This window comes from Rhinoderma darwinii, chromosome 4 (assembly GCF_050947455.1).
Source record: "Rhinoderma darwinii isolate aRhiDar2 chromosome 4, aRhiDar2.hap1, whole genome shotgun sequence".
Classification (NCBI taxonomy): domain Eukaryota; kingdom Metazoa; phylum Chordata; class Amphibia; order Anura; family Rhinodermatidae; genus Rhinoderma; species Rhinoderma darwinii.
Window position 1 is genome coordinate 232329697 of NC_134690.1, and position 144179 is coordinate 232473875.

At 43.2% G+C, this 144179-nt stretch overlaps 1 protein-coding gene and 1 long non-coding RNA gene across 2 annotated transcripts; both read left to right on the forward strand.

Annotated features, from left to right (window-relative positions):
- The first annotated feature begins 24833 nt into the window (after positions 1-24833).
- Positions 24834-69614, forward strand: RPF2 (ribosome production factor 2 homolog). Its single transcript, XM_075864230.1, has 10 exons — positions 24834-24961; positions 25075-25207; positions 33018-33055; positions 34969-35008; positions 36227-36308; positions 37611-37687; positions 54759-54858; positions 67635-67737; positions 68816-68960; positions 69165-69614. The coding sequence occupies exons 1-10, from the start codon at positions 24939-24941 to the stop codon at positions 69363-69365; spliced, it is 942 nt and encodes a 313-aa protein (XP_075720345.1). The 5' UTR covers positions 24834-24938; the 3' UTR covers positions 69366-69614.
- Positions 69615-78746: 9132 nt separating this feature from the next.
- LOC142761042 (uncharacterized) lies at positions 78747-96957 on the forward strand. Its single transcript, XR_012883486.1, has 2 exons — positions 78747-78886; positions 96806-96957. It is a non-coding gene; the product is annotated as an uncharacterized LOC142761042 (long non-coding RNA).
- The last annotated feature ends 47222 nt before the right edge of the window (positions 96958-144179 follow it).

The following is a 144179-nucleotide window of genomic DNA, read 5'->3' on the forward strand; positions in this document are numbered from 1 at the left end:
TTGCCTATCGCTGGAGTCCCCGAGCAGAGCATCAGCTGATGCTCTGCCTGGGGACTCCACAACTTCTGCCCACGTCATTGACACTGTCCATATGCGCACGCACGCTGGTGCCCGCTCTTAAAGGGCCAGCGCACGCACCGGAGTTTAATGTCCAAATTAGCCTATGAGTACCCTGGACTATGAGAAGGGCCCAGCCCCTTCCTCCCATGCCTGAGCGTTGTTGTTGTACCCTAAGTTTGTCTAGCAAATTGTCTCCTAGTGTTTCCCAGTTCCTAGTGTTCCCCGTTCCTGTATCCCGTGCTAACTGGTCAAGTGCCATGCTGAGCTGTAGTTGTGCTGTACTGTATTCCACGCCTATCCTGCTACACCACGCCTGACGTCTGCCTGCTGCCTAAGTCCCAGCCGAGTCTGTCATTGCTAGTGTCCAAGCTGCCACAGGTACACTATACGAAGAAAAAAGAAAATGGGGAGGAATCCTCCAGCTCACCTGACACAAATGTTAGTGTCGCTGATAGCGCCCGGGTCCTCGTGTCGGCACACGATATATGTAGCAAGGGTAACAGAGAGGTTAGATCCAGCGCTCTGGATAAAATAAAATGGAAGCGGTTTCCAAGTTTAATGGTCTTGGTTTAAAAGGTCCAATAGTGTGGAGTCCTGGTGTGCAAAAGTGGGGAATATTAATCCTTTGAGCCTACGCGTTTCGGACGACTCTAGCGTCCTTAGACTTGGCTGTAGTGTCCAACCTCTATGTTACCCTTGCTACACTATACGAACTATAGACTGTGACCTGCGTCCTGTTGGCCAGCTGCCATACCGTCAAGGCGGTACGGCCCAGTGGGTCCACGCACCCAATGTGATAGTTGTTATGGTGGCCTGGGGCCCTAATGAAGGCCCACAGGTCTGCCATCTATGTCACGGTCCCAGGATATGTGGACCCACTAGGCCGCTCCACCGTAGCGGAGAGGCAGCTGACCAGGTCACAGTCTATACGAAAGTCTATAGTAGTAGTAACACTTGGGTAACTGAACAAGTCTAGACAGTGGCTGTGGCTTCAGCACGGATGGAGGTTGGTTCAGCAGGTAGCGCCAAACGTGGCGGGCAGTATCCGATGTGGCAGAAGACACTGGACGTGGCAGAAGACACTGGTCGTGTCAGAAGACACTGGACGTGGCAAACGACAGCAGGTGCAGAAGACACAACTCCGTCACTAGTATGCACAGGAACAAGAACAGTACGGGATACAGGAACAGGTAACGGGGCACGGGTAACAACTGGAGCGGGAAACACTAAGGGACCATTTGCAAGACAGACTTGGGATAACGAACAACACTCAGGCAAGGATCAGAAGGGCTGGGGCCTTCTTATAGACCAGGAAATCATGGGCAGTTGATGATGATGATGATTTCCTCATGCGCTGGCCCTTTAAGGCCGGGAACGAGCATGCGCGTGCACCCTATTGGATACAGCAGACCGGAAGTGAGTGCTGGCGTCTCCTAGAAAGGAGATGGGGACCAGCGCTCACGAATCCATGGCTGCGGGCGTCGGGAGGTGAGTAAACCCGACGGCCTGTGACCATGGGCTCTACACTATCTCCCCTCTTAAGCCCCCTTTTCTTGGGGCTAGAGTGAGAGAGGAATTTTTTTAATAAGAGCAGGAGCACTGAGGTTCTCTTCTGGCTCCCAGGACCTCTCCTCAGGACCAAACCCTCTCCAGTTCACCAAATAGAAAGTCCTTCCTCCTACCCTTTTGCAGTCCAGGATCTCCCTCACCTCGAACACATCAGAAGTACCGCTGGGAGCAACTGTGGAACTAGAAGTCTTGCTGTAGCGGTTCAGGACCACTGGTTTCAGGAGGGACACATGGAAGGAGTTGGGGATTCTGAGGGTAGGAGGCAGACACAGCTTATAGGAGGTTTATTTGTTGCAGAATTTCGAAAGGACCAAGGAACCTGGGAGCAAACTTGTAAGAAGGCACCTTCAAACGACTGTTCCGAGAGGACAGGCAGACTTTGGTACCCGGAAGATACTGAAACGGCTCTCTTCTCCTTGTATCTGCTTTTCTCTTCATGCGATCGACTGCCAGCAAAATAGAGGACCGGGTCTGTTGCCAGATTTCAAGAAAGTCCCCATATGCAGTCAGCAGCGGGTACTTGAGATGTAGTCGACACTGGAAGAGGGACTCTAGGATGTTGACTGTACACAATATGAAATGGAGTGGAAGTGGTGGACTCACTTATGTGGTTGTTGTACGAGAACTCAGCCCATGGAAGTAGCTGTACCCAGTTATCGTGCTGTAAAGAGATGAAGTGGCGGAGATAATTCTCCATGATCTAGTTGATCCTCTCAACTTGCCCATTGGACTGGGGGTGATTGGCTGAGGAAAAGTCCAATCTCACATCCAGGAGTTTACAGAAGGCTCTCCAGAACTTTGAACTAAACTGAAACCCCTGGTCGGACACAATGTGAAGAGGCAAGCCATGTAAGCGAAAGATGTGTTGAATGAAGAGACTCGCCAGTCGGGGAGCAGAAGGTAGGCCGGTCAGCGGGATAAAATGTGCCATCTTAGAGAACCGGTCCACCACCACCCAGACAGTGTTGCATCCTGCTGAGGGGGGAAGGTCTGTGACAAAGTCCATCGCAATGTGCTGCCAGGGGGCATTGGGTACAGGCAGAGGTAGAAGCAGGCCGGCAGGCTTGGAGTGAGTAACTTTGTTAGAAGCACACACTGTGCAAGAAGAGACAAAGTCCAGAACATCTTTAGGTAGCGTGGGCCACCAGAAGTGACGAGCAATCAGGTCTCAGGTTTTACAGACACCAGGGTGCCCAGCTAGTTTAGAACTGTGTCCATATCTGAGAATTCTTCTCCTGTCTGTCAACCGAACAAAAGTCCTCCCCGGAGGGATGTCTCTAACCTGCAGAGGATTAGCAGTGACAATGCAGGACGGGTCTATGATAGTCTGAAGGGACTCCACCATGTCTTCCGTCTCAAATGATCTGGACAGGGCATTCTTGTCAGCGGGACGGTAGTGGCGCACAGACTGGAAATGGGTGAAGAACAGCGACCACCTGGCTTGACGGGGATTCAGTCATTGAGCAGGCTGAAGGTATGTAAGGTTCTTGTGGTCGGTGAAGATCAGGGGGTGAGCTGCGCCCTCTAGAAGATGTCTCTACTCCTCCAGAGCCAATTTGATGTCCAGTAGCTCCCGATCTCCAATAGAGTAAATGCGCTCAGCAGAAGAAAAAAGTCTAGAATAGTAGCCACATACTACTGCCTTTCCTTTGGAGCTCCTCTGGAACAGAAGTGCACCAGCACCAACAGAGGAAGCGTCCACTTCCAGTGAGAACTGCCGAGATACTTCAGGATGATGGAGGATCGAAGCTGAAGTGAAGGCTTTCTTGAGGCTAATAAATGCGGACTCTGCCTCTGGAGTCCACACCTTGGTGTTCACATCCTTCTTGGTAAGGGTAGAGATGGGAGCCCGCAGAATAAAGTAACAATGTCATTTATAGCGTACGGTGATCGCTGCAAAAAAAAATAAACTAAAAAACATTGTCAGAATTCCAGGTTTTTAGTCAGAATTACAAAAAAATATAATAAAAAGTGATCAAAAAATCGCATGTACCCCAAAATGGTACCAATGAAAACTACAGATTGTCCCTCAACAATAAGCCCTCACCCAGCTCCGGTGGAGAAAAAATAAAGAAGTTCTGACTGTCAGAATATGGCGATGCAAAATGTGCAGAGTGTTCCAAAAGCGGATAAGATTGGGCGCCATTTATCAGTGCGACACCGGACACACATCTATGAATTATTATTTATTTACCGCATGATTATACCCTCTTATTATGCCCTGATGTTCTCCGCACAGCTTACATATGCCCCCACATTATAAACTGACATACGAGCAAAAAACCCCAAACAGAACTATTACCAAGCAAAATCTACGCTCCAAAAGCAAAATGGCGCTTCTTCCCTTCTGAGCCCTGCAGCGTGCACAAACAGCAGTTTGCGCCCACATATATGGCATCGCCATACGCGGGAGAACCCTCTTAACGTTTTATAAGGTATTTGTCTTCAGTGGCACAAACTGGGCACAACATATTATGCACTAAAATGGCATATCAGTGGAAAATTGCAATTTTCACTTTGAACCATCCACTGTTCATTAACCCCTTTGCGCACTATGACTTAATAGCATGTCATGGTGCGGGGGTTGATGTATGGAGCCTGCTCACGTGCTGAGCCCGCTCTATACGCTGCGGGTGTCTGCTGTGTATTACAGCTGACACCCGGGACTAATGGACAGGTAGAGTGATCACGCTGTTACAGAAGCCTGTAAAAATAACAATATACTGCAATACATCCAATGATCGCTGGATCAAGTCCCCTAAGGGGACTAATAAAATCTGTAGAAGAATTAAAGTTATTAGTAGTGAGAAAAAAATTATTTAAAAGTTTAAAAAAAAATAACTTTTCCCATTTTTCTTCTAAAGTAATGTAAAAAAATGAATAAAATTGGTATCGCTACGTCCGTAAAAGTCCAAACTATTCCAATATACCATTATTTAACTCGCACGGTGAACACCGTAAAAAAAAAATATAATTTAAACCGCCAAAATCGCTGTTTTTTTCGTCACCTTAGATCTCAAAAAAACTAATTAATACAACATTTAATCACTTTTTATGTACCTAAAAATTGTACCAATAAAAACTACAGCTCGTCCGCAAAAAATAAGATCTCCCACCGCTCAATTAACCGAAAAATAAAAAAGTTACGGCTCTCAGAATGTGGTGAAACAAAACAATTTTTATTTTAACCAATAGATTTTTCTTTGTAAAAGTAGTAAAATATAAAAAAAATTATATAAATTTGGTATCACCGTAATTGTATTGAGCCGCATAATAAAGTAAAGTTTTCATTTTTATCGCATGGCGAACCCTGTAAATGCGAAACCCCAAAAAAATGTAATCAGATTTTTTTCCAATTTCAGTCCGCAAATAATTTGTTTTCAGTTTCCCAGTACATTTTATGGTACTTTAAATGATGTCAATAGAAGCTACAGCTCCTCCTGCAAAAAATAAGGGTATGTGCACACACACTAATTACGTCCGTAACTGACGGACGTATTTCGGCCGCAAGTACCGGACCGAACACAGTGCAGGGAGCCGGGCTCCTAGCATCATACTTATGTACGATGCTAGGAGTCCCTGCCTCGCTGCAGGACAACTGTCCCGTACTGTAATCATGTTTTCAGTACGGGACAGTTGTCCTGCAGCGAGGCAGGGACTCCTAGCATCGTACATAAGTATGTTCACACACCCTATTTACGGATGTAATACAGGCGTTTTACGCCTCGAATTACGGCTGAAAAAACGTCTCAAAACCGTCTGCAAACATCTGCCCATTGAATTCAATGAAAACCAGCTCCAATTACGTCCGTAAAAGACGCCGCGACAAACGCCTGCACTTGTAAAAACGTCTGAAATTCAGGCATAATTGGCGTTTTCGTGTGAACATGTGAACAAACCCTAATTCTAATAAATTCTGTAAAAGACCTGTGGGGTCTAAATGCTCACTATACCCGTAAAAAAATTCCTTGAGGGATTTTCCAAAATCGGGTCACTTTTGGGGGATTTCCACAGTTTTGGTCCCACCAGTGCATTGCAAACGCGACATGGCACTGAAAACCAATACAGCAAAATTCTGAGCCCTGCCATGGGTCCGATCAGCAGTTTATTACCTCATATGAGGTATTGCCGTAATCAGGAGAAATTGCTTTACAAATGTTGTGGTTCTTTTTTTACCTTTATTCCTTGTAAAAATTTAAAATGTCTCTGTTTTTTTCATTTTTACAGACTAATTCCAATATATTTAGCGAAAAACCTGTGTGGTCAAAATACTAACTGTACCCCTAGATAAATTCCTTGAGAAGTGTAGTCTCCAAAATGGGGTAACTTTTGGGGGGTTTCCACGGTTTTGGTCCCTCCAAGGCATTGCAAATGCGACATTCTGCAGACCTAACGTGCCTATAACTCAGATACAAACGAATCTGGCTGCCGCTACCACCGGGGCCCCCTCCGGTGCTAGCGACGCCACCGGGCATGAGGGGGCCCGTGCGGTCAAGTGCGGTTCCGGCGGCCATCGGCCCCCTGGGAGCCACGGGCCCCGGGCGGCCGCCCGAACCGCCCTAATGATGATCCGCCACTGGTTGTTTAACCTATCAAATTGCAGCCGGGTCCCTTGACTGTGGACTATAAGACGCAGGAATGTTTTAGCAAGATTTATTCCGCAGGGTCAGCTGGTTGCTGCGGACCCGGCTCCTGTATCCCTCTGCAGTTAGAAATCAGAAGCTGAGCCAGCGCCATCACCAGCGGGTGTCAGCTGTATATTACAGCTGATATCCCGCTGTAAAGTCCAGGACCGGAGCTAGGTCAAAACTTTAGTTCAAAACGCTAACTATACTCCTGGATAAATTCCTTGAGGGGTGTAGTTTCCAAAATAGGGTAACTTTTTGGGGGTTTCCACTGTTTTGGCACCACAAGACCTCTTCAAACCTGATATGGTGCCTAAAATATATTCTAAAAAAAAAACAGAAAGTCCCAAAATCCACTAAGTGCTCCTTTGCTTCTGAGGCCTGTGCTTCAGTCCATTAAAACACTAGGGCCACATGTGGGATATTTCTAAAAACTGCAGAATCTGGGCAATAAATATTGAGTTGTGTTTCTCTGGTAAAACTGTCTTGCAGAAAAAAAAATGTATTACAAATAAATTTGGGCAAAAAAAATGAAATTTCTAAATTTAACCTCTACTTTGCTTTAATTCCTGTGAAACACCTGAAGGGTTAAAACACTTTCTGAATGCTGTTTTGAATACTTTAAGGGCATGACCACACGTGGCGGATTTCCTCCGCAACTGTCCGCATCAATGCCGCACAGAATCTGCGTTGCAGATTCTGCTGCGGATCTGCACAAAATGTGCAGTAAATTGATGCGGACTAGCTGCTGCGGACTGCGGGAAAAGTGCTTCCCTTCTCCCTATCAGTGCAGGATAGAGAGAAGGGACAGCACTTTCCCTAGTGAAAGTAAACGAATTTAATACTTACCGGCCGTTGTCTTGGTGACGCGTCCCTCTTTCGGCATCCAGCCCGACCTCCCTGGATGACGCGCCAGTCCATGTGACCGCTGCAGCCTGTGCTTGGCCTGTGATTGGCTGCAGCCGTCACTTAGACTGAAACGTCATCCTGGGAGGCCGGACTGGAGACAGAAGCAGGGAGTTCTCGGTAAGTATGAACTTATATTTTTTTACAGGTTGCTGTATATTGTGATCGGTAGTCACTATCCAGGGTGCAGAAACAGTTACTGCCGATCGCTTAACTCTTTCAGCACCCTGGACAGTGACTATTTACAGACGTCTCCTAGCAACGCTCCCGTCATTACGGGAGCCCCATTGACTTCCTCAGTCTGGCTGTAGACCTAGAAATACATAGGTCCAGCCAGAATGAAGAAATGTCATGTTAAAAAAGCAAGACGCATCCGCAGCACACATAACATGTGCATGACAGCTGCGGACTTCATTACGGAACTTAGAATCTCCATTGAAGTCAATGGAGAAATTCCGCCATGAGTCCGCCACTGCTCCGCAACAGACAGAGCATGCTGCGGACACCAAATTCCGCTCCGCAGCCTATGCTCCGCAGCGGAATTTTACGCCTCGTCTAAACGAACACTGCTAAATTAAAGTGTAAGTCAATGGACAAACGGCTCCGCTGCGGATTAACGCTGCGGAGTGTCCGCAGCGGAATTTAAGTGAAATTCCGCCACGTGTGAACCCAGCCTAAGGGGTGCAGTTTTTAAAATGGGGTGTTTTATGGGGGTTTCAAATATAAGTTTTAAGTTTACATAAACAAAAAATGCTTTTTTTTCCTATAAGACTTTTATTATAGGAAAAAAATGAACACGTTAAAAAAGTACACATATTTGGTATCACCGCGTTCGTAACGTCCCAAACTTTAAAACTATAATGTTATTTTTCCCACACGATGAACACCCCAAAAAAATCAATAAAAAACTATGCCACCCCTCCCAAAATAAAGAATAAAAAGTGATCAAAAAGTTGCATGTACCCAAAAATAGTACCAATAAAAACTACAATCCATCGCGCAAAAAAACAAGCCCTTACACAGCTTTTTTGACTTAAAAATAAAAAAGTTACGGCTCTCAGAATATGGTGACACAGAAAATATATTTTTTTATAAATAAGTGATTTGATTGTGCAAACGCTGCAAAATATAAAAAAATTATATACATATGGTATCGCCGTAATCGTACCGGCCCGCAGAATAAAGTAACAATGTCATTTATAGCGTACGGTGATCGCTGCAAAAAAAAATAAACTAAAAAAACATTTTCAGAATTCCTGGTTTTTAGTCAGAATTACAAAAAAATAGAATAAAAAGTGATCAAAAAATCGCATCTACCCCAAAATGGTACCAATGAAAACTACAGATTGTCCCTCAACATTAAGCCCTCACCCAGCTCCGGTGGAGAAAAAATAAAGAAGTTCTGACTGTCAGAATATGGCGATGCAAAATGTGCAGAGTGTTCCAAAAGCGGATAAGATTGGGCGCCATTTATCAGTGCGACACCGGACACACATCTATGAATTATTATTTATTTACCGCATGATTATACCCTCTTATTATGCCCTGATGTTCTCCGCACAGCTTACATATGCCCTCACATTATAAACTGACATACCAGCAAAAACCCCAAACAGAACTATTACCAAGCAAAATCTACGCTCCAAAAGCAAAATGGCGCTTCTTCCCTTCTGAGCCCTGCAGCGTGCAGAAACAGCAGTTTGCGCCCACATATATGGCATCGCCATACGCGGGAGAACCCTCTTAACGTTTTATAAGGTATTTGTCTTCAGTGGCACAAACTGGGCACAACATATTATGCACTAAAATGGCATATCAGTGGAAAATTGCAATTTTCACTTTGAACCATCCACTGTTCATTAACCCCTTTGCGCACTATGACTTAATAGCATGTCATGGTGCGGGGGTTGATGTATGGAGCCTGCTCACGTGCTGAGCCCGCTCTATACGCTGCGGGTGTCTGCTGTGTATTACAGCTGACACCCGGGACTAATGGACAGGTAGAGTGATCACGCTGTTACAGAAGCCTGTAAAAATAACAATATACTGCAATACATCCAATGATCGCTGGATCAAGTCCCCTAAGGGGACTAATAAAATCTGTAGAAGAATTAAAGTTATTAGTAGTGAGAAAAAAATAATTTAAAAGTTTAAAAAAAAATAACTTTTCCCATTTTTCTTCTAAAGTAATGTAAAAAAAATGAATAAAATTGGTATCGCTATGTCCGTAAAAGTCCGAACTATTCCAATATACCATTATTTAACTCGCACGGTGAACACCGTAAAAAAAATTATAATTTAAACCGCCAAAATCGCTGTTTTTTTCGTCACCTTAGATCTCAAAAAAACTAATTAATACAACTTTTTAATCACTTTTTATGTACCAAAAAATGGTACCAATAAAAACTACAGCTCGTCCGCAAAAAATAAGATCTCCCACCGCTCAATTAACCGAAAAATAAAAAAGTTACGGCTCTCAGAATGTGGTGACACAAAACAATTTTTATTTTAACCAATAGATTTTTCTTTGTAAAAGTAGTAAAATATAAAAAAATTATATAAATTTGGTATCACCGTAATTGTATTGAGCCGCATAATAAAGTAAAGTTTTCATTTTTATCGCATGGCGAAAGCTGTAAATGCGAAACCCCCAAAAAATGGAATCAGATTTTTTTCCAATTTCAGTCCGCAAATAATTTATTTTCAGTTTCCCAGTACATTTTATGGTACTTTAAATGATGTCAATAGAAGCTACAGCTCCTCCTGCAAAAAATAAGCCCTCACACCACTCTATTGAGGGAAATTAAAGAAGTTATGGCTCTTGTAAGGCGGGGAGTGAAAAACGAAAATAAGAAAGCAAAAAATGGATCAGTCCTGAAAGGGTTAATTCATTTCTAATGAAAAAAAAAAACGTATGACCACATGTGGTGTATTTCCATACTCGGGAGAAATTGCTTTATAAAAATTGTATTTTATTTTTTTCCTCCTTTATCCCTTGTGAAAATGAGAAAATTCAACATTTTAGTGGAAAAAATTTTGATATTCATTTTCGTGGCCTTAGGGTATGTTCACACACCCTATTTACGGACGTAATACAGGCATTTTACGCCTCGAATTACGGCTGAAAAAACTTCTCAAAACCGTCTGCAAACATCTGCCCATTGAATTCAATGGGTCTTACGGTGTTCTGTGCAGACAGGCTTTTTTTTACGCGCCACTGTCAAAAGACGGCGCGTAAAAAGACGCCTGCCTCAAAGAAGTGCATGTCACTTCATGGGACATAATTGGAGCCGTTTTTCATTGACTCCAATGAAAACTAGCTCAAATTACGTCCGTAAAAGACGCCGCGACAAACGCCTGCACTTGTAAAAACGTCTGAAATTCAGGCGTAATTGGCGTTTTCGTGTGAACATGTGAACAAACCCTAATTCTAATAAATTCTGCAAAAGACCTGTGGGGTCTAAATGCTCACTATACCCGTAAAAAAATTCCTTGAGGGATTTTACAAAATGGGGTCACTTTTGGGGGATTTCCACAGTTTTGGTCCCTCCAGTGCATTGCAAACGCGACATGGCACTGAAAACCAATCCAGCAAAATTCTGAGCCCTGCCATGGGTCCGATCAGCAGTTTATTACCTCATATGGGGTATTGCCGTAATCAGGAGAAATTGCTTTACAAATGTTGTGGTTCTTTTTTTACCTTTATTCCTTGTAAAAATGTAAAATGTCTCTGTTTTTTCATTTTTACAGACTAATTCCAATATATTTAGCGAAAAACCTGTGTGGCCAAAATACTAACTGTACCCCTAGATAAATTCCTTGAGAAGTGTAGTCTCCAAAATGGGGTAACTTTTGGGGGGTTTCCACTGTTTTGGTCCCTCCAAGGCATTGCAAATGCGACATTCTGCAGACCTAACGTGCCTATAACTCAGATACAAACTAATCTGGCTGCCGCTACCACCGGGGCCCCCTCCGGTGCTAGCGACGCCACCGGGCATGAGGGGGCCCATGCGGTCAAGTGCGGTTCCAGCGGCCATCGGCCCCCTGGGAGCCACGGGCCCCGGGCGGCCGCCCGAACCGCCCTAATGATAGGTTGTTTAACCTATCAAATTGCAGCCGGGTCCCTTGACTGTGGACTATAAGATGCAGGAATGTTTTAGCAAGATTTATTCCGCAGGGTCAGCTGGTTGCTGCGGACCCGGCTCCTGGATCCCTCTGCAGTTAGAAATCAGAAGCTGAGCCAGCGCCATCACCAGCGGGTGTCAGCTGTATATTACAGCTGATATCCCGCTGTAAAGTCCAGGACCGGAGCTAGGTCAAAACTTTAGTTCAAAACGCTAACTATACTCCTGGATAAATTCCTTGAGGGGTGTAGTTTCCAAAATAGGGTAACTTTTGGGGGGTTTCCACTGTTTTGGCACCACAAGACCTCTTCAAACCTGATATGGTGCCTAAAATATATTCTAAAAAAAAAACAGAAAGTCCCAAAATCCACTAAGTGCTCCTTTGCTTCTGAGGCCTGTGCTTCAGTCCATTAAAACACTAGGGCCACATGTGGGATATTTCTAAAAACTGCAGAATCTGGGCAATAAATATTGAGTTGTGTTTCTCTGGTAAAACTGTCTTGCAGAAAAAAAAATGTATTACAAATAAATTTGGGCAAAAAAAATGAAATTTCTAAATTTAACCTCTACTTTGCTTTAATTCCTGTGAAACACCTGAAGGGTTAAAACACTTTCTGAATGCTGTTTTGAATACTTTAAGGGGTGCAGTTTTTAAAATGGGGTGTTTTATGGGGGTTTCAAATATAAGTTTTAAGTTTACATAAACAAAAAATGCTTTTTTTTCCTATAAGACTTTTATTATAGGAAAAAAATGAACACGTTAAAAAAGTACACATATTTGGTATCACCGCGTTCGTAACGTCCCAAACTTTAAAACTATAATGTTATTTTTCCCACACGATGAACACCCCAAAAAAATCAATAAAAAACTACGCCACCCCTCCCAAAATAAAGAATAAAAAGTGATCGAAAAGTTGCATGTACCCAAAAATAGTACCAATAAAAACTACAATCCATCCCACGCAAAAAAACAAGCCCTTACACAGCTTTTTTGACTTAAAAATAAAAAAGTTACGGCTCTCAGAATATGGTGACACAGAAAATATATTTTTTTATAAATAAGTGATTTGATTGTGCAAACGCTGCAAAATATAAAAAAATTATATACATATGGTATCGCCGTAATCGTACCGGCCCGCAGAATAAAGTAACAATGTCATTTATAGCGTACGGTGATCGCTGCAAAAAAAAATAAACTAAAAAACATTTTCAGAATTCCTGGTTTTTAGTCAGAATTACAAAAAAATAGAATAAAAAGTGATCAAAAAATCGCATCTACCCCAAAATGGTACCAATGAAAACTACAGATTGTCCCTCAACATTAAGCCCTCACCCAGCTCCGGTGGAGAAAAAATAAAGAAGTTCTGACTGTCAGAATATGGCGATGCAAAATGTGCAGAGTGTTCCAAAAGCGGATAAGATTGGGCGCCATTTATCAGTGCGACACCGGACACACATCTATGAATTATTATTTATTTACCGCATGATTATACCCTCTTATTATGCCCTGATGTTCTCCGCACAGCTTACATATGCCCCCACATTATAAACTGACATACCAGCAAAAACCCCAAACAGAACTATTACCAAGCAAAATCTACGCTCCAAAAGCAAAATGGCGCTTCTTCCCTTCTGAGCCCTGCAGCGTGCAGAAACAGCAGTTTGCGCCCACATATATGGCATCGCCATACGCGGGAGAACCCTCTTAACGTTTTATAAGGTATTTGTCTTCAGTGGCACAAACTGGGCACAACATATTATGCACTAAAATGGCATATCAGTGGAAAATTGCAATTTTCACTTTGAACCATCCACTGTTCATTAACCCCTTTGCGCACTATGACTTAATAGCATGTCATGGTGCGGGGGTTGATGTATGGAGCCTGCTCACGTGCTGAGCCCGCTCTATACGCTGCGGGTGTCTGCTGTGTATTACAGCTGACACCCGGGACTAATGGACAGGTAGAGTGATCACGCTGTTACAGAAGCCTGTAAAAATAACAATATACTGCAATACATCCAATGATCGCTGGATCAAGTCCCCTAAGGGGACTAATAAAATCTGTAGAAGAATTAAAGTTATTAGTAGTGAGAAAAAAATAATTTAAAAGTTTAAAAAAAAATAACTTTTCCCATTTTTCTTCTAAAGTAATGTAAAAAAAATGAATAAAATTGGTATCGCTATGTCCGTAAAAGTCCGAACTATTCCAATATACCATTATTTAACTCGCACGGTGAACACCGTAAAAAAAATTATAATTTAAACCGCCAAAATCGCTGTTTTTTTCGTCACCTTAGATCTCAAAAAAACTAATTAATACAACTTTTTAATCACTTTTTATGTACCAAAAAATGGTACCAATAAAAACTACAGCTCGTCCGCAAAAAATAAGATCTCCCACCGCTCAATTAACCGAAAAATAAAAAAGTTACGGCTCTCAGAATGTGGTGACACAAAACAATTTTTATTTTAACCAATAGATTTTTCTTTGTAAAAGTAGTAAAATATAAAAAAATTATATAAATTTGGTATCACCGTAATTGTATTGAGCCGCATAATAAAGTAAAGTTTTCATTTTTATCGCATGGCGAAAGCTGTAAATGCGAAACCCCCAAAAAATGGAATCAGATTTTTTTCCAATTTCAGTCCGCAAATAATTTATTTTCAGTTTCCCAGTACATTTTATGGTACTTTAAATGATGTCAATAGAAGCTACAGCTCCTCCTGCAAAAAATAAGCCCTCACACCACTCTATTGAGGGAAATTAAAGAAGTTATGGCTCTTGTAAGGCGGGGAGTGAAAAACGAAAATAAGAAAGCAAAAAATGGATCAGTCCTGAAAGGGTTAATTCATTTCTAATGAAAAAAAAAAACGTATGACCACATGTGGTGTATTTCCATACTCGGGAGAAATTGCTTTATAAAAATTGTATTTTATTTTTTTCCTCCTTTATCCCTTGTGAAAATGAGAAAATTCAACATTTTAGTGGAAAAAATTTTGATATTCATTTTCGTGGCCTTAGGGTATGTTCACACACCCTATTTACGGACGTAATACAGGCGTTTTACGCCTCGAATTACAGCTGAAAAAACTTCTCAAAACCGTCTGCAAACATCTGCCCATTGAATTCAATGGGTCTTACGGTGTTCTGTGCAGACAGGCTTTTTTTTACGCGCCACTGTCAAAAGACGGCGCGTAAAAAGACGCCTGCCTCAAAGAAGTGCATGTCACTTCATGGGACATAATTGGAGCCGTTTTTCATTGACTCCAATGAAAACTAGCTCAAATTACGTCCGTAAAAGACGCCGCGACAAACGCCTGCACTTGTAAAAACGTCTGAAATTCAGGCGTAATTGGCGTTTTCGTGTGAACATGTGAACAAACCCTAATTCTAATAAATTCTGCAAAAGACCTGTGGGGTCTAAATGCTCACTATACCCGTAAAAAAATTCCTTGAGGGATTTTACAAAATGGGGTCACTTTTGGGGGATTTCCACAGTTTTGGTCCCTCCAGTGCATTGCAAACGCGACATGGCACTGAAAACCAATCCAGCAAAATTCTGAGCCCTGCCATGGGTCCGATCAGCAGTTTATTACCTCATATGGGGTATTGCCGTAATCAGGAGAAATTGCTTTACAAATGTTGTGGTTCTTTTTTTACCTTTATTCCTTGTAAAAATGTAAAATGTCTCTGTTTTTTCATTTTTACAGACTAATTCCAATATATTTAGCGAAAAACCTGTGTGGCCAAAATACTAACTGTACCCCTAGATAAATTCCTTGAGAAGTGTAGTCTCCAAAATGGGGTAACTTTTGGGGGGTTTCCACTGTTTTGGTCCCTCCAAGGCATTGCAAATGCGACATTCTGCAGACCTAACGTGCCTATAACTCAGATACAAACTAATCTGGCTGCCGCTACCACTGGGGCCCCCTCCGGTGCTAGCGACGCCACCGGGCATGAGGGGGCCCATGCGGTCAAGTGCGGTTCCGGCGGCCATCGGCCCCCTGGGAGCCACGGGCCCCGGGCGGCCGCCCGAACCGCCCTAATGATAGGTTGTTTAACCTATCAAATTGCAGCCGGGTCCCTTGACTGTGGACTATAAGATGCAGGAATGTTTTAGCAAGATTTATTCCGCAGGGTCAGCTGGTTGCTGCGGACCCGGCTCCTGGATCCCTCTGCAGTTAGAAATCAGAAGCTGAGCCAGCGCCATCACCAGCGGGTGTCAGCTGTATATTACAGCTGATATCCCGCTGTAAAGTCCAGGACCGGAGCTAGGTCAAAACTTTAGTTCAAAACGCTAACTATACTCCTGGATAAATTCCTTGAGGGGTGTAGTTTCCAAAATAGGGTAACTTTTGGGGGGTTTCCACTGTTTTGGCACCACAAGACCTCTTCAAACCTGATATGGTGCCTAAAATATATTCTAAAAAAAAAACAGAAAGTCCCAAAATCCACTAAGTGCTCCTTTGCTTCTGAGGCCTGTGCTTCAGTCCATTAAAACACTAGGGCCACATGTGGGATATTTCTAAAAACTGCAGAATCTGGGCAATAAATATTGAGTTGTGTTTCTCTGGTAAAACTGTCTTGCAGAAAAAAAAATGTATTACAAATAAATTTGGGCAAAAAAAATGAAATTTCTAAATTTAACCTCTACTTTGCTTTAATTCCTGTGAAACACCTGAAGGGTTAAAACACTTTCTGAATGCTGTTTTGAATACTTTAAGGGGTGCAGTTTTTAAAATGGGGTGTTTTATGGGGGTTTCAAATATAAGTTTTAAGTTTACATAAACAAAAAATGCTTTTTTTTCCTATAAGACTTTTATTATAGGAAAAAAATGAACACGTTAAAAAAGTACACATATTTGGTATCACCGCGTTCGTAACGTCCCAAACTTTAAAACTATAATGTTATTTTTCCCACACGATGAACACCCCAAAAAAATCAATAAAAAACTACGCCACCCCTCCCAAAATAAAGAATAAAAAGTGATCGAAAAGTTGCATGTACCCAAAAATAGTACCAATAAAAACTACAATCCATCCCACGCAAAAAAACAAGCCCTTACACAGCTTTTTTGACTTAAAAATAAAAAAGTTACGGCTCTCAGAATATGGTGACACAGAAAATATATTTTTTTATAAATAAGTGATTTGATTGTGCAAACGCTGCAAAATATAAAAAAATTATATACATATGGTATCGCCGTAATCGTACCGGCCCGCAGAATAAAGTAACAATGTCATTTATAGCGTACGGTGATCGCTGCAAAAAAAAATAAACTAAAAAACATTTTCAGAATTCCTGGTTTTTAGTCAGAATTACAAAAAAATTGAATAAAAAGTGATCAAAAAATCGCATCTACCCCAAAATGGTACCAATGAAAACTACAGATTGTCCCTCAACATTAAGCCCTCACCCAGCTCCGGTGGAGAAAAAATAAAGAAGTTCTGACTGTCAGAATATGGCGATGCAAAATGTGCAGAGTGTTCCAAAAGCGGATAAGATTGGGCGCCATTTATCAGTGCGACACCGGACACACATCTATGAATTATTATTTATTTACCGCATGATTATACCCTCTTATTATGCCCTGATGTTCTCCGCACAGCTTACATATGCCCCCACATTATAAACTGACATACCAGCAAAAACCCCAAACAGAACTATTACCAAGCAAAATCTACGCTCCAAAAGCAAAATGGCGCTTCTTCCCTTCTGAGCCCTGCAGCGTGCAGAAACAGCAGTTTGCGCCCACATATATGGCATCGCCATACGCGGGAGAACCCTCTTAACGTTTTATAAGGTATTTGTCTTCAGTGGCACAAACTGGGCACAACATATTATGCACTAAAATGGCATATCAGTGGAAAATTGCAATTTTCACTTTGAACCATCCACTGTTCATTAACCCCTTTGCGCACTATGACTTAATAGCATGTCATGGTGCGGGGGTTGATGTATGGAGCCTGCTCACGTGCTGAGCCCGCTCTATACGCTGCGGGTGTCTGCTGTGTATTACAGCTGACACCCGGGACTAATGGACAGGTAGAGTGATCACGCTGTTACAGAAGCCTGTAAAAATAACAATATACTGCAATACATCCAATGATCGCTGGATCAAGTCCCCTAAGGGGACTAATAAAATCTGTAGAAGAATTAAAGTTATTAGTAGTGAGAAAAAAATAATTTAAAAGTTTAAAAAAAAATAACTTTTCCCATTTTTCTTCTAAAGTAATGTAAAAAAAATGAATAAAATTGGTATCGCTATGTCCGTAAAAGTCCGAACTATTCCAATATACCATTATTTAACTCGCACGGTGAACACCGTAAAAAAAATTATAATTTAAACCGCCAAAATCGCTGTTTTTTTCGTCACCTTAGATCTCAAAAAAACTAATTAATACAACTTTTTAATCACTTTTTATGTACCAAAAAATGGTACCAATAAAAACTACAGCTCGTCCGCAAAAAATAAGATCTCCCACCGCTCAATTAACCGAAAAATAAAAAAGTTACGGCTCTCAGAATGTGGTGACACAAAACAATTTTTATTTTAACCAATAGATTTTTCTTTGTAAAAGTAGTAAAATATAAAAAAATTATATAAATTTGGTATCACCGTAATTGTATTGAGCCGCATAATAAAGTAAAGTTTTCATTTTTATCGCATGGCGAAAGCTGTAAATGCGAAACCCCCAAAAAATGGAATCAGATTTTTTTCCAATTTCAGTCCGCAAATAATTTATTTTCAGTTTCCCAGTACATTTTATGGTACTTTAAATGATGTCAATAGAAGCTACAGCTCCTCCTGCAAAAAATAAGCCCTCACACCACTCTATTGAGGGAAATTAAAGAAGTTATGGCTCTTGTAAGGCGGGGAGTGAAAAACGAAAATAAGAAAGCAAAAAATGGATCAGTCCTGAAAGGGTTAATTCATTTCTAATGAAAAAAAAAAACGTATGACCACATGTGGTGTATTTCCATACTCGGGAGAAATTGCTTTATAAAAATTGTATTTTATTTTTTTCCTCCTTTATCCCTTGTGAAAATGAGAAAATTCAACATTTTAGTGGAAAAAATTTTGATATTCATTTTCGTGGCCTTAGGGTATGTTCACACACCCTATTTACGGACGTAATACAGGCGTTTTACGCCTCGAATTACGGCTGAAAAAACTTCTCAAAACCGTCTGCAAACATCTGCCCATTGAATTCAATGGGTCTTACGGTGTTCTGTGCAGACAGGCTTTTTTTTACGCGCCACTGTCAAAAGACGGCGCGTAAAAAGACGCCTGCCTCAAAGAAGTGCATGTCACTTCATGGGACATAATTGGAGCCGTTTTTCATTGACTCCAATGAAAACTAGCTCAAATTACGTCCGTAAAAGACGCCGCGACAAACGCCTGCACTTGTAAAAACGTCTGAAATTCAGGCGTAATTGGCGTTTTCGTGTGAACATGTGAACAAACCCTAATTCTAATAAATTCTGCAAAAGACCTGTGGGGTCTAAATGCTCACTATACCCGTAAAAAAATTCCTTGAGGGATTTTACAAAATGGGGTCACTTTTGGGGGATTTCCACAGTTTTGGTCCATCCAGTGCATTGCAAACGCGACATGGCACTGAAAACCAATCCAGCAAAATTCTGAGCCCTGCCATGGGTCCGATCAGCAGTTTATTACCTCATATGGGGTATTGCCGTAATCAGGAGAAATTGCTTTACAAATGTTGTGGTTCTTTTTTTACCTTTATTCCTTGTAAAAATGTAAAATGTCTCTGTTTTTTCATTTTTACAGACTAATTCCAATATATTTAGCGAAAAACCTGTGTGGCCAAAATACTAACTGTACCCCTAGATAAATTCCTTGAGAAGTGTAGTCTCCAAAATGGGGTAACTTTTGGGGGGTTTCCACTGTTTTGGTCCCTCCAAGGCATTGCAAATGCGACATTCTGCAGACCTAACGTGCCTATAACTCAGATACAAACTAATCTGGCTGCCGCTACCACCGGGGCCCCCTCCGGTGCTAGCGACGCCACCGGGCATGAGGGGGCCCATGCGGTCAAGTGCGGTTCCGGCGGCCATCGGCCCCCTGGGAGCCACGGGCCCCGGGCGGCCGCCCGAACCGCCCTAATGATAGGTTGTTTAACCTATCAAATTGCAGCCGGGTCCCTTGACTGTGGACTATAAGATGCAGGAATGTTTTAGCAAGATTTATTCCGCAGGGTCAGCTGGTTGCTGCGGACCCGGCTCCTGGATCCCTCTGCAGTTAGAAATCAGAAGCTGAGCCAGCGCCATCACCAGCGGGTGTCAGCTGTATATTACAGCTGATATCCCGCTGTAAAGTCCAGGACCGGAGCTAGGTCAAAACTTTAGTTCAAAACGCTAACTATACTCCTGGATAAATTCCTTGAGGGGTGTAGTTTCCAAAATAGGGTAACTTTTGGGGGGTTTCCACTGTTTTGGCACCACAAGACCTCTTCAAACCTGATATGGTGCCTAAAATATATTCTAAAAAAAAAACAGAAAGTCCCAAAATCCACTAAGTGCTCCTTTGCTTCTGAGGCCTGTGCTTCAGTCCATTAAAACACTAGGGCCACATGTGGGATATTTCTAAAAACTGCAGAATCTGGGCAATAAATATTGAGTTGTGTTTCTCTGGTAAAACTGTCTTGCAGAAAAAAAAATGTATTACAAATAAATTTGGGCAAAAAAAATGAAATTTCTAAATTTAACCTCTACTTTGCTTTAATTCCTGTGAAACACCTGAAGGGTTAAAACACTTTCTGAATGCTGTTTTGAATACTTTAAGGGGTGCAGTTTTTAAAATGGGGTGTTTTATGGGGGTTTCAAATATAAGTTTTAAGTTTACATAAACAAAAAATGCTTTTTTTTCCTATAAGACTTTTATTATAGGAAAAAAATGAACACGTTAAAAAAGTACACATATTTGGTATCACCGCGTTCGTAACGTCCCAAACTTTAAAACTATAATGTTATTTTTCCCACACGATGAACACCCCAAAAAAATCAATAAAAAACTACGCCACCCCTCCCAAAATAAAGAATAAAAAGTGATCGAAAAGTTGCATGTACCCAAAAATAGTACCAATAAAAACTACAATCCATCCCACGCAAAAAAACAAGCCCTTACACAGCTTTTTTGACTTAAAAATAAAAAAGTTACGGCTCTCAGAATATGGTGACACAGAAAATATATTTTTTTATAAATAAGTGATTTGATTGTGCAAACGCTGCAAAATATAAAAAAATTATATACATATGGTATCGCCGTAATCGTACCGGCCCGCAGAATAAAGTAACAATGTCATTTATAGCGTACGGTGATCGCTGCAAAAAAAAATAAACTAAAAAACATTTTCAGAATTCCTGGTTTTTAGTCAGAATTACAAAAAAATAGAATAAAAAGTGATCAAAAAATCGCATCTACCCCAAAATGGTACCAATGAAAACTACAGATTGTCCCTCAACATTAAGCCCTCACCCAGCTCCGGTGGAGAAAAAATAAAGAAGTTCTGACTGTCAGAATATGGCGATGCAAAATGTGCAGAGTGTTCCAAAAGCGGATAAGATTGGGCGCCATTTATCAGTGCGACACCGGACACACATCTATGAATTATTATTTATTTACCGCATGATTATACCCTCTTATTATGCCCTGATGTTCTCCGCACAGCTTACATATGCCCCCACATTATAAACTGACATACCAGCAAAAACCCCAAACAGAACTATTACCAAGCAAAATCTACGCTCCAAAAGCAAAATGGCGCTTCTTCCCTTCTGAGCCCTGCAGCGTGCACAAACAGCAGTTTGCGCCCACATATATGGCATCGCCATACCCGGGAGAACCCTCTTAACGTTTTATAAGGTATTTGTCTTCAGTGGCACAAACTGGGCACAACATATTATGCACTAAAATGGCATATCAGTGGAAAATTGCAATTTTCACTTTGAACCATCCACTGTTCATTAACCCCTTTGCGCACTATGACTTAATAGCATGTCATGGTGCGGGGGTTGATGTATGGAGCCTGCTCACGTGCTGAGCCCGCTCTATACGCTGCGGGTGTCTGCTGTGTATTACAGCTGACACCCGGGACTAATGGACAGGTAGAGTGATCACGCTGTTACAGAAGCCTGTAAAAATAACAATATACTGCAATACATCCAATGATCGCTGGATCAAGTCCCCTAAGGGGACTAATAAAATCTGTAGAAGAATTAAAGTTATTAGTAGTGAGAAAAAAATTGTTTAAAAAAATATAACTTTTCCCATTTTTCTTCTAAAGTAATGTAAAAAAATGAATAAAATTGGTATCGCTACGTCCGTAAAAGTCCAAACTATTCCAATATACCATTATTTAACTCGCACGGTGAACACCGTAAAAAAAAATTAGAATTTAAACCGCCAAAATCGCTGTTTTTTTCGTCACCTTAGATCTCAAAAAAACTAATTAATACAACTTTTTAATCACTTTTTATGTACCAAAAAATGGTACCAATAAAAACTACAGCTCGTCCGCAAAAAATAAGATCTCCCACCGCTCAATTAACCGAAATATAAAAAAGTTACGGCTCTCAGAATGTGGTGACACAAAACAATTTTTATTTTAACCAATAGATTTTTCTTTGTAAAAGTAGTAAAATATAAAAAAATTATATAAATTTGGTATCACCGTAATTGTATTGAGCCGCATAATAAAGTAAATTTTTCATTTTTATCGCATGGCGAAAGCTGTAAATCCGAAACCCACAAAAAATGGAATCAGTTTTTCCAATTTCAGTCCGCAAATAATTTATTTTCAGTTTCCCAGTACATTTTATGGTACTTTAAATGATGTCAATAGAAGCTACAGCTCCTCCTGCAAAAAATAAGCCCTCACACCGCTCTATTGAGGGAAAAATAAAAAAAGTTATGGCTCTTGTAAGGCGGGGAGTGAAAAACGAAAATAAGAAAGCAAAAAATGGATCAGTCCTGAAAGGGTTAATTCATTTCTAATGAAAAAAAACGTATGACCACATGTGGTGTATTTCCATACTCGGGAGAAATTGCTTTACAACAATTTAATTTAATTTTTTTCTGCTTTATCCCTTGTGAAAATGAGAAAATTCAACATTTTAGTGGAAAAAATTTTGATATTCATTTTCGTGGCCTTAGGGTATGTTCACACACCCTATTTACGGACGTAATACAGGCGTTTTACGCCTCGAATTACGGCTGAAAAAACGTCTCAAAACCGGCTGCAAACATCTGCCCATTGAATTCAATGAAAACCAGCTCCAATTACGTCCGTAAAAGACGCCGCGACAAACGCCTGCACTTGTAAAAACGTCTGAAATTCAGGCATAATTGGCGTTTTCGTGTGAACATGTGAACAAACCCTAATTCTAATAAATTCTGCAAAAGACCTGTGGGGTCTAAATGCTCACTATACCCGTAAAAAAATTCCTTGAGGGATTTTCCAAAATGGGGTCACTTTTGGGGGATTTCCACAGTTTTGGTCCCTCCAGTGCATTGCAAACGCGACATGGCACTGAAAACCAATCCAGCAAAATTCTGAGCCCTGCCGTGGGTCCAATCAGCAGTTTATTACCTCATATGGGGTATTGCCGTAATCAGGAGAAATTGCTTTACAAATGTTGTGGTTCTTTTTTTACCTTTATTCCTTGTAAAAATTTAAAATGTCTCTGTTTTTTCATTTTTACAGACTAATTCCAATATATTTAGCGAAAAACCTGTGTGGTCAAAATACTAACTGTACCCCTAGATAAATTCCTTGAGAAGTGTAGTCTCCAAAATGGGGTAACTTTTGGGGGGTTTCCACTGTTTCGGTCCCGCCAGGGCATTGCAAATGTGACATGGCACCGAAAACCAATCCAGCAAACTCAGAAATCCAAAAGGCACTCTTTCCCTTCTGAGCCCTGCTGTGGTTCCAAACAGCAGTTTATTACCACATATGGGGTATTGCCGTAATCGGGAGACATTGCTTTACAAATGTTGGGGTGCATTTTTTTCGTTATTCCTTTGTAAATATTAAAAATTTCTATGTTTTTTCAGAAATTTTTTATTTTCACAGACTAATTCCAATATATTTAGCGAAAAACGTGTGTGGTCAAAATGCTAACTATACCCCTAGATAAATTCCTTGACAGGTGTAGCTTCCAAAATGGGGTCACTTTTGGGGGGGTTCCACTGTTTTGACACCACAAGACCTCTTCAAACCTGACAAAGTGGCCAAAAAATATTTCTAAAAAAAAAAGGGGGTCCAAAATCCTCTAGGTGCTCCTTTGTTTCTGAGGCCAGTGTTTTAGTCCATTAGCACACTAGGGCCACATGTGGGATATTTCTAAAAACTGCCGAATCTGGGTCATAAAATATTGAAAAAAATGTATTAGAAATGAATTTCGGCAAAAAAAATAAAATGTGTAAATTTCACCTCTACTTTGCTTTAATTCCTGTGAAACGCCTAAAAGGTTAAAACAGTTTGTGAATGCTGATTCGAATACATTGAGGGATGCAGTTTTCAAAATGGGGTGATTTATGGGGACTTTCTAAAATTCTAAGCCTTGTAACGTCCTATAAAAATAAAAGGACGTTCAAAAAACGATGCAAACATAAAGTAGACATGTGGAAAATGTTAACTAGTTAATATTTTGTGTGGTATTACTGTCTGTTTTACAAACAGATATGTTTAAATTTAAAAAAATGCAGATTTTCTCAAAATGTTGGTGTTCTTCAGAAATAAATACCGAATTTATCGACCAAATTTTTTCACTAACATAAAGTACAACATGTCACGAGAAAACAATCCCAGAATCGCTTGGATAGGTAAAAGCATTCTGACGTTATTACCACATAAAGTAACACACGTCAGATTTGAAAAAATCGGCTGTGTCCTGAAGGCCAAAACAGGCTGTGTCATGAAGGGGTTAAAAAAGTAATTAAAACTAGTTTAAAATACGTTTTCCTATTCTCTTATTTAGTTGCTATATTAGCGTTTTCTGGGGGTATTACTTTTGGTCATCAGATCGTCCACCATTGATGGAGACTTGCCCTGCTCCCTAACTGCCCCGCTGAGGTGCTGCCAAGACTTAGAGAGAACATTGCCTGTAACAGTGAAGTTGCACAAAGAAAACCCTCTGATAGGACTGGGAACATTCAGCAGACCAAAGTTCTGTCTCATCCCAGATCTACTTGTGCCACTAGAAGTGCCATGTTATGAGGGAACTACAACTGTGCTAGTTATGGGCACCACTGTGTCTGGCTCTGTTGTTAATCTGACAAATTTACTCTATAGCACACACCTATCTTTTTATCGTTGTGATATTTTTTTTATCTTATAAGATTAAGGTTAGTATAGTAAATGAAGGGTACAAATATCGACCGATAAGGAAGAAAAATAACTAAGGTTCAAATCCAGAAAAAACGATAGCTGTCTTGTCTTTCCCGCCAGTCCGCTAGGTGTCACCCAACAACTGTGCTTTCAGTTACACATACGTCGGTATTACCCAAGTCTCCATGATTCCGGCTTGATGACGCGCAGGAATGCGCCGGTACATGACGTCATTTTCCGGGGCGGAAGAGGAAAGTTCTCCAGTGTAAACACGTGTGTGGAAGAGAGAGTTTACGATGTCTGAGTTAGATCGTGTAATGTGAGTACGGGCCCCTAATAGCTGGTGCATTATGTGTACGGGTGCTCCCGTCAGTTATGTCGTCTCACTGGTTGCACTGATATGTCCTAGTAACGCTATGATTTCTGTTATAGAAAACCGAAAACAAGGAGAGCAAAGAGATTCCTTCAGCACCGGGAACCCAAGCTTACTGAGAATGACAAAAACGCTATGCTTATTAAAGGGGGGAATGCCAGCATGACTGTGACCCAAGCACTCAAAGATCTGGTATGTGTGGCTAGAAAGATGAAACACTGCATATTGGTGGGCTTTCCTTTCCTCTGTTAGTGAAATAATTTACATTCCCTTATTCAAAAGTTTCAAGTAAATGAACTCCATTATTATCCTGTAAAGCTTTCTTGATAGGAGGATGTATATAAGACTATGTTCTGGATTTTGTGGAGAAATCCTCATTAATTCCACTAACCTCCTAGGTCCAGTGCATGTGAATGGGGTTTTTGTAAATCCGTTCACAAGCTCTGGAAAAAAAATAAAAGTACAGGTTTGTCTGCGTTGTGGAAAAAATAAATCATCCATGAGAAGAATGAACCTGTTCATATTGCGGATTCTGCACGGAGAAGGCCAGAGATTAGTCCCATTGAAGTGGGGTTAATCCATGTGTGGATCTTCGGCACAACTGCACATCCATGACCGAAATAAGAGAGTAGGACTTGCATTTCTGCCGCGGATAAATGCACATCTGACTTGACCTAGGCATACAAGTACCTAAGGGGGTTTTACACTGGGCAATTATCAGGCAAACGATCGTTCATATAACGCTCACTGACGATAATTGCCCTGTGTAAACGGGAACGATCAGCAGATGAACGAGCAAACGCTTGATCGTATCGGTCTAAAAAAACTTATATTATCATTGTCGCCAGCACATCTCCCTGTGTAAGCAAGGAGACGCGCTGCCGACATGATGATGATTTATCAATGACCTGTCTCGTTGATCGGCTTTCACTGCACCGGGCAAAATCTACTTGGTAGACTCGTGTCATAGTGCCTTAAAGGGAATGTGTCGCAAATGAAACCCCTTAGATTCTAATTTATAACATTTCTTTTTTTTTTTTTTTTATAACTTAAGTTTTTTATTGATTTTTTTCCAACATCGATCAGTACATTACTATGCATATGCATTACATAAATATCAAAATACATTAAAATCTAAGAAATGTACATCAAGTCACAGAGAAATAGTCAAGCTTGTCTTTTTAACTTGGGGAGGAAGGGGAAGGGAAAAAAAGCTTTCAAACTAAAGTAGGTAATTGGTCTCTGCAGTCCGCAAATCTGTTCATCCATGGGGCCCCATAAATTGGAGAACGCACCATATCTATGGTTCCTTAGAAAAAATAGGCGTTCATAAATACAATGATTGGATACCCTGCCTATTACTTCCTGACATGAGGGAGATGTGGAGGATTTCCAAGCCTTAGCTATTAGGAGTTTGGTAGTGAGAAACACATGTCCCACCAAGTACCTAAAATCTCCTGGAAGATCTCCTAATCCTATGGACAATAAAGCTGACGGGGATTCCCAGCACCGAAGAGATAAGAGAAAATACCTCCTCCCATAATTGCATTATATTAGGGCACCTCCAAAAAATATGAAAAATGGAACCTATCTGACCACATCCTCTCCAACATAGGCCCGTCACATGGGGGTAAATTTTTGCTAGTTTGAATTGAGTATAATACCATCTCATGAACACTTTGATAGACCTCTAAGAGGTTCATACACAGAGATGTTTTCATCGTCCACTTGATAGCTGCTGTCCACTGTTCTATAGTAAACACCTGTCCCAAATCCTGCTCCCATTTCAAAAAGTGAGCCCGCTTTGTAATCTCCATTAAAGTAATCATAAATGCGTTTTGTAAAATTCAAGTCCCCTTTGCTAGGATTAGAGAAATGATCACCTATAAATCGTGGTAGGGAATTTCTTCAGATAAGATGTAATCTGCATATACTGGAATATATCCCTACCTGAAATCTGGTATTTGTCTGCAAGATCTAAAAATGATCGAAGGTTGTCTTGATAATATAAATCCGATATATGCTGTATACCACACCCTACCCATCTCTGTACCCTCAGTCCTGGAATCATCAATTCAAGAACATTTAAGGGTAAGGGGACTGGCTCTCCTCTTTCAATGGAGGAGGTGGCCGATAAAAGAGACAACCAAGCCTGTACAGAGACCTTTACTGTAGGAGCCACTGGCAGGGGCAAGGATGGTTTTACCGCATAAGCTAATAGAACGGTTCTGAGAGAATTAATGCCCATAAGATTTTGCTCAATGGAGGTCCAATTAGGCGAGGATGTCGTTAAGATCCAGGCACTTGTTTGCTTGATAATTAATGCTTTATGATAAGATACAATATTAGGCATCCCTAGCCCCCCTCTACGTCTGTTAACGATCAGTGTAGATGCAGCTATCCTCGGGTGATAACCTCCCCAAATAAATATTCTAAGTTTTTGAAACTTCATAAGAATAGGGGAAGGTATAGGAACCGATATAGTATGTAGAAAATATAGTATTTTTGGTAAAATAAACATTTTATAACAAACATTACACCCCAACCAGGATGGTTCATATTTAGAAATGCTATTAAGATCTTGAATAGAGGACAACAAGGGATCTAGGTTCAGCCTAGGCATCAAAGAAAGTGGGAACCCCACTTGGATCCCCAAATAAGGCCGGATTCACACGAGCGTTGCGTTTTTGCGCGCGCAAACAACGCAGCGTTTTGCGCGCGCAAACACTATTTGACAGCTGCGTGTGTCATCCGTGTCTGATGCGCGGCTGCGTGATTTTCGCGCAGCCGGCATCATAGAGATGAGGCTTGTCGACGCCCGTCACTGTCCAAGGTGCTGAAAGAGCTAAATCTTTCAGCACCCTCGACAGTGAATGCCGAACACAACAGCGAAAAACCTGTAAAAAAAAAAGATAAAGTTCCTACTTACCGAGAACTTCCCGGCCGTTGCCTTGGTGACGCGTCCTTGGTGACGCGCCTCTCTTGACATCGAGCCCCACCTCCCTGGATGACGCGGCAGTCCAAGTGACCGCTGCAGCCTGTGATTGGCTGCAGCCAATGCTTGGCCTGTGATTGGCTGGAGCTGTCACTTGAACTGAAGTGTCATCCCGGGAGGTCGGACTGCAGGAAGGAGACAGGAGTAATCGGTAAGTTAGAACTTCGTTTTTTTTTTACAGGTTCATGTATTTTGGGATCGCAAGTCACTGTCCATGGTGCTGAACCAGTTTAACTCTTTCAGCACCATGCACAGTGAATGTCTCCCGACGTCGCGGACCGGAAATTTTTTAGCCGGGTTCGGCCAAAACGAGTTTGGCCGAACCCGGTGAAGTTAGCTTCGGTTGTCGGGGTTCGCTAATCGCAAAGACACTCCGTTTGGATGCTTGGAAACAGAAAAGCACGTGGTGCTTTTCTGTTTACATTCATCCTTTTGACAGCTGTTGCGCAAACACGCAGTTCGCACGGAAGTGCTTCCGTGCGACATGCGTGGTTTTCACGCACCCATTGACTTCAATGGGTGCGTGATGCGTTGAAAACGGTGAATCAACGGACATGTCGTGAGTTTTTTGCAACGGAGCAACGCTGCGCAAAAAACGCTGCCATGTCTGCACGGCCCCATTGTCTAATATAGCTACGGGCAACGCACGTGAAAATCACGCGCGTTGCACGCGCGTATTTTACGTTCGTCTGAATAAGCCCTAAGGGATAGATGTATCCTCCCATTTAAAAGGGAATTCAGCCTGAATAAATTCTCTCAAGGTATGGTTAATATAATTTATAACATTTCCCTGTGCTGGTCACTAGAGGGAGCAATTCCCAAAATTGCAGCATTGGCATGTGATAAAGCAACCTCATTGCTTTATTCTGCAAAATTGGAGAAGACACACTCGCTCTAGTGTGCTCAAACAATCCCCCTCCTTTATCCTGGCTAGTGCCAGGAGAAAGGAGGGGGTCGAATGTTCAAACCTCCTACACTGTGTGCTGCCATTGTTTGAGCAAATGCACAGTGTAGTAGGCTTAGATACAGTGGTAATCACACAGTAAAACACAAACATAACTTACCTGCTCCTGCCGCCGCTCCTAGTGCTTGCTTCTGAACATATGCCCGGAAGCCGCGACCGGATGTAGTCATCTTACTGTCCGGCCGCGGCTTCCGGTCCACATGAAAATGGCGCCGGATGTCGCTCGGCCGAAGACCTTCCTTTTGGACTGTGTGGGAGCGGCGCATGCGCCGTTCCCACACAAACGGCGTACACTAGTGAATGGAACGGCTCCATTTCGCATTCTCTATGGGGATGTATGTGCCGTATTCCATCTCTGTATGTGTCGTTAATCGACACATAGAGATGAAAAAAAAAATGGCAGCCCCCATAGAGAAGTAAAAGAAAGAAAAAAAGTAAAACACAAATAAATAAAATTTATTTTAATAACGCACTAAAAGCAAATTTATATTAAAAAAAATTTTTTTTTCCGCGACACCTGTCATTTAAGTGTGTGGTGATGTAGATTGTGCAAGCTGATCACTTGGTGATGTGCTTATCAGTAGGGTGTTCCTTTATTTACTGGGGGTTGTCGGCTGGGACCCTAACTGATCATTAGAACAAAGGGACTGCAGCACTAGGTAAAGCAGAGTGGTAGCTTTGGTTTTTCTTTGCCCACTGTCACACAGGATCTGGACCCTCAACAATCCGTAATGGGCAGGGAACATCTGCTCCATTCAAGTCAATGGGGCTAGTTCCTTGCACAGCGGTGGCTGGGATCACCACTATTCAGGGAAAAACTGAAGGGCCGCAGAGATAAACCAGTGCTACGACCCTTAGTTTTCAGGATCAGTGGGGATCCTCACTGTCAGACTCCACTGATCAGAAAGTGATGGCATATCTTAAAGGGGTTTTCCCATGAGGGACATTTGACATATATCTACAGGATATATCAGATAGATGTGGGTCCAACCTCTGGGACCCGCAGCTATCTCTAGAACGGGGCCCCCCTAAAACCCGTTCTAGATTTTTGTGCTCGCGCTAACTCCCGGCCACTTACTGATTACATGGTCGGGAGTTACGGAAACAAATTAACTCGTTGAGCTACGCTGTTTCTGTAACTCCCATAGTAGTGAATGGGAGTTACGGAAGCAGTGTAGCATGCAAGCTACGCTGTTTTCGTAGCTACTATTCAGTTCTATGGAAGTTACGGAGACAGTGTAACTCAGCGAGTTAGGGTATGTGCACACGCTAGCTACCTTTTACGTCTGAAAAGCCAGACTGGTTTCAGGGGAAAACAGCTGCGTCGTTTCAGACGTAAAAGCTCCTCCTCGCATTATGCGAGGCGTCTTTGACGCTCGTAAATCTTGAGCTGCTCTTCATTGACTTCAATGAAGAACGGCTCAAATTACGTTGCAAAGAAGTGTCCTGCACTTCTTTGCCGGGGCAGTCGTTTTACGCGTCGCCGTTTGACAGCTGTCAAACGACGACGCGTAAATTACAGGTCGTCTGCACAGTACGTCTGCAAACCCATTCAAATGAATGGGCAGATGTTTGCCGACGTATTGTAGCCGTATTTTCAGACGTAAAACGTTTACGTCTGAAAATAGGTCGTGTGAACCGAGCCTTAGATTGTTTCCGTAACTCCTGACCATGTAATCAGTAAGTGGCCGGGAGTTAAGTTTAAAGAGGCTCTGTCACCAGATTATCAAATCCCTATCTCCTATTGAATCGGCGCTGCAATGTCGATAACAGCAAAGTTTTTTTTGAAAAACGATAATTTTTGCCCAAGTTATGAGCAATTTTATATTTATGCAAATGAGATTTTCAATGGACAACTGGGCGTGTTTTTTAGTTTTACAAACTGGGTGTGTTTTTTAGTTTTACCAACTGGGTGTGTTTTTTAGTTTTACCAACTGGGCGTGTTTTTTAGTTTTACCAACTGGGGGTGTTTTTTCGTTTTACCAACTGGGCGTGTTTTTTCGCTTTACCAACTGGGCGTGTATTGTGTTTTTACCAACTGGGTGTTGTGAATAGAAGTGTATGACGCTGACAAATCGGCATCATACACTTCTCATCGTTCCCACCCAGCTTCTTTCACTGCAGACACACAGCGTGATGTCACCCACAGGTCCTTCAACCTTGGCGTCGGACAAAGAAGATACATCGGCTCCAGGCGTCCAAAAGGTTAATATGCTCGTCTCTAGGGAGTTTGCGATGCTTACCTGCACATGGAGATGCTGCAGCTGATTCAACTGTAATCTGACGCCTGGAGCTGATGTGTCTTCTCTCTTCCGACGCCAAGGTTGAAGGACATGTGGGTGAACTCATCGTTCCCACCCAGCTTCTTTCACTGCAGACACACAGCGTGACGTAACCTGTCATTTACAGCGAGATTACGCTTTGCTCTTCTGTAAGTACCAGACAAACGTTAACGAAGTGCCGGGATTGTGAATAGACATCCCGTCCTGGCTGGAAGGAATGTCTAGTCACGGTCTAAACACTTCAGTAACGTTAATATGTCAGTATAAGACCGCACATAGCGAACAACGCAGTGTCACTATGCACTGACTAAATGAAGAGAAGTGCATGACGCTGATTGGTCAGCGTCATACACTCTTCTCCACAACGCCCACTTGGTCTAAAGTAAAAACACGCCCAGTTGGGCATTAAGAAACTAATTAGCATAAAGCTAAAATAAACTAATAACGTGTTGAAAATAAATAGTTTTTCTAAATAAAAAGCACTGCTGTCACCTACATTACAGTGCCAATCTCCTTATGTGGGAGATAGGGCATTTATAATGTGGTGACAGAGCCTCTTTAATCTCTCGGTATAATCCAAAAGAAAAATGGTAGTAATCCAGCACTCCCGAGGTAAGGGTTAAAACTTGAAATTTATTGATGCATTAAAAATACATGTCCAATAAGGAGGAAGCAATGGTTAAAATGTCTTGTGTGTTTTTAGACCTGTGTAGGCTCTGCCGGCCGGGATAGACAATTATCACGCTATAGGGAAAAAGGAAACAAAACGCACATAGTGCATGAGCCTGTATTAGGTGAGAACAAAAGGAAAAAAGTGGTCAATTGTGCTGACCTGATGTTGTTATGCTCGGAGCATAACATCCCAAGGTGCGTGTCCAAGTTAGACTTAGGTAGAGACAGTTGCAGCCCAAATTCCGGTTTGAAGATTGGTAAAAATCCACTATGTAGATCCAGGAGATAGGGAGATAAAAAATGGAATATCCGAGGGCGCAGCTGTACTGGAAATTGCTTTTATTTGTACAACAACCGTTGTTGTACAAATAAAAGCAATTTCCAGTACAGCTGCGCCCTCGGATATTCCATTTTTTATCTCCCTATCTCCGGGATAGACAATTAGACACACAGTTTGTGCACAAATAGTCTTTGCCCCAGTGGCAAGACATATCATATTTTTTTTAAAGTCCATACGAGAGTAGGCGTTGCCCTCATATTCAAGTATACATTTCTTCCACGTATGGTTTCGAAACAGAAACGTCCAATCCTGTGTTTAACATGTATCTTTAGCTTTATATTCGAAGAGCAGAATACAAAGGGCATTGGGTCAATTCTCATATGTCCATAAAAACTAAAACAGGACACCCATTCTTCTCAGCAAGACATACAGTTTGCAGCTGTTTTGAACAAATCTTCCATGAAAGCAATTTGTGTTCACGTTATGTAAAAATATCTTTGATACCATCAATAAAAAATTCCCGGAGAACCCCTTTAAGCACCATCTTGCCTCACATATTTTGGCAGGGTACAGCTTCCCCAATGGTAACCATTAATTGATATTTGCTTCTGAGTGTGTCTGAGGTTTTCAATACGCTCATTTAGCCGACAGATATTTATTTGGACTCCACCGTAAACCTGTAGCTAAAAGCCATAAAACCAAAATCTCTTTTGGAACATTCATTGCAATGTACCATCTGGGCTGTTGTAGAAGATAACCTCAGTAAATGTTGGCCTTGATATTAACTTGAACTTATTTATGTTTTTCAGCATTCGTTGAAGAAGCCTTACTGTGTGATGTATAATAAGTAAGTTATAAACTGTCTATTTTTTTTTCGTATTTTTGTGTGTCCGTGGCACGTGTCGGGGTTGGATCTAGCAGCATCTAAACAGTTAGTTCTTGAAGTTGACGTGTTTGAATTAGGAAAAAATGGCAAACATAAGGATCTAAGCGACTTTGACAAGGGCCAATTGTGATGGTTTAGACTACTGGGTCAGAGTATCTCCAAAACAGCAGGTCTTGTACGGTAGTCCTGGTATGTAGTTGTTAGTACCTGCCAAAAGTGGTCCGAGGCAGGGCAACCAGTGAACTGGCAACAGGGTTATGGACACACAAAGCTCATTGATTCATGTTGGGAGTGAAGGCTAACCCTTCTGGTTTGATCCTACAAAAGAGCTACTTTAGCACAAATTGCTGAAAAAGTTCATCCTGGCTGTGATAGAAAGGTGCCAGAATACGGTGCATTGCAGCTTTCTGTGTTGAGTAGCATAGTGGCAGAACGGTCAGACAGCCCATGCTGACCCCTGTCCACCGCCGAAAGCGACTACAATGGACACGTAAGCATCCGAACTGGACCATTGAGAAGGTGGCCTTGTCTGATGAATCCCATTTTTTTTTTTTATCGTATAGGGATGGCCAATTGAGAGTGCATTCTGGTGCCATATGGGAAGAATGCAAGGCGGTGGAAGCAGGGTGAGGATTTGGGCAATGCTCTGCTGGGAAACCCTATGTCCTGGCATTCATGTGGATGTTACTTTGACACGTGCCACCTACCTAAACATTACTGCAGACCAAGCACACCCCTTCATGGCAACAGTATTCCCTAATGGCGGTGCCACACTGCAAAAATTGTTTAGAAATGGTTTGAGTAACATGAGGGTTTACATGGCTTTCAAATTCTGCACATCTTAATCTGGTCGAGCATCTGTTGGATGTGCTGGAAAAAAACAGTCCGAACCACCGAGACCTCACCTTACAACTTACAGGTCTTGATCTGTTGCTTATGTTTTGGTGCCAGATACCACAGGACACCGTCTTGTGGAGTCCATGCTTAGACGGTTCAGAGCTGTTTTGGCAGCAGAGGGTGGACCTATACAATATTAGGCAGGTGGTTTTAATGTTCTGGCTCAATGGTGTATATATGTATGTGGTTTTTTTTCTATTTTAATATTAAAGGATTATGAAGAAAGATGGTTGTTACTATAACTGCAAAGTTTGGAAATACTTGCTTTTATAACATTTTGGGTTTCTTCATCAGACATAAATGGTATAACTAAAAGCCCATGTATGTAGGCATATTACAAAGCAGTTTTGTACAGTTCTGAAATAATACGTGCCGCCTCCTTGTCCGTTTTCTCTCCATTTCCCACCGCAGATCTCTGTGATGGGACCCAGTGTTTACCTAGCATGTATTCACCAGGCCACAACAAGCAAATAATCAGTCTGTCCATTTGACCTATGGTTAGTGCATGTTGTGAGGTTTAAAGGGTTATTCCCATCTTATAAAGTGGCATGTATCAACTGTATGCCATCCCTTTATGATCAATGGGGGTCCGACCTCTGGGATCCACACCGATCCTTCGAACAATGTGCCCGCAGCACTACATTAAAGCTGCGTCCCCTCCACTGTTTTTCCCTGCACAGTTCCTGCATAGTCGGGTGGCCGGGCACCGCTGTGCAGGGAATACTTAGAAGGGGATGCATTGCTAAATCATCCTTGCAGCCCTTTCATTCTCCGGATCGGTGGGAGTTCCAAAGGTCGGACCACCATTGATCATAAAGTGATGGCATATCATAGTGATATAACCTTTTATATGTATAGGTTTGTGAATGTTAGTTTAAATATATTTTGTGGTCTGTAATTAAGTGTAGTTAAAGTCTCAGTTTGGATGATTGAACCTCCTATTCATGTGATTCTGAACTCCGGATATTTCTGTTTAGGAAAAATATGACCAGGCCTTTTGAAGATCAGACATCCGTGGTAAGTGCACATAAAGGAGTGCCAGTATAATAACATTTTCATGGGACTCCCAACTTCAAGTATCAGAAGTATTTTGTTTACATTTTTTATCGTGGTCACTAAGGGACTTTATTTCAATGCATACACCTATTCACAACGATTTGGAATAAGCCTGGCACCGGCATCCCGTGCCTGGAGGAGCGGGTATTCGGCTTTCGTCTCTACTAAATTTACCAAAGCATTATATCCGTGTCCGCAGATTGCATACTGTCAACAGTATGGCCAAATACTGCAGTCACGCTCCCATTCTATTCAGGGGAGGCATGTACGACTTTTATTACTCCATAAAACTCTGGACCCAGTATAAAAACAATGCCGGAGGTTCGGCTTCTTGAACTCCAGCAATCGGAAGGTATTGCTGGGAGAAGCTGATGCCAGAAGGGCCAGCCTTTCAGAAGGGATTCACCTCTGTGACATCCATGCGGTCTAACAGGGCATATGAAAAGAGATGGTCATGATGGGACAACACTTTTAACACCAATCTATGCATGACTGTTCCAACTGAAACACACAAATATTTGTATGAAGATATAAAGTATTTTGAGGTTTGTGTACGGTTGTGCTACCGCTTCTATTTTTGGTGGAACAAAACGTGCAACCCAACAGAGGCAAGTACATTTAGGATAACTTCACACAGGTTTTTATCAGGCAGAAAAAAAATGCATGCAGGAATTTTGTTACTGCTTATTAAATGTGAGGTTTTTTTTTTTTTTTGTTTTTTTTTTTGAGTGCAGGAACCTCAGGCATTTTTTGGTCAAGAACTGCACCCAAAAAAATGCTTCAAACGAGTGGAGCGTTTTTTTTTTTTTTTTTTTTTTTCTGCCTACCATTGATTTCAATGGAGGTTCAGAGGTGGAAACCGCTTAAAAATAGGGCACGACACTTTTTTTTTTTTTTTTTTTTTCTGCCAGTGATCAATATGTTTTTCCACTGAAATAAATGGAGGGGATTTGAGGTGTTTTTTGGCACTGATTCCGACGCTGTTTCCGTGTCAAAATTAGTGCTGAAATACTGTGTGAACTGGGCTTTAAAGAAATTTGAAAAAAAGGGAGTTTAGCACAAATGAGCCCAGAACACGTCACCACCACTGTCAGGGATTTCTTTTTGGACATTTACATATAGTATTACCTCTCAAGCTCATTATATTCTAAACGGTTTCACTTAAATTCATTTTTCTAGGAATTTTTTTCGAAGAAAGCGGACTGCTCGTTATTTGTGTTTGGGTCCCATAATAAGAAACGTCCCAACAACTTGATCTTCGGTAAGTTTAATAGGACTGTACATGTGCACTGCTGTTCATGAAATGTAGTCCACCTCCTACCTTCCAACACCATTTTGATTATTTTTTATCTAAATAGGTCAAAGTCTGAGCAATTTGATAATATAGTGTCTTTGCAAAGGTTGGAACTATTGTTTTTCTATTCCAGAGCTTCTAGCCATAGAGTAAAATGATGAAATCTGCCTGCAGCACCGCATGGAGCACTCCATAATGTATGCTTACTGCATACTGTTTCATTATTGAGTTTAATGTAGAAATCGTATAAGCTCCCTCTTACAGTGACTGCAGGGAGCCAGGGGATTTGGAAATCTGTATAAGAAAAATGGCGCTCCAAACACTATAAAGAGATATTAACCCCTTCCTGTCGCAGACAGTTTTCATTTTAGTTTATTCCCACTGCCTACATATCTGTGTGAGGGCTTGTTTTTTGTGGGACAAGCTGTATTTTTTTTTTTTATTTTTTTTTTTAATGCCGCTATTTCGTGGTACATATAATGTATTGAAAAAAATGTTTTTTGAGGCAGTGAATGGAAATCTGTTATGTTTGTGGCTATCACCAATCGGTAGAAATCACATGTTCACTTTATTCTACATGTCAGTGTGATTATGGCGATACCAAATTTATAGTTTTTTTGTTTTATGTCTTACTACTTTACCACCACAAAAATTTGTTTTTGTTTCGCCACATTCGGAGGGATTTCTTTGTAATCTTCAAAATTTTGGGTGTTAGATCTAGAAATGGTAGACCCCACGCAGTGCCTATACTAGTATCGGATGACAGCCATAGGGTTTTGGTCTCCTGAAATTCATCCCTGCTTTGTTCAGTTAATGAAAATAGAATTGATTGGAGTTCTCATTCCCCTAGTCAATGGACCGTGTCCCTACACCAATCAGTACTGACCGTGTTAGATTATATAGACCTGCACCCTATAGAAGAGGGGAATGCTGAAGCCTATTTGGCAATTTATTCATACATTTCTAGGACAAGGCACAGAACAATGCTGAGTTCTAAGGAAAGATGCTCCAGAATGTGCCGATCACATTATCTATTTTGGTTGTTATCTACAGCAAATAAACGAGAATATACTATAGCTTCAAATAACTAGAGCAGAAAAGTTTTAAAGCACGTATGATGGTAACAAACTCCAAATTTAGTTTTGTTTTTTTTTTGTAGTTCAACATTGAGCGGTCTTCCAGTTCTTATATTTTGGATTCTGGTTATGCAGATAGCTTGTTGCCAAATAATATATTTTTTCATTGCAACTGTATATATTTGTTTACTAGGCCGGATGTTTGATTGTCATGTGCTGGATATGATTGAGCTAGGCGTGGAGAAGTATGTTCCCTTAAAAGACATTAAGGTATGTTCCAAAGCTCCTATTAATGTTTGTGTTGGTTGGGTGATTTTTTAGTTTTGTTACTTCTGACCTATATTTCTCAAGGCACCCTCCATGACAGCACCACAGCTGGTAGGACTCTGCCTCTAATAGGGACAGGATAAAGCACAAGAAGTTAAATAGCCCCCTCAACATTCCTCCATTTTTATTTTTTTTCCTGTCCCTATGGGGCAACAAGAGTATACTACAGTCTCTGTGCTGGTGGCAGGGATGACTAGTGAACTAATTATCCACCAGGCAGCGAGGGTTTGGTCCTACTTGCTGCCTTTACGGCTCGGGGTTCTCATGAGTTCGGGATCCGTCGTAACCTCACCTGCGCCTCTCCGGTAATGCAGTGGATGCAGTCCTTTTCAGAGCTCCTTAGCCATGCTACTTCTATCTTAGGCCTAGCAGGCATCTTCGGCTTAGGTTTTAGTGGTGACGTCCCGAAAAACATGCTGGCGCCCACCACCAGTGGCCAGGGGGAAGATGCACATGGAGTCTCCTTTCCAGGAAATGAGCCAAACAGGGCTGCAGGAAGTCAATCAAGTATCCCTCCTTCTGGATTAGCAGATTTTCTCCACACTAATCCCATTCACCTGGTTTGAAGGTCTCCTAGACAGAGGGTCTCAGTCTCAAGCTAGGATCTCTGCTACTGACTACTGCTGTATTGTCTAAATCTGTTTTCTTGGGATGGATAATTCGACTCTGAAACCCGTTTCTGCTGAACCTAGCGTGGCCTCTTGACCTGTAAGTATTGTTTTTCATTATATGTAGGTGGAAAAGGAGCCTCCTCCAAAGTCTAAAAAAGTGCTGTGTGTGTGCTAAAAAGTTATCTTGAAGTTATAAGAAGGTTTAATGTCCAATATGTACAGAAAAGGTTATCAGGGAACAGCAGCCATCTTTTTTTGGATGAAATTATGCAGATGGCCAAACATGATACAATCCTCTCTGGCATCCTTTTCCCAAAGTTACTTCCCAGCTGACCCCCTCCCACACCCAAGAAACGCAAAATCATGGTGGAAGAGGATTCTTTTTCGGAAAGTGGCAGTTATATACCCTCTGCATCAGAAGGCATACTAGAGGAAGGAGAAATTGCATCTGTTGAAATTGCATATGCCTATGTCTAATAAAGCTGAAACCTCTTCAAGTAAAGGTCAACCAAACTAGTGACCACATGAATGTAAGGCACAATCAAATGCAGCCTTTCATCACACATGATCTACTTATCAGTCCGGGATGGTTTCAATCAGCTTGTCCAAGCGTTGTCGATGTAGAGTCTTGGACTATTCTGCCCATTGTTGCTTGGGTGAGGGAGCACAAGCTATTTCAGACCAAGTACAGTCCCGTTGAGGAAAAGCTGATGAGGGACGACCATCCCCTCCAGATCCTTGACTCGTAGTCTCCGCTCCCGACACTCGGGCGTGTGAAATAACTTGATGGTGCCATCCATCTGCGTGATCCTCAGGGTAGCCGGATATTGTAGCTGAAATTTGATTTTGATTTTGCGTTTGTAGATGGAGGTGCAAATCCCGCCAAAGGATCTCCGATGCCGCATGACCTCTGCTAAATAATCTGCAAACAGGATCATTTGCAGGATCATTTGATCAGGATCATCTGCAAAGGGGTATTACGATTTCTGAAGATGCGCAAAAGTTCCTCTTTTTCATTGTAGTCCAAGTAGCGCATTATCACCTGTCATGGTCTGGTTTGCGGCTCTCCTTTTGCGTTTGCTATCGGACCCGGAGGGCCCACTCTATGTGCCCTTTCCACTCTGCATGATCTAGTCAGACCCAACTCTTCCGGCAGCTCCGTCTCCCAAATCCCCCTGGAGAACTTGTGGTCTAATATGCTCAGGTAGTCCGACAATCCGTAAATTATTCCTTCTGGAATGGTTTTCGAGATCTTCCAAACGATCCCTAAGCTTGGTGTTCTCTCGCATCAGACCTCTAATGCAGGTATGGGCCCCTGCAGATTCGTCTTCCATGAGGCCAACACGCTGTTCCAGCTCATCCTGTCAGGTGCCATGAGAAGTCACCTCTTTTTTTGAAGTTTCTGGAGCGTCGTTACTATGTCTATTAAGGACCCCCTGAATATCAGGGGCCAGATGAGTAGCAACCTCTATCGCCAACTTTCTGCAGTCCAGCGGTAAGTCAGTAACTACCGACGGCGTTATCACCTCCCCAGGGTGTAATGTGCTTTGAGACCGGCTCTGTAAGTAATGGCTGCAGCGCCGGCGCCATCTTGGATTGCGCCTCACCGTGTGCTGTGTCCAGCTGGACGGGAAACCTCTCTGCTGCCGCTCCGAAGGAGATATCTCTTCATAAACCCTTCGGTTCCTCTCACTGAGCCCTCAGCTGAATGCCGAGGCAGTTTAAATCCTGTGGGTGTGTGGCGGCAGAGGGTCAGGGGATCAGGGCTTCAGGAGCTCACTTAACTCCGTCCTCACATCCCAGAACCGGAAGTCATAGGCTGTTTTCTCACCATTAATTTCAATGGGCCCATGTACACGACTGGTTTCCATGGTCCGCGCATTGCCCAGGCGCCTAGACCGTAAAAAGATAGGACATGTCTTATTACGGCCGCATTTTGCGGTCCAGGCTCATAGAAATTAATGCACACGGCCATGTGCACGGCCTGCGGGTCACACTCTGCGGCCATCCGAGCTGAAATCACGGTCGTGTGCATTAGGCCTAAGCCTTCACTAATCCAATTTTCTGGAATTGAGTGGTACTAGAAGCTCTAAGATCAGCAGAACACCTAATCAGAAATTCACACTAAGAATTTATTCGTACAACACAACCACGGTGGCGTATCTAAGATACCAGGGAGGCACAAAACAGAGAAATTGCCAACTCTTGGCTTCACAAATAATTACTGGGCAGAACCAAGACTAATCCCTATCAGCCATCCATTTATAAAGAACCTTAAATACCCAGGCAGACTTTCAGAGCATAAAGGCCTTAAATTCCACAGAATGGTGTCTAAACCCAGTCAATCTTCCTTCAGATCACCAGCAGGTGGATTTTTTTTGCCAACCAGAGAAACTCCAAACTTCAAACAAGATAACGCACTGAACCCAAAAGAAAATTGTATACCACATAAATGGAGGATCAGTCTAGCCTATGTCTTCCCTCCTATTCCCTTAATTCCAAGAGTTCTACAGAAACTGAGGCTAGAGAAGATCAATCTCATTCTGATCTCTCCCCTTTGTTCAAAAAGGGACTTGTACGGTCTCCTGAGTAGTCTGAAGATAACATATACTTGAATTTTCCAACACTCACAGATCTTCTTTATCGGGGACCATTCCTACATTAAGATCCTCAAAAATTAAATTTAGCGGCCTGGCTTCTGAGGGCCTGATAGTAAAAGGCAGATGGTTATCAGAAGCGGTCATAAAAACCCTACAAAAAAGTAGGAAAGAGGTCACTACTGCCATCTATGGGGAGGTTTGTAAAAAATTCTTATCCTGGTGCGGTAAACGCTTCCTTGACCATCATCCTAAGATTGCACAAATATTAGATTTTCTGAAATCGGGCCTGAGGGCTAAAACCTAGCACCTTTTAAAAGTTCAGGTATCTGCCCTTTTTGTAATTTTTTGGACCAAGATCTGGCCTCACATAGATGGATAAAAAGATTCTCTGTAGCAGCATTTCAATTATTTCCCAGACCTTCTGTTTTTCTTTACCTTTGGAATTTCAAATTTGGTGTTGAGGGGTTTGGCCTTACCTCCCTTTGAACCTCTATCTACCTGTAACATCTCTTGGAAGGCAGATTTCTTAGTAGCTATAACCACAGCTAGAAGGATAGGAGAGATACAGACACTCTCTATCAGAGATCCCTTTTCTCAGAATTCTAGATGATAGGATTATCCTTCATCCAGATCCCGCTTTCTTTCTCAAAATAGTTTCCAACTTCCACATGTCCCAAGACATACTTTATTTTTTTGTCAAAATCCAACAAACCAGAAGGAAGAAAAGCTCCACACATTGGACGTTACCAGAACCTTTTTATTCAATTCAGTGGTCCTAACAAGAGAGAGTTGGCTAAAAATACACTTGCAAACTGGATAAAAAAGGGCTATAAGTGTATCCTATCCGGATCTTCACATGTTTGCTACAGAACATCTGAAGGCCCATTCTACACGCTGTATGTTGGTATCCTGAGCAGAAAAAGCTGATGCATCTATTGAACAGATCTGCAAAGCAGCAACCTGGTCATCTGTTCACACTTTAACAAAACATTACAGATTAAATCTGGATCCAGCGTGGATCTTTTTTAGCAGAAAGGTTCTCCTAGCTGTAGTCCCCTCCCCCAACCCCCCAATCATATTTATTTGGGAATTCTCCTGTGGTTTTGATATGGAGGGTACCTTCAGAAAATAGAATTAGACTTACCAGTAATTCCGATTTTTAGTAAACCCCCTGACAGCACCTGTATATTACGTCCCCGTCCCCCCCCTTATTTAGGCTGTATAAACATTATTTCCACATATTAGACGACCACAGTGTTGATTCTGTCAAAAAACAGAACCCTTTCACAACGGTGACAAACTGAAAGCATTAGCAAAGTATCCGTCACCATTGAGATCAATGGTGATGCAAACTGAAGCTATGGTTTCAATTTGCTTTTCCGTTGAGGGGTTCCCCGGACGGAAAGTTCCGACAGAACCCCTCAACGGAAAGACAACGCTGATGTGAACAGGCCCTAACAGATATGTTTAGATACTGTACGTGCTTAGTGGATATACACTGAGAAGGAATGGTTTTTAATCTCTTATGCTTTTTCCTGTCCCTATTAAAGGCGGGGTCCTACCTCCTGTGGTGCGGTCATGGAGGGTTTACTAGAAATCGAATTACCAGTCGAATTAAAGTCCCTTATGTCTCAATACCTTGGTACTTCGTACTGAAATTTCTAATTACCTCCTTTAAGTAAGCCATCTGAAGAATGCTGTGTATTGTGTGACCTAAGCCAAGACCACAATGAACTCTGTTAATCCAGTGTTATGTCTTAATGCTTTTATACGTGCTGTATTGACCCAGCCAGCCCGATTTTTTTATTTTTGTCTTTTTTTTTTCTTCTTTTTTTTTTTGTAATTTTTTAATTACATTTTAAGCATTTCTATATTCCAAATGATCAAGATAAAATGATGTCTTAGAGGGTTAAAAGGGTTGTCCCACTGCAATAGCCCTTGTCCATATGCCCTATTAGGACACATGGACATCATAAATGTGGTCCACTGCTTGGGGCCTCCCTGTATGAGCCAAAATGGAGAGCCACTCCGGAGGACCCGGTGTGTCCATGCATTACATTGGTGGCCATCCATTTAATGTAATGTATAGCCAGAAACAACTTCCCACTTTAACTGGTTCCCGACGGCCAGCTGTATATAAACGGCCGGCGGTTGAAGGTCCTTAAAATAGTTTATTCAGGGCACAGCTTTTAGCTGGCTGCCCGAGCAACGGGCAGCTGAAAGTCACGTTTTCAATAAGGTGTGAGAGAAAAATAGTCCCCCAAATGTCCTTTCTGACCTTTTGAGGGACAGAACATAATAAGAAAAAAGTTAAAATAAAGTGCAACAAAACGAAATAATACACATACAATGCCCACCCCAAAAAAACTTTCCCCCGCCAATCATTGTCATAACGCTAGCCCTGACCCATTTACCCTAAAATAGACATGTAATATATCCATTTATGGTAGACTGACTATAAAATAAAAGGTCTATTTTAGGGTAAAACTATATTCTTACCATTAAAAATTAGCTGAAATGTTTAAAAGCATATTTATTTTTTTTACTATTTTCAGCCTGCTTTGTCTATGAAAACAAACAATGCAAAGAAAATTACGTCGCTAGCCCAACAAATAAAAAAGTTATAGCCGTTTAACTAACGTGTGCTCAAAATGGCTAAACGGTGTCTGGTCCTGAAGGCTGAAATAGCCCGGTCCTGAATCGGTTAACAAGTTATTAATTAGGATATAAGTATGCAAACACACCCAATTGACTACGCAGAGCTGGGTTTAAGTGATCTTAAGTTAAGCAAGTGTAATTAACCCTTTCATGCCGACAATCTGTAGATTCACGTCCTATTCGCATATACCCCGTGCAGCGAGAATCTGCAGACCTCTGCTTCTGCCGGCATAGCACTGGGGAGATCGCTCTGACGCAGGTGGTGTCAGTGTCCGCGGCTCCCCAGCAACCTGTTCTCTGACATCCGATTGGTTCGGCTACAGAGAATATGATCGCCATGTTTAACGGTTTCCTGACTGCCCACCGTAAGTTCTCGTCGGCGCTTGCTGGGCTCTGTGCAGTGCCGACGTGAATTCACAGTGGCTGTTAAAAGCACGATCCGGGTGTCTGAGTAGTGCTGACACCCGGATCGTGCTGTTAACCCCTGCCTCTGGTCCCGGAGAAATGATCGGGACCTGATCGCAGGGAAAGTGTGTTGTAGCAACAAACTGGAAAGTTTGTTACTACAACAAACTTTCCCGGGGACCGATTGCGGTTGCTGACGTCAGTTGTATGTCAAAACTGGATGCCATACAACGGCCTCCGGGTCTGCCATGCACGGAAGCCTATGAGGACCAGCCGAGGCTGGTCCTCATAGGCTTCCTGTCAGTGTGACACTCAGCGTTACACTGACCATTTATAACACGTTATACTACCTAGGTAGTGTAATGTATTATAGCAGCCATAAGTGCTGCAGGTCTAAGGCAGGATTCACACGACAGGGTTTCCCGGCCGGGTGCCGGCCGTTCATAAATCGGCCGGCACCCGGCTGCATTAGGAATAATAGACCCCTAATGGGGCTATTCACACGACCGGCTTTTTGACATGCCCTATTTCGGCTGGGTACCCGGCCCCCATAGAAGTCTATGGGGCCGGGTAATACACGGCCATCACCGGAATGTGTCCCGAGTGATGGCCGGGTCTACCGTCGCTCGCGCTCTCTCTCTCCTACTCCTCACAGTGCAGAGTGCATGTTAGGAGGAGGAGGGTCTTTTTTTGCTCCCTGTAGGAGTCAGAATCCCCGGCCGGGGATTGGGGATTCTGCTACAGGAGAAGTGCGTGACTGCACTGTCCATATATGGACACAGCGAAGTCACTCACTTCTGCAGCGGAATCCCCGACTCTATGGCTGGGGATTCCGCTACAGAAAAAGTGAGTGACTACACTGTCCATATATGGACACAGTGACGTCACTCACTTCTGAAGCGGATTTCCCGACCTGTGGCAGGGAATTCCTCTTCAGGAGAAGTCAGTGACTACACTGTCCATATATGGACATTGAAGTCAGTGACTTCTCCTGGAAGGATGGGTGCAACCTGCAGGGGGCTGTGTGGCATCGCCTGCAGGGGGCTGGGTGGCATCGCCTGCAGGGGGCTGGGTGGCATCGCCTGCAGGGGGCTGGGTGGCATCGCCTGCAGGGGGCTGGGTGGCATCGCCTGCAGGGGGCTGGGTGGCATCGCCTGCAGGGGGCTGGGTGGCATCGCCTGCAGGGGGCTGGGTGGCATTGCCTGCAGGGGGCTGGGTGGCATCGCCTGCAGGGGGCTGGGTGGCATCGCCTGCAGGGGGCTGGGTGGCATCGCCTGCAGGGGGCTGGGTGGCATTACCTACCAGGGGGTCTGGGTGGCATTATCTACAAAGGGCTGTGTGTGGCAACAAATTTTAAATGAAATTCATCCGATTTTAAAACGGACAGGGAAAACAACGGATGCAAATCGGGTCCAAATCGGCCGGTAAAAACGGCAACTCGGCCCGGAACGGAATCAGAACAGATGCAAACCGGCCGGGAAAATCGGCCGATTTTCCCGGCCGACACTCGGACCCTGTCGTGTGAATGAGGCCTTAATGTAAAGAAAAAGTAATTGTTTTATAAAAGTGTAAAAACAAGAAATGCTTTTTTCCTATAATAAGTCTTTTATTATAGGAAAAAAATAAACTTTAAAGTACATTTATTTGGTATCACCGCATTCGTAACGACCCAAAATATAAAACGAATATTTTTCCCGCATCACTTTTTTTTTTTTGGTAATCACCCCTCCCAAAATATAGAATAAAAAGTCGCATGTACCCCAAAACTATACCAATAAAAACTACAACCCATCCCGCAAAAAAACAAGTCATTACACAGCTTTTTTTGACCGCAAAATAAAAAAGTTATGGATCTCAGAATATGGTGACAAAAAATTATTTTATAGGAAATTGATTTTATTGCGCAAACGCCACAAAACATAAAAAACCTATATACATATGGTATCGCCGTAATCGTATAGACCCGCAGAATCAAGTAAAATGTCATTTATAGCGCACGGCGAACACTGTAAAAAAAAAAAAAGACAAAACATTGTCAAAATGTAATGTGTTTTTTTTTTTTTTGTCACTTTGCTTGCCAAAAAATCGAATAAAAAGTTATGTACCCTAAAATTGTAACAATGAAAACTACAGATTGTAATGGAATAAATAAGCCCTCGCACAGCTTCGGTAGAGAAAAAATAAAGTTCTGGTGCTCAGAATATAGCGACAGAAATTGGGCAGAGCGTTCCAAAAGCGGATAACATTGGGCTCCATTTATCCGTGCGACACCGGCCTCATATCTATGAATTATTATTTATTTACCCCATAATTATTCCCTCTTATTATGCCCTGATGTTCTCTGCCCAGCTTACATATGCCCCCACATAATATACTGAAATACACGTAAAACTCCTAACTGAACGATTAACAAGCAAAATCTGTGCTCCAAATCATGCTCCCTCCCTTCTGAGCTCTGCAGTGGGTGCATTTTATTCTATATTCCTTGTAAAAAGTAAACCTTTTTATATTTTTTCAGAAAAAAAAGTAGATTTTCATTTTCACAGACAAACTCCAATAAATATAGCAAAAGAACTGTGGGTCAAGATTCTAACTATACCCCTAGATAAATTCCTTGAGGTGTGTAGCTTTCAAAAGCGTGTCACTTTTGGGGAGTTTCCACTGTTTTGACACCACAAGACCTCTTCAAACCTGACATGGTGCCTAAAATATATTCTAAAAAAGGAGGCCCCAAAATCCTCTAGGTGCTCCTTTGCTTCTGAGGCTGGTGCTTCAGTCCATTACCACAGTAAGGCCACATGTGGGATATTTCTAAAAACTGCAGAATCAGGGCAATAAATATGGAGTTGCGTTTCTCTGGTAAAACCTTCTGTTACAATTTTTTATTACAAATCAATTTCTGCCCAAAAAATTATTTGTAAATTTCACCTCTCCTTTGCTTTAATTCCTGTGAGATGCCTAAATGATTAAAACCCTTTCTGAATGCTGTTTTGAATACTTTGAGGGGTGCAGGTTTTAAAATGGGGTGAGTTATGGGGTCTATCTAGTACATAAGGCCCTCAAAGCCACTTCAGAACTGAACGGGTCCTTGAAAAATAGCCTTTTGAAATTTTCTTGAAAATGTCAAATTGCTGCTAAAGTTCTAAGCCTTATAAATAAAATAATGTTCAAAAAACGATGCAGATATAAAGTAGACATATGTGGGATGTTAATTAGCAACAATTTTGTGTGGTATTACTATCTGTTTTACAAGCGGATACACTTAAAATTAGAAAAATCATATTTTCAAATTTTCTTACAATTTTAGTGTTTTTCACAAATAAGCAATGAATTTATTGCCCAAATTTTTCCACTAAAATAAAGTACAATATGTCACGAGAAAACAATCTCAATCGCTTCGATAGGCGAAAGCATTCCAGAGTTATTACCACATAAAATGACACATGTCAGTCTTGAAAAAATGGGGCTGGTCCCCAAGGATTCACACGAGCACATTACGTCCGTAATGGACGGAACGTATTTCGGCCGCAAGTCCCGGACCGGACACACTGCAGGGAGCCGGGCTCCTAGTATCATACTTATGTACGATGCTAAGAGTCCCTGCCTCTGCGTGGAACTACTGTCCCGTACTGAAAACATGATTACAGTACGGGACAGGTGTCCGGCAGCGAGGCAGAGACTCCTAGCATCATACATAACTATGATGCTAGGAGCCCGGCTCCCTGCAGTGTGTTCGGTCCGGGACTTGCAGCCGAAATACGTTGCGTCCATTACGGCCGTAATGTGCTCGTGTGAATCCAGCCTAATAGGCGCTATGATGCTGATAACCACAGTGGTTTTTCAAAAAGTTTATTTGCAGTTATAAGCATTTTTGTTTTATTTTTTAAATTATGCTAATTTGGCGATACTTTCCAAATAGGAGGTGACTTTCTTTTCACTCTGGGCGGTATAATGTTTTCTGTATGACTCCAATTGTCATACAGCAACACGGCATGATTTAGTATACAGCTTCCATTCCCGACTGTTTTCAACTGGTGATATCTCCGGTCGTTTCACAGCTAAATCTCTGAATCTTTTGACACCAGAACTATGGTCAGGGGTGTAACTAGGAAAGACTAGGCCCCATAGCAAACTCTTGACTGGGCCCCCCCCCCCCAGGAGCCACAAACAGTCCCCCTTATAGATAGAGCCGCCTGTAGAATGTGCCATACAGCCCCCCTGTAGAATGTTCCATACAGCCCCCCTGTAGACAGTGCTATACAGCCCCGCCTAATGAGTGTCACACCCCACTTGTAGATAGCGCCCCCCCCACCTCCCCTTGGAGCTAGTGCCATACAGCCCCGCCAGTAGATATCGCCATAATGCCCCCCTGTATATAGCGATATACAGCTCCCACTGTATATAGTGCCACACAGCCCCCCCCTTTGTAGATAGTTTCGCACAGACCCCTGTAGATAGCCACAGCCCTCCCCTTCTATATAGTGCCACACAGCCCCTCCCTTGTATATAGTGCAACACAGCCCGTCCCCCCCCCCCCCCCCTTGTGTATAGTGGCAGAAGGCAACGGCGCGCCTGAGAGTTTTATCAGCCAGGGGGATGTCAATCAAACATGGAAAGGTGGGTTTGGAGGCAGGACAGTGTGACTCTTGAGGATAGCGGCACCGCCACGTTACCCTTTAATGAGTAATTAGTATATAGTATATGTATATAGTGTGCACCGTTTTTAAAAGGTGGATTTTAAAGATTTTGCTGCATCTGAAAAAAACATAGATTTGGAAATATTGTCAGGTCCTGTATTACTACATGGTGGCGGTTCAAGAGGTTAAAACTACCAGACAGGTTCCCATAAAATATACAATGAATTGAGAACAATTCCCCTGCAATTTTGTTATTATAAATATAGTCTATATAAATCTCCAGAACCAAGCTCTGTACATATATACATTCCCAGAACCAAGCTCTGTACATATATACATCCCCAGAACCAAGCACAGTACATATATACATCCCCAGAACAAAGCTCAGTACATATATACAGCACCAGAACCGAACTCCGTACATAAATACAACACCAGAACAAATACAGCTCAATTTAGTGCAACCCCTGCCATATAGATTTGTACAGAGTAAAACTACAGCTCCCAGCATGGCCCGAACAATAGTAAGGATATGCTGGGAGATGCTGTTTCACAAAAAAAAATCATACCACTCATCTCACTGTAGATCATACAGCGACTACAGTGCTGATTAGAGGCCGAATAAACATTTACATTAAGTGACGTCTCAGATTCTAGATCTTTTCTTCTCCCTCCGGTCCAGACTTCTATGATGGATTTCTTTCAGCCGCGACCCATTTCTGCAGTTTTCCGCTCAGATGTCTTCACTACTCACTTTTAAAACATTTCTGCACCTATAAACAAAGTTAAAATTCTCAACTCCTCTAAATATAATGCAGCGCCATACACCGCACCTCTGATTATAATAGCGCCATGCACTGTGTCCCTGATTATAATAGTACTATACATTGCACCTCTAACTATAATAGCGCCATACACGGTCACTGATTGTAATTGTACCATACACTTCCCCACATACACCGTGCCCCTGTAGATAGTGACCGCCATAGAGCCTCTGTAGATAGTGCCCACATATGGACTCCAGAGCTGCAAGTCAATAGTGCTAACCTCTGAGCCACCGTGCTGCCCTACATATAGCTTCCCCTATAGATAGAGCTCCACATATAGCCCACCTCTGTAGACCGTGCCCTACATCTAGTCCACCTCTGTAGATAGTTCCTCACATATAGTGTCCCACATGTAGCCCACCCCTGTAGACAGTGCCCTACATATAGCCCCCTGTAGCTAGTTCCCCACAGGTAACCCACCCCTGTATATAATATCACACTTATAGCCCACCCCTGTATATAGTGCACCACATATAGACCCCCCCCCTGTATATAGTGGCCCACATCCCCTCCCTGTAGATAATGCCACCCAGTTTTATTACCGTGTTTCCCCGAAAGTAAGACAGTGTCTTACTTTCTTTTTATCCCCAAAAGCCCCACTATGTCTTACTTTCGGGGTATGTCTTATATTGGAAAAAAATTGTCGAATTATTTTTATTTATTTTTTCACAAACTTTATTTAACTGTTTTACATTTTTTTTTTTTGTCCCACCAGGGGACTTCACTATGCGATGTGCCGATCGCATATATAATGCTTTGGTATACTTAGTATACCGAAGCATTATTGCCTGTCAGTGTAAAACTGACAGGCAACCTATTAGGTCATGCCTCCGGCATCGCCTAACAGGCAGATGCTGAAGGCAGACCTGGGGGTCTTTGTTAGACCCCCGGCTGTCATGGAAACCCGACGGCGACCCGCGATTTGTTTGCGGGGGCGCTGATCGGGAGACAGAGGGAGCTCCCCCCTCTGTCAAACACATTAAATGCCGCTGTCACTATTGACAGCGGCATTTAATGGGTTAAACTGCCGGAATCGGCGCGCGCTTCGATTCCGGCAGTTGCAGCAGGAGCAAGTGCAGGGGACGGCGCGGTGACGTATGGAGAGGGGGGCGGCGCGGAAGTGGGCAGGAGGCGGCAATACCCCCGTGTTTCCCCGAAAGTAAGACATATGTCTTACTTTCGGGGTACGGCTTATATTAGCCGACCCCCCTGAAACCCCCGATACGTCTTACAATCGGGGGTGTCTTACTATCGGGGAAACACGGTAGAAGAAAAACTTTATATACTCGAATGATCCCATTCCCGCGCCATCCGGTGGCAATGAAGATCTGCTCTCTTAGCAGGTCTGCTGGAGCTGAACGACGCGTCGTTCAAAGGCGCTGATTGGCGGGGCAAAATGACTTGCCCCGTCAATCAGCGCTTTTCAAGCACGGAAGCGGTGCGATGAAGTCATTTTGCCCCGCCAATCAGCTTCATTGTAAGGCGCTGAATAGTCGGGTACGGAACATGCCCGACCATTCCGCGCTAATGCATGTATTCGTACCTGCGTGCTATAGACGCAGGTACAATTACTGCAAGAGGGGGTGGCTGTCGCTAGCACCGGGGCCCCCTCCCCTGCTAGCGATGCCCCCAGGCATGTGGGGGCTCGTGTCGCCCGGCCCACATATGTTAGAGGTTCGGCGGCACGGGCCCCGTAGTAGCGTCGCTACCACTGTAGCATGCCATTACGGCTGCTAGCGGCGCCATCGGACATATGGGGGGGCGTTCGGCTAGCGGCACGGGCCCCCTCAAGCTGCGCCCCCTTAGCAACCGCTACGGCTAGTACCGCGATAGTTACGGCACTGACTACGGTTCTAGGTGGTCCACAGCCCGAGTTATGGCTGTTTTTAAGTGATCCCCCATCCTCCAGCCTCTGTCTCTCGCACTGTGTGAAGCAGCTTCATGCTGATAGGACAGTGTCAGAGGCTGTGATGTAGCTCCACCTCAGGAGAATCGCTGGTGCTGACACCCACTTGTCTAGTATAGCCTCATTATACATGTTTAGAAAAAAGCTCATAACTTATAAAATAATAAACCTTTGGGACACAATTTTCACTAGCATTATCAGTGTGACAGCGCCTATTAGATTAGCTAGGAGAATGGGCATTACTAAACTAGTGACAGATCCTCTTTAACTGTGCAACTCTTTTTACTAGTGCCATCAATAACAATAAAAAAAAAAAGTTCTTCCATTTTCTGATGTGAGGCGCGTGGTGTGATTGAATTTTGAAGCACTATGTGCCTGACATTAATAGTAATTAACCCCATCATGTTCCTCAGTCATAATGGACAACATTGGGTTAATGTGTGAGGTACATGATGGGGTTAATTACTATTAATGTGAGGCACATGGAGGTATTAAATTCAGAACACCTCGTGACTCACATTAATAATTGAAAGAAAGCAGTTATTTTTTACAGCGCACACATCCTAAATGACGCTATAAATTTGTTGTGCAGGTTATTATGGTCGCGGCGATATCGAATGTGTATTTTATGTATTGACTTTTATTTTAATGTTTATTGAGAAAAAAAAGGTTTTTTTTAAAATTTAACATTACTTTTTGTTTTTATTTTTAAACTTTAATGTATTGGCATATTTCTATATATCAGTACATTAGCCTGTGTACAGATAGTATGCCCTAACAGGAAATATGGTCAGAAATCCCTGGGGTCCTTCAATGGACAATTCACATGGAGGGTCAAAATTTATAATACCTCGTGCCTCACGTTAATAAGTGAAAGAGCTTTTTTTTTTTTCAATTATTTTATAGCCGTGTATATCTGAATGTCGCTTTGTGTTATTAGTCGCGACTATACTGAATATGTGTATATTTTATGTATTGAGTCTATCGTAAAAAAAAAATATTATTTTTTATTTAACATTACCTATTGTTTTTGTACTGTTTTTTTTTTAACTTTAATGTACTGGCGTATATCTATATGCCAGTACATTAGCCTGTGTACTGATAGTACACAGGCAGTTGTTAGGACATACCTCAGTATGCCCTAAGAGGAAATATGGTCAGACAGCCCTGCGGTCCTGCAATGGACCCTGGGCTGTCTGGCCATATATGGTATGTCCCTTGATCGCTTCACAGGTATTCCCCGTGACGCGATCCAAAGGGCATACCCCTTGAATGCTGCGGTCAGCTTTGATTGCAACATTCAGTGGAATAGCGGCGGAGATCAGAGGTTTCTCTGATCTCTGCAGTTACGAGCGGGGTTTTGGGTGTGTAATACAGCTATTGCCCCGCTCCTGACAATAAGTGCGAGGTCAGCGTGAGGTGATGCGGATGGTGCTGCACTAATGAGCGTCGGCGCAGGCACGGAAGACCAAACATGGGGGTGTTTTTCAGTGTGCGGCTGCCATGTTCTGTCATTAGTGCAGCGCTGGTCGCAACATATGCTGACCGCGCGCGCACTTTTCAGGACTCAGGAGAGGGGTAATGGTTGTATTACACAGCCGCAGCCCCGCTCTAACTACATGCATGTATTACTATACTTAACTGTGCAACCACACAGCTTATTATCGAAATACATGAAATACCGGTATTGAACAGTTTCAGGGTGCACAGTAACGAAACTGTATCGAAGTTTCGATGCATCGTGCATCCTTACCCTCAACAATAATTGGGTTTAAGCAGAGTATCCATCAAAGTGCCAGAGGCATTACAAAGCAATGTGGCATTGATAACAGCCAAATACTGTTGCTTGGAAAAGCAGTGGTTCTTATAGGGGTAACTTCTTTCTTTCTTTTTCTTTCTTTCTTTCTTTCTTTCTTTTTCTTTCTTTCTTTCTTTCTTTTTCTTTCTTTCTTTCTTTCTTTTTTTCTTTCTTTTTCTTTCTTTCTTTCTTTCTTTTTTTCTTTCTTTTTCTTTCTTTTTCTTTCTTTTTCTTTCTTTCTTTCTTTCTTTTTTTCTTTCTTTTTCTTTCTTTTTCTTTCTTTTTCTTTCTTTCTTTCTTTTTCTTTCTTTTTCTTTCTTTTTCTTTTTCTTTCTTTTTCTTTCTTTTTCTTTCTTTTTCTTTCTTTTTCTTTCTTTTTCTTTCTTTTTCTTTCTTTTTCTTTCTTTTTCTCTTTCTTTCTTTCTTTTTCTTTCTTTCTTTCTTTCTTTTTCTCTTTCTTTCTTTCTTTTTCTCTTTCTTTCTTTCTTTCTTTTTCTCTTTCTTTCTTTCTTTCTTTTTCTCTTTCTTTCTCTCTTTCTTTTTCTCTTTCTTTCTTTTTCTCTTTCTTTCTTTCTTTCTTTTTCTCTTTCTTTCTTTCTTTCTTTTTCTTTCTTTCTTTCTTTCTTTCTTTTTCTTTCTTTCTTTCTTTTTCTCTTTCTTTTTCTTTCTTTCTTTTTCTTTCTTTCTTTCTTTCTTTCTTTTTCTTTCTTTCTTTCTTTTTCTCTTTCTTTTTCTTTCTTTCTTTTTCTCTTTCTTTCTTTCTTTCTTTCTTTCTTTTTCTTTCTTTCTTTCTTTTTCTTTCTTTCTTTCTTTTTCTCTTTCTTTCTTTCTTTCTTTTTCTTTCTTTCTTTCTTTCTTTTTCTTTCTTTCTTTCTTTTTCTTTCTTTCTTTCTTTCTTTTTCTTTCTTTCTTTCTTTCTTTTTCTTTCTTTCTTTCTTTTTCTTTCTTTCTTTCTTTCTTTCTCTTTCTTTCTTTCTTTCTTTCTTTTTCTTTCTTTCTTTCTTTTTCTTTCTTTCTTTCTTTTTCTCTTTCTTTCTTTCTTTCTTTCTTTTTCTCTTTCTTTCTTTCTTTCTTTCTTTTTCTTTCTTTCTTTCTTTCTTTCTTTCTTTCTTTTTCTTTCTTTCTTTCTTTCTTTCTTTCTTTTTCTTTCTTTCTTTCTTCGTCCAGCAGCATTGGCAGTGGACCACTCTGTTATATGGCAATAGGTTTACTCAAAATGGTCTATCTACGCTATAAATAGGCATATGAGATCAAATCATTTAAACCCTAAGGTTTCTTGGTTTTCCACCTGAATGTTCTGTTCAAGTGTGTTACGTGATTTTGCACATTATATCTAGGTAATTTCCACATCAGATACACCGAGCATCTTTATGTAAATGTTTCAAATAATTTAACACTAATACGTGATGTGTATTTTTATCTCGCCCTTCCCCCTTTGGGGAAGGGAGGGTTAAGAATGGGTGATGTGTTTTGCGCTGTTCTAGGACTCAATTGTTGCTTACCTATGTAGTTTGCTACATTATATTACTTATTTATTACTCTGATATATGCTCTTTTTGTGTTGTCTTACAGTCTTCCAAGTGTACTGAAGGAACAAAGCCTCTACTGATATTTGCTGGTGATGCTTTTGAAATAAATGAAGATTATAGACGAATGAAAAGCCTGCTGATAGGTAATGAAAATAACATCTGAAATGCTGGTAGTATTACAAATAGACTAGAGAAATTCCTCTGCCCAAGACAAATAAAGACTATTAGAATGACATTTTGGTGCTAGATAAAAAGCACAAAAAAACTATACGTTTAACCCCTTCCCGCTCCTTGACGTACTATTACGTCATGGCAGCTGTATCGTTCGCGCTCCATGCCGTAATAGTACGTCTCGGGAGTAACGGCCGTTTCGGCCGTCCTCCCGACACATACAGGAGCTGTGACGCTGCTGTCTTGTTCAGCAGCTGTCACAGCTCCTACAGCGGGGACCGATCGCTGTGTCCCCGCTGATTAACCCCTTAAAAGCCGCGTTCTATAGAGATCGCGGCTTTTTAGGGGTTAAGCTGCCATCGCCGGCCTGCTACGCGATAGCGGCCGGCGATGGTGACTATGGCAACCGGACACCAAACAATGGCGTCCGGCTATGCCATAGACGGAAGCCTAGTGGGTCCTGACAACGTCAGGACCCACTATGCTTGCTGTCAGTGAGTAGCTGACAGTTCTAATACACTGCACTACGCATGTAGTGCAGTGTATTAGAATAGCGATCAGAGCCTCCTGCCCTCATGTCCCCTAGTGGGACAAAGTAATAAAGTGAAAAAAAAGTTAAAAAAAGATGTGTAAAAATTAGAAAATAAAAGATTTAAAAGTAATAAAAGTAAAAATCCCACCTTTTCCCTTATCAGTCCTTTATTATTAATAAAAATATACAAATAAACTATACATAATTGGTATCGCCGCGTCCGTAACGGCCTGAACTACAAAATTATTTCATTATTTATCCCGCACGGTGAACGCCATAAAATAATAATAAACCGAACCACAATCACAATTCTTTGGTCACTTCACCTCCCAAAAAATGGAATAAAAAGAGATCAAAAAGTCGCATGTACCTAAAAATGGTACTGATCAAAACTACAGTTCGTTACGCAAAAAATAAGTCCTCGCACGGCTTTATTGATTGAAAAATAAAAACGTTATGGCTCTTAGAATAAGGTAACACAAAAAGTGAATGATTGTTTACAAAACGTATTTTATTGTGCAAACGCCATAAGACATAAAAAAAAAATATAAACATCTGGTATCGCCGTAATCGTATCGCCCCGCAGAATAAAGTGAATGTCATTTATAGCGCACGGTGAACGCTGTAAAAAAAAACGAAAAAAAAACAATCGTAGAATTGCTGTTTATTAGTCACCACGCCACCTAAAAATGGAATAAAAACTGATCAAAAAGCCGCACGCACCCCAAGAAAACTACAATGGATTCCTCAAGGGGTCTAGTTTCCAAATTGGGGTCACTTTTGGGGGGTTCCCAATGTTTTGGCACCACAAGACCTCTTCAAACCGGACATGGTGCCTAATAAAAAAGAGGCCTCAAAATCCACTGGGTGCTCCTTTGCTTCGGAGGCCGGTGCTTCAGTCCATTACCGCCCAAGGGCCACATGTGGGATATTTCTCTAAACTGCAGAATCTGGGCAATACGTATTAAGTTGCGTTTCTGTGATAAATCCTTTTGTGTTATAAAAAAAATGGTATAAAGAGGATTTTCTGACAAAAAAAAAAGTAAATTTCACCTCTACTTTTGCTCTAAATTTTTGTGAAACACCTAAAGGGTTCATAAACTTTCTACATGCTGTTGTGAATACTTTGAGGGGTCTAGTTTCTAAAATGGGGTATTTGATAGGGGTTTCTAATATATGGGCCCCTCAAAGCAACTTCAGAACTGAACTGGAACCTAAAAAAATAAATAAATGAGGCAATACTTCGCTTCTTACATTATACTGATAATGAGCCGTGCCCACCCCGAGATTACCCCAGTTTTGACCGTTTGTCTAAACGGAGACCCCTATTAGACCGTTCCAGTGCCCGGTTTTCTCAAGCATACACCCCCGAGAAGTGTATTTCTATTGATGAGTCCCTGGTACATTTTAAAGGGAGGGTTCAATTCCGCGAGTACCTGCCGGGTAAGAGGGCAAGGTATGGCGTGAAGATGTATAAGCTGTGAGAGTGCATCAGGGTATACCTACAGGTTTAGGATATATGAAGGAAAGGCCACCCCCAAACCAGACTGCATCCTGGACTACAATAGGTACATGGGAGTGATGGACTTGTAAGATCAAGCCCTGAAGCCCTACAGCGCCATGCGGTGTGGTATAAGAAGCTGGCCGGGAACATCATATAGATGGCTTTGTACAATGCGTACGTGCTACGTCGATGTGCAGGCCAGACGGGAACTTTCCTGGAATTTCAAGAGGTGATTATCAAGAACCTAATCTTTAGGGACCAAGAAGGGGGGGCACCCAGTACTTCTGGAAGCGAGCCCACAAGTCTGCTATAAGAGGGGGATAAGGGAGGACACAATATATCAATGTGACACGTGTCCCGAATAACCAGAGCTCTGTATGAAAGTGTTTTAAAATTTATCATACATCCCTTGGTTTATAATTTACCCCAATTTTACTTACCCTGATGCACTCCGCACAGCTTATCCCCCCTCGTCTTTCCCCTCTGGGCCCTGCTGTGTGTCCAGGCAGCTGATAACAGCCACATGTAGGGTATTGCCATACCCGGGAGAACCCACATTACAGTTTATGGGGTGTAGGTCTCCGGTCAAAATGGTCACTACACCTCTAGATGAATGCCTTAAGGGTGTAGTTTTTAAAACGGGGTCACTTCTTGCGGGTTTCAACTGTACTGGTACCTCAGGGGCTTCTGCATACATGACTTCGCACTAGAAAATCCCGAGTAGGCCAAATGGTGGTCCTTTCCTTCTGAGCCCTCCCATGGGCCCAAACGGCAGTTTATCACAACAAATGGGGTATTGCGGCACTCAGAACAAATTGCGCAACAGAATGGGGTATTTTGTTTCTTGTGAAAATAAGAAATTTTCAGCCAAAACTACATATTATTTGACAAAAATAATTTTGTTTTCATTCCCAGCCCAATTCAAATAAGTTCTGTGAAGAAACTATGGGGTCTAAATGGTCACATTACCCATAAATGAATTCCTTGAGGGGTGTAGTTTCCAAAATGGGGTCACTTCTGGTGGGTTTCCATTGCTTTGATACCTCTGGGGCTCTGCAAATGCGACATGGCACACGAAAACCAAACCAGCAAAATCTGTACTCCAAAGAACACACAGCGCTCCTTCCCTTCTGAGGCCTCCCATGGGCCCAAACGGCAGTTTATTGCCACAAATGGGGTATTGATGCACTCAGGAGAAATTGGGCAACAAAATTGAGTATTTTGTTCCCTGTGAAAATAAGAAATTTTGGTAAAAAATTACATCTTATTGGAAAAAATGACATTTTTTTAATGTCACAGCCCAATTGAAATAAGGTGCTGTGAAAAAACTGTGCGGTCAAAATGCTAACAACAACCATAAATGAATTCCTTGAGGGGTGTAGTTTCCAAAATGGGGTCACTTTTGGTGGGTTTCCATTGCTTTGATACCTCTGAGGCTCTGCAAATGCGACATGGCACCCGAAAACCAATCCAACAAAATCTGGACTCCAACAAACATATAGCGCTCCTTTCCTTCTGAGCCCTCCCATGGGCCCAAACGGCAGTTTATCACCACAAATGGGGTACTGCCACACTAAGGACAAATTGGGCAACAAAATGGGGTATTTTGTTCCCTGTGAAAATAAGAAATTTTGATCACAAATGACATTTTATTGGAAAAAATGACATTTTTTTCATTTCAGAGCCCAATTCAAATACGTGCTGTGAAAAAAATGTGCGGTCAAAATGGTAACAACAACCCTAAATGAATTCCTTGAGGGGTGTAGTTTACAAAATGGGGTCACTATTGGGGGATTCCTACTGTTTTGACACCTCAACACCTCTTCAAACCTGGCATGCTGCCTAAAATATATTCTAATAAAAAAGAGGACTCAAAATGCACTAGGTGCTTCTTTGCTTCTAGGGCTTGTCTTTTAGTCCACGAGCGCAGTAGGGCCACATGTGGGACATTTCTAAAAACTGCAGAATCTGGAAAATACATATTTAGTAGTGTTTCTCTGGTAAAACCTTCTGTGTTACAGAAAAAAAAATGAATAAAATTGAAATTCAGCAAGAAAAATGAAATTTGCAAATTTCACCTCCACTTTGCTTTAATTCCTGTGAAATGCCTGAAGGGTTAAAAAAACTTTTTAACTGCTGTTTTGAATACTTTGAGGGGTCTAGTTTTTAAAATGTGGTGTTTTATCAGGGTTTCTAATACATAGGCCCCACAAAGCCACTTCAGAACTCAAGAGGTACCTTAAAAAAAAGGCTTTTGACATTTTCTTAAAAATATGAGAAATTGCTGTTTATGTTCTAAGCCTTGTAACGTCCAAGAAAAATAAAAGAATGTTCAAAAAACGATGCCAATCTAAAGTAGACATATGGGAAATGTGAACTAGTAACTATTTTGGGTGGTATAACCGTCTGTTTTACAAGCAGATGCATTTAAATTCTGAAAAATGCAATTTTTTCAAAATTTTCTCTAAATTTTGCAATTTTTCACCAATAAACACTGAATATATCGACCAAATTTTACCACGAACATGAAGCCCAATGTGTCACGAGAAAACAATCTCAGAATCGCTTGGGTAGGTTTAAGCATTCCGACGTTATTACCACATAAAGTGAAATATGTCAGATTTGAAAAATGGGCTCTGAGCCTTAAGGCCAAAACTAGGCTGCGTCCTTAAGGGGTTAAAGGTAATGGACACCTTTTTGGATTAAATTTTTTCATTGTATTGCATGTAATATTGGCTAAAAAGCATTTTTGTGATTGGTCTCCTAATACATGTTTTTTTTTTTTAACAGTTTGGCTTCAACTTCATCAAATCAAAGTTAATAAACTTTGAATACATGCATCATTCCTCTTAGATCAATGGGAGGAGACATGTGCCACTGGAGATCAAGCTTTCAGAGCACGTCTGAATGGCATTCTGCAACTTGCAATGTATTTTAATCCATGCAAGTTGCAGAAACTCAACGGTTCAGCGTTGTTGTTTTTTTGCTTTTACTCCTGCAAAGATTTTATTTTGGCATAAATAGGGTTGTCACGATACCGGAATTTTGACTTAGATACCTTGTGTATTGCGATCCTCGATACCAAAACGATACGTTACCAACACCAAAAAAAAAGTTCTTCCATTTTCTGATGTGAGGCACGAGGTGTGATGAATTTTGAACCTCCATGTGCCTCACATTAATAGTAATTAACCCCATCGTGTTTCTCAGTCACAATGGACAACATTGGGTTAATGTATGAGGTACATGATTGGGTTAATTACTATTAATTTGAGGCACATGGAGGTACTAAATTCAGAACACCTCATGCCTCACATTTATAAGTGAAAGAAATGTAATTTTATTTTAATTTTTACAGCGTACACATTCTAAATGCCGCTATAAATTTGTATAATTTATTTTTAATCTTTAATGTACTGGCATATATCTATATGCCAGTACATTAGCCTGTGTACAGATAGTATGCCCTAACAGGAAATAGTCAGACAGCCCTGGGGGTCCCTCGATCGCGTCACAGGGATTCTCTGTGATGTGACCCAAGGAGCATCCCCCTTCTCATTTTCCCCTTGAATACCGCGGTCCGCTTTGATCGCAGCATTAAAGGGAATAGCGGCGGAGATCAGAGGTTCCTCTGATCTCTGCCGTTCGAACGGGACTGCGGCTTTGTAATACAGCCATTGCCCCGCTCCTGACAAGAGTGTGGGCGCGTGCAGTCAGCATGAGGTGATGCGTCCGGCGCTGCACTAATGAGCATCGTCGACCGGCACTGAAGACAGAACATGGTGGTGTTTTTCAGTGCGCCTGCCATGTTCTCTGTCCTCGAGGCTTAGACCGCCGCTCATTAGTGCAGCGCTGGCAATGGAGGAGCAGGGTAGTGACTGTATAACACAGCCGCAGCCTGTTTTGACTAAAATCATATGTTCCAATACTACGCTGTGAGGCTGCACAGCTTAGTATCAAAATACATTAACGGTATTGAACTGTTTGAGGCTGCACGGCATTAAAGTAATATTGATTTTTATTTATTTTTTTTGATGCATCGTGCAACCCTAGGTATATATAACAGACGAAAAAATACAAACATTGCCATTGAGAAACATCTTGAGGGTATCAACAACCTCAGATTCGCAAAATCACAGGCTCTAAAAGGAAAGAGGGGGGGATGATGGGGGAGCAAGGAAGAGACCGTGGAAACATGGAGGGGGAGATAGGGGCACAGCAGGTCCCAAAAAATGCTTAGGACATAAAGGGGTGTGTAGGAGACATAAAAATAGCAAAGGGTACTTCAAGGGTTCAATGGTACGGTCAGTTCACAAGGGTGCGGCAGGTGTGAGAGAGGGTAGGAAGGCTGACCAGTGAAGCCACGTGTTGCATACCATGTGGTGTCTTCAGAGGTTTGAGCAATTTAGGTTTTTCATATGTTGGGTTTGGGCTAATTCTGCAAACCAATTTTCCAGGATTAGAGGATCAAGAGATTTCCAAAGATGTGGAATATCTTTTTGCAGCCTGTTGGGATGGCGAGTAAGGGATTTTATTGCATGTAAATTGGGCTTTAACCCCTTAATGACCAGCCTATTTTAGACCTTAATGACCAAGCCATTTTTTACGTTTTTCCATCGTCTCATTCCAAGAGCTATAACCTTTTTATTTTTGCGTCGACATAGCTGTATAAGGTCTTGTTTTTTGCGGGACAAGTTGTACTTTTTAATAGCACCATTTTGGGGGACATATTATTTATTGATTAACTTTTATTAACTTTTTTTTGGGGGGGAATAGAAAAAAAACCTGAAATTTCTATTTTTCGCGTCTTAAATCTATGCAGTTTACCGTGTCGTATAAATAACACAATAACTTTATTCAGCGGGTTGTTACGATTGCAATGACACCAAATTTGTATAGATTTTGTATGTTTTACTACTTTTACACAGTAAAAACTTTTTTTACTTTTTTACTAGTCCCATTCGGGGACTTTAATATGCGATTCTCCGATCGCTATTGTAATACACTGCAATACTTTTGCCTCCGGCATGATCTAGCAGGCATTCGCTCCAGGCAGACCTGGGGGCCTTTATTAGGCCCCCGGCTGCCATTGGAGACACACACTCGGCGATTGTATCGCCGGGTGTCGGTGGGAGAGAGGGAGCTCCCTCCCTCTCTCCAAAACTACTCAGATACGGTGCACGCTATTGCGCACCACATCTGAAGGGTTAAACGGGTTAGATCGATACTAATATCGATCTCACCCGGCAGAGCAGGGACGCCCTCAGCTGCCTCTAGCAGCTGAGAGCAGGGAGATTTGACGCTCGGTTTACTTTATCCTGATGCAGTGCCGTAAAAAGGCATATGCATCGGAATAAGGCCGGTTAATGGCCGCCATTAAAAGGCGTATTGGCGGTCACTAACTGGTTAATAAACATAAACGGGAGTCTTCAGGAGTGTTGGGAATAAAAAAGTCCTTTTACTTAATGGATTTTTTGGAGAAATGCATCACCGAAGCTTCCCAAGGGCAACCACACAAAATATGTGCCATTGTACCTACAGACTCGCCACATTTCCAGCAGGCATCTGGAACAATGTGGTACACCTATGTTTATTGGTAGGACCATGGTACCACCGTGCCATCATTTTTAAAACTCCTTTCTTGAACTTTGGAGGCAATGACTTGGCTAAGTGTTTTTAATTTAATGCACAAATCATTGAGCACTCCATTCCACGCACTACAAAAATGGAGGGAAGTGTTGAGTACAAAGGGAGATCAGCAATTTGTCCACTGATGAAATTGCGTGCTGGGAGCAGGAGGCAGATATCGGCATCTCTTCAAAGACCATTAAAGGGACACTCCGGCCAAAACTAAACTTTCCCATGTGTACCATTATGGTATTCTATGTGTCAGTTTCTCATCTGTTAGTTTTCTTGCTGCTTCTATCTCTATATGAGACTGGGATAGCTGCTTAGCAGCATTGTGCATCCAGCTCGGTGACATGCTTTCTCTTCTTAAGTCTATAGAGATCTAGCCATCACAGGCTTCAGCAGTTCCTGTACCACACTAATTTTGCATGGGGGGGGGGGGGGGGGTGGACAGAAACTTCTATAATCAGTTACCACTGATACTAAAACGGGTTCCTGTCACACAGGTACAATGTAGACGAATATAGTGCAGCCTCCCTGTCTGTATAATTGTTTCTCGGCTTATAAAGGAGAATATAGAGAGAATGATGATCGGTGTCCCCCAGCATGCAGAAATGGTATGGTCATGTGATGCTGTGCTGTAGCCTCATGGGATTTATAGCGGAGAGGAAGAGAAAGCTGGGGAAATGTAAGGGTATGTGCACACACACTAATTACGTCCGTAATTGACGGACGTATTTCGGCCGCAAGTACCGGACCGAACACAGTGCAGGGAGCCGGGCTCCTAGCATCATAGTTATGTACGATGCTAGGAGTCCCTGCCTCGCTGCAGGACAACTGTCCCGTACTGAAAACATGATTACAGTACGGGATAGTTGTCCTGCAGCGAGGCAGGGACTCCTAGCGTCGTACATAAGTATGATGCTAGGAGCCCGGCTCCCTGCACTGAGTTCGGTCCGGGACTTGCGGCCGAAATACGTCCGTCAATTACGGACGTAATTAGTGTGTGTGCACATACCCTAAGACTCAATATGGAGGCTCTTTTAAAGCAGACAAGGCAGCAGTTCAAGAAGTATAGTATATTTTATTGCCCAGATTCTTCAGTTTTTAGAAATATCCCACATGTGGTCCTAGTGCGCTAATGGACTGAAACACAGGCCTCAGAATCAAAGAAGCACCTAATGGATTTTGGGGCCTCCTTTTTTTTTTTTTAATATATTTTACGCACCTTGTCAGGTTTGAAGAGGTCTTGTGGTGCCAAAACAGTGGAAACACCCCAAAAGTGACCATCTTGGAAACTACACCTCTCAAGGAATTTATCTAAGGGTATAGTTGGCACTTTGACCACACAGGTTTTTTGCTAAATATACTGGAATTAGTCTGTAAAAGTGAATATCTGCTTTTTTTTTTTTTTTCTGAATAACATAGGAACTTTTAATATTTACAAGGAATAACGAAGAAAATGCACCGCAACATTTATAACGCAATGTCTCCCGATTACGGCAATACCCCACATGTGGTAATAAACTGCTGATTGGACCCATGGCAGCGCTCAGAAGGGAAGGAGCGCCATTTGGATTTTGGCGCACAGATTTTGCTGGATTGGTTTTCAGTGCCATGTCGCGTTTGCAACGCCCTGGAGGGACAAACAGTGGAAACCCCCCAAAAGTGACCCCATTTTGGAAACTACACCCCACAAGGAATTGCTCTAGGGATATAGTTAGCATTTAGACCCCACTGTTTTTTTGCAGAATTTATTAGAATTAGGCCGCAAAAATGAATATCACAATTTTTTCCACTAAAATGTTGAATTTTCTCCTTTTCACAAGGGATAAAGGAGAAAAAAGCAAACCAATTTTTGTAAAGCAATTTTTCCCAGGTACGGAAATACTCCACATGTGGTCATACATTTTTTCATTAGAAATGAATTAAACCTTTCAGGACTGATCCATTTTTTGCTTTCTTATTTTCGTTTTTCACTCTCTGCCTTCCAAGAGCCATAACTTTTTTTCTTTTTCTGTCAGTAGAGCGGTGTGAGAGCTTATTTCTTGCGGGAGGAGCTGTAGTTTATATTAACACCATTTAAAGTACCATAAAATGTACTGGGAAACTGAAAAAAAATTATTTGTGGGCTGAAATTGGAAAAAAAAATTGATTCCATTTTTGGGGGTTTCGTTTTTACAGCTTTCGTCGTGCGGTAAAAACTAAAACTTTACTTTATTCTGCTGCTCAATACAATTACGGTGATACCAAATTTGTATATATATATATATATATATATATATATATATTTTTTTTTTTTATATTCTACTACTTTTACAAAGAAAAATCTAATTGTTGAAATAAAAATTAGTTTGGTTTCACCACATTCTGAGTGCCGTAACTTTTATTTTTATTTTTCGGTTGATTGAGCGGTGGGAGGTCTTATTTTTTGCAGGATAAGCTGTAGTTTTTATTGGGACCATTTTTTGGTGCATAAAAAGTGATCAAAAAGTTGTATTACATTTTTATTTATTTTTTGAGAGCTAAGGTGACAAAAAAAATGCAATTTTGGCGGTTTAAATTATTTAAGTTTTGAACGGTGTTCACCGTGCGAGTTAAATAATGGTATATTGTAATAGTTTGGCTTTTTACGGACATAGCGATACCAATTTTGTTTATTTTTTTTACATTACTTTAGAAGAAAAATAAGAAAAGGTTTTTGTTTTTTTTTGAACATTAATAAAAAATTCTCACTACTAAAAACTTTAATTCTTAGACACATTTTTAGTCCCCTTAGGGGACTTGAACCAGCGATCATTGGATCGCTGGTGCAATATACTGAAATACCAATGTATTGCAGTATATTGTTTTTACAGGCTTCTGTAACAGCACAATTGCTGTTCCTGTCTGTTAGTCCCGGGTGTTCAGCTGTAATACACAGCTGACACCCGCAGCGTATGGAGGCGGCTCAGCACGTGAGCCCGCTCCATACATGAACCGCCGCACCATGACGTGCAATTAAGTCATAGTGCGCAAAGGGGTTAATCCACAGCGGATGTTTCAAAGTAAATATTGCAATTTTCCACTGATATGCGATTTTAGTGCATAATATGTTGTGCCCAGTTTGTACCACTGAAGACAAATTCCTCAAAAACGTTAAGCGGGTTCTCCCGTGTATGGCGATGCCATATATGTGGGAGCAAGCTGCTGTTTGGGTACGCTGCAGGGCTAAGATGGGAGGGAGCGGCATTTTGCTTTAGGAGCGCAGATTTTGCTTGGTTTATAATGTGGGGGCATGTGTAAGCTGTGCGGAGTACATCAAGGCATAATAAGAGGGTGTAATACTGCGGTAAATAAATAATTCATAGATATGTGGCCAGCATCTCACTTATTTGAACAATCTGTAGTTTTCATTTGTACCATTTTGGGGTATATGCGTTTTTTTGGGGGGTTTTTTCCTCTGACTTTTTATTCTATTTTTTTGCAAGCCGGGTGACCAAAAACAAGCAATTCTGACAATGTTTTTTAGTTTATTTATTTTTATTTTTTCCGCTGCGTTCACCGTGCGCTATAAATGACAATTTTACTTTATTTGCAGGTCGATACGATTACGGCGATACCATATGTATATAGGTTTCTTTGTTTTGCAGCGTTTGCGCAATAAAATCACTTTTTTATAAAATGTATTTTCTGTCACCATATTCTGAGAGCCATAACTTTATTTTTTTTATTTTTTAGTCAAAGCGGTGTAAGGGCTTGTATTTTGCAGGACGGGTTGTAGTTTTTATCATTACTATTTTTGGGTACATGCGACTTTTTGATCACTTTTTATTCTCTATTTTGGGAGGGGTGGTGACCAAAAAATAGCGATTCTGGTGTCGTTTTTTATTGATATTTTTTTTTTTTTTGGGGTGTTCATCGTGCGGGAAAAATAACATTATAGTTTTATAGTTGGTCGTTACGAACGCGGTCATACCAAATACTTGTACTTATTTTAACGTGTTAATTTTTTTCCTATAATGAAAGTCTTAATATAGGAAAAAATGCATTTTTTTGTTTATATAACTTTTATTTTTACACTTTTTTTTTTTTTTTTAAAACATTTTTATTACCTTTTTTTTTACTTGTCCCACTAGGGGACATTTAGACTTGCAGCTTTGATCGCTGCTAGCGTACATTACACTACCTACGTAGTATAATGTATTCTAACTGTCATTGTGACGTGACCGTCACACTGACAGGAAGTATAGGAGGACTAGCCGGAGGCTACTCCTCTGGCAACCCAGATGCCATTGTCTGGCCTCCGATTGCCACAACATTAATCGGCAGCCCCCACAATCACTTAGTGGGGGCTGCCGATGAGCTTCAAACCCCTTAAATCCGGCGTTCGCAATCGGTCGCAGCATTTATGGGGTTAATTGCTGAAATCAGCGGCGATGGTCCGCTGACCGGCAAGACTGGAGTGTCAGCTGTCGGGGACAGCTGACCTTCCGGTTCCCGGACACTGTCCGTTAAGACAGTGTGCACCGGGATCCGCTCCACAACTGTACGTCCTGGTGCGGGAAGCAAGCCCTCTCCAGGTCCTACAGTTGCGGCGAAGCGCGGGAAGAGTTTAAGGGACAATGGAGGTTGGCAGTGCTGGTGGTTTAGGGAGTAGAAATGTTGTAATTAAACAAATTCAAAGGAAGTATGAGCCATATGATGGAAGAAATGGTATGTACGGTTCGAATTTGTTTAAAAAAAGACCAATTGCAAAAATGATTTTTAGACTAACACATGCAGTTTAGATAAAAAAAATTTTTTTTAAATTAAAGGTTTCCATAGCCTTTAAGTGTACGCAACAAATAATGCAAGAAAATTTACACAACTACAGCAAATGAAAAGCTACTGATAACTATCAAAGAAAACATTAAATCTGCCACGTGGCCGTTTACTTTAGGCAACTGTTCCTTCCCTTTGTTTTTGTTCGATGCTCTTTTTGTTTTGTGGTCAAAATGGACTAGTGTTAATATATTTATTACATATTTTATATCACCAGTACACAATCTAAGCAACGTAGTTGCTGATCTGTCTTGTCAATTATTTTTTTCTGTCATTTGTAGATTTCTTTAGAGGACCAGCAGTGTCTGCAATACGTCTCGCAGGACTTGAGCATGTCTTGCATTTCACAGCAGTGGATGGGAAGATTTTTATGCGTAGCTACAAGTGAGTATATTTACGCTGTATTAACCTGGTCTGGGTCATTTTTCCTTTTGTCATTGTATTAATAATGAGGAGAGACCACACCAAGGTTAGTCTGTCCTGTTACTATATGACTGACGAAACACCACCTTGGTAGATTTATCCCAGTGAAGTGTCTTCTCTGCATTATATAAGGGCTTTTATGCGCTGATTGTACTCATTGTTAAATTGGGGGTGGTAAGTGCATTTCTCATGGTGCCTTTAATTTTTTTTTATTTTTTTAATGAATGCGCTGGAATCCATTATCACTACATTTGTAGAGATGGGTTTTGGGACCTTGTTAAAGTGGTCATAATTTGAATGATGTCTGAGATTGAATGGAGCGGCGGTCACTGATGACCGCCAATTCAATGTCTATGGGGTTGACAGATGCAGCAGAGTCAGCTGTCGCTGCCTTTTTCTAGTGCATGGAATTATATAGGGACTTGTGAGTCTTGACCAGTGCTTTGAATTGATGTATGTCACCAACCGTAATGGCTAATATGCATTCTAGCAGAGAGCAGGGCAAAGGGGAGCAGAAACAACTTAAGAAGAAGGCGTATTTGTGGAGCAAGTGTGATGAGTAACGAACGGTGTCACTATTATGAGAACCAGGAGCGGACATGCCATTTGTACACAGGGGCCCAGTAGTTCAGGGGGCCCACTATCCCCTTTTAAAGCCGCTTCCTACTGTCTATTTAATAACGTTTGATAGACTGAGCTAATAATGGCTCACAATTACTGGTGGATTGTTTTAGAGACTTAAAGGGGTGCTCTACAATAAGCTATTTGAGAGCAGGGGGCCATATACTGTGCTGTCTGTGTTCCCACCTGAGGAGGACTTAAAGACCTATGAAAAGCAGACCTACAAAGTGTTCTCTACATAACCTAAGTGCCTGTCCTGGATCCCACAGTAGATCACATAAAAATGTCCCAGAGAGAGTAAGAGTATTTAAAGGGTTAATCAACCACTTATCAGCAGGGTATTCCGATGGCCCTCACTATTCCCATAGTTGGTGCCTTTTTTTCCCCCTTACCTATTGCTTTCTGTTGACATGAACAGGGTACTATTGAAGAAGTCTGGGTGCAGGACACCCAGAATAGAACTGGAAGAAATGGGACCTTCTTTTGATTTTGTAATGAGGAGGACGCATCTGGCTTCTGATGACCTCTACAAGCTGTCTCTGAGACGTCCTAAAGCCCTTCAGGTACTGCATGCCCAAGTCTTCTTCTGAAAAGCTATATCGTTTTGATATTACAGCAATGGATTTTCTTAAGGATTAGAAGTGCTGACTGTGTATTTTGTGTAAAAGTCATTTTGACTAGCTGTGCATGAAGATGCTGGAGGAAACTTTGGTTTTCAACCTGCCATTACTCTCCAGTTTATGCTTGCTGTTTGCTCTTGTCCATAGGCAAAGAAGAAGAAGAACATATCTCACGATACATTTGGTACACGGTATGGCAGAATCCATATGCAGAAACAGGATCTGGGTAAACTACAAACTCGTAAAGTCAGGGCACTGAAGAAAAGACCAGCAGAGAAAACGTCAGCAGCAAATGAAGACGGCAGCTCAAAGCGAAGAAAGAGGGAGCGACCTGAACAGAAATCATGAAGCAATTCACAAACTGTATCGGGACTTGCTGAGAGTGCAAGCTTCCGTACCCAGCGTGATCAGGGTTGTTTAGGCTGATTATCGGACTCTGGATTCCTTTGCAGAATATATATCTCATTTACTTTTTAAATGTACACTTTAAAGTATACGTAACCTATATTTGTCAGAGCACAGCATTTCTCCGCTTTATGGTAAATGGCACCTGCTGCTTTTGCATAGTGCAAATAAATTGGACTGAATTCTGCAGTTTTTCTGACTATTTGTTTAGTATGTTACTCCAGCACTGGGAGTTCATAAAGATGTTCAAAACATACATACAGTATATATTTACATTGGAGTCTTTGCCTTGCAAATCAAGTTATATACCCAAAACCAGACACTAGAGGTCACTGTCTGATAAGCAGAAAAGTTTTGGACTGTCACTATGGTAGATTCTTATAAAGAATTTTGTACATATCAAATACCAGAGCTCCATGATCGAATTTGTTGCTGTGAAATTGTAGTCTTTGGAAGGGACATTCATCCAGCATCGCGTGTCCATTAGCCTGACTGAGGCCAATTGTATGTCCCTTTGGCCTATGTCTGGCTGGTATATGTTGGTATCCCCCCCCCGCCCCCCCCTTTTTTTTTTTTTTTAAAGAATGGAATAGGTTAGAAGACTAGGCTTTTCCATCGCCAGGGATCCCACCAAAAAAATGGTAAACCGCCTGGTTAACATGAGAGCCTATGGGTGACTGTATGGCATACGTCACAGGTATAGATTTAAGTCAAGTTCACATATCAATTTTACTGCACGTCTGACGTGCACGTTTTGACATGAAAAACGTGTCAAAATTTGCATCACAGTGTGTACAATGATTCCTATGGCAATGATGGATGCCCTAATGGTTTAGTTTGTGCATATGTTTTGTGTGTTTACGTTCTATCCCTTTTTTTTTTTTTCATGTCCTTCAAAGCGTAGTCTGTTTTTCAGTACTCTTTCAAAATGTATATCACACACATGTTTTTATTAGTACTGAAGTCAATGACGACGTATGCAATCTTAAACCCTACGTTTGCATATACGTAAAACATATACGTTTTTGTAACTATATATGGAAAATCTTGACTTTACAAAGTTTGATTTAGCTCCAGAACAAAGAGTATACTTTTTAGAAGTAAGACCGGACACAAACGTATACGACGTATACTACAAAAAACTTAAGCGTATGTTACAAATGCAAAAGTTCTTGTAACTTTAAAAACATCTGCGTCATCGTATACCACAAACGTGTGCACAAGACGATATGTGAACTTAGCCTAACATATACGTCATGGGCTTTTCAATAGACTTCAATGATGTATACGTTAAACGGATACCATTGTAGTCTATGGCATTCATATGTCACATGCAGTTTTTTGAGCCAAACAGGGTGGATCCAAATAAAGGGGACACAGTGAAAAGACTGATATGGCTTCTCTATGACAGCACAGCATTGGATGTTGCCCCTTGACCTGTGTAAGGACAGGAGCACAGAGGTTAAATAACCCCTCCTTACAACGAACACCAGGGTTTCCTGTCCCTACAGAGTGGCATACAACAGAGAGAATTGTTGTAGGCAGTGAGTTTGTTACCTGCGGTGTGGTCTGTGCTGGTCTCAGGGGGCAGGGACATATAAGGATGGCGGCTGGGGACAGAGGTATGGCCATTTCGGGCATTGGTCCCTAGAAGGCCAGTGATTTGGTCTGTCCAGTGTGATCATTGTATTCCTGCTAGATGTGCATATCTTTTGGCAAGAAAATGGTCTTTTTTTTTTTTTCCCGCATTCGTCCTGTAAAAAAGAAATTAATAAATCAAACAATAAATTAAAGTATTCTAAAGTTCTGCCCAAACACAAACAATCCCCCATACAGCTACTTCGATGGAAAAAAATAGGGCGCTTCAGGTGACATCTGACTATTAATAACTACATGGAAAACTTGGAACAAAAACAGACGTCTATTACCTCTTAATCAAAGATATTCCCTGATGTTTTCCCTACTTAGCAACCCTGCTATCCAACACAGCAAACCGCTACCTATATTGAAAGAATACTACGCTGTTGGATTTCATCCCTCTTGGCTATTCGACTTTTTCTGAAAGTTTTTTCTTTCTTCGATTGGACTGGATAGAATATTACTTATTCAAAGAGCAGAAAGTCAAATAATTTGGGCTAGTTATACCTTCTTCTCCCAAACAATATCAAAATCAAGATAAAGAAATGCTTTGGCTTAACTACCAGACCTGAATCTAAATCACGATTAATTAAACATAACCATGATTAATAAACTATTTTTAGGCAACACCCCTTCTGCTTGACATGCCCTATATTTGCATGCCACACCTTTTAATATAGATCCCCTGAGCCTGCAGTATACCACTGTACATACACTTCCCCTCACAGTATAATTCCCCCAATAGCCCCCACACAGTATAATGTGCCTAATAAAAATAAAATACATACTCCACCCCTGTTCCAATGACGCGTGGAGCAGACCCCTCTGCTCCTCCGTTCTGTGTGGCTCAGAGCATATTTTCTGGTTCCGCAGCAGTTCTGGCATATACCAGCGTTTCAGGCATCCTATTGGTCCATGGTGTCCTCAATGCCTGCCCCATTTACTTGTTTAGCCTCAATGTTCATGTGCTGCAGCGAGCGGACAGTGCCCGCCCCAATGGTATATAAATGGATGATGGGGATTATATACAGGGATGATGGCTGACTGGTATATACAGGGATAATGGTGGGCTGGTATATACAGGGATGATGGGGGTCCCTGTATGTAAACCCCATCACCCCTGTCTATAACCCCCATCCTCCCTGTATATAACCCCCATCTGTGTATATACTATTGGGGTGGGCATTGAGGCTTAAAGAGGCTCTGTCACCAGATTTTGCAACCCCTATCTGCTATTGCAGCAGATAGGCGCTGCAATGTAGATAAGAGTAACGTTTTTATTTTTAAAAAAACGAGCATTTTTGGCCAAGTTATGACCATTTTGTATTTATGCAAATGAGGCTTGCAAAAGTCCAAGTGGGCGTGTTTAAAAGTACAACTGGGCGTGTATTATGTGTGTTACATCTGGGCGTGTTTACGTCTTTTACTAGCTGGGCGTTCTGACGAGAAGTATCATCCACTTCTCTTCAGAACGCCCAGCTTCTGGCAGTGCAGACACAGCGTGTTCTCGAGAGATCACGCTGTGTCGTCACTCACTTCCTGCCCCAGGTCCTGCATCGTGTCGGACGAGCGAGGACATCGGCACCAGAGGCTACAGTTGATTCTGCAGCAGCATCAGCGTTTGCAGGTAAGTCGATGTAGCTACTTACCTGCAAACGCTGATGCTGCTGCAGAATCAACTGTAGCCTTTGGTGCCGATGTGGCCGACACGATGCAGGACCTGGGGCAGGAAGTGAGTGACGTCACAGCGTGATCTCTCGAACACGCTGTGTGTCTGCACTGCCAGAAGCTGGGTGTTAACGAACAGAAGTGGATGATGCTGATTCGTCAGCATCATACACTCCCATTCCTAATGCCCAGCTAGTAAAAGAAGTAAAAACGCCCAGATGTAACACACATAATACACGCCCAGTTGTACTTTTACTGTAAACACGCCCAGTTGTACTTTTGCAAGCCTCATTTGCATAAATACAAAAATGGTCATAACTTGGCCAAAAATGCTCGTTTTTTAAAAATAAAAACGTTACTGTAATCTCTTTAACAAGAAATAAATAGGATGAACATTGAGGACTCGATGGACTAATAAGCTTCTTGAAACACCTGTATATGGGAGAAGGGCAGCGGACACTGCATGCGTTCGTGCTGAGCCGCTCACAGTGCAGCACAGACAAGGGCGAGGCACTGTCGTCATCGCGCCTGTCTGTGCTAAGCTGTGAGCGGCCAGTGTTATACAGTGAATAGTAGAGCAGGGAACTGACTGCTGTAGCGCCTATGGCTGCGGACCATTTGGGTTATTACCCCCCCCCCCGACGGCCGCAGCCATGGATCCGTGAGCGCTTGGCCGCAGCTCACTTCCGCTCCGTTCGGCTGTGTTCCGTAGGGTGCGTGCGCACGCTTGTGCCCGGGCCTTAAAGAGCTAGCGCGCGCATGACAATAATGACCAATTAACCCATGAGCACCCTTGACTATAAGAAGGGCCCTGCCCCTTCACTCATTGCCTGAGCATTGTTGTATTTACCCGCTTTAGTCTTGCAAATGTTCCCTTAGTGTTAGGGCTTATTCAGACGAACGTGATATATGTCTGTGCAACGCGTGTGATTTTCACGCGCCTCGCAGGGACCTATATTAGTCTATGGGGCCGTGCAGACAGTCCGTGATTTTTACGCAGCGGGTGTCCGCTGTGTAAAGCTCACGACATGTCCTATATTTGTGCGTTTTTTGCGCATCAAGCACCCATTGAAGTCAATGGGTGCGTGAAAATCGCGCTCACCACACGGAAGCACTTCCGTGGGACGCGCGTGATTCGCGCAACAGCAGTGAAAAGTATGAATGAAAACAGAAAAGCACCACGTGCTTTTCTGTTTACAAACATAGTGTCATAATGATGGCGGCTGCGCAAAAAGCACGCAGCCGCGCACCATATGATCATGACACGGAGCTGTTAAGTGCCTTTTGCGCACGCAAAACGCACATGCTCGTGTGAATCCGGCCTTATCCTGTTCCCGTACCTGATACCTGTATCCCATGCTACCGTTGTTCCTGTGCCTTAGAAGTTGGAGTCGTGTTGTGCCTCTGGTTACGCCTGCTCTGTTACACCATGCCTGGTGTCATCTGCCACGATTTGCATCATCTGCCATCTGAAGTACCATCTGTGCCTAGCCACTGCGACTGTCTGGACGATTCAGGTACCCTTGTGCTGGACTTTGTATTATTGGGTACTCTGTTTGGCCAGCTGCCTCCCCGCTACGGTGGTGCGGCCTAGTGGGTCCACATACCCACAGATCGTGACAACGGCCCCAGTTAAAACCCTGGGGGAAAAAAAGATGCGCAAGATGACCTCGGTTATCTGCGCAGAATTTTGTTTTTTTTTCTGATTAATTGCCCAGCCCTAACTACCAGGTATATTAAACTATCTTTTAGTGGCTTTGCCATGTTGGAATTATGATGCTACTGTAACCTAATTCTAAAGTTAAATCCTGCTATTTGGAGATGTCAGAGTGTCCAAACCCCTTTACCTTACTTCAACTCCCCTCCCCCTTTCTGTCTTTTTATCCACTGGAAGGCTTTCTACAAGATTTTGGATTGTGTTTGTGGGAATCTTTGCTCATTCATTCAGAAGAGCATTTGTGAGGTCAGACACTAATGGTGGATGAGAAGGCCTGGCTCACAATCTCCGTTCTAGTTCATCACAGGGATGTCCGATGGGGTTGAGCTCAGGGCTCTGTGCGGACCAGTCGGGTTCTTCCACACCAATCTCAGCCAACCATGTCTTTATGGACCTTGCTTTGTGCACTGGATCACAGTTATAATGTAATTTATGCAATATAATATGGTATAATAAAGTAATATACGGTGCAAGCAATAAACACCATTTAAATAAAAGGCATGGGATCAAAGTCCCAAGGGTGTAAGTCCAGTGCATCTCTTTGTTTGTTTTTGTATGCGATTATCCCTACATTTTGGTTTGGGTAAGACGTCTGTTCCAAAAAGCTTGAGTTTGGGAAAGCTTGTAACAGGCTTCAATCAAATGTTTAAGGACTGGAAGCTCTGTCTCGCCAACGTAATGAAGACCAAAGTGGCATGTTAACCCCTTCCCGACATTTGACGTACATGTACGTCATGGAAAGCATTGACTTCCCGCAAAATGCCGTACATGTACGTCAAATGTTTGGCACCGGCTCAGAAACTGAGTCGGTGCCATCATCACCGGATCTCAGCTGTATCTTACAGCTGACATCCGACTGTAACGGCGGGGACCGAAATTAGCTTCGCTCCCCGCCATTAACCCCTTAAGTGCAGCGCTCAAACGCGATCGCTGCACTTAAGGTGTTTGCAGCTCATCGGAGCCCCAGCAATGAAATTGCCGGGGTTCCGGCGGCTGCAATGGCAACCGGAGGCCTAATACTGGCCTCCCGGTCTGCCTAGCACCGAAGCCGGTCAAGATCCGCCCGGCGGCGGAGCCTGATCGGCTTCCGTAGCTGGCGGCAAGATGGCGCCGGGTCAGGAGCTGATCCGGCGTCATCAGCGGTGGATGTCAGCTGTACTGTACAGCTGACATCCACCTGTAACGGCAGGAACCGGAGCTAGCTCCGATCCCTGCCATTAACCCCTTCGATGCAGCAATCGAAAGCGATTGCTGCATCGTAGCGGTTACTAGCAGATCGCCAGCCCTGACAGGCAATCGGGACTGGCGACTGCTGTTATGGCAACAGGAGACACAATGGTCTCCTGCTCTGCCATTACGGAAGCCTATTAGGCCCCGCCGGGAGGCGAAGCCTAATCGGCTTGCTGTCAGTGAATGACTGACAAATCTAATACATTGCACTACATAGGTAGTGCAATGTATTAGAAAAAAAAAAATCTGACCGTTGGACCTTCAAGTCCCCTAGTGGGACTTGAAGAAAAGTGTAAAAAAAGTGCAAAAAATAAAAGTTTGAAAACAATAAAAGTTTCAAGTAATCAAATAAAACACAATCCCCCTTTTACTCTTATCAAGTCCTTTATTATTGAAAAATAATAATAAACCATATGTATTTGGTATCGCCACGACCGTAACGACCTGAGGTATCAAAATATTGTATTATTTATTGCACGCGGTGAACAGCGTAAAAAAAAACGTTACCAGAGTTTCAGTTTTTTAGTCACTTTGCCCTACAAATATTAGAATAAAAAGTGATCAAAAAGTCGCACGTATCCAAAAATGGTACCTATAAAAACTATAGCTCGTCCCGCAAAAAACAAGCCCTCATACACCTCCGTCGACAAAAAAATTAAAACGTTATGTTTCTCACAACTTTGCGACAGAAAAAAAATACATTCTTTTTACAAAAGTAATTTTATTGTGAAAAAAGTTGTAAAACATAAAAAAATGCTATAAATTAGGTATCGCCAGAATCGTACTGACCCACAGAATAAAGTTAACATGTAGTTTATAACGCATGGTGAACGCTGTATAAAAAAACCGAAAAAAGCTGTGCCAGAATTGCATTTTTTTGTTTACCTGGCATCCCAAAAAATAGGATAAAAGGTGATCAAAAAGTCACATGTACCCCAAAATGGTACCAATAATAACTACAGCTCATCCCGCAACAAACCAGCCCTCATACCGCTACGTCTATGAAAAATAAAATTAGTTATGGCTCCAATAAGTCAGGAAATAAAAAAATATGCAGTTGTGCCCGAGGGGAACATTTCTTCTGTTTGAAGAGGCGATTTATCAAGGACCTAAAATTAGGGAACCAGGAAAGGGAGGGCCCAAACATATCCGCTGGAAGCGACGGTGCCCGTCAGTGGCGGATTATCATATGGGCGGTTCGGGCGGCCGCCCGGGGCCCGAGGCTCCCAGGGGGCCCATGGCAGCCCGAACCGCACATCATCTTGCAAAGTTACTTATTCAGCGCGCTAGCGCTGCTAACTAACGAAGATGAGGGGAGGAGCAGGGAATTGGCCGGGAAAGGGGTAGGACACGCCTCCCTGACAAGTGCGGGCCGCCGCCATTGAGTAACAGAACAGCGAGGGACGGCTGTTCTGTTACTCCGAATCTGCAAGACGGTCGGTCACCGGCGCTGAGGTCAGTACAGCAGGCTTATCCTCCTTCCCAACTGGTTCCCGACCGCTGGCTGTATTTTTACGGCCAGCGGTCAGGGACGGGTCCTTAAAACCCGAGCCATAGACTTTCTACGGCTCGGGTTTTAACTTGCTGCCCGCGCGATCGGGTCTCCGGCTGTCAGTGACTGCCGGGGACCCTGAGGAAAAGACAGAAGCAGCTTTCGCTGCTTCTGTCTTCTCCGATGTCTTCTTACACAGCGTTCAATGAACGCTGTGTATAGGAATAGAGACAGCAGCAGCGGCGCTGTCTCTATTCCTCCCGGTGATCATGTGACTGTTCACATGATCGCCGGGTGCCGTTAGTGGCAGGCTGCTGCTGGGTCTAACTAGACCCAGCACAGCCCTATTAGTGACAATCGTCACTATGAGAGGGCTGATTTCCCCTGTAACTGGGGCTGCTGTGCAGCTCCAGTTACAGTGGAAAAACATGGTGTAAAAGAAAGAAAAAATATATATAAAGTTCCCCAAAGGTCTTTTTTGACCTTTGAGGAACAGACCACAGTAATAAAAAAATAGGAAAGTAAAGCGCAAAAAAAATGAAATAATAAATACACATAAAATACCCACCCCAATAAAAACCGTCCGTCCCCCCCGCCAATCATTGTTGTAACGCTAGCGCTGACCCAATTACCCTAATATAGACATGTAATATATTAACATTTACGGTAAACAATGACGATTACAAATAAAAGGTCTATTTTAGGGTAAAACTATGTTATTACCAAAAAAAATAGCTGAAACGTAAAAAAGCTTATTTTTTTACTATTATTTTCAAACTTTATGAATAAAAATTCTAAAATAGCAAAAAAGGTGTGTATAAAAACGCTAAAAAAAAAGAAACATGCATTGTCTACGGAAAAAACGTCGCAAAAATCACGTCGTTTTTATTTATTTTTTATAAAAATGTGTGTTTGGTGCAACTTTGTAATTACGTTTTATTAAAAAATATTTTCACTTTTTGAGATACAGCTGCTTTGTATCCTGTATCCGTCAGGTCAGCAGGACTGACGGGATCAGTGAAACGGGCCCTGCGCTAAATTATAATCTTCGATGTGATAGATTTGAGGTGGATCCTGCGTGTCACTGATCCTGTCAGTCCTGCTGACCTGACGGATACAGGATACAAAGCAGCTGTATCTCAAAAAGTGAAAATATTTTTTAATAAAACGTAATTACAAAGTTGCACCAAACACACATTTTTATAAAAAATAAATAAAAACGACGTGATTTTTGCGACGTTTTTTCCGTAGACAATGCAGGGTTCGTTTTTTATCGTTTTTATACACACCTTTTTTGCTATTTTACAATTTTTATTCATAAAGTTTATCTATATGGGGCTGTGTGTAACGCTCTCTACGGGGAGGATGTGTGATATATAGAGGGGGCTGTGTATGGCGATATCTATGGGGGTGTGTAATATCTACAGGGGCTGTGTGTGGCACTATGTACAGGGGGCTGTGTGTATGTGGTGTTTTACAGTGTGTGGTATTATATTCAGGCGCGCAGTGTTTGGTGCTATTATATTTAGGGGCACAGTATGTGGCACCATGATAACTTTATTTTCGTTTATAGGTGTGGAAATGTTGGAAAAGTGAGGAGACGTCTGAGTGGCAAATTCTGCAGAAATGAGTCATGGCCGGGAGAAGTCGTCATGAGCGCTGGACCGGATGGAGAAGAAAAGAGGAAAAAAACTACTAGAATCTGAGACGTCGTCACCTGTGAGTCACTAGATTTATAGAGAATCTGTCACCTCTCCTGACATGTTTATTATAGGAATCCTTGTATTTCACAAAAAGTCTTTCTGCAGTCCAGGACTGATAGACAATTCCCCTTGTCAGGAGGTTGTGTCCCTGCACAGTGTGATACTGTCAGTATGTAGGGACACAGCCCTGTGACAAGGGAAATCGTAACACTGTTAATGCTTGCCCAAAAAAGTAGTGTCAAAAATAGTTACGGCGCGGCAGGGCGGCGGTGAGGAAGGGGGGCCCAAGTTTGGGTAACAGCCCAGGGCCCATGGTCTACTTAATCCGCCACTGGTGCCCGTATTATACCAGGACAACACTTCCCAGCAAAATTCCTCAAACTACAAAGGTGCAGAGTGTGGACCAAAAGGGGGATAAGAAATTACACCATTTATCAGTGCGACACTGGCCTGTGCGGAAAGGATTGCTTCACAGCGTAACACACATCTATGGATTATAAAAAAAATTTCATACCACCTGACTATGCCCCTTATATACTCCGCCCTGCTTACATGTACCCCCACATTATAAAACACCAGCAATACTCAAACAAATTTAGTACCAAGCAAAATCCGCTGTCCAAAAGCCAAATGGTGCTCCCTCGGCTCTGAACCCTACAGCGTGCCCAAACAGCAGTTTCCTTCAACATATATGGCATCGTCATACCCGGGAGAACCCTTTTAACAATTTTTGGGGTGTGTGTCTCCAGTGTCATAAGCTTGGCATGACATATTTGCCACTGAATGGCATATCTAGGGAAAAATATAAATTTTTAATTTGCACCATCCGCAGTGCATTCATTTATGGAAAAGACCTGTTGGGTGAAAATCCTCACTACACCTCTTAATAAATGCCTTGAGGGGTGCAGTTTCCATAATGGGGTCACTTCTCAGGGGTTTCTTTTTATTATTTCACATCTGAGCCTCTGCAGTTGTGAACCAATACTTTGTAAATCGCCAAATTAGGCCTCCACTCCGCATGGTACTCTTCACTCCTGAGCCCTGTCATATGTCCAGGCAAAAGATTAGGGCCACATGTAGGGTGTTTCTAAAACCGGGAAACACCGCATAATAATTAGAGGGCTGTCTTGTTATGGTGGCACAAGCCGGGCACCACATATTGGCATATCTATGGAAGAAAATCCCATTTTCACTCTGCAACATCGAGTGAACACTAATTTCTACAAAACACCTGCAGGGTTAAAATGCTTACTACACCCCTTGGTAAATGCATTGAGGGGTGTCGTTTCCAAAATGGGGTCACTTCTGGGGGTTTCCACTGTTTTGGGCCCACAGGCGCCCAGAAACCAATCCAGCAACATCTGCACTCCAAATGGCGGTCCTTTCCTTCTGAGCCCTGCCGTTTGCCCAAACAGCAGTTTATGACCACATATGGGGTATTGCCGTACTCGGGAGAAATTGCTTTACAAATTTTGGGTTCTTTTTTTCCTTTATTTGTTGAGAAAATGAAAAAATTTGCGCTAAAGCTACGTCTTATTGAAGAAAAAGGATTGTTTTTATTTTCACTGCCCAATTCTAATAAATTCTATGAAACATCTGTGGGGTCAAAATGCTCACTACACCCCTAGATGAATTCCTCAAGAGGTGTAGTTTCCTAAATGGAGTTCCTTTTTGGGCGTTTTCATTGTTTTGTCCCCTCAGGGGCTTTGCAAATGTGACATGGCCTCCGCAAACCATTCCTGCTAAATGTGATCTCAAAAAGCCAAATAGTGCTGTTTCCCTTCTAAGCCCTGCCGTGTGTCCACACAGCCGTTTATTACCACATGTGGGGTATTGTTTTACTCGGGAGAAATTGCTTTACAAATTTTGTGGTGCTTTTTCTCCTTCAGTCCTTCTGGAAATGAGAAAAAATTAGCTAAACCTAGATTTTTTTTGAAAAAATGTAGATTATTATTTTCAGGGCCTACTTCCAATATTTTCTGCAAAAAAACTGTGGGGTCAAATCGCTCACTATACCCCTAGATAATTTCCTCAATGGGTGTAGTCTCCAAAATGGGGTCACTTGTGGGGGGTTTCCACTGTTTTGTCCCCTCAGGGGCTTCGTAAATGTGACATGGCCTCCGCAAACCATTCCTGCTAAATGTTGACTCCAAAAGCCAAATGGCGCTCTTTCCCTTCTAAGCCCTGCCGTGTGTCCAAACAACCGTTTATTACCACATGTGGGGTATTGTTTTACTCGGGAGAAATTGCTTTACAAATTTTACGGTGCTTTTTCTCCTTCAGTCCTTGTGGAAATGAGAATAAATTAGCTAAACCTACATTTTCTTTGAAAAAATTTAGATTATCATTTTCACAGCCTACTTCCAATAATTTATGCAAAAAACCTGTGGGGTCAAAACGCTCACTATACCCCTAGATAATTTCCTCAATGGGTGTAGTTTCCGAAATGGGGTCACTTGTGGGGGGTTTCCACTGTTTTGTCCCCTCAGGGGCTTTGTAAATGTGACATCGCCTCTCAAACCATTCCTGCTAAATTTGAGCTCCAAAAGCCAAACGGCGCTCTTTCCCTTCTAAGCCCTGCCGTGTGTCCAAATATCCATTTATTACCACATGTGGGGTAGTGTTTTACTCGGGAGAAATTGCTTTACAAATTTTGCGATGCTTTTTCTCCTTTAGTCCTTGTGGAAATGAGAAAAAAAATCGCTAAACCTAAATTTTCTTTGAAGAAATGTTGATTTTAATTTTCACGGCCTACTTCCAATAATTTCTGTAAAAAACCTGTGCGGTCAAAATGCTCACTACACCCCTAGATAATTTCCTTGAGGTGTCTAGTTTCCCAGATGGGGTCACTTTTGGGGGATTTTCATTGTTTTGGCACCGCAAGAGCCCTTCAAACCTGACATGGTGCCTAAAATATATTCTAACAAAAATAAGGCCCCAAAATCCACTAGGTGCTCCATTGCTTCTGAGGCCGGTGCTTCAGTCCAGTAGCACGCTACGGCCACATGTGGGATATTTCCTAAAACTGCAGAAACTGGGCAACAAATATTGAGTTGCATTTCTCTGGTAAAACCTTCTGTGTTATAAAAAAAATTGTATTAAAAATTTATTTCTGCAAAAAAATATGAAATTTGTAAATTTCACCTCTACTTTGCTTTAATTCCTGTGAAATGTGTAAAGGGTTAAGACATTTTCTAAATGCTGTTTTGAATACTTTGAGGGGTGAAGTTTTTAAAATGGGGTGACTTTTTGGGGGTTTCTAATATATAAGGCCCTCAAAACCACTTCACAACTGAACTGGCCCCTGTAAAAATAGCCTTTTGAAATTTTCTTGAAAATGTGAGAAATTGCTGCTAAAGTTCTAAGCCTTGTGAGGTCATAGAAAAATAAAAGGATGTTCAAAAAACGATGCCAATCTAAAGTAGACATATGGGGGATGTTAATTAGCAACAATTTTGTGTGGTATTACTGCCTGTCTTACAAGCAGATACATTTAAATTGAGAAAAATGCTAATTTTTGCAATTTTTCACTATATTTTCGTGTTTTTCACAATTAAATACTGAATGTATCGACCAAATTTTACCACTATCTTAAAGTCCAATGTGTCACGAGAAAACAGAATCGCCCGGATAGGTGAAAGCATTTCAACGTTATTACCACATAAAGTGAAACATGTCAGATTTGAAAAATGAGGCTCTGTCAGGAAGGTCAAAAGTGGCTAAAGAGGGAAGGGGTTAAATGATAGACCACAAAGTCTGAATTGCAGGTGTAATATTATGAGTCTTAAAGGAATTCCCTGGGTGGGTGTGAAAAAAAAATATTCCCCCCTTTATAATACTGTTGCAGTTGCTAGAAGAGGGACAAGGAAGTGTGTCAAGTCTGAGTTTACTCAAGAACCTGTGTTGCTCTCATCCAGTACCAATGTGAACTCTGACTAGGTTGTTCCTTAAACTACATGGTTGTCTATAGGCCCTAATCTGGGGCTTTGAGAAGTCAGGGGCACTAGGATGCAGTCGCTGCATAATCCAGTGGCATCTTAAAATGTGGGAAATCCTGATCTAAAGAGAATATGTTCGGAATCATAGGCACGATCCCCCTTGATAACCACAATGGCCCGTGTGTTAGGTATTAAGTCTATGTCTTCCAATGCCCCGCTTGCTAGCGGCTGTCAGTGCCACCTGCTATTGAAGGGCCTCTCTCTACATCTGAAGTGTGGCACTCCCTTCCAGACATCAAACATATTTACTGTCGTGGGCACACTTGGATACAACTGAAACCTGCAATCCCATGGACTGGGCAGAATGCCCAGGGCACATAAATGGTAGATGAGGGCACCATTATTTATTCAATATCAGAACCTTTATCATTTTGTTATGATTGAGCAATTTTCCATGGAAAATTGTTTTTGTTACACCACAAATTAAAGCTGCATACCATGAACTGCAATGTGAACAGAGTCTAAGTTGTTTGCAGATGCTACAATTACTATCACATTAAACAATTACTAAGAATGTCTGCTACTGTATATTTTCAGACCAATGGAACGGACTTGTTGGAAACTGCGTCATCCACGCAGATGTGCATATTCTCACTGACTGGCAAATCATTGTCATCTCAATAGCTACTTTGGTAGGAGCTCATGCTCAGCTCTTTGAAAAGCGATAGTCAGATTGTGCTACTCATTATATATGGAACATAATCTTTATATTCATAACTTTTCTCTATGAAAAATGTCTTACTTACAATCAGTATTAAAATACATCTCATATTTTAAGATAATCTAAGCTGACAACTAAGCAGTTTTAGATTAATTCTCACAGCATGTTTTATTAAGCCATAAGATTAATATTTTTCTTCTCTTTCACACTACAGATAGGTCATCGGTAAACTAATACGGTTTACTTACAGGTTTTTCCAATGTGTCACTAAGTATGGTTAACCTGTACCTGTAGTCTCTGTACAATAGAAAACTAAATATTTGAAAGAAAACGGTCTAAAATATTAAAATTGGTGGCTCAGTGGTTAGAACTGTTGCCCTGGTCGCACTGAAGTTCTAGGTTCAAAGATGATCAATGGCAAGATCTGCATATATTTCTATTATGTTTCCTTCCACGCTCCAAAAACGTACGAATAGGGAATTAAGATTGTGAGCCCCTTGGGGGCAGTGAGTGATGACAAGGTCTGTGCAGTGCTACAGAATATGTGGGTGCTATATAAACTGCAGAAATAAAATAAAAAGTACTTATAAACGTACGTGTTTTGTTAGCAATGTAAATAAGTCATACCCATATCCTTTTTTTAATTTCCTATAATGCAACATGAAATCATAATATTGTTCTTAACATATATTTTGGGGTTTCTCCACCAACCTGTGGAATAAATCCTTAAAAGGGTTGTCTCGTGAAGACATTCCCTGTCCATATGCCCTATTAGGAATGTGGACAGCGATATGCAGTGACTGCTAATCATTGCCTTGTGGACTTCATAGGGAAAGATTACTAGGGAACCTTTGTTATAGAGGTATTATGAACTCAGATGCGATTATTTTCTCACTACGATGTTGTGTTATTAAATAGCAGGGACGCCGCTAGCACCGGTCATCCACAGGACACATAAATACTATGGAGAGGCAGAAAGCCAACAGCTCCCTGCCCCGCTATGCAGTATCAAAGGCTACAGGCCACTTCAGGCCCACAACCTATGAGACGCCAGGTCAGGAGTTCTTGACGGGCCGGCGTGAACCAGTGATGTTATCACGTCTGCCTGGGCAGGTATCCCATCCTGGCGTCTCATAGGCTGCAGGCCTGAAGAGACTGAGTGATGTATTAGGAGGCACCTTTACTTGGGTATGAGGCACTAGGGGACAGCATTACTAGTGGGGGAAGCATTACTGAGTAAAGAGCAGCTCAGTGGTTAGCACTGTTGCCTTACAGTGATGAGGTTTTGGGTTCAAGGGCAACATCTGCATTGAGTTTGTATGTTCTCTCTGTGTTTGCATCGGTTTCCTGGCAGGTATGAGGGAATGAACGTCAGGATGCGCTGAAAGAAGCCCCGTTCACCCGACGTGGAGTAATGCCGAACCATGATACCACAGCAAGCGAGTGGTGCAACTGACTGTGCTCCCACTATTTCTGGGGAAGACACAGAGACTAATGGCAGGGGAACTGACAGTACCCAGCTAGGAACAGGCCGATGCCTAGCGCCAAACACAGAAGGCCTCGATGGCACGAAGTCAGGAGAGTGGGCCCGTGTGACTGCCCAGCTCCAGGAGAGAACACTAAAGGCAGTAAACAGGGAAATAGCTGAGACCCATGCACAAGAAATGCATAACAACAGGGGACCTACTGAGGCTGACGAAGGCGTACACATGCTCCAGCAGAAACAAGGGGTAGAGCCAGCCCGCACAAGCTCCAGGGAGGTGACGGAAACAGTGGCTGCAAAGAAAAAGTCCTTTGAGCAGCTTAAACATAAATATATCCAAAGGTCACTATCAACAAGAACAGGGCGAAGAGATTGACTGTGAGTACATATTTACTTAAACATTCCCTAGAGCATACATTAGAAAGTGGTATTGTGGCATAAGTAATTGGAGAACTCAGGATTAAAGTACTCACAGTAGATATATTAACCCCAAGAGCAGGGTGTAAAGTAAAATCCTAAAACGAAATACTGAAGTAAAAAACAAAAAAGTGAACTGCTAACCTGTGTCATTATGAGCATTGAACAGCCTGCGTCACCGCTGCATGGGAGACAAGGGAAATGGTGCTATAAGTGTGCGCATAACTAAAAAAAGGTTCAGTGAATAAGGTCTCACTGTAAAAAGTATAAAAGTATAAAAAGTATAAAAAGGAAAAAAAAAAGGAGGAGGATTAAGAAAGAAAGAAAGAATGCCCTTAAGGCAGAGGCGTCGGGGAGCACATCAAACTGCTGGTAGCGAATACGGGAAGGAGGCTGCTGTTGGCTGCAGCGGTCACATATGATGAAACGTCATCCCACGAGAACGGCCTGCATGAAGAAGCACAGACTTCTGGGTAAGTATAAGATTTTTTATTTTTTTTCTTAGTTGCGATTTTTGCGGCGGAATCGCAGCTTTTCCACCGCAAAAATCGCAACATTTGCCATTTGTTGCAGGTTTAAACTCCCCATTGAATTCAATGGAGAAAACCCGCAACAAAAAAGCAGCGATTACGCAATTACAATTAACCTGCTGCGGATTAAAAAACCGCACCGCAGGTCAATTTCTGAGCGTTTTTTCCTCTCATCATTTACGCAGTGTGTGGATGAGATTTGTTCAAATCTCATCCATTCTACTGCTACTGTATTATGCAGCGGATTCTCCACAACTAAATCCATTGCGCAAAAACAGCAGTATTTACGCTACGTATGAACGTAAAACGCCTCATTTACGTCTGAAAAGAGGTCGTGTGCACATACCCTAATAATAATAATAAAGGTATGTTCACACACTGAGTCAAAAACGTCTGAAAATACAGAGCTGTTTTCAAGGGAAAACCGCTCCTGATTTTCAGACTTTTTTAAGCCACTCGCGATTTCCACGGCCGTTTTTGGAGCTGTTTTCAATAGAGTCTATTAAAAATGGCTCCAAAAACGTCTCAAGAAGTGACTTGCACTTTTTTTTTGCGGCCGTTTTTTTACGTGGCCTTTTTTCCAAACGGCCGCGTAAAGAAACGGCCCATCGGAACAGAACAACGTTTTTCCCATTGAAATCAAGGGGCAGATGTTTGGAGGCGTTCTGCCTCTGATTTTTACGGCCCGAAAAACGGCCGAAAATAAGCCGTGTGAAATACCCTAAGGGCATGTTCACACGCAGAGTCAAAAACGTCTCAAATTCCGGAGCTGTTTTCAAGAGAAAACAGCTCCTGATTTTCAGAAGTTTTTTGTGCCGTTTGCGATTTTTGCGGCATTTTTTTACAGTCGTTTTTCGGGAGTTTAAGGCCTGAAAAACGGACGAAAACAGGCCGTGTGAACATACCCTATACTCTTATGATAGTATTTTCCCACAAACAAACAAGATAGACTTGGCGCAGATAGGGGTTAGATGGACCAAGACAAATGTAGCTGATCTTTATAGAATTTATTTACTCCACTGTAGATATTTAGGTCATAAGATTCACCCTATAAGGCCAGGGAGGGGGCGGTAGGTGGGTGTTCTCAAGATATTATATACAGTCAGGGGCGTATCTAGGGGGGGGCATGTTTCCCCCGGACGCAACTACAAGGGAAGGAAGGGGGGGCGCCGACCAGGGGAGTGGAGGCATGTGCCCTCCGGGCCGGTACCCCCATAGACGTTTAGTTCCATGGGCAGCGCATGGGACAGGAGCGGGAGCTGTGTAATGTAATGCACGATGTTCTCCTGCACAGGCAGAGCGTGTGTGCTCCGGGCGGCTGCATTATACGTCACATGTGACGTCATATAATGCAGCCAGCCATACACTCTGCCTGTGAGGAGAACACCATTGAAGTGTTCAGCCCCAGCTAGCAGACAGGCAGGGAGGATGGAGGAAGAGAGGGCTGGGGAGGAGCAGTCTTAAACACAGCTCTCCTCCTGCCTGCAACGTGTGACACCTCATAACATGACGATCCCTCCACGGAGCTCCGGACTGATAAGTACAGGTGTGTGTGCCTGTGTGTGTGTGTTTTTTTATAAATCGTTTTTGTGTTGGAGGGGGATTTGACTGTAAGGCTGAGATCACACGACCTATTTTCAGACGTATTGGAGGCGTTTTACGCCTCGAATTACGTCTGAAAAAACGCCTCCAATACGTCGGCAAACATCTGCCCGTTACTTTCAATGGGTCTTACGATGTACTTTGCCGACCACCTGTCATTTTATGCGTCGCTGTCAAAAGATGGCGCGTAAAATAACAGCCTCGTCAAAAGAAGTGCAGGACACTTCTTGGGACGTAATTGGAGCCGTTTTTCATTGACTTCAATGAAAAACAGCTCCAAATTACGTCCGTAAAAGACGCCGCGAAAAACGCCAGTACATGCATTTACGTCTGAAATTCAGGAGCTGTTTTCTCCAGAAAACAGCTCCGTAATTTCAGACGTAAATGCAGTTATCGTGTGCACATACCCTAAATATTATGTGTGGGGTGAGGGGATTCTGTATAAAGTGTTTTAGTGGGGAGGAAGGATTTGACTGTATGGCCTCATATACACTTCCGTCTGCCGTTGTACTGCCGCTAATGACGGTTCCGTGAATCACGGACCTCACAAGGATGGCTTCCGTGTGCAGTCCGTTGTTTCACAGACTAAATCAATGCAAATGCCGAGACTGTTCCGTCAAAAACGGGCAGGCGTAGGACCTTCCCTGTTTTTGAGGGAACGGCGGCACGGTTCCGTTAAAACAATGGAAGTGTGCATGGACCCATTGAAATGAATGTGTCAGGGTGCTATCAGTTCAAACAACGGATAGCACCCTAATGAAAAAAACTGAAGTGGGCATTAGGCCGAAGGCCTCAAGCACACATCCATTGCCATTTAGACAGCTGCATATCACGGAACCGCAAAATAAGGACCGCACATAGAACTATACTGCTTGTAAAATGTACAAATGGCTTTATACTTCAGTTACATTAAAATAAAAGTGAAAAAAAAGTTACACCTCATTGATTGGTTGAGAATGCAAACCTGGTGAGTGAGAAGGAGATGTCGGGAAAGAGTTTGAGGGGGGGGCGCCAAGCTGATTCTTTGCCCCAGGTGCACGAGAACATAGCTACGCCTCTATATACAGTTAATGTATTTTACACAAGGTTGAATATGGCACAACACATACTAGGGAGGGGAGGGAAAGATGGGGGTTGGGGACCCTAAAATATAGGGAAAGGGGTAAGTTAAGGGGCATTTACACGGATAATATAAGAGATTGGTGTGGACACCAACCTCTCTCTCCCGCCAACCCTCTCTCTTCCTATCTCCCTCCCGCCGACGGTTTACAGATGCTATCATAGTTAGGCCCCATGCACACGAACGTGTTTTTGCGGCTGCAATTCCCCCAAAAATCCACGGGAGAATTGCGGCCCCATTCATTTCTATGGGGCCATGCACACGACCGTAGTTTTTACGGTCCGTGCACGGCCCGGGAGTCCGCACTGCAGAAAGAACGGACATGTCTTATTACGGCCGTGTTCTGCGGTCCGGGCTCATTGAAAATAATGGCCGCGGCCATGTGCATGTCCCGCGATTTGTGGACGGCTCGCAGCCGGCCGACCCGAAAATCACGGCCGTGCACATGGCTACGGTCGTGTGCATGAGGCCTTAGTCTTCGGATTGTATATCCGGGGGATCTAGTATTTTTTTATTATATTATATTTTGATATCCAGCGGGAATATATGGATCAGAGCTGTAATGCAGAAGGAAGAGCAATACTAGTGAAGGACAGATATTATACCCTAGCATTATTAAATTTAGCAAACAGCTATCGGGTCAGGACAGTGGAGATACAGTTGGAGCGATTGTAGGAGTTTAAAGAAGGAACATGGGTGGTTGGTATATGGCATTAGACTCATTGGTGGACGTATTAACATCTGCCATATGTGATGCTGAGGAAAGTAAAAAAATGACTGCAGCAGTATCAATTGATAGACTCATGGGACGTATTACAGCTGGGAGAGAGGAGCTATACTTTCTATTCAACAAAATTTGATACGTATTCAAGGATAGACTATTTATTTAGCTCCCACTCAAATTTACATATTCTTGCAAAGGCAATAATTGACAATATTATAATCCTAAAGAATCCCTACGGTATAATCTGATAGTACAGACTGAAGTTGAGAGTGAGATACCAGAATTGTTTGAGATGAACAGTATGGCAGATATGAATCCCCTGCGAGTATGGGATGCAGTGGCGTAACTATAGGGGTCGCAATTGCGACCGGGCCTGGAAGCCTGCAGCCCCCCGCACCACATCAGTGAAAAGTTACTATAGTAACTGGGGCCTATGTAATAAACTACACGTTACTATAGTAACTGACAGTACTTACATTCCTCCTTCTGGAGCGCAGCGGCGGTCCTGCCGTCACAGCGCATGACGTCACAACGCTATGCGCTGCGCACAACATCTCGACCCTGGATGGAGTCAGGACCTCCGCTGTGGCGGAAGAGGAGGGTAAGTTTAATACCACTGTCTGCTGAAGCTGATGGGTCGGGGTCCGACTCCCGGGACCCCTGCCAATCAGCTGCTTTGAAGAGGGTGCAGCTACTTCCCCTTCATTCCGGTCACTTTCTCACACTGAATCGCCGACACGGATGTGTCAGCGATTCCCAGTGTGAGCAAGTAAGGAAAATGAATGGGAAGCAGCGCTTGTACGAGCGCTGCATCCGCTTCAAAACAGCTAATTGACGGGTGTCCCGGGAGTCGGACCCCGACCCATCAGCTATTGATGGTCTCTCCTGAGGAGAGGCCATCAATGTTTAGGGACTGGACAACCCCTTTTAAGCCTACCATGTGGCTTAGATACTGGGCCCCAGCAGACAATAATCTTATACTGTATAAGATTACTGTCTACTGGACCCTGTATCTAAGCCTCCCTTAGGCTTAGATACAGGGTCCAACAAACCGTATCACACATGCACTTGGGGCTTGTATTAAAGCCTACCGTATGTGTTAGGGTATGTTCACACGGGCTATTTTCAGCCGTTTTCCGGGTCGTAAACTCCCCAAAATACGGCTGAAAATACAGGTGCTGAACGCCTCCAAACATCTGCCCATTAATTTCAACGGGAAAAACGGCGTTCCATTCCCACGGGGCGTTTTTTATGCAGGCGCAAACAAGTATCACTGTCTATAGCAGTGTAAAGGCCAGCCTGACATTGCGTTTTAAAATTACAAAAGCCCCCCCGACATGTTTCGCTGTTAACACAGCGTCATCAGGGGATAAAGATGGGGCTAGAGAAGCACTGATTGCATACGAACTTGTGCCAAGCTGACTTTAGCCACAATTTTAACTCACAGTGCATGTTTGTCTGTCGTCCCTTGGACTCTTTATTTTTACCCATACATCAATAAAAGTTATATTTTATATACAAAAAAAATTTCTTTCAGTAGTTGGGAAATTGGGTCTCCTCTGTGCACATTAGTTTTTTGATCATTCATTGACCTGCCAACTATTAGGGTCTGCGTAGCATCTCAAAGGTATCCGTTTGTCACCGTATTGAGAGGATTCCATTGTTCTTGACGCAACCGGAGTCAACTGCGCTACTGATTCCGTCAAAACAACGGAACCCTGTCACAACATTGACAAACGGAAACCTTTAGCAATGTTTCCATCACCATGGACATCAATGGTGAGGGAAACAGAAGCTGAGGTTTCAGTTTGCCTTTCCGTTGAGGCGTTACCCGACGGAAACCTCAGACGGAAGGGCAGCGGTGATGTGAACAGGCCCTTACTAATGATTTTTTTTGTGGTTGTGTTTTTTTTTTTAAAGGTTCGGTAGTTGGACTACGTCGGATTCGAGGACTACTTAGATGACGACTTTTTTTTTATTATCAATAAAATGGTTTATGAGTGTTGTGTGTTTTTTTTTTATTTCAATAAACCAGTTTTTTCTATGTCTTAGTATTTTTAACTTTTTTACTACTGCCTTATTAATAGCTGCTGGCTAATTGACAACGTCCATTACTAAGGCACGGCTTAGCGTTAGCCGGTGCACTAACCCTCATTGTTACCCCGGTACCCACCGCCACCAGGGATCCTGGGAAGAGCCGGGTATGATCTGTAGTGATGGCCGGGCACTTGGGCGGCCGCAGGCTGGCATTATTAGGCTTGGAAAGGCCAAACACAATGGCCCTTCTCACCCTGGTAATGCTAGGCTGCTGGAGGTGGGTACCAGGGTAATAATGGGGGTTAGGCCTCATGCACACGAACGTATTTTTGCGGATGCAATTCACCTGCAAATCTGCGGGTGAATTGCAGAACCATTTATTTCAATGGGCCCATGCACACCGTGGCTCAGTGGCCCGTATCCTTGCATGGCCCAGGAGCCTGGACAGCAAAAAGAACGGACATGTCTTATTACTCCCGTGTTTTGCGGTCCAGGCTCAGAAATTAATGCACGTGGCCATCTGCGCGGTCCACAATTTGCGGGCAGCTCGTGGGTGACATTCCGCGGCCGCCCGATCCGCAAATCACGGCCGCGCACACTACTACGGTCGTGTGCATTAGACCTTAATGTTAGCCTCTTCATGTCGAACATTAAGGCGGAATTCACACGACAGGGTTTCCCGGCCGGGTGCCGGCCGTTCATAAATCGGCCGGCACCCGGCTGCATTAGGAACAATAGACCCCTAATGGGGCTATTCACACGGCCGTCAAAAAATGGGACATGCCCTATTTTCAGCCGGGTACCTGGCCGCCCGGCTCCCATAGAAGTCTTTGGGGTCGGGTAATACACGGCCATCACTGGAATGTGTCCCAAGTGATGGCCGGGTCTACCGTCGCTCGCGCTCTCTCTCCTCCTCCTCCTCACAGTGCAGAGTGCATGTGAGGAGGAGGAGGGTCTTTTTTTGCTCACTGTAGGAGTCGGAATCCCCAATCCCCGGCCGGGGATTGGGGATTCCGCTACAGGAGAAGTGCGTGACTACACTGTCCATATATGGACACAGCGATGTCACTCACTTCTGCAGCGGAATCCCCGACTCTATGGCCGGGGATTCTGCTACAGGAGAAGTGAGTGACTACACTGTCCATATATGGACACAGCGAAGTCACTCACTTCTGCAGCGGAATCCCCGACTCTATGGCCGGGGATTCCGCTACAGGAGAAGTGAGTGACTACACTGTCCATATATGGACACAGCGAAGTCACTCACTTCTGCAGCGGAATCCCCGACTCTATGGCCGGGGATTCCGCTACAGGAGAAGTGAGTGACTACACTGTCCATATATGGACACAGCGAAGTCACTCACTTCTGCAGCGGAATCCCCGACTCTATGGCCGGGGATGCCGCTACAGGAGAAGTGCGTGACTACACTGTCCATATATGGACACAGCGATGTCACTCACTTCTGCAGCGGAATCCCCGACCTGTGGCAGGGAATCCCTCTCCAGGAGAAGTCAGTGACTACACTGTCCATATATGGACATTGAAGTCAGTGACTTCTACTGGAAGGGGGGGGTGGGTGCAACCTACAGGGGGCAGGGTGGCATCACCTACAAGGGGCAGGGCGGCATCACCTGCAGGGGGCTGGGCGGCATCACCTGCAGGGGGCTGGGCGGCATCACCTGCAGGGGGCTGGGTGGCATTATCTACAAAGGGCTATGTGTGGCAACAAATTTAAATGAAATTCATCCGATTTTAAAACGGACAGGGGAAAAAACGGATGCAAATCGGGTCCAAATCGGCCGGTAAAAACGGCAACACGGCCCGGAACGGAATCGGAACGGATGCAAACCGGATGCAAACTGGCCGGGAAAATCGGCCAAAAACGGCCGATTTTCCCGGCCGACACTCGGACCCTGTCGTGTGAATGAGGCCTAAGCCTCACCTTAGTAATGGACGTTGTCAATAAGCCAGCGGCCATTACTAAGGCGGTAGTAATAAAGTTTAGAAAAATACAAAGACATAGGAAATAGAAATCACACACAACCCTCATTAACCATTTCATTGAAAATAAAAAAAACGGCGTCATCAAAGTAGTCATCGAATCCGAAATAGTCCAATGACCAACCTTGTAAAAAACAAAAACACACAAAAATAATTAGTAACACGTAAAAAAAGCAAAACAATTATTATTCTTACCTTTCCTGGGTCCAGCGCTGGAGCTGCAATGTCAACGAGCTGGGCCCTATATCTAATCCTATCATGTGTGATACTGTCTGCTGAGCCACTGTATCTAATCCTATCATGTGTGATACTGTCTGCTGAGCCACTGTATCTAATTCTATCATATGTGATACTGTCTGCTGAGCCACTGTATCTAATCCTATCATGTGTGATACTGTCTGCTGAGCCACTGTATCTAACGCTATCATGTGTGATACTGTCTGTTGAGCCACTGTATCTAATCCTGTCATATGTGATACTGTCTGCTGAGCCACTGTATCTAATCCTATCCATAGCTATAGGGTTGTAGTGCTATAGATATGCTGTCTCCTATATATACATACACATACACGCACACACATTTTTTTGGGGGGTATATGTATTGGGGCTGTTTCCCCTGATGTTTCAAGACCTTTGTGGCTCCCCCGGCTGCTAGTGCTGCATTGTTGGTTCACTTAAAAGACCCAGCGATGCAGCTGAAATCTGCAGGCTATCGGCCATGAGAAGTTTGGGGGGGGGGGGGGGCCAGGAAGAACCTTTGCATCGGGGCCCATGAGCCTTTAGCTACGCCCCTGATGATGACCCTGGCGCAGGAAGTAAGCACAGCATTGCGGCAGACAAGGGAGCAGCTATGAAGGTGCCTGCTAGGAAAGACCAAAATATATGTTGGACAAGTGCAAGAGGTCATTTTATGAGCTTGAAAATAAATCATGGTATAAAGTGAGATCCTTTATACCATGTATAACAGGATCTAAGGAGATAAAATACACATCTCAGAGAAGATAGCGGAAGAATCTAAAACCTATTATGCCTCATTATATAGCGTCGGAGGGGGTAATTATTGAGAACACGAAATGACGGAAGATAGCTGAAGCAACTGCCTATACTTAAGAATTAGGACAAAACACAAATGGGTATGTATATAAGGCAAAGAATACTATAAGGTCACTATGTATACCACAAAAATATATTTTATTGAAAGTAAATGCACCACATAGACAATTTAAAAACATTTAAAATAGCATAAACATGTTAGACATAATCTCTTGGGGGTTGCCACCCTGATAAACGGCCAACAAAAAGCCCCCCACAATACCACCTAATTCCCTCAGCATATGTTACTAATACATAAACATGAATGAAAGAAATGTTGCATCAAACCATCTGCATGAATACAGCGTAGTTGCGGAGTAGCCAAGGAGGGGAAGAGGGGACTGGATGCCCCACGCGTATCGCCACAATGTGGCTTTCTCAGGGGTGATTTTTGTTATGAGGTACATTTTTACTTTTTAAAGACACAGCATTACTTACAATTATCCTATGGTGTGTGCACAATCAGGCGGACTTACCTAACTCTATCCGGTGGGCGCCATGCAGCCGCTCAAAGCAGCATCCGTTCGTATGCAGTGCGCATGCGCCGGGGCTGACGTCACGTTCACGAGATGCGGTATCCCGCGCATGCGCAGTGCAACAAAACAGTCATTTAGAGCGACCACTGTCCGCGCACAACGCGCATGCGCCGGGGAAAGCCCCGCGCACAGCAGACAGTACAGAACAGGCAGTAGATGTCATAAAAAGATTACTTAAGCCCATCGAAGTGTGCAAGTACGTTATTGCTTCTATGAAGTCCCAAATGACCCTATATTTAGGTGAGCAATATTACCACGTTATGGTATCGTTCAGGGTTTTTAGATCATTTTGTCGGAACAGAATGCCGTATTTCCCATTAAAATCAATGGGCAGATGTTTGTAGGCGTTCTGCTTCCGATTTCTCATTCATTTTTCGGGACGTTTACGGCCCGAAAAATGGCTGAAAATAGGTTGTGTGAATATACTTTTACACACAAATTTTTCAAAACCTTAGAAAAAGACCTCTTAGATAATATATATATATATATATATATATATATATATATATATAGGATCAAACAAACAATAGGAGCAGCACTGTGCAAAAAACCAAATGCTGTAGATAAAATACCGTCATGTAGATGGCTTGTACACCAAAATCCATCTACATGACGGTATTTTATCTACAGATATATTCTCTAAAAAAACAGATAGAAATAGTCTATTGCACTATAACAGTGGACATCTTAGGGCTATGGTGAGATCATTGCCATTTAGTCAACTTCTCAGAGTTAGAAGAATTGTGAGTAATGAGGATCAGTTATCCAATAGAGTTGACGAAATGTGTAATAAATTCATTAGCAGGGGATATCCGGTGGATATGCTTAATATACACAAAGAGCAAGTATTTTCAATTGATAGACAACAACTACTACATAGACAGTCAGCGAGACATAAAAATTATGTTCGCATACCATTTGTCTCTACTTTTTCGACTTCCAGTTCTGAAATTGGTAATATTTTAAAAAGAGAATGGCCTTTATTGACCAGGGCCTTTCCCTTTATTAAGGAATTTCAAGAACCACCCTTGTTAGCATATCGTAAAGGTAAAACTATTAGACATAGGTTGGTAAAGGCAGATATTGGACCAAAAATGTAAATGTCACAAAGCACTTTAGCCCCTTCAAAACGTGGATGCTTTCCCTGTCTGGGATGTAACATGTGTAATCATATGATCAAAGGAGATAGTTTCTGTCATCCACAAACTGGAAAAACTTTCAAAATTCAGGGTTTTTATACTTGTAAAACTACCTTTGCAATCTATTTATTGATTTGCCCTTGCGGTTTATATTATGTGGGTGAAACCACAACCGAAGTAACTCTCAGAATGAGGAATCATAAATCTAATATTAAAACCAAGAGAAGAGATCTACCAGTATCTAGACACTTTATAGATTGTAAACATAATGTATCCCAAATGCGTTTTAAAATTATTGACTCCGTTCCCCAACATAGACGAGGAGGTGATAGAACTTGAGTGGATACTCACTCTTGGAACCATGGCCCCAAAGGGGCTCAATGTGGATTACACATATTTCCCACATATTTGATAGTCCATGAGTCTGCTGCATTTTCTTGAGTATAGGTAGGTTGTTTTTTAGTATACTAAAGATAATTTTTATCCAGTATTCTATTGGTTTTAAATTCACGTAACCCTGGATTTGAATCGTAATTTCATATTCTTATATATATCTATTTTTTCACTATGAAATTTTTCTTCTTTTTATTACAGATACTGATCCATATGAAGGGATGTACAACATGGGAGCAGAGGCTACGTTTTTTCAGCTAGTTATGCTCTATAGATTATTTATTATTTACATATTTGTATAATCCATGCTCTCTGTGAAAAGATTTGGAATAAAGTTTATATGGCACTTTGAACTTATATATGATTCCCCTACCTTTATATATGTCTTGTTCTATTACTAATATCTATAGGGTCCTATGTAAATTCATAGACGGGTGGGATATACCACTTTAACCTTTGTTTTAGGATATATGGTTGTTTGTCCTATTTGGATACAGCCATTTTCCCTACTTTTGTTATAGTCCGTGGCCCTTTTTTTCTAGACTCCATATTGAGTCTTAGAATTATATATAGACATACAATTATACATACATATTGGTGGCAGGGTATTTATATTAAAATTGCTTGCTCTATGCGTCACTGAGAGCCGATAATGTAAGTCCTATAGTACAAGTCCTATTTTTCTGTACTTTAACTAGTTTTGGATATGATTCCTCTGCTCCGCCCCTTCATTAGGATATGATATCATTGAATAGGGTAATTATAGTATTACCTGTGTTATATACACATTTATATCTCATACTGAGAGATGTTGTATTGAAATAAATGCACTGGTCACTTTAATATATGTTTTCACTAATTGTATGAACATACTTGATATATGGATTCATTTTTTTATGCGTATTATGTAATTGCACTGTTCACTGTATACTCTGTGTATCGTCCTATATATATGTGGTATTATACACTGTTTGAATTAGCTTGAGAAAGGTTCAGGTGTGAACCGAAACGTTGCTCATTCTTCCACCTGGTGGTGAATAATCCAACATCTCCCTAACGCTGAAGTCCTGGTGCTGTTACTTGTTCTCTGTCTTTGGTATATATATTTAAAATAATAATAATAATAATATGACAGTTGATTAAAATGTAAATTAATATTGCTATCACAGTTCATAAGATCTTAAAAACATTGGGTTGTGATCCCCAATATATCACATAAACACTCTAATTCATATTTAGATGTCAGCCATGGACAGAACATCATTCTGCCATTGATGTGCTATACTTTATGTTACATACTACTTATTTCTGCGCTCCAAACCATGGGGCACATCGGGAGAGAGAGAGGGCACGTTGGATACTAATAAGTAAGAGAGACACTTTATAAGAAATGTATGTATACGTTTAAATTATTAACATGAGGCAAAGAAACCTCAAAATCAACAACATGACAATAAGGCTGGATTTACACGAGCACATTACGTCCGTAATGGACAAAAAGTATTTTGGCCGCTAATCCCGGACCGAACACAGTGCAGGGAACCGGGCTCCTAGCATCATAGTTATGTACGGGACAGTTGTCCGGCAGCGAGGCAGGGACTCCTAGCATCGTACATAACTATGATGTTAGAAGCCCGGCTCCCTGCAGTGTGTTCGGTCCGGGTCCACCGGCCGAAATACGTTCCGTCCATTACGGACGTAATGTGCTCGTGTGAATCCAGCCTAATGCATTCTTGGATGGTTTCTCCGTTGTCTTGATTTGCGGATCTCACATATTTGAAAGAAGATAAATAATGATGTTAAATTTATTGATACCACATAAGAAGATAAATAGATGGCTTTTAGTTATTTTTGCATACATCTATTTGAATGGAAACAAGATCAACATGCCACGTACTATTACGTTGCTGTCGCCAAGGGGAAGTATGGAGCACGCTTATGGGCTGAGCGTGCTCTATACTCTGCGGGTGAGGGCTGTGTTATAGAGCCGACACCTCACAGTTCACTTTGATTCCGCCCGTTTAACACCTTAAATACCGCATTCAATCGTGACTTTAAATTGTTAGAATCAGGGGGGCGCCAGTATATCTTGCAAGCGATGCAACGATCGCTGGTTCAAGTCTCCTAGGGGGGACTAATAAAAAAAGCAAAGGACAGTTAAATAAAGTTTTTTTTTATGTTTTTAAGTATTAAAAGTCCAAAAACAAAAACCCTTTTCCCATTTTTCCCCTAAAGTAATGTTAAAAAAAAATGACGGTGAACGCCGTACATTTTTTATTATAGACCACGCAAATAGCTGTTTTTGGTCACCATAGCTCCCCAAAAATATTAAATAAAAAGTGATTAAAAAAAGTCGCATAATACCCCAAAATTGTATTGGTGAAAACTGCAGCTCGCCTCGCAAAAATTAAGCCCCCACATCGCTAAATTGACGGAAAAATAAAAAAGTTATGGCTCTCAGAACATGGCGACACAAAACATCGTTTTTTTTTCAGCAAATATTTGTTTGTTTTTAAAAAAAGTGGTAAAACATGAAACAAAACTTATATATTTGGTATCGCCATAATCGTATAAACCTGTAGAATAAGGTGCACATGTCGTTTTTACCACCTGATGGATACCGTAAAAACAACCCCCCTAAAAATGGCATAATCGCAGTTTTTTTCCTATTTCACCCCACAAATATTTTTTTTCAGCTTCCCAGTACATTATGCGGTGCAATAAATGGTGCCATGACAAACTACAACTTGTCCCACAAAAAAACAAGCCTTCATACGGCTATGTTGACAAAAAAACAAAGAAGTTATGGCTTTTGGAATGTGGGGAGGAAAAAACGAAAATGAAAAAAAACTCAAATTGGCCGTGTCTTCAAGGAGTTAAAAATATGTGTGTTAGGGGGGATTCACACGAGCGTGTATTCGGTCCGTGCGGGCCGCGTGGTTTTCACGCGCCACGCACAGACCAATACAAGTCTATGGGGAAGTACAGACAGTCCGTGCTTTTTGCGCAGCGTTTGTCAGCTGCGCAAAAAGCGCGACAGGTTCAATATTTCCGCGTATTTCGCGCATCACGCACCCATTGAAGTCAATGGGTGCGTGAAAACCACGCAGGTCGCACGGAAGCACTTCCGTGCGAACCGACTGAAACAGCGCACCAGCTGTCAAAAGGATGAATGTAACCAGAAAAGCACCACATGCTTTTCTGTTTCCAAACATCCAAATGGAGTGTCTTTGAGATGAGCGAACCCGGACAATCGAACCGAACTTCACCGGGTTCGGCCGAACTCGTTTTGGCCGAACCCGACAAAAAAAATTCCGGTACGCGATGTCCGGAGATAGTCACTGTCCAGGGTGCTGAAAGAGTTAAACTGTTTCAGCACCATGGACAGTGACTACCGATCCCAATAATCATGAACCTGTAAAAAAAAAACGAAGTTCTGACTTACCGATAACTCCCGGCTTCTTCCTCCAGTCTGAACTCCCGGGATGAAAATTCAGTCCAAGTGACAGCTCCAGCCAATCACAGGCCAAGCACAGGCTGCAGCGGTCACATGGACTGCCGCGTCATCCAGGGAGGTGGGGCCCGATGTCAAGAGAGGCGCGTCACCAAGGACGCGTCACCAAGGCAACGGCCGGGAAGTTCTCGGTAAGTACGAACTTTTTCTTTTTTTTTTAACAGGTTGCTGTATATTGTGTTCGGCATTCACTGTTGAGGGTGCTGAAAGAGTTACTGCCGATCAGTTAGCTCTTTCAGCACCTTGGACAGTGACGGGCGTCGACTAGCCTCATCTCTATGATGGCGGCTGCGCGAAAATCACGCAGCCGCGCATCATACACGGATGACACACGCAGCTGTCAAATGTTTTTTGCGCGCGCAAAACGCTGCATTGTTTGCGCGCGCAAAAAGGCAACGTCCGTCTGTATCTGCCCTTACATAGTAAACCTATACCAGTCATTTATGTTGATAACTTCATTTATTTATTTTTTAAACCGTATATATAATAAAAACTTTTTTCTAAATAGATTATTCATTATTTTGGGTGATATATATATAATATTGCATAGATTTCATATATTGCATACATTGCATATATAATACATTTTCTCTTCACAATATATTATTCATTCAGGTGTTATACAGTGCCCACCAAAAGTTCCAGAACACCCTCATAACTTTTGAACGGCTCGAGGTAGAAGGTTGAAATTTGGTGGGATTTAATGGGGTCATAAAATCTACCAGTTAACGAAAAAAAAAAAAAACACCCCACAACCTTGGGGGCGGAGGGGTGGGTGGGAGCAGCAAAATCTTAAATGGCATGGGGGCTCGAGTGGGGGCTCATTTGAAAGCTCTTTTAAATACGAAAACAATGCCGCAATCAATTTTCGCTGAGATATTTAACTTTAATGTTATCATCTTCATTATCGGCTACCGCCGGTGTTAGCATTACCCAAAATGTACCGCGCGGGTAAAATCCTAAATGTGTGTGGACACGTGGGCATGTGTGTGTGAGCTTGGGAATGTCACATCAAGCTGACTTTAAATTACGTATTATTACAATCGGCCTCGACGATACATAATGGACCGTGTCTATGATCGTAACATGATTTCATGTGTACACATTTTGGTAGTCGCTTGTGAATTTCAGAGAGCGCTAATTCGGAGAGTAATTTTCACTTTTGTACATTTCTATTGTCATATCACAACATGCATTTGGCCAAAACAGAAAGGATCACTTTATTGATGATGTGAGGGTATGGCGAAGATCCCATCGAGAAGAAGCGGCTTTATTCAATGCCACTCATCCCAACCGTGATCTAATTTCATTGTCAACTGTTAAAAGAACTGTTCATCGCTTCAAAATAACTGGTTCAATTAAAGACGCACCAAGATCCGGAAGACCCAAACATGCTAGTAAGAGGCAAGGGGACTCACATTAATCTAGCATCCCGATGAGCTGTAAATCCGACCGTGCGACCTCCGCAAGGTACTTTTTGGGTAATGCTAACACCAGCGGTAGCCGATAATGAAGATGATAATTTTAACGTTAAATATCTCAGCGGAAAAAAATCCTATCTCAAAATCGTTTGCAGCATCGTTTGTATTGAAAAGAGCTTTCAAATTAGCCCCCACTCGACCCCCCGTGCCATTTAAGATTTTGCAAAATCCCCCAACCAACCCCCGCGCCCCGAAGGGGGTGGGGGTGGGTGCGGGTTTTTTTTTGGCGTTAACTGTTAGATTTTATGACCCCATTAAATCCCACCAAATTTCAACCTTCTACCTCGAGCCGTTCAAAAGTTATGAGGGTGTTCTGGAACTTTTGGTGGGCACTGTATAAATATATATATATATGTTGTTATGGTATCTTTCAGGAATTTTAGATCACATGTGGTAATATTGCTCATCTAAATATAGGGTCATTTGGGACTTCATAGAAGCAATAACGGACTTGCACACTTCGATGGGCTTAAATAATCTTTTTATGACATCTACTGCCTGTTCTGTACTGTCTGCTATGCTGCGAGCGCGGGGTTGTCCCCGGCGCATTCACATTGTGCGCAGACAGTGGTCGCTCTGAATGACTGTTTTGTTGCGGGATGGCGCATCGCGTGAACGTGACGTCGGCCCCGGCGCATGCACACTGCATACAAATGGATGCCGCTTTGAGCGGCTGCATGGCGCCCACCGGATAGAGATGGATAAGTGTGCACACACCATAGGATAATTGTAATTAATGCTGTGTCTTTAACCCCTTAATGACCGGGCCATTTTGCACGTTAATGACCAAGGATTATTTCTTGTTTTTTCACGGTCGCATTCCAAGAGTCATAACTTTTTTTTTATTCTGCCGACATAGCCGTATAAGGGCTTGTTTTTTGCGGGACGAGTTGTATTTTGTAATTGCACCATTTTTAGATGCTTATAATATATTGATTAACTTTTATTAACTTTATTTTAGGAGAGAATTGAAAATAAGCAGCTATTCCAGCATTGATTTTCACGTTATAAATTTACGCCGTGTACTATGCAGCGTAAATAACATGTTAACTTTATTCTATGGGTCGGCACAATTACGGGGATACCAAATATGTAAAGGTTTTATATGTTTTCCTACGTTTGCACAATAAAAACCCTTTTAGAAAAAAATTACTTGTCTTTGCATCGCTGCATTTCAAGAGACATCATTTTTTTATTTTTCCGTCAATGTGGCCGTATGTGGGCTTGATTTTTGCGGGCCAATGTGTAGTTTTCATTAGTACTATTTTGGGGTACATAGGACTTATAGATTAACTTTTATTTAATTTTTTATGGGGGGAATGGGAGAAAAGAGAGAATTTTGCAGTTGTTTTTGCGTTTTTTTTGGACGCCGTTCATCCGGCGGTTTAATTAATGTGTTCATTTTATTGTTCAAGTCGTTACGATCTCAGGGATACCATATATGTGTATGTGTTATTTGTTTTGACACTTTTACTAAATAATAACACGTTTTATTTGATTTTGACTGTAATTTTTTTTTTTCACAAACTTTATTTAACTGATTTACATTATTTTTTTTAGTCCCACCAGGGGACTTCACTATGCGATCTGCCGATCGCATATATAATGCATTGGTATACTTAGTATACCAAAGCATTATTGCATGTCAGTTTAAATCTGACAGGCAATCTATTAGGTCATGCCTCCGACATGGCCTAACAGGCATTTGCTGAAGGCAGACCTGGGGGTCTTTGTTAGGCCCCCGGCTGCCATGGAAACCCGACGGCGACCCGCGATTTCTTTGCGGGGGCGCCGATGGGTTGACAGAGGGAGCTCCCTCCCTCTGTCAAACACATTAGTTGTCGCTGTCAGTATTGACAGCGGCATTTAATGGGTTAAACTGCCGGAATCGGAGCGCGCTTCGATTTTGGCAGTTGCAGCAGGAGCCAGGCTGTGTATAGCAGCCGTGCTCCTGCCGCTGATCGCGTGTGTACAGTGGCAGTACCCGCGCCATCACAGGACGGATATATCCGTCCTCCTGCGCGAACTAGCAGCTGCAGAGGACGGATATATCCATCCTTCGGCGTTAAGAGGTTAAAAAGTTAAAATGTACCTCATAACAAAAATCACCCCTGAGAAAGCCACATTTTGGCTATACAGTTGGGGCATCCAGTCCCCTCTTCCCCTCCTTGGCTACTCCGCAACTACGCTGTATTCATGCAGATGGTTTGATGCAACATTTCTTTCATTCATGTTTATGTATTAGCAACATATGTTGAGGGGATTAGGTGGTATTGTGGGGGGCTTTTTGTTGGCCGCTTATCAGGGTGGCAACCCCCAAGAGATTATGTCTAGCATGTTTATGCTATTTTAAATTGTCTATGTGGTGCATTTACTTTCAATAAAATATATTTTGTGGTATACATAGTGACCTTATCGTATTCTTACATACATACCCATTTCTGTTTTGTTTTGCAATTGTGGTTTACAGGTTATGTGGTAATATTTGTGCGGTCCCCTGCCGGAGGAAAAATTGACCTAAGAATCAGGATTACCATCCCTACCTAATAACGTACTGGGAGAAATAAAATTACCAATCTCAGAGAGCCATTAAAGAAACAAGGAAGAATAAGACACTGGGCCCAGATGGTTTTCACTGATGTTTTATAGGACTTTCGAGGACAGCTTGAGTCCCCACTTTGTAGAAGCGGTGAATAATACAGGATTCCCTACGAGCTCATATTACAGTGATTGAAAAAGGAAAACATCTGCTTCAATGCCCTAGTTACTGTCCGATACCATTATTGAATGTGAACCTCAACATGTTTTCGAGGATAATGGCTACTCGTCCCTTTTCACACCCACAGGAAATTATTGAAAATGATCAGCCAGGATTCATGCTGGGACGAGAGTCTAGGGACAATACCATTAGAGCAATAAATATAATATACTACGCTAGACAAAAAAAAACAAAAAAAAAACTATGTTCTCCATCTCAACAGATGCAGAAAAAGCTTTTGACCGGGTATAGTAGCCTTTTCTGTAGGCCACTTTACACCATCTAGGGTTAGGACAGATGATACTCGTGTGGATACTGTACTCTCGCACAACTGCAAACATAAAAGTGAATGGAATATTGTGATCACCTCTGTTAATCTATAATGGAACCAGACAAGGCTGTCCTTTGTCCCCAATAATATTTATATTGACACTGGAACCCTTCCTGAGGAAAATAATATTAAGTCCAGATATTTCTGGAATTCAAGTAACTTCGGATAAGCATAAGGTGGCTGCATATGCGGACATATTTACAGTTTATTTGTGACTAAGTAGTTGAGTGACGTGGCTGAATCTGATGTCGGAGATTGGTGGGGACTTTTTTTAATAATCCCAAGAGCATTCTTACAGACTATATCTACCCTACAAATCACATAAATTGATATGGCAAGGGAAACCTGCTAGACCTGCTAAAGCAATACTGATGAAACCTAAAGAAGCCAGAGGTATAGGCCTTCCAGATTATTTACTATCAAGCAATACATCTGGCCAGAGAAGTAGATTGGTGTTGCCAGGGATGGGTTTTGGTGGAACAGACAATCTCCAAAATACAGCTGAATGCCTATCACAGATTAAAAAGAGATTAAAAAACACCTGACAAGTGTTCCAACATATCGGGTATGCCATATAACCTTTACATTATCAGGAACCTCTGCTAAACCATCCTTGATGCTCCCAATCCCAGGATTACCTGAATTCATTGTTGGGAATACAGACGTAATTTTTAAGAATTGCAGAAGAGCAGGGATCTTACCTATATGGAGGGAGTTCCATGGATAACAAGGTATCAACTTTTAAAGAGGCTCTGTCACCAGATGTCACACGATGCAGGACCTGGGGCAGGAAGTGAGTGACGTCACAGCGTGATCTCTTGAGAACACGCTGTGTCTGCACTGCCAGAAGCTGGGCGTTGTGTAGAGAAGTGGATGATACTTCTCGTCAGAACGCCCAGCTAGTAAAAGAAGTAAACACGCCCAGATGTAACACACACAATACACGCCCAGTTGGACTTTTACTTTAAACACGCCCAGTTGGACTTTAGCAAGCCTCATTTGCATAAATACAAAAATGGTCATAACTTGGCCAAAAATGCTTGTTTTTAAAAAATAAAAACGTTACTGTAATCTACATCGCAGCGCCGATCTGCTGCAATAGCAGATAGGGGTTGCAAAATCTGGTGACAGAGCCTCATTATAAACCCCTCACCCTCAGAATGTGGAGGGTGAATCGAGTACAGCATTACCTAACAGGTTTATCAGTAATGTGGGCGACACATAGAAGACTAACAAAGCTCGAAGAAATATGTTATAAGGGAGAAGGAATTCGACACTCTCTATCTCTCATATATAAATTATTGATCACCACAAACAGGGATTCGATACCTTCCTTTCTGAGGGCATAGGAACAAGACTTACAATTATCATTAGGACTAGAACAAAGACAGAGAATATGTATTCTATCTCATAGACCTTCTATTAGCAGTAAAATTCAAGAAGGAGGGTATGTTCCCCTGTCGAGGTGGTATCGCTTCCTGTCCAACTATCAATCCCACCCAATTGTTGGAGATGTGGGGACAAAATTGATCAGTACTGCACATCTTTTTGGAATGAGCAGTATTAGAAACATTCTGGAAGGAGATACAACAGTGGACTAGATACCTGACTGATAATATTAAGGAGATGGAACCAGGGCTCTTCCTTCTGCATCACAGCAATGTCAGAATCAAGTTTTGCAGGAAATCACTTGACCTGCCTAGGTAGAGTCGTGTGTTAACCTTAAACCATACTATCCCCCATCCCCATTTAGTAACGACACATGACACCGAGGTTGGATGTGAAATGGCCACAGCAGCCGTTTATTAATTTCACAGTTTTATAAAAACAATTTAAATCCGAAACATTCGGATAACTAGTTAGGAATCCACCAGAGAATTCCTCCTAATAATTCACATGACCCAACATGGGTCAGAATCATAAATAACAATTAAACGTTAACATTAACCCGAGCAGAGGAAGTCCTTGAAGCCCCTTCAGATGTTCCTTTCAAGAACACACCGAATTAGCCATCTGCAAACCACTAATTACCTCCAGCCGTAAACCAGCTCGGAAGCACCGTTCACCTCTGCAGATGGCTCCAACCACTAGAAGTCCACTTCAAGGGGATAACACCCGATGAAGCCCTCAAGTGATATACCGACCACTAGAAGTCCACTTCAAAGGGATAACACCCGATGAAGCCTTCAAGTGACATACCTTCTACCAGAAGACCACTTCAAAGGGATAACACCCGATGAAGTCTTCAACCATGTACCTTTTTTGGGGGACGCATACCCCCGATGCGACCCCCCCACCATTTTGTACTGACTGGCCTCAAGGACTCCCCCCGCCAGCTGCCATGACAACAGAACCTACTCCGGAAAAAAGAAAAACATGTTAAATAAGCACACAAAATAAAACACAACGCTCATAGCCAGACGTACATAAGACCTAAGGAGTAACAAAACAAGGGTGGGAGGGTGGGAGCTTTGCTTACTGTGTGTTACTCCTCCCGCTGCTTCCGGCTCAATGCCGAGAAACAGCGGGAAGCGCAGTAACGGCCCCCCCGCCCCCCTTAACTCCTCCCCGTCCCTCCTTCAGCTCCTTCAACTTTCCCTGACCTCGTAACATTAACCCTTTCCCTACCAGGACGGTCATGTCGGCTTCCCTTAAGCCTGCAGCTGCGTCCAGCCTCTTCTTGACCTGCCTAGGTAGAGTCGTGTGTTAACCTTAAACCATACTATCCCCCATCCCCATTTAGTAACGACACATGACACCGAGGTTGGATGTGAAATGGCCACAGCAGCCGTTTATTAATTTCACAGTTTTATAAAAACAATTTAAATCCGAAACATTCGGATAACTAGTTAGGAATCCACCAGAGAATTCCTCCTAATAATTCACATGACCCAACATGGGTCAGAATCATAAATAACAATTAAACGTTAACATTAACCCGAGCAGAGGAAGTCCTTGAAGCCCCTTCAGATGTTCCTTTCAAGAACACACCGAATTAGCCATCTGCAAACCACTAATTACCTCCAGCCGTAAACCAGCTCGGAAGCACCGTTCACCTCTGCAGATGGCTCCAACCACTAGAAGTCCACTTCAAGGGGATAACACCCGATGAAGCCCTCAAGTGATATACCGACCACTAGAAGTCCACTTCAAAGGGATAACACCCGATGAAGCCTTCAAGTGACATACCTTCTACCAGAAGACCACTTCAAAGGGATAACACCCGATGAAGTCTTCAACCATGTACCTTTTTTGGGGGACGCATACCCCCGATGCGACCCCCCCACCATTTTGTACTGACTGGCCTCAAGGACTCCCCCCGCCACCGCGAAACAGGCCTTGACCACCTTAAGCCTGTGAGTTCCTCCACACCACCACCGCCCTTTCTATGCCTTCTGCTACAGCCAAGCTCCAAATATCAATGCCAACCTCGGTCAGATGAACCCCGTCACTCCTCCAGAAATTCCCCAATCCTGACTCCAAATCCCTATGCCTCACGCAAATGCCCCCGTTCTTCGCCACAAAACGGGACACCGCCCGGTTAACTTTTATCCGAGCCTTATTGACTCTCTCCACCGATCTAGCTAACCGCCAATGCTTCCTTGGGACTATGTCCGACCACACTACCACCAACTTGGGATAAGATACCCACAAACACAACAAATCATGTTTGATATCCCGCACCAACTCACGAAAAGGGCGGACTCCTAAGTCATTCCCACCCACGTGCAACACTAAAACCTCCGGAACCCTATCGAGCCGCACATATGTCTGGAATTCCGCCAACACCCTGTTCCACGACATACCTCTAAACCCCAGCCAATGCACAACCGCATCCTGTCGCGGAATGCGCAACTGGCGACCATCCGGGCGGACGTCCGCCCTCAAAGCCCCCCAGTGCACGTACGAATGACCCATCAACCACACCAGACAAGGAGGCGAATCTGAAACGGAAAACACAGTTAGGCACCACCATATAACATTTGCAAGCATAACAACAAAATTACAACATATGGGGGCGGACATAAGACTTAAACCTTTTAGACTCCCAACGACCAATACGCCTCACCCCCTCATCATCCAACCCCCAGCGCCCTGCTTCCGTTGCTGCGCCAATCCGGAAGGAATGAGATGAATATGAGCTTGCTGCAACCCCAACCGCCGTCAAACATTTTTTAAAAACAGCTCCAAACTGAAACCTGGACAAGAACGACCCGTCCACATGACGTAACAAAGGCAAATCTGGAGACCCCCTGTTTTTTGTAAAACCCCGCATGCACTCTACTGGGCACATGACCGACCCCGGGAGAGCGAACAAAACTATCAGTTTTCCCTTCCCTAATTGGTCAGTTTTTGATCTACGCAACCATACCTCCAACCGATCTGCAAAAAGGCACACCTCCCCAGATCTCAGCCCCCTTGCCTGTTTAGTACTTGGCGACACCAACTCACCTACTCTAAATGCTCCGAAGAACGCCAATGAGAAAGCCAACCGAAACAAATCCATTTCATCTGAAGAACGACATACCGATGCCAATGAACCGCCCAACAAGCCCAGCAAAGCAAACGACACCGGCCTTCTACTATCCGCCTCCACCCTACCTCTGCGCAACCCCTTCAAAGCCTGCGATACCAGAAATTCCTTCGATACATCCCGCAAGCCCCGCAACTTAAGCCCAAACGCCACCGCGGATATAAACCGGTTCACCTTCGCTACTGAAAACCCCCCCTCCCAGGCATCCCCTAACCAATACAAAAGTGCCACCAACCTGTCTCTATCCGTATTGACATCACCCAACTCTCTTACCCACTCCTCCCACTGCCTCCAACAAGCAGCATAAGCCCTCCACGTCGTGCGCGCCAAAGACCTTTGTAACAGCTGCTCTACGGGACCGATACCAGATCCCATAGATGATCCGGACACGCCAAACCGAGACGTTCCGCTCCCGGGGCCAATTCCCGAAACCGGTCCCACTGCGAGCGAGAAAGAGCATCAGCAACACAATTCCGTACACCCGGGACATGCACCGCCACCACCCACGCGTTCAGCGACAAACACACCAACACTAAATGTCGCAACAATTGAACTACCGGAGGAGAGGACGCCGTGATGTTATTAATGGCAAGCACCACCCCCATGTTGTCGCAGTAAAAACGGACCTTCTTATCCCTGAGCCTGTCCCCCCAAATGGTAGCCGCCACCACGATGGGAAACAGCTCGAGCAGGGCCAGATTCCGCGTCAATCCACTGGACACCCAGCTAGCCGGCCATTGACCTGCGCACCACGGACCCCCCCCGTAAGCTCCAAAGCCACCCGCCCCAGCCGCATCCGTGAAAATATTCAGATCACTCGTATCCTGCGCTGGGGCCATCCATAGCGAGCGACCATTGTACTGGCCCAAGAAGTCATCCCAAACCTGAAGATCAGCTCGGTGCTCCTCCTTGAGCCTCACAAAATGATGCGGCGCCCGCACTCCCGCCGTTGCCGCCGCCAACCTTCTACCAAACACCCTCCCCATCGGCATAATCCGGCAGGCGAAATTCAACTTCCCCAGCAGCGACTGAAGCTCCCTCAGCGACATTTTCTTCCTTCTACAAGCCCGTCGCACCTCCAGCCTCAAAGCACCCAACTTATCCGCCGGGAGCCGACACTCCATTGCCACCGAGTCAATTTCGATTCCCAAGAAAGAAATCGTCGCTACCGGGCCCTCCGTTTTTTCCGGCGCCAAAGGGATCCCAAAATCCCTCGCCACCTTCTGCAGGGCATGAAGCAAGTTACCGCAAACCGGCGAACCCCCCGGGCCAACGCACAAAAAATCATCTAAGTAATGGATCAACGAATCGACCCCGGATACTCCCCTCGTTACCCACTCCACGAAGCTACTAAACGCCTCGAAGTATGCACAAGAAAGAGAACACCCCATCGGAAGGCACCGATCCACGTAAAAGGCCCCATTCCAAAAACAACCCAACAGCCGTTGGCTTTCTGGGTGGACCGGCAACAACCTGAACGCCGCCTCGATGTCGGTTTTTGCTAGCAGCGCCCCCGGACCCGCAGCCCGCACTAACCCCACCGCCTTATCGAATGAGGTATAAACTACGGAACACAACTCGTGATCAATCCCGTCATTTACCGACGAACCTTTGGGATACGATAAATGTTGAATCAAACGAAACTTTCCGGGCTCGCGTTTAGGGACAATACCCAAAGGGGACACAACTAAATCTTTTACCGGCGACTCCACAAATGGCCCCGACATGCGCCCCAACGAAACTTCTTTTAACAACTTTTCCGACACGACTTCCGCATGCAAGTAAGCCGATTTTAAATTTCTCCGCGTAACCGGAACCTCATAAGGAGGCGGAGGAATAACAAAACCAACACTAAACCCTTCATAAAGCAACTTAGCTGCCGCCCTATCCGGATACTCATTTAGATAAGGGGCCATCCTTTCCACCCTCACCGGCGACACCCCCTTGACCAGCCCCGTGCTGGTTCCCGGACCTCTTTTTCCGCAGACATTTTGCCGCCCCGTGTGATGCACCATTACACTCGGAGCACACGTGCTTGAACTTGCACGTGGCCCCAAACTTGCACTGGCCTTCATTGAATTGCCAGCAAAACCCCGCCTTTCCCCCGCCGCTTGGTCCACTCTGACTAGTCTGGCCTCCCTGGCCACCGCTCCCGGGAAAGGGCTGCCTAACCGGAGCCGTAACCCGTAACCAGAGAGCAATATCCTTCTGGTCCCACCGAATCGCCGGCCGAACCGCCTTCCGCTGACGGAATTGCTCATCATATCGCAGCCACGCCTGACCCCCATACGCCCTATGAGCCTCCCCAATAGCATCAAAATAACAAAATAACGCCGAACAATTTTCCGGCGCCTTTTCCCCTATCACACTAGCCAATATGGCGAACGCCTGCGACCAATTAACGAACGTCTGCGGGATAAGCCTATACCGCCGCCGTTCCTCCTCGTCCTTTTTACTCTCATCCCGCTTGCTCTTATCCAAATTGAATTTAGCCAGCGGCAAGAGAGAAAAAATTTCAACGTATTCATCTTTCCAGATCCGATCACGCACCTCCTGCTTTAAATGCGCCCCCAACGGACCCTCAAAACAAACATACACCTCCCCCCGAGCACGATCGTCCATGCGCACTCGATCGCCGTCCTTCTGTGCCTCAGTCTGCACCGACACCGCGACCGCCTCTCTAACCGCCACCACAGGACGCGCCTGCAACGATCCCACGTCCCTGGGGCCTTCCCAAACTACCGCAGGGGACACTTCCGTTACAACCGGCGCCGCGGCCCTATCAAGGCGCCCCACCAGCTCCCGTAAGCAACCCACTAAATCTGCCAAACCCGCTCCGTCGCGTCCGCCCGCGCCACTACCGGCCCCCGATGCTATGCTAGCAGCCCCCCCGCCGACACCCGACATAAAAATCGCTGGATAAGACAATAATGGAGTTATACACTCACCGGGCTGCACAGGCGCTGTGTTCCCGTCAGCCGGACCATCCTGACCTCGACGATAGACGTCCAGTTCACCTTCCTCCAGTTCTTCTCTCGCCGACGACTGTCCCTCCCAACGACATCTTCGGAAAGGGGATGAGGACGCGCTGACCGATGGGCCGGCAACCTGCCGCCCGACCGCCGGGACCCAGACTTCCGACCGGACCTGTTGCCTCGACGTCGCTGCAGATCTAGTCGTCCGTCTAGACGATCCTGACGAAGCCTGCCCCCTGGCCGGAACATCACCATGCGGGGCGGCCGTACCTTGCTCTCGACATCTTCCATCTGATGGGGGAGGGGTGACAGGGAGCCCGGCCTGCGACTCCCTGCTTACCGCCGGACCCCGTCGCGGCCTGGGATTCCTGCCAGGACGCAGGGCCTGGGAAGGGGCGGTCCTCCCAGCTGCCTGGCCTGCAGCGTCCGGGATCGGGCTCCCTCTGCGACGCCGTGTCCGCGGGACTACCTCCGGACTAAGGCGCTCTGGAGGTCGGGACCGCCGAGAGGGACGGGTCGACACAGCCTGCATCGCCGTCACCCCTGCCACCGCTCTCTGCCTGCCCAGCGCAGGAGCGGTTGTTGCCGACTCCCCCCCCGCCGCCATAGCCATGCTCGTAGGGGGGCCGGGGGAGGGGAGCCTGTCCCTTACAACAGACCCCGAACGCCGTGCCCGACGTGGCGAAACGGCGTCCGGGATCCGCGTTAATGCAGCCACGGTCTCCTCCAGCCATCCGGGACCGTGGTGCACAGCAGCGGCGCGCAGCCGCTCTAAAATCAAGGCCTCTGCCATTACTAAAAAACCGGGCAACGGGGAGCTTTGCTTACTGTGTGTTACTCCTCCCGCTGCTTCCGGCTCAATGCCGAGAAACAGCGGGAAGCGCAGTAACGGCCCCCCCGCCCCCCTTAACTCCTCCCCGTCCCTCCTTCAGCTCCTTCAACTTTCCCTGACCTCGTAACATTAACCCTTTCCCTACCAGGACGGTCATGTCGGCTTCCCTTAAGCCTGCAGCTGCGTCCAGCCTCTTCTTTTTAGGCATCTAGTCAATGCAGATAGAGAATGTATTCACATTTTATGTAACAAATCAAAGATCGCCGGAGACAATGGTTTGAGAGACTAAATGAAATTGTGTGCATGCAAGATTTGACATCCTCCATCAAGGGGAAGAAAGTGGGTTTTGAGTCCAAGTGGGCAAAATGGCTAGAATCTCAATCCTCCTTGGAGTTTATGTGATTACTGATGATCCAAGCTCGTGCATGGGGTGAGGGAACGGAGGGCAGCGGGAGATCTCGGTCATAGGCAGGGGAAAGGAGTACATTTTTAAAAAAATGTATCTTTTTTTTTTGTCTTGTTTGCTGGAAATATGTTTGTTGGTTACATTAATTATTCCCTAAATATAGAAAGATAGAGGGGTGGAGACAGGAATATGGTGATATAAAGGGTATTTCTAATATGGTACTGTTGTATTAAGGATTATATTACATAAAAGAAAGAGGGGTATCTTTGTGAACTTAGATGGATTAAATGTTTTGAGAAAAATGATGATATTAAGAGAAACTGTGATGTTTGACATGCTCTGAGTAAAAATAAACAGTTTTAAAACAAAGGAGGAGCTTTAGGTAACAGCTTGGTGGGATGTACTATGGTATTGCTGCAGGGCTTCAACCCTAGTCAAATAGAGGGGCTTTCCAAGGCTTGGCTTTGCATTTTTTTCCAGAAACATGGACATATCTGTTCATGGGCTGTGCCTGGTATTGCAGCTAACCCTGATTCAAATAAATGTGATAACACGGCAATGTCAGACAGAGGGCATAAACAGACGAGGTCATGTTTCTGAAAGAAAAGCAGACCCTTTTTTCCAATTCTGAACAACCTCGTTAATATCAATCGAATTTTGGAAAATGGCAAATTTGATTAGTTATGAAAAAAGTTAGATTACTAGATAACAAATGACATTAGGAATCTTTATCATGTTATTAGCAGTTCTCTGTCTGCAATCATGGTATCCATCGTTTCATTTAGAGAAGCTAAATAAAAAGAGAATGCACATTCAATGAAGCATAGTTTAATGGTAGGGGACACTACAGGGGGGGAGATTAGCACATATGAGAAGGGCCTTGTTACTAATTTCTAGCATATGACTGCCACATGGCTCAAAATAAATGAAATTGAAAAGCTTGATGTTTTATAAGGAAGCCTTACAGACAAGTGGCAGACATTATGAGCAGAATGCTGTAGGCGCAAGATAGCATGACTAAACTTTTATAAATTTATAATTTAACCCCTTCCCGCTCCATGACGTACTATTATGTCATGCTGAGTGCATTGTTCGTGCTCAGTGACCTAATAGTACGTCATGGGAAAAACCATCATTCCGCCCCCCCCCCCCCCCCCGATCCGTCACATCTATGAGCTGTGACAACTGCTGTCACGTACAGCAGTTATCACAGCTCCTTCCCCAGGGAGCGATCGCGGTGGTCCCTGCTGATTAACCCTTTAGAAGCCGCGTTCAATAGCGATCGCGGCTTCTAAGGGATTAGAAAACATTAATGGCCCCACGACATGATCGCGGGCTGCCGATGGTTGCTATGGCAACCGGAGGCCTAACAATGGCCTCCGGGTCTGCCATCTACGGAAGCCTAGTAGGTACTGCCAAAGGCAGGACCCACTAGGCTTGCTATCAGTAAGTAACTAACAGCTCTAATACACTGCGCTGCACATTAGAATAGCAATCAGGGCTTCATGCCTTCAAGACCCAGTGGAAAAAAAAAATGTTAAAAAAAGTTGTATAAAAATAAAAAATAAACGTTTTAAAGTAATAAAAGCAAAAATCGCACGTTTTCCCTAATCAAGTCCATTATTATTAATTATTATTAAATAAATTAATAAAAAATAAAAATAAACTATACATAATAAACTATACATAATTAGTATCGGCACGTCCGTAACGGCCTGAATTATAAAAGATCTTTGTTATTAATCCCGCTATTCCCGTTAGATCCCGTTATTTATAAATAAAACATACCAAAATCGCCAATATTTGGTCACTTCACCTCCCAAAAAATGTAATAAAAAGAGATCAAATAGTCGCATCTACCCAAAAGAGATCAAAAGATCAATCTACAGTTCGTTCCGCTAAAAACAAGCCCCCACGCCGCTTTCTTGATCGAAAAATAAAAAAGTTATGGCTCTTAGTATATGGCAACACAAAAAGTAAATGATTTTTTAAAACAGTATTTTATTGTGCAAACGCCATAAAGCATAAAAAATGCTATACCTTTTTTATCGCAATAATCGTATCTACTCGCACAATAAAGTGAATATGTAATTTATAGCGCATGGTGAACGCTGTAAAAATAAATGAATAAAGAACAATAGTAGAATTGCTGATTTTTAGTCACCACGCCTCTTAAAAAATAGAATAAAAACTGATCAAAAAGTCGAATGTACTCCAAATTGTTACCAATGAAAACTACCGATTGTCCTGCAAAAAATAAGCCCTCACACAAATCAGTGAAAAAATTTAAGTTCTGGCTCTCAGAATATGGCAACACAAAAGGTGCAGAATGTGTTCCAAAAGCGTATAACATCTGCCACCATTTATCAGTGCGACACTGGTCACATATCTGCACATTATTATTTATTTACCGCATTAATATTCCCTCTTATTATGCCCTGATGTTTTCCGCACAGCTTACATATGTCCCCACATTATAAACTGAAATACCAGAAAAAAACCATAAGAACAACTACCAAGCTAAATCCGCGCTCCAAAAGCCAAGTGGCGCTCCCTACCTTATAAACCCTACAGCGTGCCCAAATGGCATATCAGTGGAGAATCCACTGCACAGTATTTTCTAGTAAAAAAAATAAATCACACTTTTGGTCAAAATACTCACTGCACCCCTTAACAAATGCCTTAAGGGGTGCAGTTTCCAAAATGGGGTCACTTCTTGTCGGTTTGTTTTACTATTTGACCTCAGAGCCCTGCAATTGTGGACAAATGCTGTGAAAATCACCAAGATAGGCTTGAAATCCACATGGCGCTCTTTCACTCCTAAGCTTTTCATATGTCCAGGAAAATGATAAATGCCTTTAGAGATGTAGTTTACAAAATTGGGTCACTTTTGGGATGTTGCCACTTTGGACTCAGGAACTTTGCAAATGCAACATGGTGCCCGAACACCAATGCAGCAAAATCCGTGCTCCAAAAGCCAAATGGCACTTCTTCCCTTCTGAGCCTTGCCAATTGCGCAAACAGCTATTTAGGGCCACATATGGGGTATTGCCATATTTGGAAGAAATTGAGTAACAAATTGTGTGGTGTTTTTCTCCCTTGTGAAAATGAAAAATTGGGAGCTAAACCGACAAATTTTTGGAAAAAATTTAATTTTTCATTTTCACTGCCTAATTCTAATAAAATGTATGAAAAAACTGTGGGGTGAAAATTTCTATACTCCGCTAAATGAATTCCTCAAGAAGTGTAGTTGCCAAAATGGAGTCACTATTAAGAGGTTTCCCCTATACTGGTACCTCAGAAGCTCAGCAAATGCGCCCAGAAACCAATCCAGCAAAATCTACATGCTAAATAGTGCTCCTGCCGTTTGTCCAACCAGCAGTTTCTGGGCACATATGGGGTATTGCTGTACTCGGGAGAATTTAATTTACAAATTTTAGGGTGCTTTTTCTCCTTTATCTCTTGTGGAAATGAAAAAATTAATAATTTTAGTGGAAAAAATGTTAATATTTATTTTCACGGCCTAATTCCAATAAATTCTGCAAAAGACCCGTGGGGTCCAAATGTTCACTATACCCCTACATAAAATCCTTAAGGGCTATAGCTTCCCAAATAGGGTCACTTTGGGGGTTTTCCACTGTTTTGGTCCCTCAGGGGCTTTGCAAATGTGACATTCCAGCTAAATTTGAGCTCCAAAAGCCAAATGGAGCTCTTTCCCTTCTGAGTCCTGCCGTGTATCCAAACAGTAGTTTATGACCACATATGTGCTATTGCCGTACTCTGGTGAAATTGCTTTTCAAATTTTGTGGCGCTTTTTCTCCTGTATGTCTTGTAAAAATTAAAAATTTCTACATTTTATTAGAAAAAAATTTAGATTTTCATTTTTACGGCCTAATTCCACTAAGTTCAACAAAAAAACCTGTAGGGTTAAAATGCTCACTATACCCCTCTATAAAGTCTTTGAGGGGTGTAGTTTGCCAAATGGGGTCGGTATTTCCTTTGTTTTGACACCACAAGACCTCTTCAAACCTGACATGGTGCCTAAAATATATTGTAATAAAAAGGAGGCCCCAAAATCCACTAGGTGCTCCTTTGCTTCTGAGGCATGTGTTTCAGTTCATTAGGACACTAGGGCCACATGTAGGATATTTCTAAAAACTGCAGAATCTGGGCAATAAATGTTGAGTTTCCCTGGTAAAACCTTCTGTGTTACAGAAAAAAAAAATGGAATAAAAGCGATTTTCTGCAAAAAAAAAAAAAAAATCTGTACATTTCACCTCCACTTTGCTTTAATCCCTGTGAAACTCCTAGAGGGTAAAGAAACTTTCTAAATGCTGTTTTAAATACTATCAGGGTGCAGTTTTTAAAATGGGGTGATTTATAGGGGTTTCTAATATATAGACCCCTTAAAACAACTTCAGAACTGAACTCGTCACTAAAAATATGTGAGAAATTGCTGCTAAAGTTGTAAGCCTTGTAACGCACTAGAAAAATAAGAGGATGTTGAAAAAACTATGCCAACATTAAGTAAACATATGAGAAATGTTAATTAGCAACTATTTTGTGTGGTATTAACATTTGTCTTACTAGCATATACATTTAGATTTAGAAAACTGGAAATTTTTACGCATTTTCTGCACATTTTTCTATTTTGTACAAATAAACACTGAATGTATCGACCAAATTTTACCACTAACATAAAGTACAATGTGTCACGAGAAAAAAAATTCTCAGAATCGCTTTGATTCATAAAGGCATTCCAAAGTTATTACCACATAAATTGATACATGTCAGATTTGAAAAATGGGCTCTGAGCCTTAAGGCCCAAACTAGACTTTTTAAGGATGCAGTGAGCGCAAACATTTTGCCTATTTGTTGCTATGATAAGATTTGCAACAGTCATTTAGTTTATGATAACATATGCTTGTGGTATTTGTTGTTAAAAGTTCAATTTAACAAAGTACATGCCTGTTTGCCAACTTCTACAGAAGTTGGGTTCGTATACTCTTTAAAGAGAGACTCACACTTATAATAAATTAATTTGAGTTTATTAAATTCAACATTAGGCAATAATATACTTTGATGACATAATGTCCTACTTTTGTAAAGATATACAAAGGATAAAGGTTACTTACATCACCACTCAGTTAAGCATCATCGGACAGGTCATCAACTGGGAAGCCCCCTCGGTGCTGATCAGAAAACTCAAGCGGAAAATTCCACACTGCACAGAGGCGTCCCTCAGAATTGCAGATACCAGAGCTCATAATCAGCATTGAAGTCCCCGATTTATACCTTTGGCACATTATGCAACATGGTAATAGCCAGTGCATGAGTACTTTAAATCAGCGCACGTGTTGTTTATTTGACACCCCCCCCCCCTCCACCCAATAACCTGGAGTGGCCCCAGACCTTGAGAGAATCAAAATCACAAAACTAGTCCAGAACAATGCTGGCTCTACACCCAGACAACACTCAACTTGTTCAAAACTCGTTATATTGCAAAGATATTAAAAAATTCAGAAACAGTAGCATTATATAACATTGACATTGAACATTTATAGCTAAACAATAATTCAATCACAGCGGCATTATATAACAGTGATATTTGAACATATATAGCCACATGAATAGAACATTGAGTCTAAGTAATCAATCAACCAATCACGTTTCCAATATAATCCACCCTTAATTACTTAGACTATCCAGCATAACTTAAAGAGGCTCTGTCACCAGATTTTCAAATCCCTATCTCCTATTGCAGGTGATCGGCGCTGCAATTTAGATAACGGTAACGTTTTTCTTTTTCAAAAACGAGCATTCTTTGGCCAAGTTATGAGCATTTTTATATTTATGCAAATGAGCCTTTCTTATGGACAACTGGGCGTTTTTAATCTTATTTCCAACTGGGCGTGTATTGTGTTCGTTACATCTGGGTGTGTTTACTTGTTTTACTAGCTGGGCGTTGTGAATAGAAGTGGATGATGCTGACGAATCAGCATCATCCACTTCTCTTCGTTGCCACCCAGCTTCTGGCAGTGAACAGACACACAGCGTGATCTCGCGAGATCACGCTGTGACGTCCCTCACTTCCTACCACAGGAACTTCATCGCTTCGGACGAGCGAGGACACGCTGTGTGTCTGTGAACTGCCAGAAGCTGGGTGGTAACGAAGAGAAGTGGATGATGCTGATTCGTCAGCATCATCCACTTCCATTCACAATGCCCAGCTAGTAAAACAAGTAAACACACCCAGATGTAACGAACACAATACAAGCCCAGTTGGAAATAAGATTAAAAACGCCCAGTTGTCCATAAAAAAGGCTCATTTGCATAAATATAAAAATGCTCATAACTTGGCCAAAAATGCTTGTTTTTGAAAAAGACAAATGTTACTGTTATCTACATTGCAGCGCCGATCACCTGCAATAGGAGATAGGGATTTGAAAATCTGGTGACAGAGCCTTTTTAATGGAATCATTTCAGGTGTATTAGATTTACATATTTTATACATAATACAACAATTCCAAAGGGTTAATAAAATACATATAATTAGTACTGTAAGCATAGGATGTAACAACAAATTTAGCACACCCGTGGCTGAAGGAGACAACGCAATAAAAATATCACACCAATGGTGGGCTGTTTCAGCTTGAATTTTCGAAGCTATAGATACTATTTGTTTGCCCACTATAACTGTATCTATTTCTACTTCTAGTAAAGTTCTATTGTGAATTTGTAAATGCTTTTTCATATATTCTGTATTTCGCTTAAGAACTAACAAAAGTAACTAATGAAATGCTCAATTTTTCCATAGGCAAAATGTCCAGGGGCCAATAAAATCTAGCTCTTTTTTTTTTTTTCATCGGGTAAAAAAGTATAACTTTGGTTATTCCATGTTAGAAAACTAAAGTTTTGAAGACATCCCGCAAAAGGTACAGTCAGATTATAACTATTTAATGTTTTACTATCATCAGTTACCATACATACAAATTGCGGCCCTATTTCTACAAACATTTTAACATCATGAGCCGTCACATCTGCTATCACGCATTTCCGGTTCGATTTACAAGTATAAATGTCCTTTATCCAATGCTTTGTGGAATTAACCGTAGTCTTCCTTTATTAGAAATGGCTTGTAGACGGCTTCCTACCGTAATCGGCTCGACGAAATGGACCATAAGTAGGCATACTGCGCTTAGCTTCGTCCAGATTGGAGCATTCTGGAAAGAGAAACACACATGTTATTCCCGTAAATAACATCTTTCTGCAAGAATGTATTGCCATCTTTCTTGTCCTGGTTTCATCACCAGAACTGTGTTATCATTTCCTCTAGCAATAACTTCTGCAGCTTCAGGAGGAGCCGCTCTTTTGGGAGAATGTATCCACACTTTTGCTCCACTATTTAAAGAATCTGTTGATTCAAATCCTTTGTCACCTCGTAATGTGATCAATTGAGGAGCTTGACCTTTGACTATTGTCATTTTAGTACTTGACAGTATTAACAACTGAGCTACCGGATCTTCTTTTTGAACTAGGAGATCCTGTTTCCCTGAATTTAACAAAATTACCTTAATCTCTCCTTGACAATATTGGTCTATTATCCCTCCCATAATTTGTATAATTTTTAAGTCCAACCCTGATCGAGGAGCTATTAATCCAAATTATCCAGGTGGAATCATTAATCCTAGTCCAGTAGAAATAATCTGAATATTTTGTATTTTTACTCTACCTTGTTCATTTGCATATAAATCCAATCCAGCTGCATCAGGAGTGGCTCTATATGGAGCCAGGGCTCTATTGCCTGGGACAGTTTCCCGATACATGACACTATATCCGGAGGCTGAGGCCTTCACTGGCATTATCTGCAAATTAGGAGTAGTCATCCTCATCAAAGGAGTTTGCTGCTCTCCTATTGGGCGATTATTAAGAATATTGAGTACCTCATTCAAATTAGTCTTCCATTTTTTGTAAAATCCATCTTCTAATTTTCTTAATTGCTCTTTCATAAATCCATTCTTCCTCTCCACTAACCCAGCTGCTTGAGGATAATAGGGAATGTGAAAGGTCCATTCATTTGAGCACAAAAGTCTGCAACCTTATTATTCTTAAAATGTGACCCATTGTCACTTTGAATTTGCAAAGGAACACCATAATATAAAATAATGGTCTGTGGGGTACGTAAGGTACTATTAGCATTAGCAAACTTACTGGGACAAGCAATGAGGTACCCACTGCACTACAGATATAGGCACATCCGGTATCCATGGGTAAAGGTCCCACAAAATCGATTTGCCATATCTGTCCTGGAAACTTGCCTCGAGCAATGTGTTCTCTTACAGTATGTGATAAATGTCGCTGTTGGGTATGTTGGCATACTGGGCAATTTAAAATCACCTCCTTTACCAGTTCTAACCTGATATGCACTCCTCTGGATTTTGCCCACTGATAAGTAGATTTTTTTCCAAGATGGCCACATTTGGTGAGCCCACATAGCCAAACCCAAATAACTTTCACTTCCAGAATCAACGGCATCTGCAGCCGAAATCTTTGCTTGTTGATTGGCAATTGAATTATACAGTCGATCCAGGGTATCAGAAGCACAATGCGCTTCAACATGAAAAACAGTTACATTACTGCGTTGTACAATAGCCCAAATATCTTTTCATAGTTCCTTCCCCCAAACCTCCTTCGAGTAAATCTTCCAATCATTTTTGGCCAAAGTGGGCAACCAGGTAGCGAGTCCATTTGCCACTGCCCAAGAGTCAGTATATAAATGACACTCACTCATATTCTGCTGTCTCAACACATGATAGACAGCATATAATTCAGAATACTGACTACTTTTCTCATCTTCTGTTGTTACCAATAATTTACTTTTAATCAGTTGAAATCCTACAGCCTTCCACATACGGTTGTTACCATGATATTTGGCTGAGCCATCTATAAACCAAGCATGATTTTTCTGTTCATCTGTCAATTGATAAAAAGGGACACCCATTGTACGGGTGACTCCATTATGTCTTTTGTGATTTGTTCCTTTCTTTTTGGGGAGGGATAGTTGCTACCTTCTCGTGTAGTGTGGAAATCCCTCCTACTCCTACCTTGGCTCTATCTTGAATGTACCATTTCCATTTGATTACACTTGCTTACTGTGAGTGCCCAATTCTGTGTGTCTTTGTACTACTTTTAATCCATTATGGGAAGCTCTGGACTTAGGTCCTATTGTTATTTTCTCTATTTCCAACAAAGCCCAGTAACAAGACAACAGCTGTCGCTCAAAAGAGGTGTATCTTTGAGATGCATCAGGTAGTTTTTTGTTCCATCCTGCACTGGCCACAAATCTAAAGCCTGTTGTACGGCTTCTTTAGCCATTTCAAAAGCATTCTGATGCTCATCCCCCCATTCAAACTCAGATTTTTTTCCGAGTTATTTTGTACAATGGAGTAAGCATATGTCCCAAGTGAGGTATGTGTTGTCTCCAAAATCCAAACAGTCCAATGAACTGTTAGGCTTGTGGTTTGTCTCGTGGAGTTGCAAACTCCATTATTTTCTCTTTAGCTTTGGGAGTAATTTCCCTATGTCCCTTGTTCCACAGTATGCCCAAGAATTTTACAAATTGAGCTGGACCTTGTATTTCAGCTGGATTGATTTCCCACCCCTGTTCTTTCATGTGATCAATCAACCAACGTAACTGGTCCTCAACCTCCTATATCATAACATCATCTATGTAGTGTGATATTTACATATCTTTGGGGAATTTGAACGCATCCAAATGTTCAGTCACCACCCGTTGACATATGGTGGGGCTATGAAACGACCCTTGAGGCAATCGAGCAAAGGTATATTGCCTTCCCTTCCAAGTGAACGCAAACGGATTCCAATATTTTTGTTCAGTTGGAATGGTGAAAAAGGCATTTGCCAAATCATTTACAGCATACCATGTTCCTGCATGTTTCTGTATTTGTTCTATCAAGGTAATGGTGTCAGGTACAGCAGCAGTTAGTGGGGGTGTATTTTTGTTCAGCTCCAGGTAGTCCACTGTCATCCTCCAACTCCCATCACTCTTTTTTACTGGCCATACGGGATTGTTCCACTCTGTGGAGGTGGGTACTAACACTACTGCTTCCAGTAACTCTTGGATAGTTTCACCTACATCTATCACTCCCAGGAATTCGATATTGCTTCATGCTAATAGTTTTCGTGGATGGAGGAATATCTACCGGTGGCATTTTTACCTTTCCTACTACTACTGGTCTAGCTGTAATGTAGGGTTTTAATCCAAATTGATATTTGCCATCCGGTAATTGTAAAGTCATTCCCTTGAGTATATCTATTCCAATTAGATATTCGGGAATGGGAACTACCATTACATTGTAATCCTGTGTAAGTAAATTCCCCACTTTTAATTTTATCTTGGTTTACACTGTTTCAATTTATTTTCCTTCCAATCCCGTGATAATTACTCTCCGTCCATTATAGTGGTTTGGGTTTCCATAAATTAAAGAAGCCTCTGCTCCTGTATCTACCAAAGCCTGCACTGTTTGTGTTTGTTTATTTTTCCAATGAATTGTCAAATTTACATGTGGGTGGAGATCCCTTTTTGTAAGAGCTTGGCTTTGAAGTGAATCCTCCTTCTCCCTTTTGTCATCATTGAGATGAATCCGCTTATGCTCCAGCATCAATTGTTTCACCTCTCTATACAGATCCTCGTACTCCGGAGTGATTCCAGGCAAAATCCCAGTGGGGGGGCCCTCCACAAGGACTTGTCCCTTCCTCCTCCTTTGGTGCACTGGGCTGTATTTGAGAATTACATTTTCTATTTTGCTGGGTAGCAGGGTTGGAAGTTTTCCCTTTGTTTAACCCCCTCTTCTTATACAACTGCCACATCTCATCTGTCCAAATTCCATCTATTTTATCCTTGGAAACCCCATCTTTAATAACGCTATGATCATATCCTTGCGGCTTACCCGATTAGACACATTTCTTTGAGCATTGGCATTTCCCTCTGATCTAGGGTTTTGGGATTTATCTTTCTGGGCTGATCCCCATTCTCCTAGATCTCCCAACTGTCTAACTTGATCCACTACTTCTGCACCAGTTTGCCCTACAAGATTTACTAGTGGGGTTATTATGACAGACTTGTATGCCGGCAGGGCACAGCGTATGATCCTGTTACATACACTCAAGCTGAAAGCATTTTGCATCATTTAATCAGCATGTCCCACATATATAGCAGTTTTCATCATTTCTTCCTTTATTTGCGCACACAATCTCACAATGTATACCATGGTTTCTCATTGGGTGGCCAATCTGCCTCAGTGGAATATTTCTTGTCACATCCAATTGCAGCAATGGCCAACAAGCTAGTCATTCTCCCATCCTCTGGATTCTGATATTCCCTATACTTTGGGGCTCATTACTTAGTGTTATAAACTTGCAACAATCTTTCGCATCCAATGATATTCCAGCCGCACCCAAGTCATACAAGCATACCATCCAAGCAAACAAACAAACTCACCCATGACTTCTGCTGAAATCTCTCGGTAAGGGCCTGTTCAAATCACCGTTCATTTCCGTTCTGGGGTTCCGTCTGAGGTTTCCGTCGGGTGAACCCCACAACGGAAAGTGAAAGTAAAAGCACAGCTTCCGTTTCAGTCACCATTGATCTCAATGGTGACGGAAACATCGCTAATGGTTTCCGTTCGTCACCATTCTGGCGGTTTTCCGACGGAATCAATAGCGGAGTCGACTATGAATGGTGACTGAAATGGTGACTGAAACGGAAGCTGTGGTTTCAGTTTCACTTTCCGTTGTGGGGTTCACTTGACGGAAACCTCAGACGGAACCCCGGAACGGAAAGCGAACGGTGATGTGAACAGGCCCTAAAATCAGTTATTTCTTGTTGACTAAAATCTTCCACTGTCTCAAACATTTTCTCTACAGGTACTCCATTTGCCCCTTCAATAGTAGTGGTATGTTTTTTCTTAAATGCGGGTTTTGCTTCGATAAAGGGAGGGTCAATTTCTCATGATTTATTGAACCACTCATCTTCCCTTTCCGCCTCATCTGTGGAATCCCACACATCCCCATCACATTTATCGGGATCCCATCTAACACCTGCTTTAGCCACTACCATTCTCCCCTCCGTACTGACCCGCCCTTTCCTTTTGCAATATTTATACTGCGCCACACGTACAGCAGCTTTCTCTGCCACAGTCTGATATGCATCACACTTATCAGCTAACAATTTTTTCTGGCATTGTAACATTGTATACGCATTGTCAGCAGCGCACATTTTCTTTTCCATCTCATTCACACGGGTCAAAAAACGTTCATATTGTTCATGTAGCTTTCGGTATGCACTCAACAAAACCTAGCCTCTACGGCCACAATGACTTTCTTCATGCAATTGACAATGTCTATGGGATCTACCCCTTGTAGTATGGAGGACCAATTTTCACACAATCCTGTACAATAAGACAACTCAGTGGTCACAATTTTATAGGGAGTTTTCTCCCATCCTGGTATATCTACTGATACAGTAGCAGAAACATTACTTTACTTGAATAGAGGCATTATTTCACCAATTTACACCTTTTGCCGGATTACTGGACAGACTCCTTTAAATTCCGGATTATCAGAATTTTTGTAAATTTTTGCTATTTATCTACCTGGGCTATCCTGCCAACTACGCCAAATTATATTTTGCCAACTACTACAGAAGTTGGGTTCGTATACCCTTTAAAGAGAGACACACTTATAATAAATTAATTATAGTTTATTAAATTCAATATTAAGCAATAATATACTTTGGTGAAATAATGTCCTACTTTTGTAAAGATATATAAAAGGATAAAGGTTACTTACATCACCACTGAGTTAAGCATCATCTGACAGGTCATCAACCGGGAAGCTCCCTCGGTGCTGATCAGAGAACTCAAGCAGGAAATTCCACACGGCATGGGGGCATCCCTCAGAGTTGCAGGTACAAGAGCTTCTAATCAGCATTGAGAAAGTCCCCAATTTATACCTTTGGCACATTATGCAACATGGCAATAGCCCGTGCATGCGCACTTTAAATCAGCGTCGTGTTGTTTATTTGATCCCCCACTAACCTGGAGTGACCACCCCCAGACCTTGAGAGAATCAAAATCACAAAACTAGTCCAGAACAATTTTGGCTCTACGCCCAAACTTGTTTGAAACAAATTATATAGCAAAGATATTAAATAATTCAGCAACAGTAGCATATATAACATAGACATTTGAACATATATAGCCACCTGAATACAACATGGAGTCTAAGTAATCAATCAACCAATCACGTTTCCAATATAATGCCTTAAGAAGTTGTTGCATGCTACAGCTCTTGAAATTGACAGCAAAAAAAAACATGTTTACATCTCAATTAAAGATGCCATTATGACTGTCCTATGTCGCACCTTCTAGTTACTCTGCCTGGAGCAAACTCACAATCATAGATCTTGCCCCTGCTCAGATTTGAACCCAAGGGCCCTACATATATATTGTTATAATAAAAGCTTATTTACAAAGCTTATATAAAGCTTTCAATGACCAATATTAAATCAGTAGAATGATGATACTATTCCAGAGCATAGAACAGGGGTCTCAAACTCGGCCGAGTAAGTGGGCCACATATAGAAAAAATTAGACGTTTACGGGCCACATGGGCGTGTATTATGTGCGTACATCGGGGCGTTTTTACTACTTTTACTAGCTGGGCGTTCTGACGAGAAGTATCATCCACTTCTCTTCAGAACGCCCAGCTTCTGGCAGTGCAGACACAGAGCGTGTTCTCGAGAGATCACGCTGTGACGTCACTCACAGGTCCTGCATCGTGTCGGACGAGCGAGGACACATCGGCACCAGAGGCTACAGTTGATTCTGCAGCAGCATCGGCGTTTGCAGGTAAGTGGATGTAGCTACTTACCTGCAAACGCTGATGCTGCTGCAGAATCAACTGTAGCCTCTGGTGCCGATGTGGCCGACATGATGCAGGACCTGGGGCAGGAAGTGAGTGACGTCACAGCGTGATCTCTCGAGAACACGGCTGTGTCTGCACTGCCAGAAGCTGGGCGTTCTGAAGAGAAGCGGATGATACTTCTCGTCAGAACGCCCAGCTAGTAAAAGTAGTAAAAACGCCCCGATGTACGCACATAATACACGCCCACTTGGACTTTTACTTTAAACACGCCCACTTGGACTTTTGCAAGCCTCATTTGCATAAATACAAAAATGGTCATAACTTGGCCAAAAATGCTCGTTTTTTTAAAAATAAAAACGTTACTGTAATCTACATTGCAGTGCCTATCTGCTGCAATAGCAGATAGGGGTTGCAAAATCTGGTGACAGAGCCTCTTTAAGCTACAACCTTTTCTTCTCATTTGTATACCGAACTTGGATAGTTTCCAGACCACGTCTCTGCTTCATGCTATAACATTTTGCCACTTATCAGTGTACGGAACTTGGACTGTTACTTGACTACTCTTGCTATTATTACCCACCCCCCTGCTAGGTCGTTTCAGCCATTGGACTTCGAATCTACTACAGAACTTGACAGTTCTGTAGCAGAATTCATCTTTGCCTAGTGAAGTGGCTGCTGGTCTCCGGTCGCAGACTGTTTATAGAGATCACTGGAGCTTATAGAAACTGCGTAGCACACTGTGCTATGCTGTTTCTGCAACTCCCATAAAAGCGAATGGGAGTGCTGGAAACAGCGCAGCTGTTCTGGAAACAGTGTAGCTTGATGTGCTGTTTCCATAAATCCCATTCACTTCTATGGGAGTTCTAAAAACAGTGTAGCACAGCGAGATACACACTGTCTCCACTTGGATGCAGTGGCCAGTGGCTGGTTCACCTCTGTGTAACAGCTTAGATGCCACGGTCGCTATTGAGCCCGGTATATAAGTGGTTAAAGAGTCGAGATCAGATGTTATCTCCGAGGGCGGCCATTACAGCAAGGTGTTAGTTGTAACATACAGCTGACACCTGAAGCGTATGTAGCGGGCTCCGCTTATGAACCCCGCTCCATACTCCTCCCGACTATGAGGTACATGTACGTCAAATGTCGGGAAGGGGTTACAAGAGGGAGTTAGGAATACATTCTAAAAACAAGAAGAGCAGCACATACGCATTTTCAACCTACAGTACAAAACGTTTTTAGCCATAGCTAGTTGCTAGTTGTTCTCTAACATAGAAGACACATTAAACTACAACCACAACAAATAAGTTGATTACAATACCTCTTATTTGACTGGGGCTAGCAAAATTTAGTTTAACCCTTTCTTTAATTTTTTTTTATAGAACAATAAATCTGCTTCCAATGCAATAGCAATATGTAACTATTTACTGGTGGAGTACTTCTTTAACATGATTGTGAAGTATTGTTTATTACATTTTTAAGGGTATGTTCACACAGGACAGATATGCAGATAGACAGCGTATCCGCCCTGGTCCCCGCAAGGAATTCCGGCCGAAAAACCGCACCAAAGTGTGGTGCAGTTTTTTAGGCAGAATGTCCGCTGCGGAAAACAGCATGTAAGAAAAAAAAGATACTTACCTGTAGCCATGGCGACGCGTCCCTCTGAAATGCTGCAGCCCAGCCTCCTGAGATGACATTTCATTCCATGTAACCGCTGCAGCCTGTGGTTGGCTGCAGCAGTCTCATGGGATGAAACGTCATCCCTGAAGGCTGTGCTGGACGCAGGAGCATAGAGATCTGGGTAAGGACTCTTTTTTCTGAGTTGCGATTTTTGCTGGGGAATCTCAGCTTTTCCGCTGCAAAAATTGCAACATCTGCTTTTTGTTGTGGGTTTTACCTCCCCATTGAATTCAATGGGGAAAATTCACAACAGAAAACCAGCGATTCCGCAACATAAATTGACATGTTGCGGATTAAAAAAACCGCACTGCAGGTCAATTTTTCAAAAAATGTTTGGCTTTTTTTTTACCCAGCATGTGGATGAGATTTGCTCAAATCTCATCCACTCTGCTGCTACTGTAATACGCTGCGAATTTTCCGCAATTAAATCTGCTGCGGAAAATCCGCAGTATTTACACTATGTGTGGACTTACCATAAGGCCTGATTTACACGAGCGTGTGCGTTTTGCACGCGCATAAAACGCTGCGTTTTGCGCGCGCAAAATGCATTTGACAGCTCCGTGTGTCATCCGTGTATGATGCGCGGCTGCGTGATTTTCGCGCAGCCGCCATCATAGAGATGAGGCTAGTCGACGCCCGTCACTGTCCAAGGTGCTGAAAGAGCTAACTGATCGGCAGTAACTCTTTCAGCACCCGCGACAGTGAGTTCCGATCACAATATACACCAACCTGTGAATCAAAAAAAGACGTTCATACTTACCATGAACTTCCTGCTTCCTCCAGTCCGGTCTCCCGGCCGTTGCCTTGGTGACGCGTCCCTCTCTTGTCATCCGGCCCCACCTCCCAGGATGACGCGGCAGTCCATGAGACCGCTGCAGCCTGTGATTGGCTGCAGGCTGTGCTTGGCCTGTGATTGGCTGCAGCTGTCACTTGGACAGAATTGTCATCCCGGGAGGTCAGACTGGAGGAAGAAGCCGGGAGTTCTCGGTAAGTCAGAACTTCTTTTTTTTTTTACACGTTCATGTATATTGTGATCGGAAGTCACTGTCCATGGTGCTGAACCAGTTTAACTCTTTCAGCACCGTGGACAGTGACTGTCTCCTGCCGTCGCGTACCCGAACATTTTTTGCCGGGTTCGGTCAAAACGAGTTCGGCCGAACCCGGTGAAGTTCGGTGCGCTCATCTCTAATTTGACACTCCGTTTGGATGTTTGTAAACAGAAAAGCACGTGGTGCTTTTCTGTTTACATTCATCCTTTTGACAGCTCTTGCACGAATCACGCAGTTCGCACGGAAGTGCTTCCGTGCGGCATGCGTGGTTTTCGCGCACCCATTGACTTCAATGGGTGCGTGATGCGTGAAAAACGCACGATTATAGAACATGTAGTGAGTTTTACGCAACGCACTCAGGCTGCGCAAAATCGCATCGTCTAAACTGCCCCATAGAGTAATATAGGTGCGTACGACACGCGTGAAAAGCACGCGCATCGCACGCGCGTATATTACGCTCGTGTAAATGAGGCCTAAATGTCACATTTAAGTGTGAATGGTTGTGCTTTCAATGATCCGTTAGCAGGCTATGAACATTTTTACCCTAGCTTTAATCTGACCTTAATATGTACACATACGTAAGCATATCTAACTTGAAATAGCTATTGTACTACAAGGACGATCACTGTGGAGCAGCACATTTATCTTATCTATTTGTACATGGTTGTCAAAATGGTGACTTGCCTGTTTATGATAACATGGCTATGAATTATGTATTACTGTCTAATGATGTTCATCCAAGGGCTAAAATAACAGATTAGCCTAGTGAACACATAGCATAACAACCAAGGCTGATTTGGACTGTAGGTCGGCCCATTTAATGAATTATAGTGTATAAAGGAAAATGTTTTCTTATACTTTGTTCTTAAACAAAGTAAATAATTGACTCCAGAGTTTTGTCTACAGGGTATTTAAAAGAACGGACATTTTAATCTGAGAATTTCAGCAAATGTGTCCTTGGTCGTCTGTTGGTATTATGTGTAAAGTAGTTGTCTGCAATATTTGTATGTAAGGCTAAGTTCACACTACCGTCATCTTCCGTTTAGCTCTCTTACATCAAAGGAAGAGATGACCGACAGCTAAAACGGAAAGCATCGCTTCTGTTTGAATTACCATTGATTTCAATGGTAATTCATTGTTTCAGTTGCATTCCGTTTGCCTCCGTTTGCTAGGTTTCCGTTTTTTTTTTTTACTGAAGCAAAAAGTGCAGTTTGCATCACTTTTGCTTCCGTGAAAGAAAAAAAAATGGAAATCTAGCGAACGGGGACAAATGGAATGCAACTGAAACAAAAGAATTGCCATTGAAATCAATGGTAATTCAAACAGAAGCGATGCTTTCCGTTTTAGCTGTCGGTCATCTCTTTCTCTGACGGAAGAGAGCTAATCGGAATATGACAGTAGTGTGAACTTAGCCTTAGGTGTTACAATGCAGGTTTCATACCACCAGCCTTGTTAGGGTAAGTTCAGCAAATAGTTAAAGGGGTTTTCCAGTTTCACCAAATAAAGGTTATTCTTTGTAAATTGAAAAGTTACACAAATTTCAAATATACTATCTGTTTCAATTCTTCAGTCGTCAAGATCTTGCCATCATTTAATAGATAACTTCATATTTTACTTCTAGCGTCTAAAAATTTGCCCTGTTCATGTGATGGACGCATAAACACATAGCTCAATGCAGTAGAAAGCTATGATATTGTACTGTAACAAGACAAGCACCTGTGAGATTGTCACATGACCAGGACTGATTTGATACCTCCACTGTAACAAGCCATGCACCGGGGTGTCCATAATATGACCAGGACAAAGTTTTATCCACTGGAACTATCTTTTGCACTCTGCCAGCCAAGGCCATAAGTGTTGGAGGCAGAGATAAATATGTGCTTCCAGCCCATATCAATACAGATGACAACATTGAATTCACACAAGACCGTATATATGCAGTATTTTAATCTGGTGTCCACATCGCTTGTTATTAAGTAGTGGCCTGAATATATTTAAACTGCTGCTAAGTTAACTGCACAGCTTAGACATTATTTATTAAACAACCTAAAAGACTCCCTAATGAATAATTACAATCAGCGACGGAGCTGAAGGTAGAGTCAACTGCAGGCACTTGGGACATAGTAGAGACAGGAAGAGGTATTCGTGGATGTTGGCTGTAGACAATGAAGAACGGACTGGAGGTGTTGGACACACTAGTATGGTTATTATAGGAGAACTAAGCCCACGGGAGCAGCTGCACCCAGTCATCATGCCACCTGGAGACAAAGTGCCGCAGATAGTTCTCCATAATCTGGTTAACCCTCTCGACTTGACCATAGGACTGGGGATGGTAGGCCAAGGAGAAGTCCAACTTTACACCGAGGAGACCGCAGAGTGCTCTCCAGAACTTCGAGGTGAACTGGACCCCTCGATCCGAGACAATATGCAGAAGCAAGCCGTGCAGACGGAAGATGTGTTGAACGAAGAGATCGGCCAGTCGGGAAGCAGAAGGAAGACCAGTCAGTGGAAAAAAATGAGACATCTTGGAAAATCGATCTACCACCACCCAGACCACACTGCACCCAGCAGAGAGAGGCAGATCTGTGACAAAGTCCATTGCAATATGTCGCCAGGGAGCATCAGGCACAGGCAGTGGTTGGAGCAGACCAGCTGGTCTGTAGTGGGCAACTTTATTTGCTGCGCACACCGTACAGGAGACAAAGTCGGGGACGTCTTTGGGCAGCGTGTTGCCAGCTTGGAACGGTGTCCCCAGCAAAGGATTCTTCCTCTGTCTGCCAGGCGTACAAAGGTACTTACCGGAGGAATGTCTCTAACTTGCAGAGGGTTGGCAGAGATGATACAGGAAGGGTCAATAATATTCTGTGGGAGCTCCACAGTGTCCTCTGTCTCAAACGACATAGACAAGGCATCGGCCCTCACATGCTTGTTGGTAGGTCGGTAGTGGAGTTCGAGCTGGAACCGAGCGAAAAACAGTGACCGCCTGGCTTGACGAGGATTAAGCCGTTGAGCCGTCTGAAGATAGGTGAGGTTCTTGTGGTCCGTGAATACCAGGATTGGATGAGCTGCACCTTCTAGTAAGTGTCTCCACTCCTGCAAAGCCAGCTTGATGGCCAGTAACTCCCGATCCCCAATCGAGTAGTTGCGCTCTGCGGGAGAAACCAGCTTAGAGTAGTAGCCACATACCATAGTCTTACCTTTGGAACCTCTCTGGAACAGAAGTGCTCCAGCACCAACAGAGGTGGCGTCCACCTCCAACGAAAACTGTAGGGTCACATCAGGATTATGAAGAATTGAGGCTGACGTGAAGGCCTTCGTTAAGCTCTTGAACGCGGCCTCTGCTTCTGGAGTCCACTCCTTGGCATTCATGCCCTTTTTGCTTAGGGTAGAGATGGGGGCAGTCAATGAGGAGAAGTTGGGAATGAACAGCCGGTAGAAGTTGGTGAATCCCAGGAAGAGGGCGTGGCCATTCCAGTACAGCCTTTACCTTCTCAGGATCCATTTTGAGGTCCTGATCGGAGATGATATAGCCCAGGAAGGGTAGAGACTTTCTTTCGAACACGCACTTCTCCAGCTTGGCATATAGGTAATTCTCCCTTAAACGAAGCAACACTTGGTGGACATGTCTCTGATGAGTTACAGGATCTGGGCAAACAATAAAAATGTCATCGAGATACACAGACATAGAGGAGATCATGGAAAATATAATTGACGAATTCTTCAAAAACCGCGTGGGCGTGACACAGGCCAAAGGGCATAACCAGGCATTCGTAGCGCCCATCACGTGTATTAAATGCAGTCTTTCACTCGTCACCCTGATGAATCCGGATTAGAGTGTAAGCCCCCCGCAGGTCTAGTTTAGAAAAAAACTTTGGCCCCCATATGCGATCAAACAGTTCGGAGATCAAAGGCAATGGGTATCTGTTCTTTACAGTGAACTGGTTGAGACCCCGGTAGTCAATGCAGGGTCGAAGTGTAATGACGGGGTAGGGAGACAGACAGGTGAGCCCTAATCTACCCGCCACTCAGTCCCTGCCTACTTGCAACGGCCCATCCTAGGCGACGGCGTACAACTGGGCGACGGTCCCTACGCTCAATAAGTGCACGACAGACAAACAGACAAGGGTACACAGAAGCTAAGGGAAATGGGACAGTTGCCCACGGCAACACAGTGAGCAACAAGAGTAGTGAACGAGCCGAGTCAAACCAGGAGTGCACGAGGTACAAATCGCAGAGCAGGAGCGTAGTCAGTAAAGCCAGGGTAAAAAATGAAGCAAGGTCAATAATCATAGCAGGAGCAGCAGAGCCAGGAAACAGAAAAGAATCACAGGCAAAGGAGGAGCAGGAAATGCAGGTATAAATAGACAGAGGGCGGGAGCTAGCTCCGTCTGGCCACGCTGTGATAGGCTCTCCCACTCCTCAGCCTCCCAGCCTGACTGGTAGAAGATCGTGTCACTCTCTCAGACTTAGAAGCAGGTGCAGACTGATTACCCACGGGCGTCGACACAGAAGCTGTGTCTGGCAGATCCTTTACAGTACCCCCCCTTTTAAGAGGGGCCACTGGACCCTTTCTAGGTGGACCTGGCTTATTGGGGAAGCGAAGATGGAACCTCCTGAGCAATACCCCAGCGTGAACATCCCGGGCGGGTACCCAAGTCCTCTCCTCAGGCCCGTATCCTGTCGAATGGACCAGGTACTGGAGGGAGCCTTGGACCATCCTGCTGTCCACAATCTTGGCCACCTCGAATTCTACCCCTTCAGGGGTGAGAACAGGGACCGGAGGTGTCCTCGAGGGAGCCAAGGACGGGGAGCAGCATTTAAGGAGGGAGGCATGAAACACGTCGTGTACTCGAAAAGACGGGGGTAACTCCAGTCGGAAGGAGACAGTGTTAAGGACTTCAATGACCTTGTACGGCCCTATATATTGGGGAGCAAATTTTTTGGACGGGACTTTAAGGCGCAAATTTTTAGAAGATAGCCACACCAGATCTCCGACCATAAACAAGGGGTTAGCAGAACGTCTTCTATCTGCTTGAGTCTTTTGTATGCTCTGGGACGCCTCTTGGTTCTTCTGAACCTGGGCCCAGACTGTGCACAGTTCCTGATGAACGACATCTACCTCGGGATTGTTGGAACTACCAGGTGAAACGGAGGAGAACCGTGGATTAAACCCAAAATTACAGAAAAAGGGGGAGACCCCTGACGAGCTACTGACCCGGTTATTAAGGGAAAATTCGGCGAGGGGAATGAAGGAGACCCAATCATATTGACAGTCAGAGATAAAACACCTTAAATATTGTTCTAGAGACTGATTAGTCCTCTCAGTCTGGCCATTAGTTTCAGGATGGAAGGCCGAGGAGAAGGACAGATCAATCTCCAACTTTTTACAGAAAGCTCTCCAAAACAATGAAACAAATTGTACCCCTCTGTCAGAAACAATATTGACAGGAACCCCATGGAGACGCAGGATGTGTTTGACAAACAAGATAGCTAACGTCTTAGCATTGGGTAGTTTCTTGAGGGGCACAAAGTGGCACATCTTACTGAAACGGTCTACTACAACCCACACCACCGACTTGCCTTGAGATGGAGGCAAATCAGTGATAAAATCCATGGAGATATGGGTCCAAGGTCTCTGGGGAATGGGCAAAGAACATAGTAAGCCCGCTGGTCGGGACCTGGGAGTCTTGGACCTAGCACACATTTCACAAGCGGCGACGTAGGCCTTAACGTCTTTAAGCAACCCAGGCCACCAATAGTTTCTGGCAATGAGATGCTTGGTACCCAGGATGCCTGGATGGCCAGATAGTGCAGAGTCATGATTTTCCCTGAGTACCCTTAGCCGGAATTGCAGGGGAACAAACAGCTTGTTCTCAGGAAGGTTCCCGGGAGCTGAACCTTGATCAGCCGCAATTTCGGAGACTAAGTCAGAATGAACAGAGGAAATGATTATACCTGGAGGCAAAACACATGCAGGATCTTCCTCCGAAGGAGGACTGGCCATGAAGCTACGCGACAGTGCATCAGCCTTAATATTTTTAGACCCAGCCCTATAGGTGACCAAAAAGTTGAATCTAGTAAAAAATAACGCCCATCGAGCTTGTCTCGGGTTTAGCCTCCGGGCAGATTTTTAGAAAACCAGATTCTTGTGGTCGATAAGGACCGTTACCTGGTGCCTAGCCCCCTCCAGGAAGTGGCGCCACTCTTCAAATGCCCATTTAACGGCTAAGAGTTCGCGGTTGCCAATATCATAGTTACTCTCAGTGGGCGAGAACTTCCTGGAGAAGTAGGCACAGGGACGGAGATGGGTGAGGGACCTGGTACCCTGGGACAAGACAGCACCCACTCCCACCTCGGAGGCGTCAACCTCCACGATGAATGGCTCCATTTGGTTAGGCTGAATCAGCACAGGGGCCGAGATAAAGCACTTCTTAAGGACCTCAAAAGCCTGGACCGCCTCTGGAGGCCAGTGGAGGAGGTCAGCACCTTTGTGAGTAAGATCCGTAAGAGGCTTAGCGATGACCGAGAAGTTAGCAATAAATCTCCTGTAATAATTAGCAAACCCCAGGAAGCACTGTAACGCCTTCAGGGAGGCAGGTTGGACCCATTCAGCCACAGCCTGAACCTTGGCAGGGTCCATCCGGAATTCATGAGGATTGAGGATTTGACCCAAAAATGGTATCTCCTGCACCCCAAACACACATTTTTAGGTTTTAGCAAACAGTTTGTTTTCCCGAGGGGCCTGGAGCACCTTCCTGACATGCTCAATGTGGGAGGACCAGTCCTTCGAAAACACAAGTATGTCATCAAGGTACACTACAAGAAATACCCCCAGGTAGTCTCTTAAAATCTCATTTATGAAATTCTGGAAGACCGCAGGAGCATTACACAACCCAAAGGGCATGACGAGGTATTCGAAATGACCTTCGGGCGTGTTAAACGCAGTCTTCCACTCATCCCCCTCTTTGATGCGGATAAGGTTATAAGCCCCCCGTAGATCAAACTTAGAGAACCGTTGGGCCCCCTGAACCTGATTGAAGAGATCAGGAATCAAAGGAAGGGGATGCTGGTTCCTTACAGTGACCTTATTCAAGTTTCGGTAGTCAATGCACGGCCTAACACCACCATCCTTCTTCCCTACGAAGAAGCCAGCACCTACCGGAGAAGTAGAGGGGCGAATGTAACCCTTGGCCAGGCATTCCTGGATATACTCTCTCATGGCTTCACGTTTGGGACAAGAGAGATGAAATATCCTACCCTTAGGGAGCTTAGCTCCTGGTACCAAATCGATTGTGCAATCGAATTCTCTATGAGGAGGTAACACTTCGGAGGCCTTTTTAGAAAAAACATCAGCGAAGTCCTGAATAAACTCAGGTAGAGTGTTCACATCCTCAGGGAGAGAGATAAAATTAACAGAAAAACATGACGTCATGCATTCATTACCCCATTTGGTAAGATCCCCAGTATTCCAGTTAAACGTGGGATTATGCATCTGCAACCAGGGAAGGCCTAAAACCAAATCGGACGATAATCCCTGCATCACCAGTACAGAGCACTGCTCCAAATGCATGGAGCCAACAAGGAGTTCAAAAACAGGGGTATGCTGTGTAAAATAACCATTAGCAAGAGGAGTGGAGTCGATACCCACTACCGGGACAGGTTTAGGCAAGTCAATCAATGGCATAGCTAGAGACATAGCAAATTCCACAGACATAATATTAGCAGAAGACCCTGAATCCACGAAGGCACTGCCGGTGGCAGACCTACCCTCAAAAGAGACCTGAAAGGGAAGCAAGATCTTATTAGGTTTCATATATACGGGAAATACCTGTGCGCCCAAATGACCTCCCCGATGGTCACTTAGGCGCGGAAGTTCTTCCGGCTGCTTATTCTTATGCCTAGGACAGTTGTTCACTTTATGCTTGTCATCCCCACAGTAGAAGCAGAGACAATTCTTCCTGCGTAACTCTCTACGTTGTTGGGGAGAGACGGAGGCCCCGAGTTGCATAGGTTCATCCGAGTTTTCCGTGGAAGAATGAAGCAACGGAACCTCGGGAGCCATAATGGGGGGGTCAGAGGGGAAGGCACAAAAACGTTCCAGTCGTTGTTCCCTGAGACATCGGTCAAGACGTACCGCTAAAGCCATAACCTGATCTAGGGAGTCAGAAGAGGGATAGCTAACTAACAGGTCTTTCAGGGTGTTCGACAGACCCAATCTAAACTGGCACCTCAAGGCAGGGTCATTCCACCGAGAAGCTACACACCACTTCCTAAAGTCAGAACAGTACTCCTCAATGGGTCTCTTACCCTGACGTAAGGTCACCAGCTGACTCTCGGCAAAGGCAGTCTTGTCAGTCTCGTCATATATGAGCCCGAGAGTGGAAAAAAAAAGATCAACAAAGGGAAGTTCAGCGGTTTCAGGAGCCAAGGAGAAGGCCCATTCTTTGGGCCCGTCCTGGAGCCGGGACATAATTATACCCACTCGCTGGCTCTCAGAACCTGAGGAGTGGGGCTTTAAACGGAAATAGAGCCTACAACTCTCCCGAAAGGAGAAAAAAGTCTTCCGGTCCCCTGAGAACCTGTCAGGCAACTTGAGGTGGGGTTCAAGAGGTGAGGTGGGGGGCACTACCAGGGTAGCATCATACTGGTTGCCCTTCTGAGCCAGGGCTTGGACCTGTAGGGAGAGGCCCTGCATTTGCTGAGCCAGGGTCCCAAGGGGGTCCATAGTTGTGTCAGGGACCAGGGTAGAAAAGTTATATGGGCCTGTGATTATGTAATGACGGGGTAGGGAGACAGACAGGTGAACCCTAATCTACCCGCCACTCAGTCCCTGCCTACTTGCAACGGCCCGTCCTAGGCGACGGCGTACAACTGGGCGACGGTCCCTACGCTCAATAAGTGCACGACAGGCAAACAGACAAGGGTACACAGAAGCTAAGGGAAATGGGACAGTTGCCCACGGCAACACAGTGAGCAACAAGAGTAGTGAACGAGCCGAGTCAAACCAGGAGTGCACGAGGTACAAATCGCAGAGCAGGAGCGTAGTCAGTAAAGCCAGGGTCAAAAATGAAGCAAGGTCAATAATCATAGCAGGAGCAGCAGAGCCAGGAAACAGAAAAGAATCACAGGCAAAGGAGGAGCAGGAAATGCAGGTATAAATAGACAGAGGGCGGGAGCTAGCTCCGTCTGGTCAGGCTGTGATAGGCTCTCCCACTACTCAGCCTCCCAGCCTGACTGGTAGAAGATCGTGTCACTCTCTCAGACTTAGGAGCAGGTGCAGACTGATTACCCACGGGCGTCGACACAGAAGCTGTGTCTGGCAGATCCTTTACATTAATGCTATAGCATTAAAGACATTTTAGACAATTGTATTCTTACAACTTTGTGGTAACCGTTTGGGAAAGACCCATTAAAGACATTTTAGACAATTGTATGCTTACAACTTTGGGTTGTATCAGTTTGGGGAAGACCCTTTCCTGAGGTCCACAGAGTGACCTGCACAGAGCCCTGACCTCCACCCATCAAACACCTTTGGGATGAATTGGAAAGGTGATTGCGAGCCAGACCTTCTCGTCCAAAATCAGTGCCTAACTGTCACGATCTGGGGGTATGTGGACCCACTAGGCCACACCGCCATAGCTGGTAGCAGCTGGCCAAACAACAGCCTATAAAGTCTATGCAAAGTCCTTAGCACAAGAGTACCTGTAAGAGTCCAGACAGTAGCAGAGGCTTTGGCACGGATGGAACTTGATGTGGCAGATGGCGCCAGACGTGGCGGATGATACCAGACAGTATATGACTGTATTCAAAGGTAGAGAGTAAGGGCAGCACAGCAGAGCAAGATAAGCCCCCAGGGCCCAAATGGGTGCCAGACTCCAGGGAACCGACTTGTAGAGCCTTTGTCATTTCAGCTGCTCAATGCAGCTTGTCAAAGGCTGCATTGAGAAGCTGAAATGTTGCACTGTTTTTTTGCACTGATGGGAGAAAAAATCTGCCTTTTTTCTGACATCTGCTTGGAGTGCCGCCTCTCTTTTTTACTTTTCGTTTGTATATGACAGCAGGCGTGGCTGGTGACACCAGATGTGCCGGATGATACCAGACGTGGTATATGACAGCAGGGGTGGCAGGCGACACCAGATGTGGCGGATGATACTAGACGTGGTATATAACAGCAAGCGTGGCAGATGACACAACACAACTCCAACACTATATAAGGCACAGGAACAAACACAGCACGGGATACAGGAAGCAGGATATTGGAACACTAGGAACAGGATACAACTAAGGGATCATTTGCTAAGACTAACATGGGAATGCGTGGGTTTCCTCTGGGTACTCAGGTTTCCTCCCACACCCCAATCAGTGTCATACACTTTTCTTCATTCATGTCCAGCTTTAGTCGCAGCACAGCGTGATCTCATGAGATCACGCTGTGACGTCCCTTCATCCCGCGAGTCCTTCACTGGAACGTCGGGAGAATGATCAGACATTGCCTCCAGTCACCTGGAGGCAATGTCTGGTCATTCTCCCGACGCTCTGGTGAAGGAACTGCAGGAGAAGTGACGGCGAGATCATGCTGTGCTGTGACTAAAGCTGGACATGAATGAAGAGAAGTGTATGATGCTGATTGGTCAGTATCATACATTTTTTTTTACAACGCCCATTTGGTTAAAGTAAAAAAAAAATGCCCAGTTGGGCTTTTACAAAAAATTTGCATAAATGTTAAAATGATCATAACTTTGTCACTAATAAACTGAAAAAAAAACAAAAAAAAAACAACAACACAGTAGTTATCTACAACACAGTGCCTATTCGATTTGGTAGTAGATAGGGAAGTATGGAACTGGTGACAGAGCCCCTTTAAAGCAGATTTCCTCTTTGGACAAAACCTAAATATCTTCCTGCGGGAACCCCCAGCAATCACCTGTAATCAGAGGCAGGGGCGTAACTAGGAAAGACTGGGCCCCATAGCAAACTCTTGACCGGGCTTCCCCCCCCCCCCCCGGGTGCCACAAGCAGCCCCCCTTATAAATAGTGCCCCCTGTAGAATGTGCCATACAGCCCCCCTGTAGACAGTGCTGTATAGCCCCGCCTATAGACAGTGTCACATCCCATTTGTAGATAGCACCCCCACCTCTCCCTTGTAAATAGTGCAATACAGCCCCCTGTAGATATTGCCATAAAGCCCACACTGTATATAGCGCTATACAGCTCCCACTGTATATAGTGCCACACAGCCCCCCCTTAGTAGAAAGTGCAGCACAGCCCCCCTTAGTAGAAAATGCCACACACAGACCCCTGTAGATAGAGCCACAGCCCTCCCCCTTGTAAATAGTGCCATACAGTTCCCCATGTGTATAGTGCCACACAGCTCCCTCTTGTGTATAGTGCCACACAGCTCCCCCTGTGTATAGTGCCACACAGCTCCCCCTTGTGTATAGTGCCACACAGCTCCTCCTTGTGTATAGTGCCACACAGCTCCCCCTTGTGTATAGTGCCACACAGCCCCCCCCCTTTGTGTATAGTGCCACAAGGCAATGGCACATCCGAGAACATTGTATCAGCCAGGGAGATGTCACTCAAACATGGAAAGGTGGGATTAGAGGCAGGACTATGTGACTCTTCAAGATGGCGGCACCACCCCATGACCCTCTAATGAGCAATTAGCATAAAGTATGCATCGTTTTAAAAGTGGATTTTAATGATTTTGCTGCATCTGAAAAAAACATACAAGGTAATGTTTGGAAATATTGTCAGGTCATGTATTACCGCATGGTGGCTGTTCAAGGGGTTAAAACTACCTGACAGATTCCCATTAAATATACAATGAATTGAGAAGAATTCCATCTGCCCTGCAATTTTATTCTTATAAATATATCCTATATAAAATACAGATCCAGAACCAAGCTCTGACATATATACAGTACCACAACCAAGCTCAGTACATAAATACAGTACCACAACCAAGATCAATACATAAATACAGCACTAGAACCAAGCTAAGTACATACAGACAGCACCAGAACCAAGCTCAGTACATAAATACAGCACTAGAACCAAGCTTTGACATATATACAGCACCAGAACAAAGCTCAGTACATATATACAGCACTAGAACCAAGCTCAGTACATAAATACAGCACTAGACAGGGGCGTAGCTAAAGGCTCATGGGCCCCGATGCAAGAATTCTTACTGGGCCCCCCCCCCCCGCAAACTTCTCATGGCCGACGGTCCGCAGCTTTCAGCTGCATCACTGGGTCTCCTAAGTGACCCAACAATGCAGCACTAGCAGCCGGGGCGTCACTAAGGCTGGGTTCACACACCCTATTTACGGACGTAATTCGGGTGTTTTAGCATTGAATTACGTCCGAAAATGCGGCTCAAAAGCGTTGGCAAACATCTGCCCATTCATTTGAATTGGTCTTACGATGTTCTGTGCCGACGGTCATTTTTTTTTACGCGCCGCTGTCAAAAGACGGCGCGTAAAAAAGACGCCCGCGTCAAAGAAGTGCCTGTCACTTCTTCAGACGTAAATTGAGCCGTTTTCCATGGACTCCATAGAAAAACAGCTCCAATTACGTCCGTAATGGACGCAGCGAAAGGGCCACTGTTTTTGGCCTTTGCCCTCCTGATAATACCAGCCTGCGGCCACCCCAGTGACCGACCATCACTACAGATGGTCAAGTACTGGATGGTACCCGGCTCTTCCCAGCACCCCTGGTGGCGGTGGGTACCGGGGTAATAATGGGGGTTAGTGTTCACCTCTGCATCGGCTAACACTAAGCCCCGCCTTAGCAATGGATACTGTCAATCAGCCGGCGGCCATTACTAAGGCGGTAGTAATATAGTTTAAAAAAAAACACAAAGACATAGAAAAAATATTTTATTGAAATAAAAAAAAAAACACACAGCCCTTATTAACCATTTTATTGATAATTAAAAAAAAGCTGTCATGAAAGTAGTCCTGGAATCCGCCGTAGTCCAACGACCGAACCTGTAAGAAAACACACAGAAAAAACTATTAGTAACACGTGTGTTAGGCTTAGATACAGGGCCCATGTGTGATACTGTCTGTGGGACCCTGTATCTAAGCCTACCACAACGTAGGCTTAGATACAGGGTCCAGCAGACAGTAATCTTATACAGTATAAGATTACTGTGTGCTGGGGCCCTGTATCTAAACCTACAGTGTGGTAGGCTTATATGCAGGGCCCATCAGACAGGATCACACATGGGCCATGTATCTAAGCCTACCATGTGATTGGCTTAGATACAGGGCCCAGCAGACAGGATCACGCATGGGCCATGTATCTAAGCCTACCATGTGATTGGCTTAGATACAGGGCCCATCAGACAGGATCACACATGGGCCATGTATCTAAGCCTACAGTGTGGTAGGCTTATATACAGGGCCCACCAGACAGGATCACACATGGGCCATGTATCTAAGCCTACCATGTGATTGGCTTAGATACAGAGCCCAGCAGACAGGATCACGCATGGGCCATGTATCTAAGCCTACAGTGTGGTAGGCTTATATACAGGGCCCACCAGACAGGATCACACATGGGCCATGTATCTAAGCCTACCATGTGATTGGCTTAGATACAGGGCCCAGCAGACAGGATCACACAATCTGTGATCCTGTCTCATGGGCCCCCTAAGCCTGATACATCGTAGGCTTAGGGGTTGTGCAGTCCCTAAACATTGATGGCCTATCCACAGGATAGGCCATCGATAGCTGATGTGTCGCCCAGGACCCGCCAATCAGCTGTTTTGAAGGGGCCGCAGCACTCGTACGAGAGCTGCTTCCCTTCATTTCACTACTCGCTCACACTGTGAATCGCCGACACGGATTCACAGTGTGACCGGAATGAAGTGACAGGAATGAAGGGGAGCAGCTCTCGTACGAGTGCTGCGGCCCCTTCAAAACAGCTGATTGGCGGGTCCCGGGAGTCGGACCCCGCCAGCCAGGGCTAATCTTACCTTCCTCTTCGGCCGCGGCGGGAGTTCTTTCGTCTCGATGCTGTGCGTGGCGCATAGCGCTGTGACGTCATGCGCTGCGCACAG

Coding starts and splice junctions, on each gene's coding strand:
- RPF2 (XM_075864230.1), top strand. CDS start 24,939: ATGTCTGAGTTAGATCGTGTAAT. Junction 24,962..25,074: donor TCTGAGTTAGATCGTGTAAT/GTGAGTACGGGC, acceptor TTTCTGTTATAG/AAAACCGAAAACAAGGAGAG. Junction 67,738..68,815: donor ATTTTTATGCGTAGCTACAA/GTGAGTATATTT, acceptor TGACATGAACAG/GGTACTATTGAAGAAGTCTG.